The following is a 141,559-nucleotide window of genomic DNA, read 5'->3' as shown; positions in this document are numbered from 1 at the left end:
TTGATATTTATATATTTTATGTAAAAGTTGACATAATGTATAAACGTTGCAAGCTAAATTTGTTAAATCAGGATCAAATTGATAGAATGTGTAAATTTTGTACGCTAAATTTGTTATCATAGCAATAGAAAATATGTCCAATTGACGAAAATCATTAACGTTGTAATTAATTGTTCTTAGTTACTCACTTTTGAAATTAATGATTAAATTACTCGATTTTTTAGAAAGACTAATTTGCTCAATATCGAAATTGAGAGGGACTAGAGAGATCTTTTACCAGAAAATTATTATTTAGATATATATGGTAAAAGTACCATAGGAGTCCATGTGCTACCATTTAGATTGCATTTTGGTTATTGAAAAAATGGATAAATTAATCTTTATACGTTGGATGAATTACCAAAATCGTTCCTCCTTTAAATTTAGCATAAAATGCTTGTTTTAGTATATTATAAAAATATAATAACAACTTCAGTCCTCAACTTTTACACATTTATTTAATTTGATTCTTATTCTCTTATTTTAGAAAAATTCATCTTAATATTTCATTTTTATAGCACCACATTAACAATGAAACATTGAGCCCCAATTTGTTCCAAATAAAAATATAAAAAATTAAAAACAGAACATTTCTTATAAGTTAAAATTAAATGGAAAAACAATTAGATTGTTTTATATTTTTGAAAAATATAATAAAAATAATGAAATAAAATAAATGCTATATATATTTATATTTGTTTTTAACAAAAAAAAAAAAAAAAAGAAGAAGAAGAAGAAGCGAATATTAATAAGTATATACCGTTAAATCTATCAACGTCTCCCCGCCAAAAATAGTTTGAGTATATTTACATTTCTATCCAACAAAAGTAACAAAATACCAATTGTATCCCCAAATAGCTCTCACTATGAGAACGCATCAAGGACCACCTTGACACTACTAGGCAGCCAATCTCCATGGCTTCGTTCACAGGATTCGTCATCGAGTTCAAGTCGGACAACTAGAGACTCATCTGACACGGGAAATTGTGTTTTCAACCGTTGCAAGCTCGGAACCAATCTTTTCTCTATCCATTCTTCTAATCCGGTTCTACCTATCCATACACCACTCATAATCTTTTCTAGAGCATCATCTATGATCTCGATCGATACCCTTTCCCCGATAATGCTGGAAAATCTTTTTGTTATGTTGTTTGATATATTGCGTCTAATGGGACCGAAGTCGACGGGTTTGAAGACGATTGCATCGTTGACAGAATCAAGCAGTTCACGGGGTATTGATGATGTTGAGTTGGATGATAGCCTATTAGCGAGGCCATGTTCTTCGTGGTTGACCGTGAGATCGCTCGAGTGGTGTGATCCATCTTCCACATTAGTCGCTTCATTAAGATCAAAACATAGCGGTGAACTGGTATCCTTCCTTGGCTTTGTTGCTCGGCTTGCCTCATGTAGCCAACAAGCTCGACGCTTTGAAGTTTTCTCCAAAACGGATAACCTTAATTGCCAACCTCCACTTGCGATACAGGTGAGCTTCGTTTCATCCAGGGAAATACCATTTGATGAGAATTTGAGATTATCTGGCAACCAATTTGCAGTGAGAATAAAAATAACATTTCCGAGACTGATCTCACGACCGTGAGAATCAGTGAGTCGGCCTCTCTCCATTGCTTGTTTTATGCCACCTCTAACTAACATATTTGCTTCGTCTATGTCTTCAAGCATTACTACCGAGAAAGGATTCCTCTTAACAGCCTCTGCTATTCTATCCAGCACAGTTTTACCACGGAAACTCAAATCGGATTCCCCATCATCACGTCTCGAGCCAAGACCTATCACCACGGGATCAGCCCCGCATACTTGATTTGAGAGGACCGACGCCATCTTCTTCTTGCCAACCCTGTCGGGACCGGAAAACAATAACCAAACATCACCCTTTGATCCAGCACCCTGTCGTTTTCCATTGTCTAGTTTACACCGCGTCACTGCTGCAGCCACCGCAGATGCTGCATCCTGCTGCCACCACACCTTCTCAGTTAGACCTTTAAGGAGTTTCTTGAACGAATCAGCATCTAACGCGTTTAACAGTTTGTTGCTTTTCAAATCCTGTAACTTGTTCCATGGTTCGGAAGGTAGGCAGCCCAAAAAGTCCCTCACACACTCTTTATGTGTTCTTTCAAGTTCGGTCTCGGTTATCTTTGGCCGTCCAAGAACAAGGTCTGTTCTTACCGGACTTCCAGGTTGGCTAGCTACAAGATTCGGGATCCGTTGCAGTGTCTCCCCACTGCACCTGTTTAATGTTAATTTGGGCTGGAAAGGCACCAAACTCGTCATAGAAAGAGCCATAGGAGCAAACTGGTCAGAGCTTAAACCGGATTGATGAAATTTCGGGTGTAGATGCAAGCAAGTATCATTCCATTTCTTCTGGAGTTCTTGAATCTTCTGCTTCAAAAATCAAAAGTATATGTATACATATATATATATATAGTTCACATATTTACATAAAATATTCCAATAAGACTTGTTTTTTGTTTAACTTGAGATTGTTACCTGTGCCTGATCATCATGGACTCTTGCATTCTGCAACCATTGCGGCAATGCCGGCTGAGTTGATTTGGAATTAGCATCAGACAATGGTTTCTCGAACTCCTTGGCTGCTAAAAGTTTGGCAACCTCTTGTTCGTAATTCTGCATGCACTGTGGACAACATCCTTGTTTTCGGGTAGGGTCGAAGTTCTCTGAGAGTTGCCTAGGTCGAGCAGCTGTAGTCACAAACCCATTCATCGAGGATAAGGACTCAACAGAACCGTTAAGGATCCCATTGCTCCCAAACCTGCGATCAAGCATATTATCCAAGTTAATATGAAGATTAAACCTAAAAAGGGTTCAAAATTTGTAAGAACAAATGACCTTGAAAGCATTTTAGAAGCAACAGGAACTGCTTGCAAATCCCAATCATTCTCCATTGAAGGATAATAAACTTGGCACCTCAAATAAGTTTCACAAGTAGCTGTTCCAATCAACCATAGTCTCCCATTACCTTCTCCGAACCGCTGCAACTTCGCCATCTCCGCCACCGCAGCAGCACCGCCTGGTTCCAGTAGAGACAGCCGTTGAGCCCCGATCGGCTGGTTACTCTCTACTAGCCATTTCAAGTCACCCAAATCAAGAATGACCCCTCCAAAATCCAAATTCCCAATCTTGGCTCCAATTTGAGTGCCTAATTCCTTGATTTTTGCAACCATTTGGGGTTTATCCAATGCCAAATCCTTCCATAAATGAACCACTTCAACGTTTTTAAAAATCCCATCAATTTCTTTACCTTGAATCATCCTTAAAATCTCTTGAACCACCGATTCCGGCGCGGGTTCGCCCACCAAAACCGGGTTCCTTTTCTTTCTCTTCGTCAAAATATCAAACACCTTTTGGACATCTTCATTCCTTTGATGCCCTGACTGGCTGTCTGCCTTTTGTTGTAACCTCGGGTTCAGATACAAATTCCGGTTAACAGAAGGGGCGGCAACGGCCGGTTTGAACCCGAGACGGATTGTCCCGGTCGGATTCTTTCCGTTCAAGGATTGTTCAATGGCGGATTTAACTGCTGGACTTGAAAAACTAGCTTCACTCATTACTCTACTAACGCTTGGATCATCGAGGATCGATATAATCAACTGTTCTAATTCAACTTTAACAGCCAAAAGCGGTTGCTGTTGTTCGGGACACCCACGGCGTTGATGGGCTTGAGCGCGTTTCAAAGCAGCCATCAAAGCGTTTGAAATCGGCGGGTCGAGTCCGGTGCCGCCATTGTCGGCGCTTTGAGAAGTTGGGAGACGTTCCAACGCCACACTGAAACAAAGCTCCAAAGCTCGACACTGTAACGGGTGGGATGAACTCGGGTGTGATTTAATACACGCTTGGCGAAGGAATCCGGCGGGAGACGATAGAAGCATTGCCGCCACATGAAGCGGCGTCGTTTGGCCGTGATTCCGACGGCTTGCTTCGGCTATTGAATGGTTTAACACGGTTGCCGCCTCCGGCGTAAGTGTTTGTTGGATCGTACTTAACCCAACTCTCATTTACGTTAGAAAGAATTGAAAGGAATCAACAAATGAAAGGTTTAAGCGATTAAAATCTTTGGGCTTTCTTTCTATTTTCACAGAAAATAAGAAAAAAAAAAACAACAAAAAATCGATCTTTATTTTAAAAAAAATCTCCATTTTTCCTCACCCATTTTTTCTTTCTCTTTGATTCATCAATAACTAAAAATATCAAGCACAATTTAAGTGACAAGATTTAGACTTTATATCCTCACCACCATCCATAAAATTGGGTAGAAAGGTAAAATTTGAAGGAAAAAAATTGATCTTTTTTTTAAAGGGTCGGCTGAAAGGTGCATGAAAATATGTTTGTTTTTATCAGACAAAAAGAAAAGGTAAAAACGAAATTCTGGAAAATTGAGAAATGGAAATACTTTTTCACTTTGCAACGATTTCTCAAACTATACTCTTTTCTATTTTTTATTAATTAAAGTTTCAGGTTTGAATTTTTAAATATAAAAACAGGTTTTAGAGAGTTTGACTTCTGTTTACAGATCCAACAAGATTCATCTGTGAGCTTTAATTCACATCATTTTTGACTTTTCGTTTATATGTTGTAATGTTTTTATTTTGTTTTGTATTTACTCAAATATGTAAAAGAAACCGATTATATTTTGTCTTATTTACTCGAAAAATAAATAAGTTGATTTATATGTATTAGATCAAATAATAATCCAGGTCTTGATATCAAAATCTTCGTGATATTTTTATTGTTAAAAATTGTTAAAATTTAATTTAATATCCAACATGGGAAGTTTTAAATTCAACCAAAAACTTTTTGTTCGTGTTAAATTAATTAATAAAATTAAATGAATATATGTTATGTATGAATAGAGAAAATAATATTATAAATATTTTATTTATTGTGTAAGGGTCCAAAATCGATATTCTATAACTTAATATGATTATGATTATTCGATACCTAAGGGAAAAGCTAAATAATAAAATTAATGCATATGGTTTGGTAAAGAATTTATTTATAAATATTGATTAAAATACACTGTTTTAATATTTATTTATCTATATTTTCTGATATCGATTTAATCCACATCACTGCAAACAAACAAATTCAACATTTTCTTACAAAGAAAAAAACAAGAAATTCGATCCCTCCATTCATCTTGAGTTTTTTTCTTTCAATTTTTATTATAATTAATACATCTAAATAATTAGAACTAAAATTAATATTGGATTGAAAATTAAAATATATGAAAAGTTTAAAAATAAAAGTAAGGAATATATCTTAAAATCGTATACAAATATTGATCAAACGTGCAATTAGATAAATAAATTTTAATTTAGTATAATTATGTATATGAAATTTTATTGTAGTTTAAAATATACATAAAATTTTAATTTTTATTCAATTCTATAATTTTAAAAATATATAATACATCAGCTTATTTGTATATCGCTAAATATAATTATTTATGTATATAATCTATTTAGTTAAATGATGCTTGATAAATACGTAAAATTTCTTAATTTATTTGTGATATTTCTCGTCTTCAATTATGTTATTTATGTTCCTAATTGTATTATTTATACTTATATTTTATTTAGGAAATAATTAGAGAAAAAATAATTTTATTTTTGGCAAGTTATTGTGTATTAAATTTTCAACACAGTGCAATTCTAGTATTTTCACCATAATTTGATCTACACACTTCTTTTTTGGGCTCATAATATATTGATTTAAAGGGTAAGAGATCTAGCTAAAGTTATTTCATGGCTTGAGCCCAAAAACGTCAAGAAATCACTGAAAACTGCCTTGGAATTTTGACGCGAAAATTGCCAAGAAACCTTGAAAATTTCTACTTTATGTAGTTAAGAGCATTTTTGTGCTTTCTCCATTGTATTATTTTTTTCATTTAAATAGACATTATTATGTTAAGAGAGGAGGGACTTAGACTTAGCCGTTCTTAGTTTTGTTTTGTTTTCTATATTTTATGAGTTTATAAACCTTATTTTCTAGTCAAAGGTTTTGTTTTCTATATTTAATAAATTCTTCTTTGTTCTTTGGTATTCATGCATCTTCTGTTTTATTTACAATTGCTCAAGCTTATCAAATATTCGGTCAGCATTTGACAGCTTAGGGCTCCTTTGGATGCCAACGCACTACAGTGCGTTGAATTTTTTCCCTTTTATTATCAATCTCACTGCACCACAGCTGCAGCATTACCTGTTTGGATGTGTTGGCTTGCAGCACAGTGAGGAGTTTCTGCTGCACTGGACAGCCTTAAGCTGACTGGTGGTAAAAGCTCTAGTTAGGTGTAGCTGGGGCAGTAGACATTTTTAGAAGACAATAATACCCATACTTTAATTTATTATAAAAGGAGTGTTTACTATCATGCCAGTTAGGATTTACATTGAAGGCATCACCTGTTGTTTGTTTATTACTTACAATCCAATGAATTACTATCATCGTGTTCTCCTTGTGTAGATTGTGTGGATCTTTTCTAGCTTACTACGTGATGTTCCTGTTGATCCTATCATCTGGTCTTGCAGGTTAAGGATTCAGGCTGCGGTGTTCTCCCACAAGATATACCAATTCTCTTTACCAAATTTGCACAGCCTCGAAGTGGAAATAGCAGTGGTGCGGGGCTTGGACTTGCCATTTGTAGAAGGTAAAATTAGAAACATTCAATTCCCTCGCATAGGAAGATTTGCCTGTTTCTCTTATAATCAAAATGACCTTTGTTCTTAAATGTTTGAATTTAGGTTTGTAAATTTGATAGGAGGCCACATATGGATTGAGAGTGAGGGCCTTGACAAAGGCTGCACAGTAACATTCCTTGTCAAACTTGGGATCTGCAGCAATCCCGATGATTCAGCTATCCATCACGCTTCATTGCAAGTTAGAGCATATCATGGAAGTGCAGATCTGAGTGGACAGAAACCTATATTAAGAGATCACGGTCATCGAGCTATCTCATCCAATCCCAATGCACGATACCAAAGAAACCTTTAGAGTTGCAATGAGAGAAATACGACTTACACTATTTTCTTATTTTCATATCATTTGAAGTGATGATTGCTGATTAAAGTGAATTAATTGGTTGCTGATGCAGCAACAATTGGAATGATAGAATTGTTGTACGGTTTCGAGGCTGTAACCCATCTTCCTCAGTTTGTAAACGATAAAAAATTGCGTGGTTGTTTCGGAAGGGACAGGTAGCAAGCATTAAACAGTCGATGAAACGATGGTATTTAGAAATCAATGAAACCATAGCAAAAATAAATAAATGTCACTAAAAAGTAAACAAAACAGCATGGAAACTGAGAACAAAATCATGAAACCTTAAAAACTTAAACAAGTTCATATTGGCCACAAACAGCAGACTGCTGGCTCGACAAAAAAACTACTTGAACATGTTTCTCTCTAAATTCATGGCTCACACTTCTTCGCTAGATCACCTCCTTACTTCTTGGACTTCTTCGAACCACTGAATAAGAAACATGAGAGAAATTAATCACTTGAACATCGATCCTTTTTGGAAAATAAGTAGAATATCAAAGATATACTTACCCAGCTGGTTGAGCAGTGGCGGCAGGTGGTGCTGCAACTGACTTCTCTACTCCTCCAGGTCCCTGAAGAAAAGAACTCCAGCCATATAAGTAATCTACTCAACATTATTGACATTTTGCCCGGTGTAGTGCATACCAAAAACACTGCACCATTCTTCGTTACGCTCTGTGATTGAACGAACATTTGGAGTGTGGAAAAAAAATGGCCAATATTAAGAGATATTCCAAGTTATTCATTCAATAAGCAAGTTTTAATAGTTATTGCAACAATGGTTTTGCATAATTACATTCGAAGACATGCTTGGTCAAATGATGAGGATTTTCGAGAATTTGAGAATATACCTGACATGCCAGTCTCTTCAAGCCAGTTTGACAGAGGTGAATCAAGTTCTTCTAACAGAGAAAGTGACCTTGAAATTACGATGTTAAGGGAAACCATTGCAACTAGTTTAATGAATCCATATTTGTAAAAACATTTTGTATCATAACCTAATTTCTAGTAATAATGAAACTTGTTATATCTTATGTTACTATATTTTTTTATTAAAATCATCCGTTTAGATACTTTAAATTTTGATCCAAGTATAATGTTACTATTTGTGAAAATAATATTTACCATTGTTATAAAAAAAATATTTAACTATAAAAAATAAAAAATAATTATCATTTTATCTAATAAATAATTTAAATTAATTATATAATTCATTAAAATATTGGAAGATACATTTTAATATTTTATTAAATGAATTTATAAACTCACATATTTTAATAATTTAAAAAACTTCTATTATATATCAATTCTAATTTGATGTCATTAATAGTCATTTTTTATTCTCACCTCACCGCTACAGCTGCGTTTGAATCCAAACACACACTCCACCATTGTTTCTAATCTCACCGCTACAGTAACTAATCTCACCGCCACCGCTGTTTTTAACCTCACCGGAGGCAAACACACCCCCCATCCAAACTAGCCCTTAGGCTAGTTGTCGAGTCAATTAGAATAATTGAATATGTAATTGTTTAATTCATTCTAATACTTGTGACAAATTGCATAATTCGTTTATGTCATAATTTACAATTATGTAGTGTGAATGTGTGATCTAACTTAAATAAACCTCGTTGAGGTGAGTTTGTTGGTTAGAATTAGGTCTCTTTAGTTCTTAATGTTGCCAGTAAGTTAAATATTGGGCATTGAGTTATATAAAGTTATTTATTGTTTAGGGAAGTAATTTCAAATGAGTTACCTCTTGGTTACCGAATAAGTAATGATAGATTAGTTGTCCAATGTTGAGTCAACAACTATAACTAATTTATTAAAGGCATTGAAGTTATATTTGTGTCGATGACCAAATCTATAAATCAAATGGAGATTTTACCCCTAGAGCTTTTCCCCATTGATTGTCCGAAACTTTTAATTGTTACTTTCTTCATTTTAGTTTTTAATTTGAATTTTGTTTTTGTTTTTACGAGACCCCTTTTTTATTTACTTTACTTGTTTTTGTTTAAGGAATGAAATCATTGTCTATCTCTATGGATATGACTCTACTTGTTGCTATCTACTAATTTATATTTTCAAGTAGGTTTTTATTTTTGTAGGTCTCGACAACCTATCAATGCTATGTTGAGAATTATGTTAGTATAGTTTGTAAAATTGAATCAAATCAAAATTTATAAATAAAATAGCACAAAATTAAGGATCATGTATCATTTTATATATTTGACCAAAATTCATTTTTGAGATTTATCCCAAAAAGAAAAAAGAAAAAAGACCAACTTTTAAACATTTTTCACTAACACAAAAATAAAAATCTTGATTTTTGTCATGTACATCATCCATGATATTAAAAAAACAAAAAAAATTTACAAGCAAATGAAACAATATTCATATTGTGGTTGCTTAAAGTAGTTTGAATGAACCAAGATAACTATTTGCCGAATTTATTTTGAACTTTGTTTTTAAATAATTACTTAAAAATTATTTGTTTTAAGATTTTAATTTTTAAAATATTTGTTTAGGTGGTAAAATGTTATGTCAGCATTATATAAATGTAGTCACGTGCAATCGTTTAATTGTTATGTCAATCTCATTAAGAAAGCTTAACAATCAAACTCGGTCAACATTTTACGAGAGGCTTGACTGAATTATTCTTTTCAATTTTAAGAGTTGAATTGGAAGTAAATTATGTATAAAGAGTTAATTAATTTTTTAATTAAAACTTTTTATTGGTTTTTTTCCTTTTCTATCAAAAGCTTAAAATTAATTTTCATGATATAAAAATATTATAATAATCAATCAAATTGTATATATTGGGAGAAGGGACAAAATTATATTGAAAATTAAATATATAATATTTTTGCCAATAAAATATCAAATAATAATCTGTTTTGAATATGTGGTTTTAATTTTCAAAAGACTCTATGCCTTGTCCTTAAGTGTAGACATATGTGAATCTAGAAGGTAGGATATAATTATATTAAATTTAAACTCAACCTATTTTTTTCAAAAAACGAAAGTATTATTATATATATTTTTTGGGTAAGGAATTTGTTGATATTGGTTATCAACAAGGAGAAGAAGATGTTAGAGAGGAGAGTCGGTTCACGTATACTAGGTGGTGAGCCAGTGAAAGGAGAAGGAAAAGAGAGAAGAAAAGAGATGGATGTCTTAAGGTTGGTCTTTGATACCATGCACTCAGGTTTATGTAAGGGGTCTCTCTTTATCTTGTACTGTCACATTATGGACAGTACAGAGGTTTGCATAATTGTGTGGGCGGTCAAGTGTTAGTGTCTTTACCAGTCAGTTGCCGCCATGAAGTGTACTATGTGATCTTGCTTTGATATTCTCGTTCTTGAGGTCATATAAGGCAGTTATGTCTAAGTGCTCTTAGCGAGGGGTGCATGACGGACTATCTCTAAGGTAATTCCTTGGGCCCGTGGAAGGTCCCTAACGAACCGTTCTTCACAAATGATTTCTCGTGGACTATTCGATAGCTTGCCACATGTCGTGTTTTGGTAGGAGTATAATAGAATTTAATATCTCATAAGTAAAAATTCGATTTCGAGTATTGTGATGAATAAAACAATATTACTTTTATTTCCAATTAAGAGATTTAATCTAATTCGATTTCAATTTTAATCAAAATTTAATACGACGGAAAATACCGAGAAAAAAAAACTTTTAACACCAAGCAAAATTGCTTTATAAGTACAATGATGGCATTTTTTTTGGTAAGATAGCCAAAAAATCAAAAGCTAGTGCAACTTGTCTCAAATTTTACCTATGCTATACATCTAAATGTAGCTTTATTTTTTTTTTCTAAGTAGGTAATAATTCATAAAAACAAAAAGCATAAATGACTTATTAATTGGTCCAAAGGTACCCATAGTTGGACGGTGGCACTTGGCAGAGGTTAAAATGATGCAAGTACAATTATTTTTTAGTCCCTATTAAAAATTAAGAATTAAACTTTAATCTTTGATTTTTCTTTTGTTAAATAAAAATTTTCCAATTTTGGTTCTACCCAAAAATTAATAATTCTATTTAAAATTATCTTAATTTTTTTAAAATTTATATAATTTTTAATTTTTTTAAAAGGAGGAGGAGTGTATTCTAGTGGAGAAGCATAGAAGAAGGAAATTATAAAGTAAAGTGTTTAGAGTGTCGTCCTCCAAAAAGCATCTTTAGAAATATATATAAGGAGATTTTCGGGTCTGATTTCGAGTCGAGTTATAATATATTTTATTATAATTGTGTATTTATGCATAATAAATATGTTTAAGGTATTTTTTTATATAAATTATATGTACCTCTCTTTTTAGACTTTTAAGATTAGTTTATATAATAATGGAAAGTGGCTTTGTCGTAATGGACGGAAACTAAGGGCACGCCGGTGGCCGTCCTTCCAAAGTTCTTAAAAAGTTAAATCATACATTAATTTATGTAAGTAAAAAAATTTACAACTTTAGAATATAATGATTAACTCCACTATAATTAAAAATTATATTTAATAAGTATGAAATTCGATGGATGAGGACTTCGATCCAGAGGTGAAGTCAGAAATTATTATTTAGGGGCCGGAACTAAATATGTATTTTTTAGAGTTAAAATGTAATTCATCATTATATTAATTTATATATTTGTTATCTTGAGAGTTAATGTGCAATTTAATCATTTACTCATTTATAATTTTATAAAATATAAAGGGATGAATGTGATATTTTTCAATTTTAGGGGGACTTCAGCCGTGGCCCTGCCATCCCCTTGATGTCGCCCCTGTTGGGTCAAATCAAGGTTCAAGTTGTGGCAATTAAGCATTTATAATGTTTGACTTTGATTGGACTAGTAATATAGTTGCAACTTCAAAAAACAAGTATGAAATTTAGCCCATAAACTGCTTTTAATTTTGGAATCTGGTCCCTAGACTCTTTTAATTTCATAATTGAAGTCCAATTAATTACGTAATTGGCTCACATGGCTAACTTAAAACTTTGTTGAAGCCTTGTGAGCAAATATATATATATATATATATATATATATGTCGACTTTCAATCTGCTTCATTGACACAACGTCAAAGAAGCAAAAAACCCTAGATTCAAAATTGGCAATTGCACAACTCGAGATTCAATATTTTTATTTGATTATTCAATCAATCATGCATGTAACATTGATCACATGAGCAAATTTTTCCTGAGGTTAAAAATAAAAACACCAAATTTAAATATACAAAAAATACAGCAGAATTAAACCAAAAATTAAGTACCATATTTTTTCCTCCAAATGGACAAATAGTGGTTTTGTCACTATTTTTCTTATCAGATGAATTTTGTAAAAGCACCAATCAAGCAAAAGATTATCCCAAACCCCTTTTTACAATTTAAGAAACTTTCTAAAAGAAAGCAACTATATAAGAAGGAAAAATAATGTTCTCAAACTTTTTTGAATCAAAAGTTTGATTATTATTGGTACATTGAGAACGGGGCTTTTAACAATATATATTTGAGCATATTAAACACAAATAAATTAAGAACCGGAATGATCTGAACTAAAATCGAGTAATCAACCCATCAGATTAAAACTCACATATGATAATATGATCAATAGAGGAGTTTGAGAACCTCACATGACAATTACATATGGTAAAACTTGAATTTAGATATTCAAAAACCCAAAACCTCAGCTTTTGTCAATAATACTGTTACCTCATTAAGCACGATTAAAGTAAAATAATTATTATTTTTAAATATTAATTAATAGGATTTAAATCATGTCAATGTAATCCTTCCCAATTTGTAACTTGACTCGCTAGAATAGTCCTTAATGATTGTATGGTTAGGGAAGTATGGCCCCATCAAAAGAACCCTCCATTATTCACGAGTTTAAAATATGTTATAAGTCTTTACATTTTTCATAAATTTGAAATTTAATACTTTTACTTTTATTTTTAAGAATTTAGACTTATTACTTTTTAAATTTCAAAATTTAGGTTCAATTATGGTCACTGTTCAAATAATTTTGTTAAAATTCAAGTTCATTACAATATAATTTCTTAGTTAAATTTGTAAAAAGTATAGGGACTTATGGCGTATTTTAACGTATTCACAAAAGAAAAAACGACAAATTAGAAGATGTTAAATCCCCACTTCAAAAAGCTTTATTTGAAAGCATGTGGGATCTATATTTTCCCCTTTACAACTTGTGGAATCCTTAAAAGGCTTAAAAGAGTTACCAACAATGGAAAATCCCACTTTGAGGAAGGTGAGGAAAAAGCTACACTTTTCCCCTCCCAATAATGGTGTTGAGAATTAGGGTTTGTAGCACTCACTAATAATGGTCTCTTTTACTTTACACTCAAGCATACATTCAACTTTAACTTTTGGAGATATCAAGGCAGCTGCTTTCTTAGAATGATTAACCCTTTTGGGGTACATATGTGCAAGTAAAAGATGGCCTACGTGTGCATTGATGTGTGATTTTTGGGTTTATATTGATTTTTGGGAAATATTAACCAAGACACATGTTAAGGCATATATGGGAAAATTAAGCGAAGGTTAAATAAAATGAAAAATTAAATACTGAATTATAGGGTATCGTTGATATTAGTAAGAAAGATAGAGGCAAGAAGAGTGATATTAGAAGCAGCTTGGCAGCATTAGATCTTGTTCGTGGAAAGAGTGAGATGGATTATGACATTATTGTTATGCAAAATGTTAAAATAATAATTGCTAGTGATTGAAAAATTGATCTCAAACATGTGTTTCATGAAGGAAATTAACTAGCGGATAGTATGGAGGCATGGCTTTTAATTTAGAACCGGGTCTTACTGTCTTTCCACAGTTATCTGATGCAATTCTTCAAATTCTACATGATTATTTAGACGGTTTTATAGTGCTTAAAATGGTTGTAGTTTAAACACGGGTGGTTTTCTACATTTACCAAAAAAAAATAATACCGAAATTAAGTTATAAAATTCGTTTGATTTATTTCTTAAAATTAAGTATGGAATATAATTAAATTGTTTAATAAATATAAATTTTAATATTTTAAAGTTAAAGAACATAAAAGGATAATGTTAAAAATACTTTAAAAATAAATAGCTTCTTATCTATTTATTATTTTTCACACTTTTCGTGATTACATTAAAAATTAAATCATTAATTTTAAGCTATTTTATTTTCTTTTTCAATGGTTATCAAACAAAGTCTTATTTATGAACTATTAATGGAATTTCTTTTAGCAGTGATGATATTATTATTATCCCATTTAAATATTGCTTGTGAAATTTATTAGTAGTATAAAAATACTAACCTTATATATAATAGGTAAAATCTTATATAAATTCTATATACTATGCATTTTTTGCATATTTAGTCTCTCTATTATAATTTGATAATTTTTAGTTACCCTATTTTTTTAACATTAATCTCATTATAAATTTTTATCATATCTATTCTTTTTTTATGCAATGCCTAAAACTATATCCATAGTCCCTCCCTAACCTTTAAATAAGAGGATAATGTGCTTCAATCACTTCAATCCATGCCCCCTACACTAATAACAATACCTATGTCAATTGAACTAAGACTCAATCTGCAATCACTTTACTGTTTTTAAATGTGTATTTTTAATCTCGAGCTCAATTGTTTCCTCTTGATTTTGTCAAATAATTTGGTGTAATATATTTCAAAAAGATAAAAAAAAAAAAGAAGACATCCCTCTCTCTAGAATAATTATTGGGAATGGAAATCATGAACTCCAAAATAAATAATTTTCCTAACAGGAACATGATTAGTGCAACTTGAACCCAGGTCACACCTAAAATGATACACACCTTAACCATCAAGCTAATACATGAAGTTCCAAATGAATCAATTTTTATACCCCATAAAACCAATATAAATCATACTTTAATTTTTTTTTAAAGTGAATTGAGTGTGGTTATATATATAGATATTATTTTCAAATGAATTGAGGGTTAACCATATTACATAATTACAAATCATAAAATTTATGAAGGGCCTACCAATACGAGTATAGTCCACTTCCAAATTTCAACTACAAATCATAAATGCAAATTTGGTTTTCTTGCATGAGATGAGTCATTGTCTCAAACCTAAATAAAATTAAGCACCATTGAAAATATTTGAGGCTGCATTTGGAAGTATGGGTCGTATTCATGTGTCAAAACTGTGATGAAAATGAGGGGTTTTTTTCATCTATTCACATGAATTACATGAAATATCATAAGGGAATCATATTTTTAATTAATATTATCATTATTTTGATGGTTTTTTTTACTAAGCAATCATGTTAGTTATGTTGTATATATATATTTGTAAGGGTTAGTTTAGTATTACTTCTTATAAGTACATTTGGGGCAAAAACGCCTTTAAAATAAAAGTATTTTTAAATAATATGTTTTAAGCTTTTCAAAATGTTTTTGATTAAAAATAGAAGCAAAAAATTTTAACTTTTTCTATTAAAAAAATACTTTTAAAAAACAATACTAATTTGACCCTAAATCTTAAGTACTCTACAATCGCCTTATACATAATAGGTTATTATTGCAGAAGCCCCACAAAAAATCATTTTGCTTACCCTCAAAGCCAAGGACGGCACCAAGGGGGCAGACACAAGCCTTGTCCCCTACCCTTGAAATGGTAGAAAAATTTAATCCTTGTGACGGCCTAAAATGGTAAATTTTCTTTATAATCTCTTTAAAAATTATGAAATAATATATTAATACAATGATATAATCTTGGACTAAGGAAAATAGAAGAGGATTTTCTCTCTCTTGTTTTTTCCACTTTCTTCTCCTACTAAGAATCCTCATATTTTGGAACCTTGTAAGCACCATGAGGAACTCATCTTCTTAGAGAGGTTTGCAACTTTTCCCCCTTTTCACTATACTTTTGAAATTATTTGATATTACGACTCTTCACTTGTTTAAGATGAATCGTCCCCAAATTCTTAATCTAAAATTTATATCAGTATATTATAAATTAAAAAAGAGATGGAACTCTAAACCTAACGTGAATTAAATACTAGCAGCATGATAGATATTGGAAGCTTAAGTTGATTTTCATTAATTGAATTGTGTTATTTTATTTATTCTTTCTAGGTTTCAATCTAGTTTTGATTAGTTTATCATGTTTAAAATTTAATTCTTTTACTTTAATTTCATATAATTTTATCCTTAATTTTTGGTTAATTCAAATATTTTTTAATACTTAATTTAATAAATATTTATGGAAAAGCATAAAAAGGGGTAAAAGAAAGAAAAAAGAAATACATACAATCTGTGGTGGGCTAAGTTGTGGTCATGTCCACCTTAGCTAATTTATTGGGCTTGTAGGTTAAGGCCAGCAGATTTAATGCAAATAATATGTCAATATTTTTTGGTATCTTTGTATTTAACATAAGCTCCCGAATAAATTTAAAATAAATTGAATCGTAGCACTCAATAAGCTCTTTTAATGTTAATTTCTTCATCTAAAAAATTTAAGATCAAAATTTTATGTAAACAACATCATCGAATTCTTTATCGCCGATTCATTTTACGTTAGTACTATGCTTTTAATATTAAAAACGGTTCAGAATTTTATACTAATTTGAATAATAAAAAGATGTTAATGTCCGTCGAAATTTAATTATAATTTTTTACAGATCAAAATATAAGTTTATCATATATTAATTTATAATTTCATAATTTCAAGGGACAAAACATTTTTTTCATTTTAAGAGAGTTAAAGTGCAACTTTATTAAATATTAATTTATAATTTCTTTATTTATAAGAGGATTGAATTGAAAAGTTTTCATTTTGGGTACCAAAGTGCAATTGTACTATATATTAATTTATAGTTTATCTATTTATAAAAAGACAAGATTGAATTTTTTTTTTCATTTTGGGGCCCTAAGGCTCCTATCTATCTTCATTTAGATTTACCTCTAATCTCGATCTAATCACATTAGGTCACCTTGTCGACCTAATAAAGAGACCATTGAATAACAGATTCGTCTATTAGAAGATGACACATGATTAAAAAAGTCGACCCCATATGCACATTGCTTGACTCTATAGCAAGGGACTCTCTTCTTCTAGCTTCCTCTTCTTGCAAGAACTTCTTCGACCTATTGCAATACCTTAATCACTTCCTTCTCTATTCACGACTCTCCTCTCCGGTTTTAGAATGAACCACCTTGTCACACTATTGTATCAACAATATTATAAATTGTTATTATCTAAAACGAATCAAAATACACCAAAATAACCTAATTGCACCAAAAACTCCTATTAAAAACTCTTTAAAAAAACATGTTGGGCTGTTCGTCCAATGTGATGCAAATTTGCAATTCACCTTCCTCAATATATATAAATTTACTCACTAATAACTAAAATAATTCGATTGAATCTTAATTAGATTGATATTAATGTTGTTGTCAGTGCAAGAAAACGTGATTTCGAGTGCGTTGAAGGGCATTATCCTCCTATTTAAGAATTGAAGAAAGATTATATAAATAAATCTAAATATAGTATAAAAAGAATAGACATTATAAAAACTTATAACGAAATTAATATTAAATAAATTTAAAAACAAAACATTTGTCATGTCAAATTTGACATTAAATCTAAAACCCATGACTTGACAACTACGTAGCAACCCACTGTTTTTCTTTAATGGGTCCATTTTATAGTGGTTTTTCTGTATACAGCAATTTATGGGTGTCAGTTTATAGGATAAAATGAATTTATTTATTTTTTGAGTCACCCAAGGTGCTCATGGGTCGGGTCGAGTCGGGTCAGGTTCAGGATGGGCCTAGAAAAAATTTTGGCCCGCTTCTAGGCCCATAATATGGGCCTGAAATTTTGTATAGGTCGGCCCAGGAAAAATTCCTAAGCCTGAGCCTGCCCAATTTTTTAATAAATACCAAAAATTTATTTTAAAAATAAAAAATAAAAAATATTTTAAAAGTATTTTAAAATTTAAAAAATATTTATTATATATTTGGGCTGGGCCGGGGCCAAAAAAGTGGTGCCCGAGGCCGGCCCGTTTTCTAAACAGGCCTCGTTTTTTGCCCAAATCCATATTTCGGGCCTATATTTTTACCTGAACCCTCCCATATTTCAGGCGGGCCGTTGGGCTGGGCCGCCCGGCCAATGAGCACCTCTAACCCAAAGTTGACTTAAGGTGTCTTAACAAAGAATGATTACGAAGAAAACAACCCCACTTTTTTATTGGTTAAAATACGTAGGAAGTCCTTATATTAGAAGATCTGGATCAAATTAGTTCCTTTATTATTAAATGAATTAATTTAGTCTTTATACTATTAAAAAGAATCAAATAAGTCTAAAGAGTAACATGATTAACATTTACGGTTCGACTACAGTTCAATTTCAAACAAAAGATTTTATTTATAGAACCATAAAAACTTTAACAATATTAACTTTATTAAATAATAAATGATATTTTTAAACAACAAATGTTCCAATTTGACCTTATTTAATACTTTTTAATAATACAATGACTAAATTAATCCATCTAATAGTAGAGAGATTAATTTGATCCAATCCTTATAATACGGGGATCTCTCAGATATATTCACCCTTTTCTCTCCTACGTCTAGCTTCAATCACGCCATTAGTTGTATTTTTTAAAACTACATCAAATGGGATTCAACTATTAGTTAATTTATGTTTTGGTCATTCAACTTCAAAAAGTTAAAAAAGTAGTCACTAAACTATTCAAAAGTTTTCATTTAAGCTGCTGAGTTGATAAATCATTGTTGTATGACCTATTTTGTGACCTTTTCTGTTCACATCGATTGCACCAATCGAAAGCTCTCATTCCCTTCTATTTTACAATTTAGTTTTTTTTTTAATGAAACAACTTTGAACTTTACAAATCCGTTAATCAAAATCCAAATAATTTTATTCTTCGATCTCCGGCACTAATTGTTAGATCGACTTAAAATTAAAGTATTCTTTCTCTACTTGTTAATGCATACTATTCAAGGGTGGAGAGCCAACCCCTTAAAATGGAAATTTTCTATTTTGATCCTTTTATGATTTATAATATTTAAACTAGTAATGGTAAAATTGCACTTCGTCCCCCAAAATGATAACATTTTGATTTAATCATTTAAAATTTATAAATTACATAGGCTATTAAAATGATAAGACTGCATTTTTATTATTGTAAAAATATACAACTTAATTCCAGGCCCTAAAATTTTTTTTTTGGCTTCGCTCCCGATACTAATCCATTATACCAACCGTGGAATCGTCTCTTGGAATTCGCTAGCCGAACTATTTTTATATAAAAATACTTTAATAACTCGATAACTTTTAAATAATTTAATCACTATTTTATAATTTTTGAAATTAAATGAATTTATATTTATAAAAAAATGTTTAACGACTCCCAAATTCTAGAGTAGAGAAGCTGGCGCTGTCATGCAAATTGGAGGAATTGTCAATATTCTATTTTGATTTTAGAAAAAGCCAAAATAAAATAGAAAATATATAAAAGAATTCCGTCACATGGCCAGCGCAGAAAAATACCAAAGAAAACAGCAGTGGAAATTCCAATTATGTTTCTAGAGACAAAAAACCAAGCCGACATTTCGGATCTGTTAATAAATAGATAAACAAATTCTTTGGTGCTCCAGTAACGGAATCAACGGTCATTTAGCGCGTGGACCCACCTTCCCTCCAACGCCCGCCATTCGGTTTCCTTAATTACCCTTAGACTAGAACGTCTTCAATTTATAAAAAATAAAATTCAGAATAGGAAAGTTGTTATTTATGAATATGTTTATGTAATCTTTTTGCTTATTTTAGATTTTTCACACTAAAAAAAATGATTTTTTTAATTTTTTGCTGAAACGTCAATATTATAGCAGTCAACATTGATTAAATGGTTTATTTGGTCAGTTTTGTTAGTTTAAGAACTCGATCGGGTGTAAAAAGGTCGTAGGAGTTTAATTGATTTTTTCAAATATGTTTGAGGGCCTTTTATACCATTAAGCCTATATTTATTTATCGGGTTAATATAATATTCTATCCACGAACTTTATAACTAGGTCCAATTTAGCACCTATATTTTACAATCATATCTATATTGGCACCTAAACTTGGAAAATGAAAAAGTTAGATGACATGGCATTTTAAAATTATACCACATCATTAGTTAAAAGTTAATATATATTTAAAAATTTTGATGATGACATGGCATAATATTAGAGTTTTGCATAATCAAATTTTGACGAAATCCAAATTTAGATACTAAAAGTTCAAATACTAAAATAAACAAAAAGAAAATACAAGTATCAAAGTGGACCTAGTTACCAAGTTAGAAGCAAAAAATTATATTAACCCTTATTTATTTATTGTATTGTTTTAATTGTTTTAGAATTTATTTAAAATTTAATATAATAATTTATATTATAAAAATATAATTTATTTATATACATTTTAAAATAGATTTACTTGCTCCAGACGTCAGCAAACTATGATATTGATCTTCAATCTTCAAAATAGTCTATATGAGTTTTAAACGTATTAGTATTGTTATATCCTCACCATAGTATAACATGTGGTAAGTTGGTAGGCAATTGAGGACAACTTTCCACTAGAAACAATTGGTAGGCAATCTGATGACAACTTTCCACTAGAAACAATATGCATACAAGCCCCCACGAGAAATAGTCCAAACACAACTATTTGTGTGTGGAATGGTCCTTAGATGACCCTTTGCAAACCCTGCCTGAATCAACATAAAAACAGCTTGCTATGAACCACTTACTAGGACCGCTCAGATGTAATTGTCTCGTACGACCCTAAAGATGAATATGTCAAAGCAGGATCACACAATACACTCTATGGTGACAAATGACCTGTAATATCCCTATCATCTGGTCAGCATGCACAAGTGTACAGAACACTATACTGCTGACTACACGACACTATAAGATAAAAAAGTCACTCTCCTATATAAGTTCGAGTGCTCAGGAGACCAACGATCGTCACCTTCTCCTCTAAAAACCGTACATAGCAACCTAAGCACACCATTCCTCTCCTCCTTACATGGGCTCTCCACCTATGAAAAATGAACAGACACTTCTCTCTACCATATTCTCTTTATTAGTATTGTATTATTCATATCCTTCTATTAGTTTAGCCATACTTAAACATTAAATTTCAATTTAAATCTAATGTGGAATATACTTCAAATATATGGACCAATTTATAAATATATGTGATTCCAACTAACATTTTAACACTTAAATTGACGACAAGACGTACAATATTGACCTTTTAAAACATTTTTATTTCAATGGTATTCACGTGATGCCATGTTTGAACTTGAAGAACAATGATTCCAAGCTTTAGGAGTGGGAGAAGGAATCTCATGTAACGCACATGCAACTGTAGAAGAAGAATCTATGCATCTCGTTCGCTAGTTTCATCTTAATGTTCCCCATGTGCTGTACGTTACTCCCTTTGCTAATTGTTATCCACTAATCTCACTTTTATACTTATATTTCGGGTTATGTTGAAAATATCTCATAAATTCATGTATTTTTCAAAAAATTAGAATTTAGGATTTAACTTTTATTTTTAACAATTTATATTTTAAATTTGAAAAATAGAGATTAAATTCTAGAAAATAAAAATATATAGACTAAATTTTAAATATTAGAAAATATAGAAACTTCCGACGTATTTTAACCATTTAGCAATTACGTCTACTTTAGTAATTGTATAATTTTTCATTAAAAAAAAAAAACAAACAAACATAATTGCCAAATTCAAGAGCAAAAATTATATGGTTAAAATATGCTCTATACTCTTCACAAATTTGAAATATAGTTATTATACTTTTATTTTTAAAAATTTAGTCCTTTTACTTTTTAAATTTTTAAATTTAAGTCTAATTATTAATATTATTAAATTTATTGGTGCGACATTTTAAAATAAAAAATTCACTTAACAGCAATATAACTAAAAAGGACGTTGTAATGAACTTAGATTTAACAAAATAATCTTAACAATATTAACATTTTGCTTGAATTTTAAAATTTGAAAAATAGAAGGACTAAATTTTTAAAATAAAAGTACATAGATTAAATCATAAATTTACGAAAAATATTTGGATTATATTAACCCTAATATTTTAAACATGTTTTCGATATTTCATTTCTAGAAAATCTAAGTCAATCATGGTCGTAAATGAGCTGTTTGATGGAAAAGACAAAAGTCAAAGCTTTCAATAATTTTCCAAATTAGCTTTAAATATCGTAGATGGCAATTTTGTAATTTATCAAAACCCAGAAGGGCATTTCCCGTTCCTCCGCCCCTCCAACGACTCCACACTGAAACAAACGAAACAAGCCTAACTAAGAATTTTAATATCTTACCATTAAAAGATAATGGTCAAATTTTTTAATAAGGCCCTTGAACTATATGTTTTTAACGGATTTAGTCTCTATAATTTCTAGTCCTTTAGTTTTTGAAATGTGTATTTTCAATCACATAGGTTTTTCTTATTTCACAATAAGTTCACCAAATGATGTGATGACGTGGTATACAGTGGTTAGTATTTTATACAATTGGAGAAGGTTTTTTGAAAATATACATTTTAAAGAGTAAAGAGAGTAAATGCATCTACTAAAATTATAAATGTATGGACCTTTTAGAAATTTGACCAAAAATAATTAGTAAAAAAAAAAAAAAACCAACTTCATAAAAAAACAAAAATTCAAAACCTCATCCTTCTTCCCTGACACTCAATCTATATTTATATAAACATTTTCATGTTCACCTTTTACTTTACATATTTTGGACAAATACAAGAATTAATTTTTTTTGAAAAATAAATAATGGCTAAGCCGTCGTCGGAAGGAGATTCTTCGACGGCATCACGGACCGGTTCACGTTCCACGATGGGGGAATCATCGTTGAAAGGTTGCGGTTTTTCGAGTTTTACCGGTTTTAGGGCTGAGAAGGAAGATGTTCTGAGGCTGGCGATGCCTCTATATCTACGCTTGGCTATGCTTGATTGTATTAAGAAAAAAGACGTCGACGCCGGTGACCAGCATTTTCAAACGAGCAGCTCCGAAGATGATCCTTGTGAAAATCCTGTCGTCGTTTTTATTAACCCTAAAAGCGGCGGCCGGAATGGTTCCGTCCTTCAAGACCGTCTCCAGCATATGATTAGCCAAGAGCAGGTAATACTTTTCAATTTCCTTATGTATATTTGAATTTGTGGTAGCCTTGGTTTTATATGTTGATTGAGGTAAAATAGTCCCTCAAAGAGCAAATTGATCCAAAATTTTCATATATTTGTATTGTTAAAAATGCACATGGCCGACGGAATAAACAGAAAGTGGCATGTCGCATGCCATGAGTAAGTCAGCAAACGTACAATGGAATTTTTAAGAGGAGGAGCAATTTGCTCTTTGATTTATCTACAGGGAGCAAAATCCAATCTGATTCTACTAGGGGCCTCCATGTTACTTTAACAGTTTGTTGATGAATTTTTAATTTGGAAATGTAGGTATTTGACCTCCATAATGTGAAACCGGATGAATTTGTACGTTATGGATTGGGTTGCCTTGAGAAGCGGGCTGAAAAAGACAATTGTGCCAAAGAGGCAAGGAAGAACATCAGGGTTGTGGTATGTTTCTACTTTCTACCAACCTTTTTCTATATGTTGGCTGTAAAATTTAAAAAATATGACTTTTCTGTAAGAAATATAAGTACACGACTTTACTTTTATGCAGAACTCCTAGAGTTGGTGTTTTATTTCATTCATGGTTTTTATATCCGATCATTCGTGATTTGTTTTTTTAGCAATTTTTACAAAGTTAAGAACAAATTACAAAATTAATTTAAACCCAATATTCCAAACTGATGGTTTAAGACTCTGGATGTATGGGCAGGTTGCTGGTGGTGATGGTACAGTTGGTTGGGTGCTTGGATGTCTTGGAGTGCTTCATGAAAAGGATCAGTTTCCGGTTCCTCCTGTAGCTATTATTCCTCTTGGTACGGGCAATGACTTAGCTAGAAGTTTCGGTTGGGTAAGTTAACCCCTTTATAAATTTTAAATTTGATGTTGTCTACTGTTTTCTTTTCTCTGTTCCTCATGCTCTGAATGTGCACTGCAGGGAGGTTCATTTCCTTTTTCCCGGAGATCAGCTATTAAGAGAGCTTTGCAAAGAGCTACTAACGGTCGAATTTGCCATTTAGATAGGTAACTAGACATTTAGTACTATCTTTTGCTTATGGGGCGGCATACTGATGGTTTTTGGGTGATTGCCTTTTGTTTTATTAGTTTATAATCCTTTGTTGAGGACTCATTGTATGTATTAGTTTCTTGAAATTGAAACATGGGTTTGCATAAGACATCATTGTTGCATAAATCCTACTTTTTGGTTATGTTATATCAATAATTGTTTCTTTGATGCAGTTGGCATGTTGTGGTGCAAATGCCTGGCGGAGAAGTTGTTGATCCTCCCCATTCTTTGAAGACTACCGAAGTGTGTGATGTTGATCAGGTAGTGAATTTCTCTGCTCTAAATCCTCTGTTTTTATGCAATCAACTTCTACTGTGTGGCTAGTTTTGAACAAGTGAACATTCATGCTTTATTGAGTCTTTTGAGGGTTTATAAAGTTTTATCTACTCTATTTTATAAACTTTGAGCATTAGGTTACTTAATTTGGGATTATTGGAATTCACCATTTATAAGCTGAGAATAACTTGCAGTAAGGTAATTATGTAAAAATGTGTTTGACTCTCTTTATTGAGATTATATTGTAGAGACAAATTTCTAAAAACAGAGTACCTTTTAGGTAATAGATTAAGATATTGTACTGTTTCTTTCTAAGTATTTGTTGTGGTTTACCATCTGATTACTTAGATATGACGCATTAGTGTTCTTTTCTTTAATTAAAAAATCGAGATTTCTTCTAATCGTGATTTGATGATCTTGTGATGTGGAATTTCAAATTTAAGTGGGAAAAATCTTGTCTGTGACTGCAGAATTTGAAGATTGAAGGGCGTGTTCCAGACAAAGTAAACTGCTACGAAGGAGTTTTCTATAATTACTTTAGCATAGGTATGGTATCCCAGTTTAACTTCAGGGTCTCGATTCTTCTAATTTCATGCATCTGGGAATTCACTTGGTGGGTAGCTGCATACATTTTCTTCTTAGAACCAGAATAGAGTAGCTGCTATTTTATTCAAGAGAAACAGAATAGAGAAGTAGCATTCTGAACCAAATTTGTAATAGAGTCTGTAGATGATCAAACTTTTGTAAAGATTCCTTTGCTTTATTAAAATAACTTTTAAATCATCTAAATACTATTTTCCTCTTACAATTGCATAAAGGTTCTAGTAAGTCCACACACATATGAGCAGAGTTGTCTTCCTAGGAACAAATCTGTGCACATTCTTGCTTATGGTGCTTTTTTATTACTATTACAACCATATTTGGTTCGTAAGAATCTTTATGTTTTCATTTAATTCAGGAATGGATGCGCAAGTGGCTTATGGATTTCATCATTTACGTAATGAGAAACCTTACCTTGCACAAGGTCCTATTTCAAACAAGGTATTTGTTGTGCTAAGTGGTTATATTGCCATCTACCAAATATACATGCCCCATTCAATGGCTTGCTTTGCTGAAACTAATATTATATTATAATTGGTCCATCTTTGTGGTAGATTATTTACTCCGGTTACAGTTGCAGTCAGGGTTGGTTTCTCACACCTTGCATGAGTGATCCAAGTTTAAGGTTAGACATTATGATAGTTGTTTAGTTTCTATCTTATTTAATGATGGACAAATTCCGTTTTCGAAGTAACAATGTTTGAATGTAATATCACTCAGCTAATGTTTGAATCGTCTGGAGAAAGTGTAGCTAAAGGCATTCTTGGTGCCGAAGGCAAGGCTAAAAAGTGCATTTACCTAACATAAGCTTTTGATGCTTAGATACATTAGTTTGAAAGGTGATGAGTGCCTAATAGACATTACTCCGTGAAGTTTTCCTCTATTTTTACTTGGAATTTGACAATATATGTATGTTTTATATTTGTATTATATATGCACCTTGCTTTGATTACGAATGTCTTTTTTGTGCATGTTCTGATGCACATGCTTTTCAAATGTTTGTTCAGTCACACCAACAAGTTTTGTTTACCCGGGAAAAAATAATCTATGAATCCATGAAAAATTCTCTCTTTCTTGTTAATGGTGTTTTGCAGTCAACAATCATTCCTTTTGAAGTAAATATAATTTTAAGATGTTTTAAATGCAGGGGACTCAATAACATTTTAAGTATCCACATTAAAAGGAAGAACTCCTCAAAATGGGAGCCGATCGAAATCCCTAGAAGGTACATTTCTAGTATCAATTTTTTCTTGTTATGCATAAGCATCCTAATTGCTGTATTCATCTCTTTTTTTTACTGTCATTGTGTTTACTTATCAACTGTTCATCTTCTCAATTCTTATTTAACCTTATCGTTTACCTACGATTTCTATAAATATTTATTTTATTTAACCTTCTGCATGACAACCTGTAATATTATGCTATTTTCTTTTAGTGTGAGGGCCATTGTTGCTTTAAATCTTCATAGTTATGGAAGTGGGCGAAATCCATGGGGTAATCTAAAACCCGATTACTTGCAAAAGGTATGGTAAATCTCTTCAGATTGCTTAGTAATAGTCTTTGTTTAGTGTTCATAGTACAATCTCTCTCCCCCCTTCTGCACTTTTTGGGTATACTCGAACTGTTTGCTTATATTTGATGGTGGGATCTAGATTTAAAAGGTCGAGTGATGAATGTGTATATTATACGGACTCTTCATTTTCCCTTAAGTACTCATCTTTGATATGTGTGTGACACATTTGGACATCCATGTTAGTATTATCTTCCAAATATATGGACAAACATTAAAAAGAAGAAAATATCCATGTCACATACTTATATCAGACACTCACCCCTATCAAATGCTGAACTTTTGTTGGTTTAACCGAAAAACATTCGGAAAGATGTTACTGCTATGTTTTTCATTCAACACCATGCAGGCTTTATTGATTATATTTAATTATTTCAACTTTGTGGTCTACGCTTATGGTATAAAATCAATGTTCTGAGTTATGATTTCTAGGCTGGTAGCGAGTTGCAAGTTACTCAGTCTTTTCGGTTTAATTTTAAGCTTTTATTGAGAAGCTTGTCAAAATCCAAATCTAATAATAGTTGCCTTCAATCGTCGTTTATTTTTCAGAGAGGCTTTGTCGAGGCCCATGTTGATGATGGTATACTAGAAATTTTTGGCTTAAAGCAAGGATGGCATGCATCGTTTGTAATGGTTGAGCTCATATCTGCAAAACACATCGCACAGGTACCGTACGAAGTTTTCATCATAACGAGTTGAAGGTAGTTAAAAAATTATATTGTAGAAGTACAAGATTAGGATGGACTGAAATTTTTTTCCTTGGCCTAAAAATAGGTATTTATATACCATATGCCTTTGAAAAAGTTGTTTCCATTGTTGAGAAAGCCTACTACTAATTACTAAAACTTTATTGGGATAAAGCAACATTTAGTCCTTGAACTTGGCTGTTTTCCCAACTTGGTCCCTCAACTGTTTTTTTGGTTCGCATTAATCTTGGAACTTGACAACTTTTTTCAGTTTTGGTCCATGTGATGACATGCCACTTTAGATTGTGTCATGTCATTCGTTTTACACAATCTTAGAGTGTAACGTCATCGAATGCACTTAAACTAGGAAAAGTTGTCCAGGACTGATGTGGACAAAAGAAAAAGTTCAGGGACCAAATTGAAAAAAAATTCCAAGTTCAGGGACTAAATGTATTTTGCAAGAAGATGGATAGTTCCTTGAAAATACCTTACACACTCATAGGGTGAGAGATGCCCCTACTTGCAAGATACTTGAATTCAGCTTAGTAATTGTTGAGCCTGACTCTAAGTTATCGAACAAGCTGAATTGAGTTGAGCATAAATAATCGAGTTCCTTTGTATACTAGGTAAACAAACATAATCGAGTTATCTGGAAAACGGGGTAAATTGACAACTTCTTTTACGGATTTCATTTTTTTCCAGGCGTCATCGATTCGATTGGAGTTAAGTGGTGGAGATTGGAGAGATGCATTTTTGCAAATGGATGGGGAGCCATGGAAACAACCCATGAGCAAAGAGTATTCCACCATTGTGGAAATTAAAAGGGTGCCATTTCCGTCAGTAATGGTCAATGGAGAGTGACATTGGGCTAATCCCATTTCTTTCTCTCGTGTTTTGTAAATCATTACGGTTGGCTAGTGGTTAAGCCTTTTGTTGGCAGCATCATCACCGAAGTGTGTTGTAAATTATTGTTCTTTTACCCCCCAGTGAATAGGAGCTAATCGGTGAACTTCATTCATAGAATACGCCATGTTCTATTTTTTTTAATAGGAATGTAATTTAACAATATTTTCCTACTTCTATTTTCAAAATGTCCAATTTGATACTTGAAATTTAACTTCTGTGTATCAATTTGGTATTTCCTTTTAACGGTGTTAATTATTGAGATTTTTGACTCGTGGTCTAATCATGGTCTGCCATGTGGCATTGTAAGTTAGAGAAAAGTTCAACTGGTCAAAAGAAAAGAACTTCAGAACAATTTTCCCTTTTATTTTTAATCCCAAAAAGTAGGATGAATTAGTAATATATGTCGTTTTTAGAAAATAATTAGGGTTTTAGGTTGATTTTTTTTTATATTTAGAGAAATAGGTCAGAGAAACAAAATTTTTAGTCTGTCCCTTTTTTATGGTTTAAATTTTCCTCTCTGATTGCAATGCCACATGGCACCTTGTGATCAGGACACGTATCAAATAATGTCAAAATTTGACATCGTTACAAATAGGTACCATAATGATAAACAAAATAAAACTACAGGTACCAAATTGGACAAATTGAAAGTAGAAGTGCTACATTGATGATTTTATTAAAAATATAAGAAGATTTTTTGTCATTATCCCTTTTAATATTATATTTATCATTTACATATTTATAAATGATTCATTTTCTTTCATTAGTGTGATGTTCTTTAATTTACTTACTCAAAAATAATTGAAAAAGGATTGCTTAGTTTTTAAATTAAAGAAATATATGTCTACACCTTTTAAAAATCTCATATTTTTTATTTTTCAAAATACAACTATTAAATATTAGTAAGTTTATATTTTGGTCATTCAACTTCAAAAAGTAAAAAAATGATCACTGAACTATTCAGAAGTTTTCATTAAATTCACTAAACTATCCAAAAGTTTTTATTTAAGTCATTGGACTTTAAAGATTTTTAAAAAAAAGTTTGACTAGCGAGCTCTAAGCGATGATTCCACGACCGGTATAGTGAAACAATACCCATCAACGAGTAGAAAAACATTCTTCAATCCAAGTCGATCTAACGATTAATGTCGGAGATAAGAAAAGAAAGCTATTTGAATTTTAATTTGCAGATTCATGACATTCAGAACTCTTTCATTAAAAAAAGTTGAATTGTAGAAGAGAAGTGTAAAGAAAGCTTCAATTCGTACAGGCGGAGCATATAAAGAAGGCCATACAAACACTTATTTTAACATCCCAATGACTTAAATAAAAACTTTTTAATAGATAAATGACCATTTTATAAGTTTTTGAAGTCGAGTGACCAAAATATAAATTTACTAATAGATCAGTGACCTTGGTGAAGTTATACTTTAAAAAAGTGTCGGACCCGGCTGGCTTTTGATCCTCCTTTAAAATGATCTCTTCTATTTCAAATTAGGGTTTTAAGAGCTCATTTTTTATCTGTTTAAAACCTTTCGAAAAAGAGGGAAAAGAAAAAAGCGGTCGAGATTTTCACAGCCATGGCGAGCACCAAAGTACAGAGGATTATGACCCAACCCATCGTATGTACATCTTTCATTATTTCCTGATTTCTTTTTTTCCCCTTTTTAAATTTTTTTTCTTACTCGATTTTTCTGGGTTTTTTTTTGTGCTGTAACAGAACCTGATCTTCAGGTTTCTCCAAAGTGTAAGTCTCTATTTTTCATTCTTAATTCCCTTGAATTTTCTTTTCTGGGTTTTGCTTGTTTGTTAATGAATTTATTGTACTGTTTTTTTTTTAAATTATATTTTTTCGATTTGGAATTATCCAGAAAGCTCGCATTCAGATTTGGCTTTTCGAGCAGAAAGATTTGAGGATTGAAGGCCGAATCATTGTAAGTTTGTGTATTATTTCCTTTAAATTAAGTTTTTTTCTACTTATTTGGTAAAGATTTTAATTTTTTTAAAATTGAGTTGTGTCAGGTGTTTGGTCTAAGCTTATACTTGAGGATTCGAACTCGTATTTAAGATCGAGTTATATGCTTTAGTCGGAGTGTCCTCTTAGGTGTTTAGTCCTAGCTTATACCCTGAGATTTAAGGTTTTTTGAAACTGGACCATACTGACCGGTCCAACTGGTTAGGCAGGGAACCAGCCAGGGTACCCTTCCGGAGAAGGTCATTGAATCAGTTGACTTGGGAACCGGTACAGACTGGTTGAACCAGCTATTTGAACCTGATTTTTAATATTTTTATTTTTTATGAACTTTTTAATGATTTAATTAATTGAACCGATCGGACTTGTTGGACTGGCGAACTGGTAAGAACTGTGTTAACCTTGTTTCAAATAGTTAGAATGTAGGTTTTTTTTTTTTTTGGTGGTTTTGCATGATTCGCACCGGCTTATGTTATTTGCGTGTAATTTGATATTAATGTGAATATGTTATGGTTTTCCGTTCCTTGCTCTGATTTGTACATATTTTTTGTTGATGAGATTTGGGGTTTTCTTTGCTTTTTCTCGATAATCGAGAACATTCTCTATTTTGGGTCTCATTAGTTGACAACCATTGAACAAATCACAAAAACATTCACGGGGCAACCGGTCCTAACATCTTTAACTAGTAGAACACTCTTGAGTGTTTATTCAGACTGTTGCTAGTGTAACAACGAAGGCAAAAAAACAGCAGTTCCCTTGGTCCGTTTTAATGAATAAAATCTGTAGGAACTAAGAATCTTTAGCTCTATTATTCGGCAAGTTTATATTATTACAAAGAATAAGGCATGAAGTGTAAATTTTGGCCCATTGTACAGCTTGGGAAAGGAAATAGGCATCTATTCAAGGGATTTCAGTCGCGTCTTAAAAGCATTTTTTAAAGAATTTTATGACTAAAAGCTCATTTCATCTTACTTGCCCTATTTGGCATTTTGCAGGGTTTTGACGAGTACATGAATTTAGTTCTTGATGATGCTGAAGAAGTTAACGTCAAGAAGAAAAGCCGAAAGTCATTAGGTTAATTATCTTACTCTTATTGTCGTTCTCGTCCCTTGTTTTATGTATATCATCTTATTTGTTCATTTTTTTTTCCAGGAAGGATTCTTCTTAAAGGAGACAACATTACTCTTATGATGAATAGGTAAGTGAATTGAAATAAACTCCATGTCTCTTTCTCTCAAACTTGACACTCTCACACTGACATTTTTTTGTTAATTTCTACAGTGGAAAATGATTGTAGATCCAGCAGTTATTTGGACTCGTGAATGCAAGATCTTCTTGTCATCGTATAGGTCAATCTACTATGACAATATTGTGCTATCTTTAAAAACATGCCTTCGTGTTAGAACATTCACCTTCTAGGAGGTGCTTCTAGTATTTCGGACAGTTTACTGATGCTTTTGCTTAGATTAACTAATGATTTGACATGTATGATTCTGCCCTTTGATCTGCACTATAAGATTTCTGATTAAGTCGGCATAAAAAACCCTTATTTACGATCCGTAGCCTGCATTCTTCTCGTTTTCGTTAACCATGCATGTGCTGCTGTTCGGTTTTGGATTTCATTTATTTCTGGTACGTATTGGCCTCCTCATTTATTTAGAAGATCTAGCTAACTACGAGTACATGTTAACTATGTTACTCCTACTCGTTTGTTTTTCTTCAAGTATAAAATGTCTGATACTTGTATTTGATCCATGGATTTGGGGATATGACTTTTAGGAATCCTCAAAATACATAGAAAAACTTGGAAAAATCAGACCATACCTAGTATCCTGTACTCAGTCTCACTCAAATCCAAGTAGCATTAGCCTCCTAAGTTTTTGAAGCTTATTGTCGAAGTCTTTGATGATTTTGTTTGTGTCAATTTGGCTTTAGTCATGATCTAAGTATTGCTATGATGGTAGATTGTCTTGAACCTAAAAAGTCTATTTGATTGTAGTTAATATAACTCGGAAGTTGAAAATGACCCTAACTAGAAACTATTTGAATATTAAGTTGCCTTTGGGCTTCGGGTTTAGCATAGTTGTAGCCGTTACCAGTCTAATGCATCTTTGGTGGTCAAGTGATCTTACAAAAAAGAAAAGAATCCAAAGTGGATTGGGAGAAACTCAAATACGAACTAGATTGGTTGTCTGGATCGGAAATCAGTCGGTATATCCCTTTGTACATAAGGGTTGAATTGATCTTTGACGAACTTCTTGAAACTGGTTAAAAATCAGAGATTGGGGTAAACTACACTAATAGTTATTCAACTAATAGTAATTTTTTTTGTCACTTAACTATGAAAAGTTGTAAAATGATCATCAAATTATTCAATTTTGTTTTTCTATCACCTGGCTAATATAAAAATAGAAACACCTAAAAAATTCAAGATAGTTGGGTGACCAAAACAAAAAAAAAAATCAAGTAGTTGAGTCATCATTTTGTGATTTTTCATAGTTAAGTGATAAAAAAGAAAGGTGAAATATTGCTATTAGACTTGTACTTTAGGAAAGTTGTGGATTTAGTCCTTGTATTTTAATTTGGTTATCTTCAGTACATGGACTCTAGAATTTGGAAATTGTAGTCTTAACCAAATAAATGCTAAATATTAAATTTATTAAGTTTTGTTATGTGTAAAATTTGATTTGTTAAACATGTTAACTTGTTATTTCTCATCTTCAAAAATATATTGATTAAGAATGCAGCGGGAGAAGGGGATTAAATTTATAATTATTTATAATTTTATGGGTAATACATGATTAATGGTATAATTTAATTAAACATATTGAACTGCTACCTATTTTGTAATTTTTTTTTATAATTGGGCGATTATTAGGGATTAATAGAGGAATTAATTGAGTTGAAAAATCAATGATGCAATTATTAAGGAGGAATCCAATGATGACATATTTAGTAGAAATTGGAAGGCTTTGTGGTCGTATCGCATTCACCTTTCTCAGTGTTATCTTCAGACAGTTTCTGTGAATGGACCCCTATATTCAGTAATGTTAGCACATAATCACATGATACCAACCTCTTATTTAAAAATGAAAACTATTTCAAAGATTAAAAAAATAAATACATAGATTTTGAAGAAGATACTGGAGTCTCCATCCTGTTATTTGAATGAGTAAATAGTGGGTAAGTAGAGTATCTATTTCCGTTTGTTCTGAATTTCTTTTCTTATTTACATCGTTATGAAAATATTACTATTTTTAACTTTATATGTAAAATAGTGGATTTTCCAAATTATCGACCCATAATTAGAGTTTCACATAGATTCGAAATTAAATTATTTATATGTAAATTATTTTTTAAAATTCAAATTAAATTCTAACATAGATTCTAGAATTAGTTCTCTTCTGTTTTGGTTATCCAATTAATTTAGTCATTAACATTTCAAATCATTTTATTTTGGTCTGTTGAATAGTTAACGGAATGACGATGTGACTTTTTTAATTGGTATAATAACACATTTAGTCCTTAATACTTGCACATTTTTATCATTTTGTCATAATTTTAAATAATTTGATAAATTTAATCTTTCACATTTATAAATTCTATCAATTTGATCATCAAATATATAGTTAAATATAAATTATATATTATGAAAAAGTACAAAATATAATATTATTTATATAAATATACCACATGTGTTTATATTTAATTATAATTATAAGGCTCAAATATGCATTTAGCGTCTCCCGAACTTGACACATTTTTTCAAGTTGGTGCTTATGATTTTTTGACCCAACTTGGTGCCTGAATTTTCATTCCATCAAGAGTTTTGGTATTATTTTATAACAATGTTAGTAGCAAAAGTCATGCTTATTATGTGTTCAGTTTAACGGTAACATAGCGTATGTTGTACGTACAATCACTTATATGAATATATGTTGTACGTACAATCACAAAATTATATAAAATTTTAAAATATAAAATAAATTATAAATTATAAAATATATGTATATAAAAGAATAAAAAATATAAAATTCAAATTTGAAAAATTAAAAACCTATAAAATTTACATATTTTTCTAAATAAATTGCAAACAAATTAGATGAAGATAAATTTTACAATAAATTTTATGCTTATAATTGGGGGAAATTATTACACGATTCTTTAAGTTGACAAGAATGCAAAGATGATTAGAAAAAGGCTTGTAAGAAGCTTTTTCGTTTTATTTGTTAGGTTTCACAAGAAAAATTTGCGCTCCTTTGTTGAGAATGCTATTAATATGATCATGAATGAAGTTGATCAAAATCACAAATTTACATATAAGTTTATCCATATTTAATTATATGTGTTTGAGGATCATCTTGATACAATTTGTAAATGTTATTGAATTATTTAGAATTAGGATCAAATTGATAGAATGTGTAAGCATTGAGGACTAAATATGTTATTATCTTGGTTGGAAAAAGGCGTATCATCACTTCCGTTAACCATTTAATAGAGAGTAAGTGACCAAAATAGAAATAATCTAAAACATGAATGACCAAAATAAAATGTTAGTGATTAAATTGAAAATTTTCATAATTGAATGACCAAAATAGAAATACATTAATAGTTGAGTACCTAATTTTATTATTCACCCAAAATTTTATAACATCGAAAAGAATCTAATCCTCAATGAGCATCATATCATGCTTAATATAAATATTATCCACCAAAACATCTACTATCCAATTAGATGGTTAGAAATTTTTGTTAGAGAGATTCAAATTAAATTATAACTTTTACGGTAAAAAATATAAAATTTTAGAAATTAAAATGTAAATTTATTTTTATTAATTTAAAATTTTAAAATTTTAAAGGAGATATTAAAAAAATTTTATTTTAAGGGCGTATATTCTCTAAATAATAATAGTAATAATAACTACTCCTCAAAATATAGAGAAAATTTTTTCCAAAATACTTCAAATTTACACTTTAAATTGTTTATTTTTTATTAAAAAAAAAGAAGATAAATAAAACGATGAAACGAAACCTGTCTCGTGAAGCAGCAGGACCAACACTCTTTTCTCTTCCATTTTTCTTTTCTTTTCTTTTCATTTGATTTCTCTTTGAAAATCCCTTCCTTTCTCTCTCTAAATTCTTTGCTTCTTTCCGTTTCCTTTCCCTTTAGATGTTTAGTTCAAAGTGTTTCCTTTCTACATTCACCTCATTTCACTCACATTACCAATAAATAACCCTCCACAAAGTCCCGAAGGTGAAAGCTAGAGGTAAAGAGAGTAGAATTGGAGTAAAACCCATTTTTAGTTGAAGGGAAAAATGTCGGATTTAGGTAAGCCGGTGACGGAGAGAGGGGGTTTCGAGAAACTTCCTGATCAACTTCGTGACTCACTGAGTTACGATTTTAACAAGCCTGATTTCCGTGAACTCGATCTGGGTTCACCCGTTTCGCCGCTCCGAACTCGACAATCCGGTCTCACGATGACAACGACTACTAGTTCGAGCTCGAGCTCATCCGGATCGGTTTCGGGTCGAAATGGATCCATCGTGACTGGTAGAAGATACGAGTCTCGTATAAATAACAATTCCGGCGAACTTTCCGGGTCAAACGAAACAAGCCCGACTGTTTCGACGCGGATTTTAAAACCGGGTCAGATAAGATCCGAACCCAACATCCCCGTCAGTTCTCCGTCTGTCAATGTTCTTCCGACGGGTAATATATGTTCTTCAGGGAAAATCCTAAAAACCGGCATGGCGGTGAATCGGAGCTCAAGGCCCGACGTTTTAGGTTCTAGGTCCGGTAATTATGGCCATGGCAGTATAATGCGGGGCTCTGGAATGGGAATTGGACACATTACAGCTTCCAAAGGTGGTACCTTTGATCACAATAACACCATGGGGAAAGCAATGGAACCTGATGAAGTGAAGAGAATTGGCAATGAGATGTATAAAAAAGGACAATTTTTAGAGGCTTTGAGTTTATATGATAAGGCTATAGCTTTGTCTCCAGGTATTGCGGCTTACCGGAGTAATAGAGCGGCGGCATTGACGGCGTTAGGGAGATTAGGAGAGGCGGTGAAGGAGTGTGAGGAAACTGTTAAGTTGGATCCTAACTATTGGAGGGCTCATCAGAGATTGGCTTCATTGTTGTTAAGGTATAAAATAATTTCGATTATACATTCCTTTTGGTGTTTAAATGGTTTTCTTAGAGTGTGAGTAGAAATATTTCTGTATAGTTCTTTTGATGTTTTTAATCTAATTTTGTTAGAAAAAATCTTGGTTTTAATTGTTGCTAATGTTGTTGATTGGTTTTGGTGGGTTGTGATGCTTTTGATCTACATTGTTGGACTTCTTGTTTTGTGTTTGTGTATGTTCGTATGTGTGTATGTATGTGTGTATGTGTGTGTGTGTATGTATTATGTGTGTTTCTTGTATTTCCTTGTTCCTTTAGGTACATTGTGGAGGCTCCTGTTAATACAGATTGCATTTTGCCTTTTTACTAAAAAACTGGACAAATTAGTCTATGTATCTTAGATCAAAGAGCAAATTGGTATTTTTTGTTAAAAATTTCACCAATTTCTACCATTAAACACGGGCCTAGTTGATGAAATAATCAGATAGTTACACATGGCGTGTAATGTGTACCTTATGTTTTCCTTTATGTTGTTAGTGTGTATGTATGTTTGTGTGTATGTTTGTATGTATATGTATGCGTGTTGTATTTCCTTTTTCTTTAGTTGCTTTGTCTTGGAGGTGGTCCCAAAATTTCGATTCGGTGAATGAATTTGAGTAATGCATTGATGAGAGTAGTCACTAATATTATTGATTGTTATATTTATTTATATATATATATTAGTTACTTTTCTGTTTGCCATATTTAATATTTATCCTCAGAACTGTCTGCTCTCTATCTTTTCATTTCTGATCCGGGTTTCTTCAATTCTTCGTGCCTGTACCGACTGTTGACTTTTAGTTATATGGTTCTCGTGTTGGTCGTAGTTTGTATTTGTTAGATCACCTTACCTAGGTTTATTCTTCTTTTAAGTATTTCTCAAGTTGTTTGTTGATATTCGATGTCCAGCTTCTCTCAACCAATCTGGTCAAATGTTTTACGGTTTTGTGTTCAAACTACATATATCCTTAAAATGATTGGCTATTGGATATTGGTTAGCTCATGAGTCATGAGCTTGTCGGCTATGTTCTCTATCGTCTATAAAAGATTATGTATCCATCTGTTCCATTGTTTTGCATGTTTACGTTACTTCTCGCGAGTTGTTCTCATTGACACCGATGTACCTATAATATTTTGGTTGCTTCGATTTAACGCCGCTGCACTTCAGGGTCGGGCAGGTCGAAAACGCTAGGAAGCACCTATGTCTTCTGGGGCAGCCACAAGATCGAACTGAGTTACAGAAGTTGCAGGCTGTGGAAAAGCATCTTTGCAAGTGTACAGATGCTCGGAGAATTAGGGACTGGAAGAGTGCATTAAGGGAAACCGATGCTGCCATTGCCTCTGGAGCTGACTTCTCTCCTCAGGTAAAAAAGCGGTAAAAGTATCATGGAAGCCGTTGTACTTGGAGTCAGATTGCATTTTACCCCATTTACTCAAAAAATGAGCAAATTAGTCCTTGTATATTAGATTAAAGAGTAAACTGGTCATTTCTATTAAAAATTTCATCCATTTCTACTGTCAAAAATTGAGTGGCTGACAAAATAACCAAATAGACATGTACAGTAAAAATGAATTAAATTTTTAACAGGAGGACCAGTTTGCTCTTTGATCTAATGTACATGGGCTAATTTGTCAATTTTTTAGTAGAGGGGGCAAAATGTAATCTGACTCATAGTATAAGTTCCTCCATGGTACTTTTACCATAAAAAAGCTCAGCTAAAGTTTTTTCTTCATTAAATTACGAAGAATTTGTGCAGTTAACGGACATGGAAAATGGCTGAACTGATTCAAATTGAATTTACAGCTTTTTATGTGTAGAGTGGAAGCCCTTTTGAAACTCCATCAACTCGATGATGCTGAATCAAGCCTTTCGGTTGTTCCTAAATTAGAACCATGCACCAACTCCTGTTCACAGACTAAGTTCTTCGGGATGTTTTCTGAAGCATATCTCTTCTTTGTCCAAGCACAAATTGAGATGGCACTCGGAAGGTTAGTAAAAAAACGATTCTAAGCTTAATCTGATATCAGTTATTTGCAAAATACAAAAATTGATAGCGGATATATTACAGGTTCGAGAATGCTGTTACAGCTGCTGAAAAGGCTGAACAAATTGATCCCCGAAATGTTGAAGTTGCTGTACTGCTTAACAACGTGAAGTTGGTTGCGAGAGCACGGGCACGTGGGAATGATCTGTTCAAATCCGAAAGATTCACTGAGGCCTGCTCAGCGTATGGGGACGGTCTTAGGCTCGATCCATCAAACTCTATTCTTTATTGTAACAGAGCAGCTTGTTGGTTTAAGCTCGGGCGGTGGGAACATTCCGTTGAAGATTGTGACCAAGCTTTAAGCATCCAACCAAATTACATAAAAGCCCTTTTACGAAGAGCGGCATCTAATAGCAAGGTATAGAAATTCTTTAAAAGCTTTTTTTTAGGTAAAAGTACCATGGAGGCCCTTGTACTAGGAGTTAAATTGTATTTTGCTCACTTTACTTAAAAAATGAGCAAATTAGTCATTGTATCTTAAATCAAAGAGTAAACCACTCCTCTCTGTAGAAATGGATAGAATTTTTAATCGGACTGATTTGCTCTTTAATCTAACGTGCATGGGTTAATTTACCAATTTTTTTAGTAGAGGGGGCAAAATGCAATCGGACTCCTTGTACAAGGGCTTCTATTGTGCTTTTACCCTATCTTTGATCATAAGAATAGCCATCTCATGTATATGCTATTTGACATTGTGAACTATAGCTAGAGAGATGGGCTGATGCGGTTCAAGATTACGAAGTTTTGCGAAGGGAACTTCCCGATGACAACAAGATTGCCGAATCTCTATTTCAAGCACAAGTCGCATTGAAGAAATCTCATGGCGACTTCGGCGAGGAAGCATGCAGTATCAAACAGTTCCGAGCTGCGATATCTCTGCCAGGTACATTTTTGCCCTTGCGTTCACCAAAATTTAAACTGTCATCGTTTTTACCGTCTCGAATCCCCTCTTGAAAGAGTTAATTCAATCAACAGGCGTTTCCGTAGTCCATTTCAAGATGAGTTCCAACATGCAATGCAAACAGATATCTCCATTCGTGGATTCACTATGTGACCGCCATCCCTCCGTAAATTTTCTAAACGTAAACGGCCCACCTTTTATTTTTTTTTCTGATACTCGTTTAGAAAATAACAGAAATGTGTTCTTTCGAATAGGTGGACATCGAGGAGAGTCCTGGAGTTGCAAATGCCGAAAACATAAGTATCTTACCAACATTCAAGATATACAAAAACGGTTGCTGCCTCAAGGAAATGGTGTGTCCGAGTCGAGAAATGCTTGAACACTCAGTGATACATAATAGCTCTTACAACCCATGATGGCACCGTTTTCCACTATAATTTTTTCCGGTACTTTCTTGCTGCCCAAATCTCCATTTTTGTTGGGAATTTACACAAAAACCATTGTGCCATAGGAACCCAGAAAAGTCACAGCTTTTAGTTCCCTTTTGCAGCTTTTAAATTTATTCATTCATTTCCTCATTGCTTTGGGGTTCATTTTAAAGATGCAATGAGAGGATTTGCAGGCAGGCTGTTAGTAGATGATATGTGCTTGTGTATATATACGTGTGATGATAAATATTGTTTCTTTTTTATTTCATCAATAAGGAAAAAAAATTCGTATTATCTATAAATTTGTGCTAAAAATAAATTGAATATAAATTATAAATACCGTTTTGTTTCTTTATTGAGTGAATGCACTTTAAATTTATACATTGAATAAAAAATTAACATTGCTGCTTTTATTTTCTTAAAATTTCAAACACTACAGGGTTTTTTTATGGTTTATTGACTATATATATATATATAATTATGGTTTCTAATGTTTCATTGTCTTAACATTTATTTAGGGAAAAATACTATGGAGGTATTTTTGTATTAGAAGTTAGATTGTATTTTGTTGTTCTGAAAAATGGTTAAATTAATTCTTGTATATTAGATGAGATTAATTTGTCTATTTTTGTGTAAAATGGATTCCGACTTTTAATTCAGGGATCTATTTTTGTGTAAAATAGATGCTAAATTATTGAATAAAGTTCAATATATGATGAGTACGAGTACATATATATATATATATATATAAGTTAAAATCATATCGAGATTATGCTATGCTCGCATGATTAAGATTCGATATGATCTTGGGATTTAAAAATCCTTATTCGGTAAGAGGGAAGCCCATTTCTTTAAGAACTTGAGCACATCCAGGGACAGCTACCTTCTTCTTGAAGCCAAGATTGTTAGCCTTTCTGCTAGGCTCGGCTAAGCCATCATCGCTTGTTAATTCCACTTGTGCCTTTTCAAATGCTTCCATCTTCTCGTTACAATCCGCCCTTGGACTGCTCACCGTGCTCACCTCGCAAATCTGTTCCTCGTGGTTGCCTTCCACCGGGATCTTGTACACACCGTTTGCGTCTGTTTCCGCTTCGTGGCTGTACGTAACAGTTTCGTCCCCTTGTTTCCTGCACTCCAACTTCACCTTGGCACCTACAAGAACATTGAGTTAATGAGCAACGGTAAGAGGAAAGAGAAAACCATGAGGGATTTAATAAACGAAGATTTCTTGTTCCGCAAGCAAGCAAAAGAAAAAAGAGTAAGAAAAAAAAGTGAAACTATAAGGAATTTAATAATCAAAGGTTTCTTGTTCTTCAAGTAAGTAAAAAGAAAGAGAAAAGAAAACCTGGTATGGGTTCGCTGAGTTTGGTTTCGAACTCTACGCGGCAAGTGTCACAATAAATTTTGCCGAGTACGACGAACTTGTTGTCGAGACTGCCGGCATAGGCGAAGCCAACGAGGGAAGACAACAAGCAGATTGCCATTGAAACCAGGGCCCTCTGTGAAGCTTTTGCCATTTTTTTCTTATTTGTTCCTGTTTTGGGTTGATGAAACTTGTAAACAAGGTGAATTTATAGGGATTTAATTTTGTTTCAACCCCTTTTTTTTCGCCATTTTTAAAGTATTTGCAGAGAAAGACTCATTCTTTTTTAACTAAAATTAGTAATATAAAAGTAACAATAAAATCATGGGTAAATTGCACCAGTAGTAACTCAACTATTAGTAAATTTCTTTTTTTTTCACTCAACTATGAAAAATTACAAAATGGTCAACCAACTATTCAATTTTGTCTTTTTTGGTGACCAGGTGGGTAGCTTTTAAAATTAGCATGATAGTAACTTTAATCCTCAATATTTCTGCATTGTTTCAATTTAGTCTTGATTGTAAAAAATTTAACCCTTAACATTTACACATTGTGTAATATGGTCTTTTGCAATTTTACTTTTCTTTATGACCCTTTAACCTAAAAAGCTAAAAAAAACAAATTTATTAGCTAAATTTGATTGAAAATATAAAAAATAGAAACACTAAAAAATCTAAGATAATAATTTTATTTTTCCCATTCTTTTAAAATTAACCCTCAATGTTACAAAGACAAACTAAACGCAAAAAAAAAAAAAACACTGTGTAAACGTTGAGAGTTATTTTTAGAATCAAAACTAAATTGGCATAATGTATAAATGTTGAAGTTAAAATTGCTATTATGTTAATTTTAAAAGCTATCGACATTAGTCAACTAGTCAACAAAAAAGATAAATTTGAATAATTGGGACCACTTTATAACTTCTCATAGTTGGATAACCAAAAAAGAAATTTACTAAGAGTAAAGTTACCATTTTGTAACTTTTCATAGTTGGGTGACTACTAATGGATTGCCACATACGTGGCTATAATTAGAACCAAACCAAGGCTTGCTTACATTATATATATATTGGCCAGATTGCTTAATATATATATTGGCCAGATTGCTTACATAATATTTAAAAAGCATATAATATAATAAGTTTTGGTGCAACAATAAACACTGTAACTAGGAATTTAAATAGCATCATCCACATTTTTTAACCCGTCGTCAATGTGTGTAATTCTTATTCTCGGGACTAAATCGACTTAAGAGTTAGCCGAAGTGGGGTTTAACCGGTGTTTTGCAAGCCGGCAGCAATACCCTTCATGGTCAAGATGAGGGTGTCTTCTAAACCGGGGGCGTATTCACTTGTTGGGTTTAGTTTCACGAGTTCATCCGCGGATTTGTTTGATTCCATGATCTCTTTGGAGATATGTGGACGGAACTTGACATCGTAGCTCGGGTCACGGATACGTTTGAGTGTGTAGGCTTGGCAGACATTTAGTGTTGTTATGTATGAATCTCGGAGCCGTAGTCTTTGCTTCAAGTACGGATCACCTTCGAGAAGATCCTTGTGCCCAGCAATCTGGAAATAGCATCAACATTCGTTAGCCAAATACATTGTTCGAAAGAAATAAATCGAAGCAGGGAATTGTGTTCTAGTGAGTTTACTTGTAGGAGAAGGCTTTTAGTTTCTTCATAGTTAGTCCTCAACCGCTCTCCAAATGACCATAGTTCTTGAGAAACAAGGAGATTATCATATAAGGCGGCGATCCCGGGATCTCCTTTTGCGAAGACCATTTCAACCAAATCGATCGTTACCCGGAAGAAAGGCCATTCGTTGTACATCTGCCGCAGCATATGGAGATTCTTAATGTCCTTTTGAATGGCATGTTTGAATGCTGCTCTAAAACCGAGCCAAACGGGAAGATGAAATCTCGTCTGTGTCCAGGCAAAGATCCACGGGATAGCTCGGAGAGATTCGATGCCCCCACTTGGCTTCCGCTTCGATGGTCTGCTACCAATATTCATCCTACCGTACTCTAACTCGGGTGTAGCCTACAACCAAAAGAAACAGTATTATTCAATCAAAAACTGCTAAGAATGTGAGTATGCAAGTTCACTTACGAGGCGGAAATATTCAACAAATCGAGGTTCTTTGAAGACAATGGAACGGTACTCCTCTGTAGCAACGACCGCCATTTCATCCATCAAAGCACGCCATTCAGGTTTCGGTGAAACCGGAGGGTGCATACCATGCTCAAGTGTGGCAGCTGTAAAACGTTGGAGTGTTCTAAAGCACAAATGCTCTTCTCCGAACGATTTCTCAATAACTTCACCTTGAACTGTAACACGAAGTGACCCGTGAATAGTTTCCGGTGGTTGAGATAATATAGCAAGATGGGTGGGACCACCTCCTCTTCCAACAGTTCCACCGCGACCATGGAACATTGTTAGCTTCACACCGAACTGCTTAGCGACCTTTATAAGCTCCTCTTGAGCTTTGTACAACTGCCACGCAGCAGAGAAACGCCCAGCATCTTTACCCGAATCTGAGTACCCAATCATAACTTCTTGTTTGCCGTTGATCCGGTTTCTATACCAATCTATAGAGAAAAGTCGAGCCAATGCAGCGGGTGCAGCCTCTAAATCCGCAAGCTTCTCGAAAAGTGGTACAACTCTTAATGGTTGCTTCACGTGGCATTCACGCTGTAGGAGCTCAACAGCAAGAACATCCGAAGGTGTAGTCGCCATTGAAATGATGTATGCTCCGAAGCTGTCTGCCGGGAGTTCCGCTATGACATGGAACGTGTCCAAAACATCGGCAATTTCTTCGGTTTTAGGAAGATCGAGACCAAACAACGGGCGCTTGCCACGCAGTTCAGATAACAACCATTCCTGCTTTTGTTCTTCAGACCATTCTCGATAGGAACCGATTTCCAAGTACTTGGTAATGGCATCTATGGCATCGGTGTGGCGATCAGACTCTTGCCTAATGTCAAGTCTAACAAGTGAGAGCCCGAAAGTCGAAACTTGCCTCAAGAAATCGAGAAGGCTTCCATCAGCAATCGGTTGGTCACCACACGAGCAAAGAGATCTATAACACAGTTCGAGCGGCTCCAGGAACTGCATAAAATTTATGACTTTCATTAGCATCGATGCCACTTATGAAGAGGCTACTAAACTACCGATACAACGGAACTACAAAACCAGGTTTGATGAGACCTGCTCAATGTTGGTGAAAGTTGCTTCCACTGGAATATCGGAGATACCGTGAGATAACATTTGACGAGACCGTTCTCGTGTCTGATACAGCTTGTCCCTAACATCACCGAGAATAACACGGTACGGTTCATTCGGAGGAACTTGTTTCCAGAACTCTGCAATACAAGTAACACCAATAAGAACTAATGGTACGAGAATACGAGATCAGTTGAACATAATAGTATACCTATGTAATGTTTAGCATCTCTCCTTGATGATCTATGAAGTTCTTCAGCACGAACACGAAGCTCATCGCTGCAACGCCACATCGACAACTAAACACACAAACATCAATAAGAACCGAGCCTCAAACGGGAACTTTAAGTTAAAGAATGGAAGCTAAAATACCTCGAACATCAGATCCTCGATTTGGGAGTAGTATAAATTAGCAGCCATCAATCTAGCCAACAAGCAAACATCCCTTGTGACCTCGGGCGTTACCCTCGGATTACCTGCATTATACACCAAGAAAACGATATAAATGCCCCCGAATATATACCATCTTTTACTATTTATTTACTTGTGTGACCATACCATCACGATCACCGCCCATCCACGAAGAAAATTGAATAAGCGGAGCATTATAAGGAACACGTTCATTAATCCCGATATTCTTCAAAGCTGTATCAACTCGTCGTAAAAATTTAGGGACACCCTTCCATATCGTTTCATGGAAGTAACTCATTCCGGCCCTCATTTCATCTTGAGGAGTCGGTTGTGTCCTTCGAATCTCGTCCGTACGAAATGCGGCTTGAATCTACACGTAAAAGACAAGCAAAAACAGAGTTGCAAGACAGGGGATCACACATGTTTATCAAACGAATATCACGAAAACCCGACACGTACCTCGCGCTGTAAAGCCTCGTCGAGCTCTTGCTTATCGTCCGGAGAAATATCTTTACCATACAACTGCGCTAAACAATTTCTTATCCTGCAAGAAACCGAAAAACTTAGGCATTGAATTGAAATTTTCTTGCATAGGGAAAAAACCACACACACCTTCCATGTTTTTGCAACAACGATCTACGAACCGATTGCGTAGGATGCGCAGTAAAGACGAGATCAACGGTTTGATTCTTAAGAGCATCGAAAACTTCTTCCGGTGACTTATTCAAATCAACCACAAGTCTCTTTAAAGTTTCTTCGATATCGGATTCGGTCGTAGCCGAATTCTCGTCAACGAAATCGCCCTTTTTCAACTTAATCCTTCGCCGATATGCGATTTGAACTTCCTCGGCGAGGTTAGCTAAGTTAAGCATATGTGAAAAAGCTTTAGCTACGACAATGGAATCACCTGGATCTAAACTGGTTAATACATTCCCTAATTCCTCAAGTTTTTTGGGATCATTTTTCCCTTCATATTCAGCTGACAGTTCATAACATTCTTGAACCTAAAAGTTTTTAAAAAAAAATCCCAAACATTAAAAAATAGTACAAAACAATCCCAAAACAGATATTGATTAAAAAAGGAAGAAGAACATACAGTTTCTTTAAGATCTTCGCCATGTAAATCTTGAAGAATATCAAGGAATCGATCTAAAAGCAAAGCATCGTATTCAACTAATTTATCATCTTCACTTACTTTAGAAGGAACCAATAGTCGTAACTGTGCATCAATGGAAGCTAATTTTTGCATCTTGTTTGAATTACTAGTACTCGCCATATCTCACTTAAAGGTTAGAACTTTAGCCTTTTTCTTAAAGAAGAAGAAGAAGAAGAAGAAGAAGCAAAGATCAAAGATTGGATATACGGTAATAGATATAGAATCTGATTAATACCCAGAAAATAAAATCTATAAAAAGTTTTGATTTTTGAGAGAAAAAAAAAGAGACCTAGATTTGGGATTTTTTTTCAAGAAATGAATTACCTTAAAAACTGCTAATGAGAAAAACTGAAACTGTGGATCAAAGAGAAGGGGGGGGGGGTTGTGAGAAGGACTGAAGAAAAATAAATTTTATTTATAGAAGAGACAAGATTCTGATTCAGCTATATGAAAGGTTCAATCTTTATTTTTTTTATTTTTTTTTTCAGGCGGTTTTATTGGCTAAAACCAGTGTTGGAAGTTGAAGTAAAAAGGCCGCGAATCATAGTTTGGACTTCGTTCTTTGTTGCGGTCTTTACATTCTCTCTCTCTCTTTTGACTGCAACAAAAAAATTTTGATGAAATTGATTCCGATTCAAGGTCACATTGATGGCACATGTGATGTGATGTGATTAGATGTAACGGTAAATCATCTCGAAATTTAAAAAATTAAAATTAATGGATCAATAAGTAATTGAGTGTAATAATAAGATAAATTGTACTTCTAAAGAGAAGATTCAGATTTAAATATTAGAGATGATTCACAAATTTGAATATTAACAGAAAAAGACATGAATAATATATATATATATATATATATATATATATATAAAGAATTGATGGAATCTAAATTCAAGGATTAAAATAATTTTAATTGTCAAGTTCGAGCATCAAAATAGATAAAAAAGTATAAGTATCAAAGTAGATCTAATTACTAAGTTCAAGTTCATTTTATAATTTGAAAAAAAGGATATTGGAAGAGTTGATCTTGTTCCATTCAATGATGAAGTCGAAATTTTTTTTAGGAGGACCGAAATTTAATTATAATTTTTACGATTGTAAAATACAATTTCACTATTTTAATAGTTTATATTTTTATATTTTTTAAATTTTAGGTGATCAAAGTATAATTTTATCTTTACTAATTTAAAATTTTAAAAAATTTAAAGAGTTTAAATAAAAAATTTCCTACCACCCCTAGCTACACCCTTAATTCTATTTGATTCAATATCAAATTTAATGGACACTTAATATAATTATCCGTCACTAAATATTTTTAAATAAAAAGTAAACATGTTTTTCAAAAAGAAATAGTTGAAGAGAATAAAATATATTTTCAAAGATGCTTCTCTTTTACTTTTTATTTAACGAGTGTATGTTTTTTAAAATAAATTTAGGTAAGAAAATAAAATTATATAAAATTATCATAATAATTATTTAATTATTATAAAATAAATATTATTTATTTCAATGTTTAAATGTGTTATAATTATATTTTAAAAAAATTACCATTATAATTTGATTTAATTTTTACATTTTCTAAATTATTTCATTATATTTAAAATTTTAAGATAGATGGATAAATAAATTTTAAATTTTTAAATAAAAACTATATATATGTCCACAACTATTGTATAAAACTGTTTTAAAGAATAGTATTTTAAACTTTTCATTTTTAACATATCTTTTAAAATATTCTTACTTTCACCTTTGTCTGTCATCATTTTTTTTATTTTTAGCATTAAATTAAAAATAAATTGTATTTTAATTTATACATACAATTCCGTACATTGCCCAAGAAAGAAATTAGTTTATAATATTACCACTACTTTTTATTGTAATTATGTAAGATTTAAAATAAAATTTATTAATTTATAGAAAATGTAAAACAAAATGTTTATTTTATTCTTAGAACAATATATTCATATATTTTACTATTTTTAAAATAAAAAATACATATTCGCATTTTTAAATCACCATTTAGAAATGATAAAAATATTTAAATTAGATTATAAAAATATATAAATAATTTTGTTTTAAACAATAAAATAATCAAATTAAGCCAATCTAAGATTGAAAACATAAGACCAAGCCCACCTTAAACCTGGTTAGATCGATTGGATTGAATAAGTTGTTAAACTCGTAAACATTTCTACTTTTTACCCACTTTTAGTTTTTTTAATTCTTTTTAATTTGGATAATAATTAATTGTTTTAATTTATATTAGCAAATTATAATTGATAAATTTGATATTATTAGCCTTGTACTTATTATGAAATTAACAAATAACGTGGGTAAACCTATCCTAATTAAACCTAAGATAATATATTTTAAAATTGTAGAATCTCTTTCATTTAAGATGTAATATATTAGTAATTACTTAAGTCTTAGTTGGACTGGCATAGGTATTATTATCAATGTACGTGGACATGAGTTCGAGTGTACTGTAACACATTATCCTCCTATTCATGAGTTGAGAATGAGCTACGGGTAGTTCTAGACATTATACAAACAAAAATGACTATTTTTATACTTTACCCATTATTATATTACAAATTTATTATTCAATTCCACTAAAAAAATGAACTCACCCTTGATATTATGTCCTATCACATTTTAATTATTGTTTTTTTCATGCCATGCAACATCTTCGTATTGGACAATTTTGTTAAAATGTTATATGATGAGAATGATGGTAATTTCATTAATAAATTAGAAAATGACCATTTTAATTACATTAAGGTTATCTTCATAGTTGAGCATGCAAAAGCATGGAGTAGCTTTGGTTGACTTGAAGGGTACCTTTCAATTACACTTCATATTTTCATTGGATTATGCATAATTTCTTTATTTTATTTATTTGATTTGATGTTAGACTTTTAATATCTGAAATCCAAGTTCACGAATCAAATTTAAAATAAATTATTAATTTTTTATTGTTCCATAGAAAATTGATATTAATTAAAAACTAAATACAACTCTTTGCGACTCCATTAATAATTTAATCCAACATAAATATAAATATAAACATAAACATCATCATCATAATGATAAATCATAAAAGATGGGAGAACTGCTCGCCACATAATCAACTACCTAAAACAATAAAATTATGATATTAAAAAAATACAAATTGATTAATTAAATGGGAATTAACTCACGTCAATGCTTCTGCAGTCCAATCGAGTTAATATAATTACTTAAATTACTAATAACATGAAAATAATAACAATCTCTCATTATTTCTTCTATTTTAGCCTATCTATATTATTCATAAGGTTTTACAATTAAATTTAGGGACAGACAGAATGGTAAATTTTAATATAATTCCTTTAAATTTTATATAATTATAAATTAATACATTGGTATAATTATTTTTATCCTTTAAATTCTTAAAAGAAAGTTTTGGCTTTGTCTCTCAAGTGAAATAAAAGTGTAACATCAAATTCATTTATACAAGTGAAAGGAAAAAGTATACAATAAAATTAGAATAATTATCCCTTTCAATATTTTATATATAATGACTAGGGGACTATTTTTTTTTCAATTTTATTAACATTAATTATTAAAACGAAAATTTTGAAAGTCAAGTGACCAAATTCTAAATCTTGAATACTCGGATTACTATTGTTGTAGTTTATCCATTTCAAAATAGATAATAATTCTTTTAATATATTTCAATTTACTTAATATACAATGTATTCACCAAATGGAATAAAATTAATAATTTTAAATCCATATTTTCAAATAAAATTTCTAGAGATAAACTTTTAGGACACGTTTTTATTTTTATTTTATTTTTATGAATTTAGACATTTTACTGTTCAAATTTTAAAATTTAAATTCAATTATTAACATAATTAATTTTATTAATAAATTCATTGTTGTGATATATTGAAATAAATAAAAAAACTCACTTGATAGACTAACCATGTAACAAAAAAAATATTATAATGAAACTGAATTTAACAAAAGAATTTTAACAATATTAACAATTGAATTTATATTTTTAAATTCAAAATATTAAAAAAAACTAGAAAATTCTTGAAATATACAAAGGTGCCTCTATTTTGTTTTTTGAACAATCTTTATATATAGGTTCTGATAATATCTACTCTTTTTGACATAATGCCTAGAACTATTAATAGTTCCTTCCCAACCCATAATTAGGAGGATAATGTGCTTCAGCGCACTCCAACTCACGTCTTTTTATATTGACAAAAATATTCATACTAATTAAACTAAGATTCAATCCGTAAAAAGTGTGTTTATTTAGATTTGGTGATTGAAATAAACAAATTTGTAGTACAACATTAGTGCATTCAAGTCCACGATTAGGCTATAGGGCTCTTCGAAATGGTTAAAATTATAGGCCAAACTACAAGCTTGGTTGCATCACTAAGCCCAAGGGATTGGGGCTGTAAGTGGAAAAATGACATAGCTTACCCATCCCAATAACTATAGCATCATTTTTCTCCATTCTAGATTTTATTAATTCCACTAAGAAAATATAATAGACCAAAATTAGATGTGGGTTTTTTTAAAAATTATTTCGATTATACTACTCATTCTCAATATAATTTGGTTTGATGGTCGGTTTATTGCTAAAAAGAAAAACATATTTAAAAAATTGGGGAAATAGAAAAAGATAATAAAAGAAAACCCCAAAAAAATCACAATTTTTTATTATTTAAATTGGGTTTAGGCCAATTAGTTAATGAAGTTAGGGCAGGGTGTTCTTTCTTAGTTTGATTTTAACTAATCTAATCCCCCTCTCCAAGTCAGTAGCTTGACCAATATAAACAACTATGAATTTCTGTAGAACTATTTTGATTTGATTTCAGATACATAATATGGTATGTGAAATCTTTCAAGGATTTGAATGATAGAAAAGGTGGAATACATTTGTAAGGCAAGAATATTTTTAAAACCTTCACCACCTGAAAAGGGAATAATTAGCCTTTGATTTTTAGGTTTTATTGGAAGAGGATGTTGACAAAATTTACACTCTACCACAAGTTTTCCTTTATAGATTTATTAATTATTACATGGTCAATAGCCAGCTTTGAGCCATTATTTCTTTGGAATTATTGGCTTTTGCCCAGCTTCCATTCCTTAACATTTTCCTCTTTTAACACAGTGTAAAGCCATTGATTCTCCAACACCAAAACCACAGTAATTTCTTTTCATGTTTGTTGCCCACAATTACTTTTTTTTCATCAAACTTTTAAGGTGATATCTTATTACAGAGAAAGATGGTAGCGGTTATGATAAAAGATAAGAATGAAGAGATTACAGTCGTTTAATTAAATTGATTAAAAAATAAACTCACTTTTCTTAATACATATTTTACGTGGAATGATTAACGATATTACTTTCTTGTACCATTTCTATATTCCTTTTATATGCATGCATCACTGGGAAATTGAAATCCCAACAAATACAAATAGGTTAATTATGCTATTAATCCTTATACTTTTCTCACAATTGAAATTTAATCCAAGAAATTTGGTTTTTTTTTTTTTTGTTTTAATAATTAAAGTAGTATTGTTTGAATACAGATTGGCTAATTGAGGGACCAGTCCGAAAAATTGTTTTGAACCGATTAGAATGGGAATAAATACAAACCGACTAAAAAACCAATTAAACTGGCGATTAAATCAACTAAAAATTGATTGAACCAGGTTTTTAGATTTTTTTTAAAAATTTTAATAAATTTTTAATCAGATTAGCAAACCTATAACCTAATCAGTTTGATCATTGGTGCAGTTTGAAAAACTTTGAATTAAAACATAATTAATTACACTATTATGGATTTTCGATTATGTGAATGCAAGTCCTTTGACGATTCTCATGACTTCAATTCAGGATGTAGGTCCTTGATTAAATAGACTAATAGCAACTTTAGTCCCTCCTAATTAAATTAAATAAAATTTCATATTCAACCTCTAAACTTTTAAAATTTTATTTTAACCCTCAATTAAAATCGAAATTCCAACTTCACCCGAGGTGTACTGTATAATAAGTTGACGAATTATTTTAAACAAATTCAACACATTATTACAATCATATACCCAAATTTCACCATGAAATCCTTCTTATCTTATAATCCTATCTTAAAATCATAGGCTCTCCGCTGTCCAAATTTTGTTAACCAAATTGGAAACTGCTCATTAATCAAACCCACTCAAATAATCAAAGTGGTTCAATCCACAAAGGAAAAAGAGAACCTTATCAAACCATATAGTGCTTAATTAAGCTATAATGTACTCCAAAATGATTGCTTTGATGATGGAAACATAATTATCAACAAATACTTTTTTTTTTTTTAAGAAATAAATACATACTTAACGCTAATAGTAAATTAAAGAAAGGAAAAAATGTCGTATAGTAAAGCACTTTCAAATGGACCCACTGCTTGTCCTCTCATTACCTTACCTCCATTGATGTGATCTTCATTTTCATTTTTCACCTATTTTCTTTTACCTGTAAAAAGAACAACAACAAAGAAAAAAAGCCCTTCATGAGAAAAGAATGATGTCTTTCAACAAAGGAAAAGAAATAATTGAAGGGTCTTCGAGATCGGTTACAGCCGTGGTGGGGGTTGAAAACCCGCCGCGGTTGAGCCGATACGAGTCACAGAAACGGAGGGATTGGATCACATTCGGGCAATACTTGCGGAACCGAAGGCCACCGGTGGCGATTTCTCAGTGTAACGCTAACCATGTGCTCGATTTCCTCGGTTATCTCGATCAGTTCGGTAAGACTAAGGTACACTTACAAGGTTGTATGTTCTTCGGCCAACCTGAACCACCGGGACCTTGTGCTTGTTCCCTTAGGCAAGCATGGGGTAGTCTCGACGCGCTTATTGGCCGATTACGTGCCGCTTACGAAGAAAACGGTGGGTCGCCGGAGACGAATCCGTTCGCTAACGGCGCCATAAGGATTTACCTTCGTGAAGTGAGGGATTCACAAGCTAAAGCAAGGGGTATCCCTTATAAGAAGAAGAAAAAAAAGAAGAACCCCTTGAAGGGTAATGAAGATAACTCGAGCTTCCCTACACAGCAAACTTGAAACTGGTAATAAAAAATTACTTTTGTCTGCATGGAACTTTGTCTTCATGGAATTTTTTTATTTGATACAAATATTTTAAGATCTGTGGTTTAGCTGAAAAAATAGAAGAAAATTGATGTTGAAATGAAAGAAGAACAGTGATTTTTAGTGACAATTTTTTTAATCTTTTTTTAGTTTCACAATAAAACCCTAGAAGGAAAGGATCTGGAAACCCTAATTTTGTATAGTAGTTTACTTTAAGAAAGACAAAATATTAACAGTACTGAGTAACTTTACCTTAATAATATCAATAATAAAATTATTTTCTATGATCATAATGAAAATATATAAAATTTCAATATTTTGTGATAAATTTTTTCTAATTTTGATATATAAAGATTAAGATAAATCTCAATTTTCTAACCTCCTTTAAATTTTCTCTGATGAATAGATTCTGTTTGTAGGCCATAAAATTAATATATATAATATGTACTTTTCATGATATTAAGGAAAATTATGATCGAAGTTACATGATTTTAAGTGTTAAGGTTGGAGTTTTACATGTATAAATTACACCAAAGTAAATTAATTATTTAAATTTTAATCTTTGTAATAATTAATTTTAATGATAAATAAGCGTTGATTTAGTACTACTTAGTAACTTAAAAATTCTATAAATAATAAGGTAAACCCAAATTATTATTCATTTTCTTTTCTTTTAAATGGTGTTTCATAATATATAAAAATTCATAATGTATATTAACCCAGAAATGCTTTGCAGCTACTGTCAAGTTGCCCCAGTTTATTAACAAAGTTGACCACCATTTATATAGTAGCTCTAAAAACCCTTCAAAAGCTTATTAATCTCATGATTAGGTCCTTTTCATTTCATTTTGTTTCATTTCAGGCCCCAAATAAAATTCCAAGAGTTGCAACTACATATCAGTACGTCCAAGCTCCCATCTTTACTCAGAAATTGCTACCATTTCCTCCTTGGATCAACATAAATATTGGGTCTTTATTCTGTGTTTTAAAATGAGAAGCAATGCTGGAAATGGGACTATATATATATGTATAGATGGAACCGGGATTGAAGAGGTAAGTTGCTTTTGTCTTTTGTTATATTTCCTTTTCCATGTCAGTTAATTACAAGTACAATGTTGTCCCATGAACTAGTACATGTTATAGTGTTGCAAATTAATCACTATTATAGTATATTCAACTTTTAGCTGTCTCAAATTTTTGTTTATGATTTTTGCATGAAAAGTAGAATGTTACTTTTATATATATATATATATATATATATATATATGAATTATAACGTATATTTTATGTATGCTAGCTTTACAGTTTATGAAAACTCTTTTGAGGTTTATGGTTGTTCCTCACAATAATACCATTTCTAATATTTGAATTTGAGTTCTCTTTGAGAGTGCAATGTGCTTTACTATTACATTCGATATTTATTGGTAAAAATATTTATTAAGGGATAGTATCTTAATTATATTATTAGCATAAAATGAATGAATGATTGATTAGGTCCCTAGTACATATCTTATAATATTGGATAATCTACTCCACATTTCTAACAAGGATTAATTCCACCAAAAATCCCCAAAGCATGACATAAATTTTAATGTGGTTTCTAAACTTTGAATTAAGTCTTTAAAGTATTAGCGTTGTATTAATAAAGTCCTATTAGCCCATTGTCAACTTGTGCATCAAATTTTAGCTTAGATCTAATGTAAAATAAATTTAAAACACGTGGATCAAAATATTAAAATGTTTGTACCTATTGCATGAACAATTTGTATCTAACGAGTTAAAAGAATAGACAACGCCAATCTAAATTTAAGAGGATCATTTTTTAATATGTTATATCTGAGTTGTTCATGCAATAAATACAAATGTGTTTAAAGTTCAATCCACACGTGTTCTAAATTTGCTCAACATTATATTCAAATTAGTATTTACACCTATAGAAAGAGCTGATTGATATGATATTAATAAACACAATATTCAATTAGAACTTTTTGAACTTTGAAACCAATTTAGAATACGGATCATAGTTTGAAGATGTTTGGTATACATTTTTTGTATATTGAAATATCAAGGAATATAAAGTATTATTATAGTTTTTTTATATAATGTCTAGAACTACCCATAATTTCTCCCTAACCTATAGGAGGATAAACGTGCTTCAATGTGCTCAAACCCACATCCTCCTACATGAAAACAATAAATTTAAATTTTCGAATTTTGATATCTACAATCCTTTCCTTAATATTTAGGCTACAAACTCTATTCCAAAGAAAAAAAAGAAGACATTAGGACTATTGCATCCTATATAAGTTTATTGGTGACAAATTTAAAAAAATTTCCCCTATTTCATAGTTACCAATGGCATCCCCCACTTATATAATATCTTGTCCCACCTCTTCATAATGTTCTTTGATTTATTGAACATCATTTGGTTTCCTCTTCCAAGGTTAATGAATAATTACTTAAGGTATTAATTAATTACTATAATTTCTTTTTCCTCTCAATGGTTCATTTTTATCTTTTACATTGCAACCCTTTGAGCTTTTGGTTATCCTAGATAAGTCTTATCATTTTCCATTCATTTGTTATTACTATAAATAATATAAGATTATAGGCTTATTATATTATTTGGTATTTGAAACTTTTTTAATGCGGTACTTATATTATTTTTGGTTCAATGTTATACCTATATTTGGTAAGATTTACATTTTGGTATCCAAAGGTAATAATATTGACTTGTTAGTGTTCAATTCGAGTTTTAGGATTGATTTGATGAAAATTACACGTTAATATCATTATGTTTGAATTTTGTTATTTTGTTAATAGAATAAATTTAATGTTAATTATGAATTTATTTAATTTTGGATTTAATTTGTTAAATACAATCTAATGTTTCGCTTTTAATTAAGGTTAATTTGATGAAAGTTAATTACGATTTTCATCAAATCAACTATAAAATCCGAACTGTTAACTTTAGGTACCAAAATATATAACTTTGTCAAATATGAATATCACGTTGGACCAAAAAACAATACAAGTAACATATTATCAATGAAGTTTTAGACTTAACAAGCACTATTAGAAAAATGATATATATTTAAAGTATAGTAAAAATATATAAATGAACATATATATAGTAGTTTTTAACTCCACCTGGAATTAAAAAGTTACCATCAATATATAAAAACGAACCCAGATTATTATAAGGTGCACTATTAGTGCAAATTAAAAATTCATAACCATTTATATTAACTTTCATTTTGATTAGAATGATTAAATCGATCAAATCAACAATCCAATAATCTAGCCGGTTTAGTTTGATTTTAAAACCTTGATTTTTTAGAAATTTTTGCTGCGTTACGGGTACAATTTTTTTAATTTATTAGTCGGCAGAACTTGATTTTGATCATATTAACATATGAATTTGAAAAGCATTTATTATAATTTGATTCTTGATTTTGGTTTAATGTTCAATTTGATATTTAATTTTTTCAAATTGACACTTAAATTTTTTGGCCCCAAGGTACTTGAATTTAGTTTCAATTTTAATTGGATACCTAAGCTTTCCTTTTACTAGAGCGCAAGTGTCAAATATTCATTAAATCACATGATGCAATTTGATTTAGATATAAATTAAAGATTGAAACTAAACTCAAATACCGAATAAAAAATTAACCCGGAATTCTATATCTTCCATTTTGTTTTCGATTCATGATGAAGATGACCTTTGCTCGTCCCTATTCTTAAAGAAAAAGTTTCATATATCCATGTAGGACATATACCAATATCCGACATTTTGATTTTGGAACCGATGCAATTGCATTATGATACTACATTTGTTTAATTCTTAGCCCTAGCTAAGAGTTTTATTTTCGAGTTTGCTGAAGTAACGTAAAATTCAACTTCTTTCAGATATAATTTAATTCATTTAGTACATGCGGTATTAAAAATGACATTAACTTTTGCACTCTTCGTAAATTTGGAATTTAGTTATTGTGCTTTTATTTTTAGGAATCAAGTCCCTTTTTCTCAGATTTTAAAATTTAAATTCAATTATTAATACTGTTAAAACTAGTTTGTTAAATTCAAGTTCATTATAATGTTATTTTTTAGTTATATGGCTACTAAATGAATATTTTTTATTTTAAAATGTTGCATTAACAAATTTAACGAAAACAATTTAATAATTTTAACAGTTAAACTTAAATATTGAATTTTAAAAAGTAAAAAAAGTACGTACAAAGTTTAAAAAAGAAAAAGAAAAGAAAAGAAGAGGAGAACAGATAACAAAATGGAATCTTGATTTGGCATCCATGGCATGTTGAGCTAATTTACAGCATTTAAGCTTGCAAGCCAATGAGGGGTCTAACTATAGGAGAAAGAGGAAATCTAGTGGTTTGTTTTTTTTAAGCTTAATTATTATTGTTATTATTAAAGAAGTTAGTATTATCTATTTATTGGGGAATATTATTTAAAATATTGTATATTCATATGATTCAAATATCTCATTCAATCATTAATCTGTTTTATTTAAAGTATATTTTATTATAATAACCTAAAGTAGAATTTTGGGCATTCTGGATGGTTTTAACTAAATTTGGAAGTTTAGATGTCGAGATGTTTTGTTAGAAACATATTGTTTGAAAGAACTGCACCATATTAAGGGGAACCTAATGATAAATTAGTCGGAATCGCATATAGTTAATGTGTATTGAGAATGAAATAGGGTGGTTGATTGCTTAGCAAAAGCTGCAGAAGAAATGTACATTGATGTTCATTGTTAGTCTCAACTAGACTTGTTCATGGGCTGGGCTACGCGCCCAAGCCCGAAGGTCCGTTCAAAATTTAAGAAGGTTTGGACAAAAATATTAAGCTTGGGTAAAAAAAAAATAGGTCCGTTTAAAATATGGGCCGAACTTTAGCTTGAATGTTCAAGGCCCAAGCTCGACCTAACTCATTTTTAAGTTTATAATACTTTATATTATGTCATTTTTATATATATTATGTAATTTAAAACACATTAAAAAAATAAACCTATACTAAATATATAATACTATTCTAATATAAACATTATTTTAATGTTAAGATGACTATATAAAAAATTTTAATAAATAAAAAATGTATAAAATATTAAATATTAAATATAAAATAAAATAAAATAAATAAATAATTTTTAAAAAATAATATAGTCGGGTCTAAAATAGGCTTAGGTTAATCTTTTACAAATATGAGAGGGTTTAAACAAAATTTTAAGTCCATATTTTAGGTCGGGCGGGACTAAGATAAACATAAAGTATGTCAATATTAGACCCGATCCAAACCTGTCCTGTCACGACCCGACCCATGAGTACTTCTAGTCCCAATCCCTAATATTGCTCTCAATGTACTGCTCTTTAAAATTCTTTTTTGTATTTTACGGGTCAGCCCGGATCTAAATACCATGGGCCGACCTAGGTTTTAATATGTTCACCTCTATAAATAAAGCTCATCACTGTTATAAGATTCCTAAAAACCTTACCTTTTTCATTTGACAAACAATGGCCGGAATCGGACCTTTAACCCAAGACTGGGAACCCGTTGTTATTCGTAAAAAAGCCCCAACCGCCGCCGCCAAGAAGGATGAGAAAGTCGTAAACGCCGCTCGTCGTGCTGGTGCCGAGATCGAATCCGTCAAAAAATGTATTTTTTTTACCCTTTTCATTTGAAAGGCAATTTTTTAAATCAATTTAAAAGAGCATCGGACCAAAGCTCCCAATATGATAAATCTCAATTAGGGTTCTTTTGTTTAATGATAAAAAAAATATATTTTTTGTTTAAATGGAAATCTGCAGCAAATGCAGGGACGAACAGGGCCGCATCAAGTAGTACATCTCTAAACACAAGGAAGCTTGATGAAGAAACTGAAAATCTTGCTCGTAAGAAATAATTTCATCTTTCTTTTGTGTTTTTATATATATATTCTGTAGATAATATCTAAAATATAATGGTTTGATTGATAGCTTAGCTCAGTTAGCACAGTTGCCATTGCAACAAAGAGGAGGGCGTGGGGTCGAGTACGTACTTTTCTTGGTTTTAAGGGTTTGAGGTTACGGGTAGTAATAGAAATTGTATTAGAAAAACCCGAAATGGTTTAGTCCTTATGTATGAAGATCCTTTTTTATATTTCTCAAAAGGAATTTGTGTGTTTGTCTTTAGATGGGATTGGTTCGAAGTTGTTTTGTTCGTAAGCGATCGAAAATACATCCATGACAGTACTCTAAATTCCCAGCTTAATCTTCTATAGCTGGTAGTTTTTATTGAATGGTTTTGGTGTCGATACGGAGAGGTTTTTGAATTCAGTTCTTCATTCCCCTAGGTTTAAGAAGCAATACAAATTTAAATATAGTGATATGTACTTAGTTGCACACCCTGAATTACTCTCTCTCTGTTTGTTGTCCTGGATGTTGGAGTGATCTTATATGATTTATCCCACATTGCACTGACTCGGCACTCGGGTATGGGTCGAACATGGGTATGTGTTTGAATTAGTATTGCTTTTGTAACTTGCCATATTCTTTTATAACAACCTTGGCTAACCTTTTTAAACATTTCTGTGAATCTCCGCCATAACGAGTTTTTAGTTTTCGAGAATGATGATTCCATTGTAAATTCTTATCGTTGTTGAAACTTATGACCAGATGATCGAGTGCCAACCGAACTGAAGAAAGCCATCATGCATGCTCGAGTGGAAAAGAAACTTACCCAAGCACAACTTGCTCAGGTATTTTTCCCTTATCTCTCCATATGCTTATTCCCCGTTTTCCTGTCGATGAACTGATTTGATCTTAAATTTTTTCACTGGATCTTTCTTCTTGTTCTCACAGTTGATCAATGAGAAACCTCAGATCATACAAGAGTACGAATCTGGAAAAGCCATTCCTAACCAACAGATAATCGGTAAACTCGAGAGGGCTCTTGGTGCAAAGCTGCGAGGTAAGAAGTAAGGCAAGTTGGGTCTTTTTTCCTTTTGTGGTGTAAATGATTGTTCTCTACCGTTATGGTTTTGCTTGTAAGAACAGTGTTTTGGACTTTGTGGTGACCATGAAATGAAGTGTGTTCTTCAAAAATATATATAATTTGCAGCCAATAGTTACAGAAACTTAAAAGGTGATATTTAGTGGAAAACAAAGATATGTTAAAGCTTGTTACTATGGAATATAAATAATGTACGTATCAAAAATAAAATCACTCACAAGCCAGTTTTGTACCAAAGCTTGTAAGGCAGATGGCAAAAGCAAGAAAGGCTGATAAAGGCTGCCTATAATCCATGGTGAATGTATGATCCCCTACTTTTCCGAACTGGAGGACAACCGTTTCGTTGTCTACTTCCCCTCCCGAGTTTGGGTCTACAGTAGCAGACAGTTGAAAGTTCTTCACCGATGCTACTGTTACACGTCCATGGAAATTCAAACACCAGCATTGTAAATGTTCATGCCATCTTGGAGCTTTGTTCTTCAAAACTGTATGGCTGGAGGTGGTGTTTGCAGGCATTTTCATCTTGCCGTTGTCCAAATGCTTGTATTCAGCAGTGTTTTCTTCCGGCAAAGGGCATTTTATCGAGCAAACCATCCTCCTAGGACCTCTTGATTTTAAAAGATTGAACTTGTAAGACAGTTGCCCAACCTTGAAATTGCCGGCCGGGACTTGGGGACTGATTTGCTTACTCGCAAATCTCCGACTGGCTCTGCTACTTCCAGGCTTTGCACCACTGTGAGGCGGCTGACTATCAAAGATCGTAAAGTTGGTGCCTAGAAAATCCGAACTGCAAAGATTTTAAATGTATTTAAGCACTCGCCAAAAAATGCTTTCCAATGCACAATATAAGTAGTTTTTCAAAGAACAAATAAACACATTCACTAAATTCAAAGAGCATATTGTTAACCGAGTTCCTACATGTCAGCAAGAGAAAATTCATATTACAAAATACCTCATACGAAATTTGAACCCCTTACCTCAACTTCCCAACGTAGGCATTACTGCCTTGAGATAGATCATCCGCATCAAGGGATATAATATACTCGATATGAGCACCTTGTCGATATCTTCTTGCAGCCAACAGAAACTTCCCCTTGTCGGTAAATGCTGCAAATGATCGGGAAAATAACTCAACTAAGCTAGATTACTAAGCTAGATTTCAACCACAACCACCGTCCGGTTGCATGATGACAATTTACAACAATAAAAAACGAGAACTGCTATAGATTGGATAATAACAGTGAACACTATTTGTTCTTAAGAATTCAAATCACATCTGGTGACAAACTTATATTATAATGGTATTATACAGGCACAAAGCATTACTAAAATATGAAAACAAGAAAAAGAAAAGCCCAAATGCATGTAGCATCGGTCCATTAGTTAAAGATATTAGTAAATAAAATTGGGTAAAGAAGCATAGAGGCCTTTATATTAGGAGTTAGATTGCATTTTGTCTCATCTACTACAAAATGAGAATATTAGTCCCTATATATTAAATCAAAGAGTAAATTGTTCGTTTTGTTAAAAATTTCATCCATTTCTATTATTAAAAATTGGTTCCTATATGTCAACATGAGGTACCCGTGGCACATCATGTGTAACTATTTAGTTATTCCATCAGCAACGCCAATTTTTAACAATAGAAATGAATGAAATTTTTAACTAAAAGGAATAGTTTGCTCTTTGATTTAACGTATAGAGACTAATTTGCTCATTTTTTGCTTAAAAAGGGGCAAAATACAATCTAACTTCTAATATAGAGGCCTCCATGATACTTTTACCAAAAAAAATCATACGTCATAGACTGGATACAGGGAAGACTAGACCAGCTCTAATAAAATAACATCAGCAGCTGCCACCATACATTGTTCTCAAGTGAAAGGGGTGGGTGGGCACTAACTCTAAATCTAAGATAATGATATCCCATCTGTAGTATAGACAGGTCCAAAGGACTAAATCATTACCCTTCTATAATCAAAGGGCGTGCAAGACCATTAACTCAAGCAAATTGATAGTCAACCATTCTAGATATTTTCAAGATTTAGACCAAGTCAAGCTGACTTAAGCTAAGGTATTAGGTCAGCACAGTTATGGCCTGCCTGTACAAAAGTCAAATGTAATTTAAAAGCTTTTTTTTTGGCCAAAAATGTAATTTAAAAGCTTTGACAAAAAGAATCATATGTCCCTTTCGACCTCCCCAGCTATCCTTTTCACTTCTAAACATAGCATGTAAACAGCTGTAAAAGGCTCGAGGTCGAATCAAAATTCAAGGGTTGATTGATGCTCGACTGAATTGCACTAAAAGCTTGTGCTGAATTTGAGATAAAAATCAAATTACTTAAGCTCACTCAATTAAGCTCGTTTACCTAGTAAAAAAAGAGCTCATTCCCATGCTCAACTTGATTAGTCTCGTGAGCTACTTGAGTTGAGCATTAGGATGCTCAAATTCAGCTTGCTCAATAGATCGAGCGGAAGCTCAACAATGACCGGACCAAATTCAAGCCAAACCCAAGTAGCTTGGGAGCAAGTATCTTTTTCACACCCTAAGTTGTCATCATGTTTTACCGCTGAACACCAAAATATCACTTACATGGTGAAAGAGCAAGGTAAAGGTAGAACGTTGAATTCTTTTTGTTTCGGGTTATAATACACTGGTTTGGTAAATTACGCGGACCAGGCTGCAATAAGAAAAAAAAAACAATAAAAAAATAAGCCAAAGAACTTGAAACAAATCCATTGATCGGTAACTGTAAATTCTAAATGCATTCCCGTTTCAATAGCAGCAACCACAAAAGCAATTCATCTTTGTAGCAAATAGGACTTGAAGATCACAAAAGACAGCAATTCTAAAAGCTTTATTTTGTTTTTGAATTCTCTTTTGTACTACTCAAAGCAACAGATCATGTTGTGATGATTGGGATTTGGGGGGGATAATCACAAGATTTCCAAGTTGCTTAGAAAACAATTCTAGCCCTCAAAGCATAATTTACTTACATAAATGTTCAAAAATGTCATTTGATTCAAAAATTTGAACCTCTTCGCCTCATACATTTCCTTAAAATTACTTGATGCTAAGAAAAAAAATTGCATCGATAAGATCTAACTATAAAGGACATTACCGCAAACTAAAATCGAAACAAATGAACAAAAAATGAACTAATTTTTCAACACTAGAGCACAAATTGTCGAGCTGCAAGAAATTTGAAATCCTAAAAAAATTTAAAATAAAAAAACACTTAAAAAAGCCTCTAAAATTACAAATTCTTAAACCTTTAAAGATATTCCTATATATTACCTGATAAAGCAATGCCGGATTAAGAAAGTGTATATATCAAATTCAATGACAGAAATAAATCAAAGAAAATTAAGAGGAAAATTCAAATTACCTGTTTAAGACAAGAAGGGAAAGTGATTTTTCCACTAGCAGGAGAAGCCTTAACGATCTCTCTCGTAACTTCTCTCCACTTCTTACACACGCAAGCGGACGCGACGACGTTTTGCCTTGAAGGCCACTGATCTTCACTCGCCTCTACGCGCTCTAGTATATCGCTTAACAACTCCGGCAGCATCGTCGACCACGATTCTCCTCCCTCCTCTTCCTCCTCCGCCGAAGCCAAATTAAATTCCGGTTGACTCGCCGCCGTCGAAATTGTTCCTGACGACGCCGTTTTTGTATACGATCTTAACGATCTCGACAACCGCCGCGAAAGGCACGATGATTTCTTGAAAGACGAAGAACACGACATCGTTTCGAAGAATAAATTTTCGCTTTTTGGTGCCTAAAAAATTTTCTTTTGGAGAGAAAAAAAGATCGAAAGATACAAAAGCAGAGATGGATGGGGGATTTTGTTCGAATTAAAAAAAAATTTGGAGGAAAAATTGATGATGGTCGTTAAAATGAAGTGGCGGTGAGATAAAGGGAAGAAAGACAAATAAGAATTTGGAGTTTTGAAACGTGGCAGCACTTGATTGGTGGTGATGGATATTTTTATTTGTTTTCGGTTTTCTTACTTTTGAATCGGTCGCTAATTCGTTATGATGAAGACTTGACTGTTATATTTCCTAAAATGAGTTCCGTTTGAGTTGTCGTTTTATTTTTATTGTTTAAATTCACCCAAAATTCTAAAAAAGGAAACTTCAAATCTATTAAATATTTAAATTTATTAAAAAATTATTTCCTATTTTTTATTTATTAGGTCAACAAATTTATGTTAATTTATGTCCGATTCTGCAAATTTCTGTTTTCAAATTATTTTTAAAAGATATATTAGTTGTTTGCAAATAAAAATAATCTTAAAATTAAAAAATATTTCTTTTATTTTCTTACTTCTATATGTATATAATTTTTAATTAAAATAAATATTCAAAATTATATGATAGAATTAGTGGAAAATTGTTGGCCTTGGAATTGAAAATATATATTTTGAAAGGTAACAGCACTATGATGGTTAAATCATAGAAGAGGAACTAAGGGCTAGTTTTTCATTACTTTTGAAAAGTGCTATGGAAAAGTGCTTTTAAGAAGCTTTTGAGAAGTGTTTTTGAAAAATTTGAGTGTTTGGTATTGCTGTCAAAAAGTACTTTTGAATAATAAAATGTCCATTTTAGACATGATATTATAAAGTAACAAATATGTATTTAAATAATGTCCAAATTAGTTAATATTATGATATTTTAATAAAAATATAAAAAATAATTTATTATAACTTATTGTTAATATTTTAATATATAATATTAATTTTAAATATTTTAAGTAATTAATATTAATTTTTTATTAAATTTAATTAGAATATATAAATGATATTTAAAATATTTAAATATAATAATTAAATATTATATTTCAATAGATGAAAGCAAAGAACCAAAGATGAAAACAAAGTGCTTTTTGGATAATATTCCAATAGATTAGTTAACAAATATGGTTATGGTCAATCTCTAGGAGAAAATGTAAAAGAATTAACGTGTGTGTTGGCTAAAAAAGTAAAAAATCAGCCCAAAAGTACTTTTTGGCTGAAAAAGTTAAAAAATTTTGCGTTTTCATCTGCCCCAAAAGTACTTTAAATAAGTTAAAAATTTACTACCACCGAAGTTTGTTCTTTATTACTTTTCACCCAAAAGTACTTTTATATGTAAAAGTAATTTTCAAACGCCCAAAAGAACACAGTCTAAATCAATCAATAACACATAATACAACGACTTTCTATAGAACTCGATTAAAATTAATCTATAATGGAAGATACATTTAAAGGTGGTTAAAATATGTTACAACTTTTTACGCTTTTTATATATTTGAAATTTAGTTTTACTGTTTTTATTTTTAAGAATTTAATCTTATTACTTTTTAAATTTAAATTCAAATCTAATTATTAATATTGTTAAAATACTCCAGTTAAATTCATGTCTATTACAATATCATTTTATTGTTTGTATGACTAAGTGACAATTTCTTTAATTTAAAAATGTCACACCAATAAATTTAACAGGATAGTTAATAACAATATTACAAAATTTTGAAATTTTAAATTGAAAAATAAAGAGATTAAATTTCAAATATCCAAAAGTTACAACAAATTGAAGAATATTTTAACCTTGAAAATTTTAGAGTACCGAAATATTAAGTAATTGCATGTTGAGCATTTATGCGCAAGGAAATTCCTCATCGAACTAACGAATTCATGCACTATAACATTAACCTTCCTTGAAATTTGTTGTATGACTACCTACTAATCTTGTCTACAAAATTCTAAATTCATAGGATCAAATCTTTGTACAAAACTATATATTTTAATCTTAATTTCTCGAAAAAAACTTTGCTTTTATATGGTTAAACATCGAAACATGGAAAAATTAGGTAAAAGTATTATGGAGAATCCTATATTAAGATTATGATTATATTTTATCTCTTTTATTTAAAAATAAGTAAATTAATATTTGTATGTTAAATAAAATAGTAAATTAGTTATTTTATTAAAAAATCATCCATTTGTATTGTTAAAATTGACGTAGGTAATGAAATAATCAGACAATGACATTTGACGTGCCATGTTTATCTCATGTTGACGTATAATGACAAATTTTTAACAAAATGACTAATTTATTCTTTGATGTACATATAAATGGATTAGTTTACTCATTTATTAAGTAGATGAGCCAAAATGCAATCTATCCCCTTATACTATATACGAGACTTTGGTATTTGCCGAGGCTTAGGAATTGGGTACTTGAGCATTCATATTTACTATTGCTACGTGTGCAAGGGTGATGTCAAAATTTTTTAGGGACGTTGAAATTAAATTGTAATTTATACGAGAGTAAAATTATAATTTTTAAAAGATTAAATTAAAATTTTATCAAAAATGGTGGGTATTGTTTAATTATATTTTAATTTTTTTTATCCATCTTTACTTTGTAGTTACTCAAACATATTCCAAAAAATACTTAAATATTAAATTTAAAATAACATATAATACTAACGACAAGTGTCGCCATGCATGCTGCAATACACTCACAGAGAAGACACGTACGGCGTAACCTTTGGCCACAAAATAAGCTGTGCCTCAACTGTATTCATATCCTAATAATTATATCTTGAATTATTATTTTATTTTTAAAAAAATAAAGAACTTATAAATAAAATTCGATTTTAAACATTTATTTTGTCTGCATTTTAATATCTGAAGTTCCTTTTTATTTATAAATTTAGTCAACCAAAAATAACCTTAGTAAAAAGATAATTAACCCAAATTTGAAGTGCAACATAAGAAATCCATTCTTCACATAAAAATTCAGAGTTAATTAAAAACCCCACAAAATAAAAAAGAACATATCATAATTTACCCCCCAAACCCTAAATCAGTGGACACATTTATTCAGGAAAAAAAATCACTGCGACACATCAGTAACTGCATTCACGGTCCTGATTCATTCCCCACTCTCTGATCCCCTGCTGTAACTCCACCGCAGCAATCAAGAACTCTACAGCTTGTTGTGGGGTCAACAAGTCAACCACTCTCTTGAGCGTTCTCAACCGTAGATCATCTGCTTTTCGAACAACGGTTACCAACCGTTCGATCATTTTGTCAACGTCGGTGGTTGCTCCCATTAGATCACTTACGCTGTGCTGCCACTCAGATAATTCATCGGTTATGGCATTCTCTTCCTTCACCGTTTCGCATTGTAGCTCACTCACTCGCCTGTTCCATTTTTATAAAGGGATAATACAACATTTAGTCCCGAACTTAACAAATTTTCTCAATTTAGTCCCTGAATTTTTTCCGAGAATCATTTTTTTCCACATTAAGACCTGTCATATTCTATTGAAAAATTATTTTAGACGATGTGACAAAGTATCAAAATGCAACATCGTCACAAATATGACAAACAGAAAAATTGTCCAATTTTAAGATTAATGTGGAAAAAATTCAAAGACTAAATTGAAAAAAAATGTCAAGATCAAGGACTAAATGTTGTTTTATCCCTTTATTAAGTTCAGTAAAATATTAAATAAAAATAATTTTGAAATTATATAGATTTTATAATGACAGCATGCAACATTTTTTCTTCTCTTTCAAATTTTACATTAACATTATACTTCAATATTTTACATACATAATTAAATAAAATATTTTTTGAAAGGATAATTAAATAAAATAAAATAATGAAAACAACTAAAATTGTAAAGAATATTATATGTATGATGAAGTATGAACTACTAAAACTTGTTATGCATGCATGCTTGAGTAGGGCAATTTTACAAATTTTAAAAAAGGGTAAACCAAATTATAGTAAAAAAAAACTATTAACAAATTAGTAGAGGGGCTTGTTATAGAATTTGACCCAAAAAAATAAAAACCATTGGTTTGCATGCAAGTACTTCGGCTTAACCTGAACTGAGTAGGCGATAAGTCACCAAGATCACCGGTCCGAACACCACGAAGAATATCGACGATGTGGGATTCAAACAAAATACTTGACTCGGTGTAAACCAAATGGAAAACCGTGGTGGGTCTCCACCCAGCGATCCAATGGAGGCTTTTCTCGAAAGCTGAAGCCCAGGGGGCGGCGAAAATGTCGAGGACGTCGCGTTCGGCGGCGGCGGCTTTCACCCTGTAGTACTCTGCGTAGTGGGAGAGGACTTTGTTCACTAAGTGGTTTAAGTGGTGAAGGTGATCTTGGGTAGTGGGTGGTTTTGGGGCTGAACAGAGTTGTCGTAGGAGTTGTTGGAGTTGGTCGCTCCAGGCGGTGTAAAAGGCGGTGAAGGTGCTCATTTTGGAGGGAATTTGGGTTTTTTTCCGGCGGAGCTGTGGTGGTTTTTTGGGGGCACTTCGGGCTTTATGGGGGGTTTTGAACCGGTTGGTTTGTCTATGATCGGCGCGTGTCGGTTTACGTGGAAGAAGGTGATAGATTAATACAATTTTTTATTTTATTTTATTTCTATAAGATTATTATTTTATTAAAATACGTAACTGTTGAAACTTTTGTGTAAGAATTTACGAGTTTTAACTTCCAAGGAATGAGACAAATATATAATAATATTTTTTTGAGAGTGACTTTTGGTTCAGAATGTTTTAATTTGTCAAATTCATTTTATTTTTTAATAAGATATTATTTTTTAATTTATGATCCTTTGTTTTGCGTTTTAATTATTTTTTGTCATATTTCTATAGTATAGTTGTGTCATATTTATTTTTTTTAAAATTATAAATTGATCATTAAATTATTTTAATATTTTAGGGTTTTGAAATATTGGTGGTTGTTTTCCAACAATCTCTTCACTTTTTGGTCTTTTTCTCCAACAAAAAGAATCATACATTGAATTGGAATTTTTCCTTCTCTTTCAACTTAATGGTTTAGTTTTTTTCTTCTTAAATGACCTTAAATTTCATTGATTTAAACCTAAAGCCCTAAAGAAGAAGCTCTTTCATCTCTGTTCACCATCATTGAATGACTGACTGATTTTAATATGTTCCTCTTCTTAGCGAGACTTTTTCCTTAACCTTTTGGATTGAGCCTTCGTTGCTTAAAACTCTTCGACTAACTCCTAATTGAATTTTACATGTTTGAGTCTCTTTTTTATATCTTTATTCTCTTTTCTTTGATTTTATTTTATTCCTTTACTTCGGTGGGTCCTTTTTGGGATCGTTGAAACAAGATCTTCCTTCTTTTTATTTGTATTTATGTTTGCTTTGATTTGTAGTGATATTTGGTTGTTATTTCGGGGAAAGGGGGTGTGCGTAACACCCTATCTGACCCGATTGTCAAGTCTGAGCAATGGGATGACACATTCATTGTCGGAGCAACTGCGGTCAATTCACAATTTAATTATACAATTTATATGATAATTATCTGACAATAAACATTCCTTAATCATACTAAAGAAAATCAATATTTATTTTATAAAAGCACCTAATAACATACAATAAATCCAATATATATATTTTCCTACTAGAATACAAGGTATAACATTTAATTAAAACATCATCCAACTACCACGAAACTTAATCTATTAGGTACATGCCAACCATAAGTAACATTTGAAACAACAACATTGCTAAGGCCGAGATTGCGGATTGGATGCTCAAGTTGATGCACGAAAATCTTGCATTAATCTAACTTGCGCATGGGAAAAACAATCCATATGCTAGGTAAAGCATTCAATGGTATTTCTATAATTTAAAAAGATAATATTAGCATTAATCGTTCTAATATAAGTAAATATGTATATCTTCATGCACATATCTACCATTTACTTATAACTTGAAGTTACCAAGCTTAACATTCTCGATATAAACATGTTAGGTAAACAAAACTTGTAAGACCCTGCACCCGATCCGGCCGTCAGACCTAAGCTATAGGACACTTCAATAGTTCAACTTGCACAAATACTTTACCAAGAGCTCGCTTCTACACATCATACCAAGTCAGTTCACATATAACAACTTTAATGAATATAATTAGTTTGCACATACTTGACAAAGCCAGTACGTGTATATATGACAAAATCAATTACCACATGACTACTTATAGAATCAGTTCACACTTATGTTACAGTGATAGTTTGCGCCTTGACACAACTTGCACATTTACAGGGTCCACACATTGACTAAATTTGTATATAAACCCAGTTCGTGTAACACCTGCAAGGTATATACAAATATAGAAACAATTTATTCCATCATCGATTCAATGTATAAATTCATGCATAAATTAATATTCAATTAAAATCGAGCTTTAAATGAGTTTACGAGGGCTCTGGAGTTATCCCGAGCTTGCAGGAGGACCAAACTGAAAAAGTTTTAGAATTCAAGTATAGGTATCGATACCAAGGCCAGATACCGATACAGGCCATATTGGCATTTTGTCGTTTTTAAAACAATGTTCATTTGGTAAAGTACCGATACCTCAAACCAATGTATCGATACCTTTTTCCCAGATGACCAACAATCACATGTTTTTATTACTTTTCATACCCCAAACTCAAACCCTTTGCAATTAGTGTCTTAGACACCTAAAACTTGCATAAAATCGTCTTAAAAGCATACACAAAAATTCCTATTTGAATAACCTAATAATCAACTAACCAATGTACCTCAAAGCCACCGATTGACAATAACTTTAACATACCATTTTAATTAATTAACCATCCAATTCTTCATTTCATTTATGCTCAGTCATGTAGCTTAGAAACCGACATATATATATACCACAACATGATAATAAACTTGTGCATATTGAACATCTGCCAATTACATTATAGGCTCAATATCAACTAAGTTTCCAACCAAACAAAGCATAACAAGATAATATGACATCTTCTAAATACATGCCACATATAACCAAGTTCAAGCAATTATAAATCTACCAAAATTTGCCATTCAAATTATATATATGTCATTTAACAAGCTACCATCACATACACATCTTCATTCATGCTCAGTCATGTAACTTAGAAACCGACATATATATATATATATATATATATATATATATATATATACACACCACAACTTGATAATAAACTTGTGCATATTAAACATTTGCCAATTACATTATAGGTTCAATATCAACTAAGTTCTCAACCAAACAAAGCATAACAAGATAATAAGATATCTCCTAAATATATGTCATATATAATCAAGTTCAATTTGATTATAAATCTACCAAAATTTTCCATTCAAATGATACATATGCCATTTAACAAGCTACCATCACATACATATATTCTTTACCATTTCAAAAGTAAACATTCATCAAGGGTCAAACAGAAACTATCATCCCAAAATAAACATATATATATATATATATTAGCCCTACATACATACGATTTCGACCTACAACATTCTCATTTGTATAATCGTTCCAACTCACCCAACTCAATAAGACACCAATTATTTATACCACATTTCCATTCCCAACTTATATAATTCTAGCATATCATCTACTAATATTAAAAATATAATCAATTTAAGCCAGCATCCATGTACCTATTGGCACTTGCCATACAATTCATAATTTATAGTTTAGTTCTTTATAAGCCAATATCATTGAAGTTATAATTAATATAACTAATAAAATTAAATATAATCAAACATATCATAAAATTTACATAGTAATTTACATATGAACTTACCGACAAAACATTTACTAGCAAGACGTCGATGACTAATTTGTAATTTTTCCTTTTCGTGATTATCCTCCGATTGGTTCAATTCCCTATATAAATAATAATTAATTTCAATTTATCAGTTCCAAATACCTTATAACAACCTATGTTAAGCATGTATCAATTCAATTTTATATTTTGGATGTCTCCTAAAATTGTTCATTTTATTCAATTTAGTCCTTAAAATCGGAACTAACCTAGCTTTCAATGTAGAACTCAAATTGCAATCCGATTTCACTATAGTCTATTTAGAACCTCCTACTTTTCAATTCTACAACCAATTTCACAATTTATGAATTGTAGCCCTATTAAACAAAATTATCAATTAACTTCACAATTTAGTTCTTTTTCACTTCTAAGCTTAAAATCTATCAATTTAATACCTAAAACTTCAAGAAATCATCAATGTAATATTTTCAAAACGTTAAGAGTTTTGAAAAATAACACACGAGTCAATAAAACTTAAATTCCCAAGATCTCGAAAACATAAAAATTACAAAAAAAGAAAAACAAAATTACACTAACCAATCTTTAAAATCTCAAAACCTTAGGGCCGAATGTGTTCTTCTTTCTTTTTTTTCTCTTCACAGTTTGGTTGCATGGGGAAGAAAGGACTTTCTCTTTCATTCCACTATGTCTTGTTATTTTAACCATTTATCATTTATTTTCTTTTTATTTTTATTTTCAAAATTATAATGAATTTAATCCACTTACCGTCCACCTTATATATAAGATGGTATAATTTCCATTTAGATCCTTAATTCTTTTTATTATTAAGAAAGTCCTTCATGATTGAACTTGTACTACTTTTACAATTTAGTCCCTATACCTTAATTAATCACTAATTTAATAAAATTACTTATCCAAAATTCAATTCACTACTAATATAACTCCCTAAATATTTAATAAAAATATTTTCGATCCCGATTTATGGAAACGGGATCCTGAAGCCTAATTTTCTAGCACCACTGACTTAAGGATTGATACACTTGTATCTTAAGTAACTATCCAATTAAAAAAAATTAAAGGACCAAAATTTAATTAAATTTCATACTAACCTCGTAAATATTAAATAATAATATTTACAGGCTTGAATATTAAAAATGAGATTCCGAAACCACTGACTTTCAGGTCGTTACAGTGTGAATAATTTGATTGTGGATTTTCTTAGGTTATTATTTTGGCCAAAGGAAAAATGGTGAGTGGTTAAGAATGAATGTTTGTTGAGTTGGTTGAACTAGAGGCAAGCCATGGGGTTGACAGTGGCTTTGTTAGGGTTTGGGGTTGTTTGGATTATCAGGTTAGGCACTAATGGTTTAAAGATTGAGAAACTAAAATGTACACTTATTAAAAGTTCAATGACTAACTTATAATTTTTTTAAATTTGAGTGAGTAAATTATAAATTTACTAATAATTGAGTGATCAAATTGTAAATTTACAAGTCCCACATCTTACTTCCATTACCAAGTTAATGGGCTAGACTTTCGAATGATTCAATAATCAATTTGTAATTTTTTGAAATTAGGCGATCAAAGTGTAAATTTGCTAATCATTGAGAGACCTTAATCTAGTTTACCCTAAAAAAAATGTAACAATTTTTTTTTTGATAAATCAGCTATATTTCTTCATCTCGATACGAGGACCTTGCCAAGCCAACGGTATAATATTGACCTCACCAAATTAATCAGTGAAATTTTTCTATGAAATGTATCTCGTCTCATATGGCCATTGACATTTGTCCTTTGCATGCTCAACATGTGAATCTCGCTTAATCACATCAAAATTAATCTAAGACAGTCTACAAAGACAAGACCGCTAGTAACCTCCCACGACACGTACCAAAGACCTACCATAACTCAACAAGCTAATTACCTAGTGGCAGCTGACCTCATGGGAGCTTATGGTTCCATCTACTTAAAATATACATAAACACCTCATCATACTTCCTCCCTTCTACTTTTTTATATTAAAATGCCAAAATTTATAGATATTAAAAATCATTAGAGGCTATATTTAAAGAATTTAACCTCATTTGCTGAATAAGAGGCAATGGAAGTACAAGAGGTGGTTCTTCGACACATCTTCGATGTCCAAGTCCTATTTTTCTTTTAAGTAAGATACTCGTAACATGTGAAAAATTGAAACATTCTTGTATAGACACTCATCTTGAGTTTGAAAAAGTATTAACATAAAAGAAAGTAGCATAGTTGACATCGGTTAAGCAAGTTCTCAAACCACAAAAAGTAGTTGAAAGGAGGATACTAACAAGTGATTAGAAAAATGGGGTTCTGAATTTAAATCTTAGAATTATCATTGTTAAGAGAGTATTACCTAAATTCTATCCTTTCCTAAAATAAGATTAGACTCAAACCATAAAACCGATGGGATAGCTGTGATTCTACCAGAAAAAGAAAATTGAAAGGATGGAGATGTTGGGTTAAAACCACACTTCAGAAGTTTGATGTGAAAACCGTGGGAAGACTAACTTATGTATTAAAGACTTTAGCGGCTCATTCATGGAGCCAGTTTACTGCACATGGAAAGGGATTTTTCACACCATTAGATTGATTGCGAGAAACTTTTTGTGCAATACAGTCCTTGCTCAGTTACACACACCATGGAAAATATTGGAAGCAAGACAGGTGAGTGCTTTCACTCACTGATGTCTGTATGTGTAGGTGAGACACACAGAAATATTACTAAAGAAGATGGGTGGTGATCTCCACTCTCTAGTATTAGAACAAACAACATTAAGCATAGTACAAAAACTAGAACAATAAACTACACCTTAGATGTTCCATTTTTCCATTGATTAAAGCCAAGAAAAGAAGCATCCATTTGCCATTTGCCATTACTGAATGCTTTCCAGTTTTATTATATTTCTCTTCCAACATTTGGTGTATATTGAAAGGTCACTTAGCATTGAAACAAGAGGCACCAATGGTGTCAGTTTTGGTTCCAACATCAACTTCAACCCCAGTAAGCAAAAACCTCTGATGACATGACACAACTGAATTCACTGTATGGATAGCAACATCACATTTTCGACATAGTAATGCCCGGTCTTGCAAACAAAAGAAAAACCCAGATATTTCCTGTCCAAATAAAAAAAGGGTCGATTTTATCAACGTTAAATGATAAAATTTTTTACCTTTTAATTCGATTTTTAAAAAAAAATTGGAAGCACTTACCTGACAAATGTCACATTTAGGCATTTGAAAAGAAGAAGAAGAAAAGAGAGGGAGGCGCTGGTGTTCGCTGACCAATTTATTGGCCGCGTGGACTTTCTCGTCGCATTCTAAACACAGCGCCGCCTCATCGGCGCAGCACAGCACCTTCGCCACCGCCGCCTCACACAGGTTGCACTGTATCCTCATCTCTCTCTCGAAAATTTATTTATATAATTTGTGGTTTAAGGAAGGCGCGAGCCAACGGATCTTTTTCTTTTTCTTTTTTGAATTTGAGAATGTTTTTTTTAATTAAATTTTGGAATTTGATTGTGTTTATATAAGGAGTGTCGGGGGATGATATTTTTGAGGGTACACGTGGCGAATTTTCAATTGTGTCTTTGACTGGGAGACCAGACCGGACCGCTTATCTGGCACTTTTTGTTAACTTTCTAATGGGCAATATATATTTATTTAATTTTTTAAATAAAAAAGCAAAATAATTTATCAATGCAAAATATCTCCAGGTAAATATCCAAAATTTACGTGGTTCTCTTTTTGCATGAAAAGTTCAATGGGGCAAAACTCGGTTTAAATAGGGGCAAATTACACATAAAAGTCCTATTTTTTTTAAAATTTATCGAAATGGGTCCGGTATTTTATTATTTATTGGAATGGGCCATTTTCCCCGAAATCGCGCCCACGTCAACGCGATGTCAGGGGATGGGCCATTTTATTATTTACGTGGTTCGCTCTGACGTGGACGCGATTTGCTGACATATCCCCTGACATCGCGCTGACGTGGACGCGATTTCGGGGAAAATGACCCATTTCGGTAAAGAATAAAATACCGGGCCCATTTCGGTAAATTTTAAAAAAATAGGGCTTTTTTTGGTATTTTACCCTTTAAATAGATGAATTCATTTTAAAAGCATTTGAAAGTTTAATTGAAGTTATTAAATTGAAGTTTAAAAGCATTTGCATCAACAGAAAGTTCTCTTTCTTATTCTCTTTTATCGTTCTATTTTTTTTTATGAAACAACTTTTAACATCATGAATCTATGAACTAAAATCTAAACAGCTTTCTTATCTGATCTTTAAGATTATCATTAGATCAACTTGGATCTAAAGTATGTTCTTTTACTCGTCAATGGGTATTGGTCTACCGTACTAATTGTCCAATTATCACTTAGAGCTAGCTAATCAATTTTTTAAAAAAACTTAACCGCTTAATAGGTTAAATAAACCCATAATTAAATTTAAATATAAATTATAATATATATTTTATTATTAAATATCAATCTAAATTAGTTGACAAAAATTATCCAACAATCTATTTCGAGCTATAAAAAATTCAATTACTAAATAAATGTATTTAAAATGTATTAAAAAAGTATAGTGTTGATATAAATAGAGAGAGCGAGACTTGAACATAAAACTGTATTAGAACAAAATACATAAACATAACTTATGTATCCATTATATTAAAATTGGAAGGCTTATAAGCTTACAAATATATTATCAACAAAAGTAAAATCTTTGAAAAAGTTATTTCCATCTTAGAAATATTTATTATTTTATACCTTTAATAAAATTATGGTACCATTTGGCAGATTCCTTACGCGAACGAGTGAAGTTCTTGAAATCAACATGATACAATCCAAATCCGATGGTGGAGGCATCTCCCCATTCCAAACTATCTAGTAAACTATAATAGAAATATCCTTTGCCATTCACACCATTTTTTATTGCAATTTGGAGTTGATGTAAATGTTTCTGAACAAATTCAATTCTGCTTTGATCCTTTAGTTCCTCGGAGATCGACATGTTGCTTTTCTCTGGATAACCATTCTCAGTAACGTAAATTGTAAGGTTTTTGCTGTAGTTTTTCTTCATAAATGTCAAAAGTTTATAAAGCCCTTCGGGATAAACGTAAAGTACATTCCCTCCTGCATTTGGACCAATAAGGACTCCATCTTTGTCAACTGTGGCGTTAACATTTGGATCTACCAAGCAGCTAGCTGGTGCAGCATTTGGAGTAGATGGAATGCTTTTAGCATATCTTGAGGTGTAATAATTGATGCCGATGAAATCAAAAGATCCTTTGACAAGCTCATTTTGTTCCGGTGTGAAAACAGGTAGCCTATCTTTAACCAATCTTCTCATGCTTTCTGGGTATTCTCCGTGCATTAATGGTTCCATAAACCATCCCAACTCAAAATCCATACCTCTTTTTGCTGCCTCTTTATCAAGTGATGACTTTGAATATGGCTCATAATAATGGGAATTAAGGGCTATTCCAATTTGTCCACCTTGTGTTGCCTGGTACTCCTTTTTGTAAAGCTTAGCAGCCGCTGCATGAGCAAGAAGAACGTTATGGGCAACAATGTAAGGTTCTGTGGCTGCATTACCATTTATGGGCAACAATGTAAGGTTCTGTGGCTGCATTACCATTGGGACACATTTTCCTATCTGAACATCTGCCTGGTGGAGCCACTCCCAAGCCATACCCCATTTTAGCCATAATTAGTGGCTCATTAATTGTAATCCAATTTTTAACTCGATCTCCGAATGTTTTAAAACAAATTTCAGCATAATCCTTGAAATCATTCACAATACTGTAATTTAAGAAGCCTCCATACTTGTTTTCAAGGGCTTCCGGTGAATCAAAGTGCAGAATTGTGACAAAAGGCTCGATGTCATTTTAATCAACTCATCTATGAAACTATTGTAATGACTGATACCCTCTTGATTTATTCCACCACCCAAAGTTCCATCAGGCAAAATCCTTGTCCAGGGAATGGAAAACCTATAAGCATTAACGCCAAGATCTTTTAAAATCGATACATCTTCTTTGTAGCGATTATATGAATCAGCAGCTACCTCCAAGTTGCTATTATCTTTTATTTTTTCTGGGAATTCTCGAATAAATTGGTCCCAAACACTCGGTCCTTTCCCTCCAGATTTAGCTGATCCTTCGATCTGCGCAGCAGAAGTCGTTGCTCCGAAAAGAAAATTATTTGGAAAATCTGATCTTTTAATACTCACATATTCTTTTTGAGGTTCTTGAGTTGATTGGCAATTGGAACACAAGCAAGTAAACAAAACAAAGACAAAGATGCTTATCAAACACTGAGTTGCTGAAATCGGCAACATCCTTAAGTCCTTGTAACCTTGCAATTTCTGTAGCACTTACAAGATTAACAATAAATACAATCAAAGCATTCAAGGCAAATTGTGGAAGGATATGATACGATCTCGTCCAAGCTCGAGTAATTGGACCTGCAGTTGGTACTCGATTGATTTACAAACAGATTCGGTTGAGCCCTTGGACGAGATCGTATCAGGATACACGAAGGAACAACATTTTATACATACCCATCAAAACTATCTAACAAAAACCCTATTTTAGAATACAGTTGTTATTAACCATGAATGAGACTTTCCAATCATATGGTGTTTTAGTAAATTAATTTTCAACCGTTAACCAATTTATCCCAAAATTGTCATTTTTAAATATTTTAATTAAATTAATAATATTTCAAAAAGTAAATCAAAAGGACCAATTTTAGAATATTCCAACAATTTGTATCATATTTATCAAACTAAATAAATGGGTGGGCTCTAAAATTCAGCACACACAATTGTTTCAATCTAATAATATAACCATTTTATTTAAAACATAATTTAAAACACAATTGTTAGTGAATCTCGTGTGTTGACCGATGATAAAAGTATAATGTATAATATATTTTGTTATATTATATTTATTTTAACAAATTTTATATTTATATAAATATGTTTTAAATGGTAATAGTATCTCAGTCTCGTGATAAGAATATTGTATTGTAATGTATAAGAGCTTAGGTTTAATCTCTAGTAATCACACCCTAAACCTAATTATAAATATACATATATACTTTTTTTTCAAAATACTAACATGTATTTAGTAGCTTTTCGTTGAGAGAGACAAAATAATTGCAATTTGCCACTCAACTCCAAATGTAAATGAGATTTTGATGCTTGCAAATTACATAAGTTTTTACAAAAACAAAAACAAAAAAAACAAAATTCGATTAGTTATTATCGTGTCAAGTAGATCGAGTTATTGAGTGACCAAAACCTTCAAATAATTCAGTGGCTGAAACAAAAACATAAACGAAAACTTTCGAATAGTTCAATGAATAAAAACTTTCAAATAGTTTAATGACTTAAATGAAAATTTTTGAATAGTGTAGTGACTTAAATGAATATTTCAGTGAATAAAAACTTCCGACCTATGCATTATATTAGTACACTTTATATTTACTGAAGCTTGACCTTACTTGAAATGTAAACTTCAAAATTTACCCAAGCTCATCCATATTTATAAAATTAACCCAACCCCATTTTATTCTCATCCGTATTATTATTTTTAAAATTTATACTATTTTTAATTTTCTATATTTTCTTTTATTAAAATGTGAAACACAGATAACTTAACATACTTTTTAACACTTATATTATTGTATTATATTTTTAATTTTATTTCATATAAATTACGTAATATGTGAAAATAAAACAATAAAATATATAATATATAGTAAAAAATGTGTCGAGTTGGGCCGATACTTATGCTCATTTTTTCAAACAATATATTTTTATCAAAATTTTTATATTTTAAATAAAATTTTTTTACAATCTTATTGTAGGTTCGGATTATATTTATTCTTTCTGATACAATATCTAGAACAACCAATAGTTCCTTCCAAACCCATAAATATGATGATAATGTACTTTAACACACTCAAACCCACGTTCTCCTATATAAGCAACAATACTCATACCAATTGAGTTAATACTCAAAATAATATCCAATTCTTCGTTCAAATTTCATCAAATTAAATTGTGGTATGTATAAACGTATATGATCCAAGTGTATGTGACAGATTTGTCGGGCTTTAGGGGTCTTGTCCCGACACCAGAAACCGTTGCTATGGAAAAGGAAAACATTTATATACATGACAAGATTTTGATTTTGTATCAAATGACCATTCATTCCATAAATCATAAGTTGGAGCCAACCATGCTTTACCTTTCCCCTAAAATATCTTCTCAATTTCTTACTATTTCAACTGAGAGATAAGTTTGATTAATTATTTAGAATTATGATTAAATTAATAGAATGTATAAGTATTAAGGATTAAATATGTTATTATTTATGTCAACCATTTAATGGAAGATTTTGAAAACTTTAGTGACAAATGATTAATTATGTAGTTTAACCACAAACTTAATATTAAACACAACATACGGATTTCTAAATTTTTGGATGTTAATGAAGGGGGATGAGGATATACATATAAGATATTTTACATATTTTAGTCTCAATTTTATATGACGTTGAAAATAACCTCGTCCATGAAGGTTGATTACATCTTTAATCAAGGTTGTTTGAACTAGGTAGGTCGGTCGGTCGAATTGAGAAGTGATTGAGGTATCGATTCAGAGAGGGACCTTGAATTAGTTGACTCGAAAATTGGTACAGACTAGTTGAATCAGACAAATAAACGGTTGAATCAGATTTTTAATATTTTTATTTTTTAATAAATTTTTAATAATTTATTTAATCGATCGAACGAACCGGTGACCTAACCGATTTTACCACCGGTTCATTTTGAAAACCTTGTTTATAATTGCTTCACATCAATTTTAATTGAGTTGATATTATAAGTCAATCAAGCATAAACTTAGATGAAAAATTATTAAAATATCCTTTTATATACGAAGGAAGTTATATTATTATGAGAGTGTTTTTGTCTTTTTATATTTTGATAAATCAATAAATATTCAATTGTAATGAGATTTGAATCCACGACACAATGAAATTTAAGCATTTAATTTTACCATTTCAACAAAATATCATCTAATTTTTATATAAACATTTTGCTATATAGTTTTATATTAAATTTTAATATATATAATATACATATTATATTTGTATCCAAGGGCAAACACGGATGTATGCAGTCGACTTGGCCTCCAAAATGGTAAATTAATTTATAGTATCTTTCAATTTTATGAAATCATAAGTTAATATAATAGTAAAATTACACTTTGTCCCCAAAAATTATTATTAATTTTTATCTCCTAATGAAATTTTTGACTTCACTCATATTCCTATGAATATGATTTTAGTTTATACATTTAGTATATATATTTATAAATATAAATATAAATATAAATATTTTAAGAGATAAAATATTAATTTTAAAAACATGATACGGTGGAATAGAGTAAACATTTACGAAACTCTTTGTTTAATTTCTTATATATATATATATATATATATATATATATATTTATACTCCTATAAATTTTTCTTCTTTTAAATGAATAAAATTGATAAAATGATTCGAGTTTTATCATCATCCTATAAAATTGAAATAAAGCATAAATGTATCTTTCAAAAGGAGAAGAAAGCTTTACATTATCAGCAGACATTATCCCCTTTTGCAGGCTAATGACCTGTTATGGTTAAAGTTTTTTTCCTTTCCTTTTCTTTCAAAGCTGGACTTTGTATTTTGCTAACGTTTAATATCCACAAGGCATAAAGGGGGAAGAAATAAAGTGAAAAATATTCAAAGGTTTTATCTTTTATGTTTGCAGAATATGGACCTCAAAAATTCAACATCAATCTACCCCTAAAAATGTCTAACATAAGTGCCCCAACTTTACAAGTTGACCCTATAAATTCGGTGAATAAAAATTGAATCGACCGGTATAACCTTCGGATCATTAATCCAATCAGATTATTCAATTAATATATTTGACTTAATTGTATGATCTTTTAACATATGATTGAAGATAAAACGTTTAAATTTCATCCATTAGAAAAAAAATTGTATCTGGGTTTGATTTTAATGTTAAATTTGGTACTCAAACCCAACAATATCATGTAGCCTAATGATTTTGGCGCTCAATTTTAGGTAGTTAAATGGGACAAAGAAAAACTCAAATATCAAATTAGAAAAAAATTCAGGTATCAAACTAAACATTGAAGCTAAACTCAAGTACCAAATTAAGGTAAAAAAAAATCAAGTACCAAATTGAATATTAACCCTAAAAAATAATGAAATTGGTTTTTACATGTTTAATTTAGTTTTTGTTGGTATTTTGAGAGAATAATTTAATTTTCTATCGATTTATAATCCTTAATTCTCTAAAATATATCGATTTAAATAAATCAATAATTTTCAATCAAACCAATTTCACCCATCACTCCAATCCGTCTTCTTTCCAACATTGCTACAAACATTCAATATGCACCAACCATGGTGTCTCCTTGAGATAGTCACATGAAGTGCTATTCTTCCAACCTTATACTCAATTATGGATATTTTTATGGCTTTCAAAGAAGCAAATATTTAGAATTTTGTATATAATGAATGATTGTTGGTCCATGTACGTGTCCATTATTTATTTATGAGGAGCCAAATTTTATCTATGGTTCAAAAATGTTGATGGGCATTTCCTACCTGTGTGTTACAAACAAATAAAGGGCTTATGAAGATATTTTTAAGGTATTTCCCATTTTAGTTCAATCTTAAAATAAATAAGACTCGTCGATTAAGTTTTAACTCGATTAATATTGGTATTGTTGTTAATGCAGAAGGACATGGGTTTGAAAGCACTAAAGCACATTATCCTCCTATTTAAGGGTTGATGAGGAACTATAGGTAGTTCTAGGCATTGTATCAACAAGAACAAATATAATAAGAATTTATCATGAAATTAATATTAAAAAAAACTCAAAATTGACCTGATTAGATATTCAAATTTTTTTATTAATTTGGTATTTAAATTATATATATATATATATATATATATATTGGTATTAATTTTTTTATTATAAGTAGTACTTAGTTCTTATTTTTCAAAGTGGCATGTATGTTAATTCAACCGTTAGTTAAATTGCTAAGTTTATTTTTTTAAAATAATTAAAATTTACCATGTAGCAAAAATAATATTACTTTCTCTTTGTATTTGTTTACATATTCTTTTTACTTTGTATTTTTCTTTCTTCTCCTCTCAATTGAACTTTTTCTACAAGTGTGAGTATTTGAGTTTCATAGTTTTGATTAAAATTTTCATAATTGGATCGATGGTCAAATCAGTGACGCCGCTTGTTCTATATTTGATCGCTTCATCCCATTTGATCAAATAAAATATAAATAAAAAAAATTATATTACAATGTAATATATTTAATTTTTATTACATAAATTACTTATCAAATAAGCAAATTGAATATAATGTATTAAACGAAAATGAAATGCGGTTTTAAATTTTAATCCCTATGTTTTTCAACATATGAAATCAAAATTATACATGATTAAGATAATACATGTATTTAAAATTTAATCAACATACTTTCGACATTCTTTATATTAAATTTGAGTTAACATTTAATTTCTCGACACTTTTGATTCCGATTAGGATTGTTGGTCCATTAATTTACGATTTTAAGCTTATTATATTTTATATACAAAAGAAAAGAAATAAGGACATTTCTTTTACATGCAAATGCCAATTTTTTGGGCTTTAAGTAGCCTTATGGCTACACGGTTTAAAAGAAACAGCTTTTGTTGGTATTATTTATTTATTTATTTATTTATTTATGGTAGAAAAGAAACAGCAAAAGTGATCACAATAAAAAAATTAAGACAACACAATAATAGAATTATTCCGATCTTTCATCAGTGAACTCAGTACTAAAATTGGGGTCGTCTCGAATATTCGCATACTATTGCTACCAGTAACTAAGATATTGGCCGTATGATCTGCTACTCCGTTATGAAATCAAGAGATGTGTCGAACATGCACCTTCCAATTGCGGCGAAATAGTTGGTGAATATTCCGCAACTTCCATAATATGCTTTCAGCTACACCTCCAGCAAGGATTGTTTTCACTAGCATAGCATTGTCGCACTTAATTAGTTCCACTTGCCGAAAGCCTTCCTAGGCAATAATGAGCCCCTCTAGCAAGGCTCTCGTCTCAACCTTAAAGAAGGAGTCCAGTTTAAAATATTAAATTAAATTTTTATCATTTTTAGGAGGGATCAAAGTGTAATTTTATCTTTATTAATTTAAATTTTTTTAAAATTTAAAGGACCAAAATGATAAAAATTTTAATTTAGGCAGACCGAGATTTGCTAGCCCCCTAAATTCGCTCCTGGCTCTACCAACAAAGCCAAATAAAAACCTATAACATTAGAAAATGAGTGACCGAATGGTAATTTTAATATTTATTTAGTGTAATGATTGATAGAAAACATATTTGGTAAAATACCAACAAAGACCAAATTAAACTAGTAAAAATTAATCTTATGGAATCGTTATTATATTAAATAACTAATGATATTGTAATAATAGATAGGACCAAATTATATCAAATTAAAGTATAATGGTTATTCACCAAGTTTTTTGCTCTATCGTTTGAAATATTCACCGGCCAATGGAGTTTTGCAATAAGTCCTATCAATTTGAAGAAAGACATCAGAAAAATTGATTTAAGAATTAATGTCTTGATTGAACTCAAATATTTTTTAATTTTTTAATAATTTATTTAATCGAATCAAATTGTTAAATTTTAAAAACCTTGTTGACCTTTAAATTTGCACCAAAATAGTTGAAGAGAACCTCAAAATAGGCCCAAATGAAACATAATCCAATCTTATTAAACTTTCAACAAAGGACATTTGAACTTACATTTGGTTTGAAACTAAAGGGAGATGAGAGCACAAATGGTTTGAATCATAGTAAGAACAAGCAAGATAATTGCAGCAATGGTAGAAAAATACTCGAGCTTAAGTATTGCTATCCAACTATGGTGGGGAACAGCATTGTATGCATTGAGCTTCATGAAAAGACTTGAATATCGGTTCTCAGTCCCCACGTTAATATATTTGCAGAGACGGTTAAACATGGCTACTATTTCAATAGGGCTGCCAAGCTGGTTAATCAGAATTCTTTTCCGAACAAGAATGCTCACATCCTCAGCAGATTTGATGAGATATCCTATCAGAAAGATGTAATCGCAAATGAAAGTGTCGTTCGGATAATAGCATTGCTCCCACACCATGAGGTTCCCATAAAACGATTCCGTGGATTCGTCGACCTTGAGAGGAGGGATCTTCAATTCTCCATTGTTTTCATCAAATTCTATATCGAATAAGCATGTGTTTAAGCTCACCTTGAATTTGACGCCTGCTTCACGCAGTAGAACTGCACTGTATAAATACGCACCTTGTTGCTGCTGCTGCACCTTCCCTTCCTCTCATGAAGTGTGTATTTCCTCTCAGAATGTTCCATTTTCCACACTGCTGCTGCTTCTGAATCGTGTAGTATGGTTGCTGAAAATGTTCTTATCAAATCAGTGAAATGCTTAGGGTCTTCCAGGTTGGATCTATATTCAGAACTACGGGGATTGTTTGGTGATAGAACTTCATCAATGGAGATGCTTTGGTTGTAATAATGGCTAAAGAAATGACAGGTGAGATGAAGAAAAGAAGGGTAATGTGGATTACATTTCAAGGCACGTTTATACATTTTCTTGAGAAGAAAGAAAGGAAGCTGGTTTTCAAGCAACATCAAGTCTCGTTTTAGATCATGGATTGTCCCTGATTTGGCAAAGATGAGATCGTTTTCAGCTCTCAATCCTTCGGAGTAGGCTCTTAACAAGAGTTCAAGGATGAAACCGGCATCAACTAAAATCATTCCGATGAGCAACGACGAATGTGATTGAGTCCCGGCCCGTTTGTCTTGCCGTGCTCTTCCCACTGAATCATCCCAACACCTGTAATACATCTTCTCGTAACACCCGTGGATCTTTGATAGATACTTTTCAATCAATTCAATGAAATCGTTCAAGCTAGTGTTGGGTTAAGCACAGCGGAGAAACGAGGCCACGTATATCTGTTTTTCTTCTTCTTGGTGGCCTGAAAAATAGTAGTAGTAAACGAGAGGGCCGATAACGGTGTATCGAGGGCGATAAGGAGCTAAATTTTCGTCGGAAAATTTACCGGGGATTCGGAAGATGCAATAATCTGGCTTGACGTGCTGAGAAACATTGTTTAATGAATCTAATTTGGATTGAATTTGTTGGGCTAATTCGTCGACCGATAAATTTTCGAATGGTGGTGAACAGCATCTCTTGTTCGTTGAAGTTTCAGGCTCTTCTTCGTCTCTTTTAGACCATTCCTTAGTACCAGTATTTTCCATTTCTTAGCTTGCAGTATTTTCCGGGAATCCAAACAAAAGGAATTCAATGCAATTAACAGCAAGTGCTTGAGAGTGGAAACATAATGGCAGGGAGGGTTGCAATCTTCTAACTTATATAATATTGGATATATACTATGTGATAAATATGTAAGTTCATACATTGGGAATCAGCTAAAATATTATGTAATAATTAGAGTTCATACAAAACACATTCAATGTTGGAGGACTGGGTAGCACAGCCAACTATATTAGGTTTCTAAAATATCGAGACAACAAATTAAGAATTTCTCTTCAAGATTCCAAAACAACTATAAAAACAAAGTCAATTGACAACTGCAATTAGCAAGGAAAAAAAATAATGGTGTTAAGATACTACAAAATAATTGAGAAAAAGTTTAATTATTAGGTAGTAGTTATATCTTACCGCGTTTGAAAAGTCACATGCTATAAAAACATAACATGCCTTGTTTTTTTTTATCAAAGTCCCTTTTTTGGACTTTTTTTTTTGCCCAAATCCTCTCATTTTTCGGGCAGGCTTTGAGCTAGGCTAAGTGACCTAATTCATGGACGAATCTGATTCGAACTTATACCCATATATGACGTTAGTGGATAAGAACACTACGGTAAAACACAACTAAAATAGAAAAGAATATTCTTAAAATGGCAAACATATAGTCTAGATTGCAACAAAACTAATATATTTTTTTTAATTTAAAGAAAATAGTACTAATTTAGCATCAAATAAAAAAGCAAGTAAAACCAGTATTTTTAACAGAAAACTTAACCTTTGCATTGTTTTTTAGATTCCATTCTGTGAAGTATGGTGGGTACCTGATTCAAAATCAATTAATTAACTGGTGAAAATTAAGTATGATTTTTCAAATAAGAATTTTTATACAATATTTATTTCTACTCAAAACTTCTTTAAACCCTTAAAACGGAAGAAAAATATGTCTATTATTTTTAAACTCACGTCCCGCTTATTGTTACAATAACAATAATGTCAGTTGAACTAAAACTCAATCAACTTTCAAGTCAAAATTTCTTTAGCTATTAAGTTTCTAAAACTATGAAGTCAACAAACTAGTAATTTCTTTCTTTTTTTTTTTATGGTTAAGTGAGGAAGGATTTATTTTGAAGTTCCCAAAGAACAAGACTGATAATAACTATGAATAAAATAGAAGAAAGATTAAGATGCAGTTTAAAACCTTTAATATTATCACCAATAATGACATGTATATGATGTACTAGTGAAATCCATTCCAAACAATAATGACTAATGCAATCTCTTGCTCACAGAGGATGAGTTGAATACTCTCAATTAGGTTTATTGATTACTATTTCATGTCTAAATAAATGAGGATAAAAAAAAAAACTCTATTTATATAAACATAAAAAGTGACGTGTCTTCAACAAAAATTAAAATATTTGTTAATAATAGGGACAAAACTTTTGAAAAATTTAGTTAGGTCTTCCATAATATTTGGGAATTCTCATTTTATCCTAATGACAAATTCTTAAAACTATAAGTATATAACTGGGTTGAAATGGCCGAGTTGGTCTAAGGCGCCAGATTAAGGTTCTGGTCCGAAAGGGCGTGGGTTCAAATCCCACTCTCAACATTTTCTTTTTTTATTTTGTTCAAAGCCCAGGATAAGTTATGGACCTATTGGTTGCCAAGGCCATGGGCTTGGAATAGGCTATATTGAGTACGGGCCATGCAATATTCTTTTGGGTACATAACAGCGAACAAACAATTGGGCTAATTTGGGCCTCGTTCAATGGAGAGAAATAGGATATCCTAATGTTGTCTTGAGCTTTGTATATTAAATTAAGTTTTATATTTTTTTAATCTTTATGATTTGTAATAATTAATTGAAAGATGATATAATTTTGGGCTCACAAACTTAATAATTAAGTCTATTTTAGTACTTGAATTTTTTTAATCTAGATATCTGAACTTTACAGCTAAATTTTTTAATCTAGATATCTAGATAACTTCTCTTTAATTTCTTTATTTTTAGGCTGATTTGTAGTATTATTTTCGTAATTTACAAACTATTCGGGTCATGCAAATCATTTGGAGTGCTAGATCCCTCCCATCTTTCTTGATTTTGTTTTTCATGCGGATAATTGGACAATTTCCGTCACGGTGGACGGTGACTACGAGATTAGGTGTAGTGGGTGAGCATGCCCTCTATTTATTAATATAATAAACCTTGACCCCCCAAAAGCCTTTAAAAATTGTAGGAATGCAAATTAATATTTCTTTTGAAGGACCCTCCAACCCAATTTCTAGGTTTTCTCCCACTATCCAATATTTCTATCACGTGAGTCTAAAATATTATACATACTAATATATATTTTAATTTACTCTAAATATCTATAAATGAAATATAAAAAATGATAATTGACTTATTAAATATTATCCGTACAGCAAATTATGATGTGTAAAGTACATTTTAATTTTGAAAATTAAAATAAATAAAATGGAAATAAACTTTTATAAAAGCAACCTATAAAATAGAATAGGTTGGGTTTGCTTTCACTTCAATTATTTTATTCTCATTTCTTTCTTGATCTTGTTTTTCATGCTGATAATTGGACAATTTCTGTCATGGTGGATGGTGACTACCGGATTAGGTGTAGTCGCCATGTGGGTGAGCATGCCAACTTTAGTTGCAAATTCATCCCTCTATTTATTAATATAATAAACAACTTGCTAGTTGTTTTTAGTTGCCTTGAGCCCCAAAAAGCCTTTAAAAATTGTAGGAATGCAAATTAATATAATGGTACAATTTCATTTTGGCCCCCAAACATTTTTAATTTACTTTTGGAGGACCCTCCAAACCAATTTCTAGGTTTTCTCCCACTATCTAATATTTCTATCACATAAGTCTAAAATATTATACATACTGATATATATTTTATATATTTAATGGTTTAAATGTTTTGTACATAAAACAAATATTTAAAAATAATAAACTGACTTATTAAATATTAACCTACAACAAATTATGGTGTGTAAATACATCTTAATTTTATATAATAATTAAGTCTATTTTAGTACTTGAATTTTTTAATCTAGATATCTGAACTTTACAGCTAAATTTTTGTTAATTTCTAAGCTTGAAAATTTTATTAATTTAATCACCTAACACTTTAAATTTTTAATCATTACTTAAAAATTAAAAGATGCTCTCTCAATTTCTCTCTGTTCATCATAATTTTAATTAAGATTCTGCCAATCTTTTGTTACATAAGCTGTCGGCCACTACCACCAACTACCATCGAGTATTTATTTTTAGAACAGAAAATTCCTAGAACATTTTTATCTTCTCTTTTAGTTTATCTACAGATTTACTAATGAAGAGGTAACTTGAAATCTTTTAAAATTTTATATATTAATAATTTTAGTCCTCAATATTAATACATTATACATTATGTCAAATCAATTTTAATTCTAAAAAAATTAATTTTAATATTTAACATTGTGCAATTTGACTCTTTTTATAGTTTTATTTGTTTTTGTGACATTAAGAGTTAATTTTAAAAGAATAAGAAAAGGTGAAAATTATTATTTTGTATTTTTTGGTATTTCTATTTTTAGTATATTTTCAATAAATTTAGCTGATAAAATTGTTTTTTTAGCTTTTTAGGTGGAAGGGTTACAAAGAAAACAAAATTAAAAGAAAAATTAAATTGCACAATGTGTAAATATTAATGGTTAAATATTTTAGAATCAAGACTAAATTGACACGGTATATAAATATTTAAGTTTAAAGCTGCAATCATGCCAAATTTAAAGATGTTGAGTCACTTTTCCATCAGCCTGACCAAAAATATAAAAATCGAATAATTGAGTAACCATTTTGTAACTTTTCATAATTAGGTAACCAAAACTAAACTAAACTTACCAATAGTAGGATAACTACTCATATAGTTTACCCAAATTCCATATAAAATATTACAACCAAAAATGACTTTGATGGTATTTTTAAAAAAAATTAAAATCTCATTAAAAATAAAGGCAAAAATCCTTTTCACTAGAAAAAAATTATAAAGGCAATGCAAATATTAGTGGGGTTAATTGAAGTTGATGGATTCCTTTTGTATTTGGGATTATATTGGATCTATTACTGATGCTGATGATTTTCTTTTGTACTTTTTTGCAATTTATTAGGTAAAATCATAAAGGTGCTTTTATTAGGATTTAAATAACATTTTTAATCCCTCTATTTAAAAGGGTAAATTAGTTGCTTATCATTTATTTTTTTGATTCCAAAAACTACAAGCCGAGAAATGGAAAATAATGCTCATACGAATGCAAAAGCAGAAGAAAAGCGACAGTCTAGAAGAGACAAAAAGCCTGAAATTTCAGAGGATAACAATTGTTCAGCCTCAGAAAGCTTATCAGTCGAGGAATTAGTCCAAGAGATTGCATCCAAATTCAATTCATTACATAATTCTCAGCATGTCACGCCTGATTATTGCATATTCAGAATTCCTGGTAAAATTTCCGAAGAAAATTCGGCTCCCTATCGTTACCGTTACGCCTTTATCGGCCCTCTCGTCTACTCCTCCTATCTTTCAGCCCACCGTGAAGAAGAAAAACAGAGATACCTGGCTGCCTTTCTCCTCCGTGCTCAACCCAACACTAGCTTGATCGATTTTATCACATTGATTAAAGGGTCTTTAGCAAAGATCCGAGGGTGTTACGAAAATTTGTATTACAGGAATTGGGATGATTCATTTAAAAGACCACGGCAATACAAACGAGCCTGTACTGAATCAGATCCCTTGTTGCTCATCAGAACGATTTTAGTCGACGCTGGTTTCATCCTTGAACTCTTGTTGAGAGCTTCTTGTAAGGAACGGAGAGTTGAAAATGATCTCATCTTCGCCAAGTCGGGGACGATCCATGATCTTTGCTTGAACAGCACCTTCCTTTTTTTCTTCTTAGGGACATGTATGAACTTGCCTTCGCCGGAAATCCCGATTACCATTCCTTTCTTCATCTTACTTGTCACTTCTTTAGCCATTATTACAACCAAAGCATACCCATTGATGGTGTTCTATCACCAAACAATCCCCATACTTCCGAATATAGATCCAAGCTGGAGGATGCTAAGCATTTCACTGATTTGATAAGAACATTTCAACAACCATATCCATTTCAGAAGCATCAGCATCGCGGCAACAATAATGAAGATCATCAATCCCACATTCTAAGAGTGAAAAAACACTTGCAATTGATATCATCCGAAAAGCCCGAACCCGAAGTAATCCTAGAGGAAGGAAAGCTACAGCAGCAGCAAGGCGAGTATTTATACAGTGCAGTCCTACTACGTGAAGCAGGAGTCAAATTCAAAGTGAGCTTAAGCACATGCTTATTCAATATAGAATTTCACGAAAAGAATGGAGAATTGAAGATCCCCCCTCTTAAAGTTGACGACTCGACGGAATCGTTTTACGGGAACCTTATGGTGTGGGAGCAATGCTACTATCCGAACGACACTTTCATATGTGATTACATCTTTCTAATGGGATATCTCATCAAATCTGCTGAAGATGTGGGTATACTTGTTCGAAGAAGGATTATGATTAACCAGCTTGGCAGCCATAAAGCAATAGTGAAAATGTTCAACAATCTCTGCAAATATATTGATGTGGAGAAGAAGAACCGATATTCAAGTCTTTTCATGAAGCTTAATGCATACAATGCTGTTCCTCACCATAGTTGGCTTGCAATACTTAAGCACCAATATTTTTCATCTCTTTGGAGAGGGGTTGCTACCGTTGCTGCAAGTATCTTACTTGTGCTTACTTTGATTCAAACTATTATTGCTATCCTCTCCCTTTAGTTCCAAATTACTGTACATTTATTTTCTTCTTCAACTTTATCTCGTGTCCTCTGTTAAAAGTTTTAATAAGATGGGAATTGGGATTCTCTTTCGTTTAGGCCAATTTTGAGTTTCTCTTCTTCAACTAATCTTGGTTTTTTTTAGTTTATTTATTTATTTATTATAGCCGCCTATTTTGAAGATAACTTCTCTTTAATTTCTTTATTTTTAGGCTGATTTGTAGTATTATTTTCGTAATTTATAAACTATTCGGGTCATGCAAATCATTTGGAGTGGGAGATCCCTCCCATCTTTCTTGATTTTGTTTTTCATGCGGATAATTGGACAATTTCTGTCACGGTGGATGGTGACTACGGGATTAGGTGTAGTGGGTGAGCATGCCCTCTATTTATTAATATAATAAACCTTGACCCCCCAAAAGCCTTTAAAAATTGTAAGAATGCAAATTAATATTTCTTTTGAAGGACCCTCCAACCCAATTTCTAGGTTTTCTCCCACTATCCAATATTTCTATCACGTGAGTCTAAAATATTATACATACTAATATATATTTAATGGTTTAAATGTTTTGTACATAAAACAAATATTTAAAAAATTTTAATTTACTCTAAATATCTATAAATGAAATATAAAAAATGATAATTGACTTATTAAATATTATCCGTACAACAAATTATGATGTGTAAAATACATTTTAATTTTGAAAATTAAAATAAATAAAAATGGAAATAAACTTTTATAACTTCAATTATTTTATTCTCATTTCTTTCTTGATTTTGTTTTTCATGCGGATAATTGGACAATTTCTGTCATGGTGGATAGTGACTACCGGAGTAGGTGTAGTGGCCATGTGGGTGAGCATACCAACTTTAGTTGCAAATTCATCCCTCTATTTATTAATATAATAAACAACTTGCTAGTTGTTTTTAGTTGCCTTGAGCCCCAAAAAGCCTTTAAAAATTGTAGGAATGCAAATTAATATAATGGTATAATTTCATTTTGGCCCCCAAACATTTTTAATTTACTTTTGGAGGACCCTCCAAACCAATTTCTAGGTTTTCTCCCACTATCTAATATTTCTATCACATAAGTCTAAAATATTATACATACTGATATATATTTTATATATTTAATGGTTTAAATGTTTTGAACATAAAACAAATATTTAAAAATAATAAATTGACTTATTAAATATTAACCTACAACAAATTATGATGTGTAAATACATCTTAATTTTATATTAATGATAGTGACAACAAATGAAAATTAAAATAAATAAAATGGAAATAAACTTTTATGAAAGCAACCTATAAAATAGAATAGGTTGGGTTTGTTTTCACTTCAATTATTTTATTCTCAAACTTTTTTATTCATATTTTAGCCTCCAATTTATATTACTTTTTCACATTGGTACTTTAATTTTTTTTCACTTTGCTTTTGTTAGTATTTCCACTCCAAATAAACAATGTTAAAAATAAAAAGCCAATTGGATTGTGTCACCTATCTTATTACAGAAATATATAAATTTTATTATATATAAACTTAAAATGTATATAAATAAATAATACAAATATAAAATATCGAAAATTTAAAAAAATATAAAAATATAATTAAATATTTTAAACTAAAAAATCAAGATTCATCTAGGTAATTGTTCATCATCAATTTCTTCTGCTTCTTGATCATCTCAACACCAAAAATAGAAACCCATTAATTTTATTAAATAATTAAATATTTTAAATAAAATATAAAAGAAATTATGAGTTCATCTTTTACTTGTTCTTCAGCATCCTGTTTTAATCTAATGGAATAGTCATTACTGTCATAAATTAAATGTTTTAATCTTTTACGATGGAATGGATATTTAATATCCCAGTGATGGGATATTAAGCTGGTTTTCATTTATGTGTTTAATTCTTCAATCTCATCTTCATCTTCCGAGATATTGCTGGTTGCTTTCTCGAGCTAGCTACTACACAAGTTGTATTCATGGCTGTCTGTCTCTAAAATTTTAACCTAAATGTTTTTCCTAATATCACAATGTGACATATGCAAATGGCACTTTTCGATGCTTTTTATGTATTTAATAAAACTGTGTGTCATATTGTAATTGTATTTTGTATTAATAAAAGTGTTCTCTTTTCTTGTAATTGTAAGTCTCAGTTAAGCCTTAAGTTTTTTAACACTTAGTGCACTTGGGTTAGCTTTTATATATGGTCGGCCTTGTCACCTGAATGATATATGGTTGACCCAGCCACCTAAGTATGATAGTGCATTAAGAGGTTAGAAGGTAAAAGTTTAACCAACTTCGGAGAGTTGGTGTAACATTAGTTGTAGGTCTTAGATTCTTTGTAGTGAGTGTGTTGTGCTCATTAAGTTTCCAACAAGTGGTATCAAAACAAGTAGTCTGAGACCATCACCAATAGAGGAAGCTTTGATAAGCGTTGGGCGCTTACATTAGTTGATGTATCATAAAGGCACTAAGCGGAAACTTTGCCGGTTTCACTACACCAAAACAGGCTTTTAGCGGCGACTTTAACGACGTTTGAATAAAAAACGTCGCTAAAGATCGAACATTAGCGGCGCTTTATGGAAAACGCCGCTAAAAATAAGCATTAGCAGCGTTTTTCAGAAAGCGCCGCAAAAAAACTAAGCCCAACGACGTCGTATTCTGAGCTTTCGCAGATTTAGTGGCGTTTTTTAGAAAGCGTCGCTAATGGTTAGGACTTTTAGCGGCGATTTTGAGAAAGCGCCGCAAAAAGACATAAGCCCAACGGTGCCGTTTTCTGAGCTTTCGGGGACTTAGCTGCGTTTCTTAGGAAAACGCCGCTAATACTGAGGGCTTTAGCGGCGTTTTTGATGAAGCACCGCAAAATAAACTAAGCCTAACGACGCCGTTTTCTGAGCATTCACGAATTTAGTGGCATTTTTCAGGAAGCGCCGCTAATGCTCAGGGCTTTTACGGCGTTTTTGATAAAGCGCCACAAAATAAACTAAGCCCAACGACGCCGTTTTCTGAGCTTTCGTAGATTTAGTGGCGTTTCTTAATACAGCGTCGCTAATGCTGAGGGCTTTAGCGGCGTTTTTGAGGAAGCGCCGCAAAATAAACTAAACCCAACGACGCCGTTTTCTGAGCTTTTGCGGATTCAGTGGCGTTTTTTATGAAGCGCCGCTAATGCTCAGGGATTTAGCGGCGTTTGTGAGAAAGCGCCGCAAAAAGACATAAGCCCAACGACGCCGTTTTCTGAGCTTTCGTAGATTTAGTGGCGTTTCTTAATAAAGCGCCGCTAATGCTGAGGGCTTTAGCGGCGTTTTTGAGGAAGCGCCGCAAAATAAACTAAGCCTAAAGACGCCGTTTTCTGAGCTTTTGCGGATTTAGTGGCGTTTTTTAGGAAGCACTGCTAATGCTCAGTGCTTTAGCGGCGTTTGTGAGAAAGCGCGCAAAAAGACATAAGACCAACGACGCCGTTTTCTGAGCTTTTGGGGGATTTAGCGGCGTTTTTTAGGAAAGCGCCGCAAAAAAAAACATAGGGTTTTTGGTTTAAGGTCTATGATTTATTTAAGATTTAAGGCCATTTAAAAGTTAGGTTTTTAAGGTATATGGAGTATGGGTTTAGGGATTATGGATTAGGGATTATGGTTTAAGGGTTGAGATTTAAGGTTTAGGGGTTAGAGGGTTAGGGGTTAGACGTTTGGGGTTAAGAGTTAGGGATTTAGAGTTTAGGGATTCAGGGGTCAAGTTAGGATTTTGGGCGTTTAGATTAATTTTTTTAATTTATATTTTAAATATGTTCTTATATAATTGTAAAAGAGATAATAATAAATTTGTTTAGGGTTTTTGGTTTAGGGTATATGATTTATTTAAGATTTAAGGCTGGTTTAGGAGTTCATATTTTAAGGTTTAGGGAGTATGGGTTTAGGGATTATGGATTAGGGACTATGGTTTAAGGGTTGGGATTCAAGGTTTAGGGGTTAGGGGTTTAGGGGTTAGACGTTAGGGGTTAAGAGTTAGGGATTTAAGGTTTAGGGATTCAAGGGTCGAGTTAAGGTTTTTGAGTTTAGATTAATTATTTTTTTAATTTATATTTTAAATATGTTCTTATATAATTGTAAAAGAGATAATAAATCAAATATATTGAAATTATGAGTATAGTTTAAATTATTTAAGAGATATATAATAGATAGACTATATATGTATTGAATGGTTAATTTAGGGTTTAAGGTTAAGGTTTACTTGAGATTTGTTAAATGATAAAAGTTTATAAAATATTATACAATTATTTTATAAAAAATCAATTTATGGAAAACAAAAAAAAAATTAGCATAGCAAAACGGCGTCATTTTGTTCAAAATGAAATAATATTTTGCAAAAGATAACAAATAGCGGCGTTTTCTATACAAACGCCGCAAAAAATAAATCAATTTATAGAAAACAAAATAGCAAAACGGCGTCATTTTGTTGAAAATGAAATAATATCGCCGCAAAAGATAAGCAATAGCGGCGTTTTATATAAAAACGCCGAAAAAAATAAAAAAATTATAAAAAATTATTTACATAGCAAAACAGCGCCGTTTTTGATCAAAGCGAAATAGCGGCGTTTCTCAAAAAAACGCCGCAAAAAAGTAAATCAATTTAAAAAAACAAAATAAAAAATTTTGTGCATAGCAAAACAGCGTCATTTTGTTCAAATTGAAATTGCGGCGTTTGAGAATAAATCAATTTATAAAAAACAAAATAAAAAATTTTGTCCATAGCAAAACGGCGTCATTTTGTTCAAAATGAAATAATATTTTGCGGCGTTTTTCACAAAAAACGCCACAAAAGATAAGCAATAGCGGCGTTTTATATAAAAACGCCACAAATAAAATAAATAAATTATAAAAAAATTTATTTGCATAGCAAAATGGCGCCGTTTTTGTTCAAAATAAAATAGCGGCGTTTTTCGTAAAAACGCCGCAAAAAAAGTAAATCAATTTATAAAAAACAAAATAAAAAATTTTGTGCATAGCAAAACGGCATCATTTTGTTCAAATTGAAGTTGCGGCGTTTTTCCTAGAAACGCCGCAAAAAATAAATCAATTTTAAAAAACAAAATAAAAAATTTTGTGCATAGCAAAACGGCGTCATTTTGTTCAAAATGAAATAATATTTTGCGGCGTTTTTCTAAAAAACGCTGCAAAAGATAAGCAATAGCGGCGTTTTATATGAAAACGCCGCAAAGAAAATAAATAAATTATAAAAAAATTATTTGCATAGCAAAACGGCGCCGTTTTTGTTCAAAATGAATTAGCGGCGTTTTTCAAAAAAGTAAATCAATTTATAAAAAAGAGAATAAATAATTTTTAGCATACCAGCGTTTTTTAAAAAACGCCACAAAAATAATTTGACTTTCCGCGTTTTGTTTATGGTTTAGTGGCGTTTTAGCTATAAACGCCACAAATGGGTTAAGTTGTAGACGAAAACGTCGTCGTTTTCTCTCCAGCCATATCATTCCCACACTTAAACCCGAAATCCCAAATTTTCCCCATTTCCCCCAATTCCAGATTAATTCAGTAAATTCCTAACCCCAAACCCATTCAATTTGCACCATCTGAAAAATCGCCGTTGTCTTTGTCCGGGCCGACCACCTACTGCGCAAACATCAGAAGCTCGAGCATCTCCGTCACCGTCGGACTACTACGACCGTCGTCATCGGTTAGTTTCTAGTCGGGCATTTGTTTTTGGACTGTTTAAATATGAAATTTTATTTTGAAACGCATTGATATTTGCGGGTTTAAAAATGAATGTGGTTGGTATTGGCATGCTGATTGAATGTATTTGCCATGTGCATACTGTTTGCTGCTTGCTGTAAGTTTATTTTAGGTCAACTTTGAACCTTTTTTAGGGCAACTTTGAACCTTTTTTAGTGTAGGCACTCAGTTCTTTATGTTCTGCAGATATACACTAGAGGTTTGTAGATGGCGTATTGGACCATAACCGAGTTAAGTTTGGTACTAGGAAAAGGAAAATTTATGTTTTTTTACCAAGCAGGAACATGTTGGAAACACAAATGAGTTGGATTGTAGGTCGGCTGATCTTAGAAAGATAAGAAAAAAATGTAATAAGAAAAGCCTGATTTTAGTCTCAACATTGATAAAAGCATAAGAGAAAGGACCTACATGGCTGTACAGAGTTGAACTTTATGATCAAAGAAGATGGCTAAAGGGACATTATTAGAATCCAAAGACAACTAAAAAAATCCCAGCAAACTTTGAAACCCTTTTATATGGTCTATATGAACATATATATATATATATATAACCGGGACTGGCCAACTTTGGGTATCTAACAATTCTTTAAACACTGTAATGGGTATGGAATAATTGTAGTGATAAGGCCATGAAGAGGTGGGACTGTTAATTCAAACATATCTTGGTATTAAAGCTTGTTGTTGTTAATGAAGGGGTGACTAAAGACATGTAATTTAATGGTGATATATATATATATATATATATATATATATATTGCTTTATAAATCTTTCACCTTTGAACAAGCTCAAAAGCGAAGTTAATTGGACCCTTTTTTTCTCTCTAATTGAAGAGAAAAATGGTAGGAATGGTGGTGGGTGGGGGATATCCACCATAATCATTTCTTTAGACTTTGAAAATGATGCCATTGTCATTTGCCTTTAATGAAACTAAATTAGTTAAAAGCTTTTTGTGCACAAAAATTAAGGGCTTTTGAGGTGGCAAATGAATCAATAAATCATGTTAGAGAAACTTTTTAAGCTTTGATTATAGGTACCGAATGTTTAGTTTTTTTTTTTTTTGTGAGGAAATATTGAAATTGGTATTTTAAGTTCATAATGAATTGAAATGTGAAGTAATCATTGGATCAAATGTGAGTTAAGTTGGCACTCTAACAATGCCTTAGATGCAAAATACTTTGTTTTTTCAAATCCCATTCTAGTTTGAAAGATTGATGGTGTAAATGAGTTTAGGAGGTTTGTTTTTCAAGTGATTTAGCAAAATTTTAAGTATTTACTTTTTCAGATAATTCATGAAAATACAAAGGAGAATGAAAGACTATTACACTACTGATGAGGGCTGGCTTCTTCTTAAATTCTACCTTAAAAATTGTTCAAATGGGTCAAAAGCCCAAGTCCACCCATGAAATTCTAAAGTTTTTAAAATTTGTGCCTCACTCTTTTAATTCAGGTTTTTTTTTATTGAACTATTTTATTTCACCAATTAAGAAATTAAATCTTTTTAATTCGAATTAAGATTTACAAATGAAAAGATTTTATGGAAAAACTAACTGTTTATCCAAGTAAATATTGGTTCTATATTAAAACCTTAAAATTTTGTATTTAGAAAATGAATTTTACTTGAACAATATTAATCTCATACCAACAATGACAACCTGGATAATTTACATAACTTGAACAATATTAATCTCATACCAACAAGTAAATATTGTTTACTCCTATTTTTTATTAAAATTATATTTTGTTTACTCCTTTTTTTCTTTTTTTGTACTAATTTAGTTGTGTTTTTTGTTTGGCGTAAATGCTTGAAATTGAGGAAATTTGAGGTATTTATTCATATGTTTCCATATATAACTTGCATAATTTACATAACTTATAAATTTTAATATATAACTTAATAACTTATTAATATTTATATACATTTTAATAAATATATTAAAATATATATTTTTAATAACTTATATATAACTTTCATAACTTACATAATAACATAATAACTTACATAATACATAGCCTACATGACTTGCATAATACACAACTTACATAACTTAAATAAATTACATAATACATAACTTTCATAACTTACATAATAATTTAAATAAATTACATAATACATTTTAATCACTTATATAAAACTTTCATAACTTACATAATACATAGCCTACATGACTTACATAATACACAACTTACATAAATTACATAATACATTTTAATAACTTATATATAACTTTCATAACTTACATAATAACATAATAACTTACATAATACATAGCCTACATGACTTGCATAATACACAACTTACATAAATTATATAATACATAACTTTCATAACTTACATTATACATAACTTATAAATCATATCATAACTTAAATAACTCAAATTTATCAATCATATCATAACTTATATATACACTTACATAATACATAGCCTACATAACTTATATAACTTATGTTGACACCACTTACATAAATAACTTGCATAATACATAGCCTACATAACTTACTTAACTTACATAATACACCACTTACATAACTTAAATAACTTACATAATACTTAACTTTAATAATACACAACTTACATAACTTAATTACATTATACACAACATACATATATCATAATATAAATATTGGTCTTATTATATATTTAAACTATTTTATATGTGCTATTATTGTTGTAATTGTATACTAAGTTTTCAACTATTTTATTTGTTTTGCAGATAAAATGTCTAGAAGAAAAGTGCGAGAGCTAAGCATTCTTCAAGGGACTCCAAACTCGGCGGAAACAAACAGCACTGAACAACAGACTGCTATTGGATCTTCGAATGTTCCGATTACACCAAAGGAACCTACAGAAGTTGAAAGTAATTTAACATTTAATTTACATGCGTGTTGACTTATTGTTTATTTATTTTTAAAATTCTTACATTACAATATAACATTTTTAGCTGAAAATGGTGGGACGCGGAGAGTTCGAGGACGTACGCTACTGAGGGATTAATACGAGCTAGATCCAGTCGAGCGTGTCAAAGTATCCAGTAATAGCTTTGGTCAGCCTGTTGGATCAGAAGCTCGCCTTTTAGCAGGATACTTGGGCATTCTAGCACGGAATGCAAATATGTTGCCAATTAACTTCGAGTCATGGCATAAAATGCCCGAGAGTAACAAGAACCAAGCTCTCGATAACATTAAGGTAACAAAACGTTAATGTCATTTATAATACTTGGGTTTAAGTTTCATTTATATTTATTTTCTTAACTTATGTTTTTTGTAGGCGAGATTTGCTCTAGATGTCTCTGATGCTTATGTAAAGAAGGCATTGGGAAAAAGATGGAGAGACCATAAGAGCACTTTAAAGAAAGACTATTTTAAGAGAAAAACAACACTCGACGAGAAATTACAAAATGTCCCGCCGGGAATGCTGAGGTACCAGTGGGAAGAGGTCGTTAGATTTTGGACTTCGAAGAAAAGAGAGGTATGTGTTACTACAAAAATCTTGTAATGCAAATATTGTTAAGTTATGTTGCATTTGTTTTTTTAATATATATTACGCTCCTAACTATGTGATTTATTTTTTAGGAAAAACTAAAGGATAAAAAGGCGGAGTATGAAGCGATTGCTTCCAGTGATAGTTCTATTCATATTGACGACATTGATAACCGGATTATCACTAAAGTTTTGGGTCCTGAAAGGTATGGTCGGGTTCGATTTCAAGGATCTTTTGTTAACCCATCCCAATATTTTGGATCCAACTCGCAACAATACATACCTTCGGGGAGCCAGGCTCAAGTTGAAGTTTAGATGTTAAGAGACCAGATGGCTCAGATGCAAGGGACAACAGTTGAGCAAATTACACAACTTAAAGCAGAGGCAGCATCGAAAGAAGCTGAGGTTCAACGAAAGTATGAAGAACTCCAGCTGCAGCTTAAAGCAAATGCGGCAGCGAGAGAAGCAGAGGCTGTAGCGAGGGAAGCAGAGCAGCGTAGAAAGTACGATGAACTCCAGCAGCAGCTTCAGAAAATGATGAAGATGTTTCAGCAATCGCAACAGCCGCCGTCTTAGACTATCGTGTAAATATACTTTAATTTTGACTTTTAATTATCATTTTAACTTTTAACATTTTTGTAAGAATAATACAAAATTTATTTTATTTATTGATATTTATTATATTTTATTTGTTTAATCTTAAACATTATATAGATTTATTACTTTCGGTTGGTTTAGATTTGGTTTCTTCTGATTTGTTTTTACAGGAGGGCTGAAAATATAAAATTTTTTTTTACAAATCTGCCAAAATTAGTGGTGGTTTTAAACAAAGCGCCGCTAAAAGTCATGGTCTTTAGCGACGTTTGTCGGAAAAACGCCTCTAAAAGAACATGACCTTTAGTGGCGTTTGTGGAGAAAGTGCCGCCAAAGAACATGATCTTTAGCGGCGTTTGTAAGAAATGCGCCATTAAAGACCTTGACCTTTAGTGGCGTTTTTTTTGTAGCGCCGCTAAAGAACATGACCTTTAGCGGCGTTTATAAAAATAAGCGCCGCAAATGTTAGCGGCATTGTCAGTAGCGGCATTTTTTGCGGCGCTTGTGAAAGCACCGCAATTACTTTTAGTGGCGCTAAAAAGCGTCGCTAAAGGCCTTAAAAAACGCCGCTAAAAACCTGTTCTGGTGTAGTGTTCACGGTCAGGGATTGTGAAGCTTATTGGTCTAGGACCAAGTTTACTTGACAACAGGCGTTAGTCACCATGGCAGAGCTTGCAGGCACGACGAGCGGAATCAAGAAGCTCAGTAACCACAAATATTGCTATTGGCAAACTTGCAAAGTGTCCTATCTACAAGGTCAGGATTTGTGGGAAATAGTCGTCGGTACTGACACAACTCCTCCACCAAAGAAAAATGCTGAAGCCTTTAAAAAATGGAACATCAAGGCTGGAAAGGCTTTATTTGTATTGAAGACCACAATCGAGAAGGACCTATTGGAGCATATTCGTGATGATAAGACACTGAAGATAGCCTGGGAGACTTTGGCGAAATCATTTTCAAAAAAGAATGAAGCACGCCTCTAGTTCTTAGAAAATGAGCTCGAAGATATCTCATAAGGGAACTTAACCATTTCTCAGTATTTCACTAAGGTAAAATCTATTTGTAGTGAGATATCTCAACTTGCACCGGAGGAGAAGGTGAGTGAGGCAAGGATGAAGAGAATTATCATCCATGGCCTAAGACCTGAGAACAATGGGTTTATGGCTGCTGTAAGGGGATGGCCTACTCAACCATCTTTGGTGGAGTTGGAAAATTTGTTGGCTAATTAGGAGGCATTAGTCAAACAGATGAGTGGAGTAACCATAAAAAACAAAGAGGATGCATTACTCACCAACAAGAAGAAGGGTACGTCTCGAAGACAAGGAGTGTCGAAAGAAAGGTGGACACAATAAGGCAAGTTTCATCCAAAAGAGAGAAGTAACACTTCAGGAGGAGCTCGACATGGAAGAGAAGATTATTGCCAACATGGAAAGAACAATAAAAGACAAAGCGGTGAATGTTTCAATTATGGCAAGAAGGGTTATTTTGCTCATGATTCATGAGTGCAAATTCCCCAGGAGGTGAACTTTCCAAGAAAATATCGCCACCATAAGAGAGGAGAAGAAAGAAGTCATGCTGGAAGCATCCATCAATAATGAAGAATGAGATGTAGAAGTCGGATTTTCTATTGAAGTGGATCAAGAAGAGTTGAAGGAAGACATGGAGGAATCAACTCTTACAGCAACCATGGAGTTAAAGATAGACTACAAGGAGGATTGGATCGTTCTAAATTAGTGTGAATTTCTTTCTTTCATTTTCTTTTTTATGTAAGAACAAATATCATACATGAAAGTTTCAATTTGTGATAATTCTCATTAAACCCTTTAAAATTTCTAAAAAATTAATTAAACCTAAAAATGATTTGATAAACTATTTCTCTCCTAAGGAAAAGTCTTCCAACATATCATATCATTTTAGGACCAAGAACAATAAATTTGATGTTAAAAGCCAACCATCAATAACAGTCTTCTACCATATTAATTATATGATTTGATAAAATTATAAATGAATGTAATAATGTTATTTTATTTAAAATTTATTTTTAGAGTTAATTTAATGAAAATTTATAATTAACTAATAATATTAGCAATTATTTTTCATTAAATCCGTCTTAAATTTCAAATTAAATCACATCTACCATCAGACGCAATGTTGACCTTTCTATTAACTCTGTTAAAAACTGTATCTTGTCTAACCACCCGCTTTGATTTAAGGAGCATCAACATCCATTACTCTTGACCACCCACTCTCAGTACCCTTTTGGTAAAACCACCAATCATCCACTTTTTAGGTGTGACACACTTCCAAGGTCATAAAGAGTCCACATTGGACGAGGATAATTTTCTTCATAACAATCTACCGTAATTATCTTTTCAAGCATATCCTCTTGTCTTTGTTCTGGCTCTTGGCCTTTTTAGGTGAACTAGCCTCCACAACATCATCTTGATCTCCTCCTTGTCTTCTTCCCTTGTTATGCCTTGTATCAACAAATTTTCATGGTACACAATGAACAAATCAGATTAATCTGATAACCCCGTTCCAGCATCTTGGACTTCACAGGAAGACAATCTAACACAGCCAACCAGGAGTAATGGAAAAGTTAGATTACCCAAAACCACCCCATGTAACCTTTTCTTTTCCCGCACTTCATTTGTCTTATAAAAGGATTCAAGTCCACCTCATAGAGGCAGCAAACACCTAAGTTCTTCCATGAAGTCCAAAGATTTCCAAGGATACAAGCTTTATTCCGAGAACGTAGATTCTTGGGACCAATTCCACCTTCACTTTTTGGATGACAAACACTTTTCCAACTAACTTTTGCACCCTTAGCAGTCCTATCAGTACCCTTCCAAAGAAAAGCAATATAAACCGAGGAGATATCTTTTATTACTTCAGCAGGGGCAGGAAGAATCCTACACCAGAAATTGGTAATGCTGAAAATGACAGATTGCAATAGTTGCAATCTTCCAGCAAAAGAAAGGAATTTAGTAATCCAACTCCGAATCCTCTGAGTAATCCTATCAACCAAGCCCTTACAATCACCAGTCCTAAGCCTCTTTGTAACACTTGATAGGTAATGGTCCAATTTTAGTCCAGTGCAATCCACCACTTTAAGAAGGTTAGAATTACTCATACCAGAGCTGAAAAGCTCACTTTTGGAATTATTCATCCGCAGGCCAGAGATAGAATAGAAGAAGTCCAACACAACCTTAATTGCACAAATAGAATCCACAAAACCTTTAACTGAAGTATATTTTACTGTTTAGAATAAATTCAATATCAAAAGCATATATATAAATTTAAGTAAATACTTTATTAAATAGTAATTACGGTTTCAAAATCCAGTTTTCTTTGTTTTCTAATTCAAAATATGGTAAATAAGAAAAATGTCAAAAGGCCAGGATGGCGATAATACAAATTTTCCAAGCAAAGCAAAAATCAGAGCTTTTCAGTCACAGAGAGAAAATGTAAAACTGGAAAGCTCCAAACAACAAGTTGAGATGGCCGAGTTGGTCTAAGGCGCCAGATTAAGGTTCTGGTCCGAAAGGGCGTGGGTTCAAATCCCACTCTCAACATATCCTGTTTTTATTTTTGTTCAAAGCCCAGAATAAGGTTATGGACCTATTGGACTTGTCTATTGTTTCCCAAGTCCATGGGCTTAATTGAGTTTGGGCCTTGCATTATTTATTTCATTTTTGGGTACATAGTAACAAATAAGCAATTGGGCTCATTTGGGCCTAGTTCAAAGGATAGAAATAGGCGGTAAAAATCTCATATAGGTCTCTATAGTAGAAGTTGGGTTGCATTTTGACCCTCTACTTAAAAAGTGGACAAATTAGGCCCTTATGTTAGATCAAAGATCAAATTGGTCCTTGTGTTAAAAATTGGACCCTATACATCAGCACATCAGTATGAGGTACACATGGCATGCCTCGTGTCATTGTCTGGTTATTCTGTCAATCACACTAGTTTTTAACAATATAAATGGATTAAATGATTTAACAGAAAGGAGCAATTTGTTTTTTATCTAACATACAAGGAATAATTTATCTATTTTAAGAGAACAAAATATATTATGACTAATGGATAAAATATATTTTGTTTTGAGCTTTGAATTGTATTATTTATTTAATTACTTAAAATAAAAATAATTAAATTTATAAGTAAAAATACTTAAAATAATTAAATTAAATTTTAAACTCTGATAAGGTTAGAATTTTAAATTTTATTGATGATACTAATGGAGATGAAATAAGATATAAAAATATTCAAAATTTAAAATCCTTTTAATTTATTATTAAAAATCTTGCTTAAAATCAATACCTAAATAGAATATTCGAAAAAGATTTTTAATTTGCATATATGAAAGAGAAGCTGAAAAAGGGTCAAATCAAACCAAACCCAGATTTTTTTAAAGAAAAAAAAAATCAAAATTCAACCAAACCCAAATCCGGATTCAAATTCTAGCCGATCCATTTCATCATTTTCCTTTTTCTCTGATTGGTTACCAAGAAAATATACGATTATTAAACGAAAAATAGACTCTTTTATCGACGTTGATTGACCCACCCAAATTTTTATTCGGATCTTAACCCAAATTTCTCCTCCATAATTCAAGCTCGGATCCAATTTCTCATTTTATCTTTTTCCCGTTTCTGTCATCTGCAAAACCCAAACCCTCATACCTTCTCGGATCCTCCGATCGGACCCGCCTGTGGAGCCAAGTTTTTTTCTCTGCTGGATAATCTGGGTATGATTTTTTTTCCTAGTGTTGTGTGTTTTAATTGTGTGAATTTGGTGTTTTTTAGCGTTTATCTTTGTTGGGTTTTTGTTATATTTTTGTTTAATTCGTTAGAGAAAGAAAAGCTTTATTTTTTTTTGAAGGAGCTCAATTGAAAGCTGGCTTTTTCTTAGAATTGTTTATCTTGAATTGAGTTTAAATTTGGTGGCTTTTTTTTTTTTTTTTTACAATTATGTTTGTTGGGTTTTGTTGCTTTTGGTGTATCATTACTAGTACTTATTTGCTTTATTTTGATAAGACAATATATTTGGTCTCATAATTTAGAACATTTTTTAGCTTTATTTTTTCTTAAAAGAAAAAAAACCATTTTTCTTTCAGTTTGCTTTCTTATTTGTGTTGCTTTCTTTCTTAAATGGTTGATTGATTTTTAAAATATATTTTTTTATGTTTGATTTTGATTAATTGGCCATATATATACATTTTGGAATGAATTGATAATATTCAGTTGCATAATTATGATTGCATTTTGGGGTTAATTCGTGTTCGAAAATGCAGGCTTTGGCTCGTCGTAAACCGATTCGATGGAAGTTGCGAATGAAACGGTCATTAAGAAACCGAAGAGGTTGACTTCGGTTGTATGGAATCACTTCGAAAGGGTTAGGAAAGCCGACTTATGCTATGCGGTATGCGTTCATTGTAACAAGAAATTAAGTGGATCGAGTAACAGTGGAACCACACATCTGAGGAATCACTTAATGCGGTGTTTAAAAAGGTTTAACTATGATGTTTCTCAGCTCCTTTCCGCAAAGAAAAGGAAAAAAGAAAGCACCCTTACGATAGCAAATATCAGTTACGATGAAGGGCAAAGAAAAGAAGAATATTTGAAGCCAACTATTGTCAAGTATGAACCGGAACAGAGAAAGGATGAAGTTTTCAATGTTCAAAGCAGTTGGTTCGATCAAGACAGGAGTCGCTTAGATCTTGCTCGTATGATTATATTGCATGGCTACCCTTTAGCCATGGTTGAGCATGTTGGGTTTAAGGTATTTGTCAAGAATTTACAGCCACTGTTTGATGTTGTGCCGAATAGTACTGTTGAGCTTTCTTGTATGGAAATTTACGGGAAGGAGAGACAGAAAGTTCATGATATGTTGAGTAAATTGCAAGGCAGAATTAACCTCGCGGTTGAGATGTGGTCATCGCCAGAAAACACTAACCATGTATGCATGATGGCGCATTACGTCGGTGATGATTGGAAACTACAAAAGAAGATTCTTAATTTTGTTACACTTGATTCTTCTCATACTGATGACTTGCTTTCTGGAGTAATTATCAAGTGTTTGATGGATTGGGATATAGGCTCTAAGTTGTTTGCCGTGACGTTGGATGATTTTTCTACTAATGATGATATCGTTCTGAGAATAAAAGAGCAGATCTCGGAGAACAAGTCTCGTCTAAGCAACGGTCAATTATTAGATGTGCGCTCAGCTGCACATGTTCTAAATTCAATTGTTCAAGACGCCATGGAAGCTCTCCGAGTGGTGCTTCAAAAGATTCGAGGAACTGTTCGATATGTTAAAAGTTCCCAATCAATACAAGGGAAGTTCAAGGAGATGGTCTTGCAAACTGGAATCAATAGCCAGAAGAACTTGGTTCTTGATTGTCCTATCCGATGGAATTCAACATACCTAATGCTCGAGGCTGCTATAGAATACAGGAATGCTTTCTGTCAGTTGCCAGATCTTGATCTTGACCTTGCTTTAAGCGATGAAGAGTGGGAATGGGCAAGTTCCATTACCGGCTATTTGAAACTATTTGTCGAAATCATCAATGTCTTCTCCAGCAACAAATGTCCCACGGCAAATATATATTTTCCGGAAATTTGTCATGTTCACATCCAATTGATTGACTGGTGCAAGAGCCCCGATAATTTTCTTAGTTCATTAGCAGCAAAGATGAAAGCCAAGTTCGATAAATATTGGAGCAAATGCAGTTTGTCTTTGGCAGTAGCAGCTATCTTAGATCCCCGATTCAAGATGAAATTGGTGGAGTATTACTACTCCCAGATTTACGGCAGTACTGCATTGGAACGAATCAAAGAAGTCTCGGATGGTCTTAAGGAACTATTTAATACATACTCTATTTGCTCAACTTTGATGGATCAAGGTTCAGCTTTGCCGCTCGGTAGTTTACCTAGCAGTAGCAATGACGGTAGAGATAGACTAAAGGGCTTTGACAAATTCCTTCACGAGACATCTCAAAGTCAAACTGCAATATCAGACTTGGAAAAATATTTAGATGAGCCTGTCTTTCCTCGTAACTGCAATTTCAATATATTGAATTGGTGGAGAGTTCACACTCCAAGGTATCCAATCTTGTCAATGATGGCACGAGATGTTCTCGGAACTCCTATGTCCACCGTCTCACAAGAGTCAGCATTCCACGCTGGAGGTAGGGTGCTCGATAGTTGTAGATGTCCACTGACTCCCGAGACTCAACAGGCTTTGATATGCACACAAGATTGGTTACGGATACAATCGGATGGTACATACATACATTATCTTTCATCTCTTTACACAATCATTTCTATTTCATCATACATCTCTAACAATATGCTATTGTCATTAATGCAATAGACCCCGGTCCATCTTCAAGTCATTATGCTCTACCCCTTTATGTCGAAACAAATTGATTTGTTCTTGGTAAGTCTTGGATAAACGTACATTCCTTGCTTAAGCATAGCTAATTTCACAAGTGCCCTTATTTTGATATTTCTTTTCTTGCAAGGTACATAATAGGCCTTGGTCTCAAATAAGGTATTCATCTCCATGGATTGCCAATTGCTTTAAGGTATTTCGATGTGGCATTGCGATTATAGTTCTTCATCATGAAGCTTTTGAATGAAAAATGTACATTTTAGATTAACAACTTAATGCTTAAAGCAATGGCTTTAAGTCAAAGCATTTAGCTCTTTGATTATTGATAGTTATTTGAGTAAAAGTGGAAGCTTGTTTAAAGGGATGTTGAATTGCCAATAACATGAGCAATGGGGGCATAGTTTGCTTCTATTGTAGTATTTATGTAATTATAACAAGTTTTTAAAGGAAATTTTTGGTTTTCTTCATTGAAATTTAATTAGCATTTTACTATTTAATCCCAAGTTTTCAATTATCTATACGCTACTATTATAAAAAAATGCTTGAAAATTTATAGATAAAAGTACCTTGGAAGCTTTTGCAATAAGAGTCGGATTGCATTTTGTCCTGTTTACTCAAAAAATGGACAAACTAGTCATTGTACATTAAATCAAAGAGCAATTTTTTTTTTAATTTCATTCATTTTTGCTGTCAAAACTTGGCCCCTCTACATCAATAAGAGGTACACATGACACCTTGCATGTCACATGAGGTACAGAAATGACCAATTTGCCTTTTGATCTAATGTACAGGGACTAATTTACTCATAATTTTTATAGAGGAGATAAAATACAATCTGACTCCTAGTATAAAGGCTTTTATGTTACTTTTTCCAAATTTATATTATACAAATTAGTAAAGTATCAAAATGTTGAAAAAGAGTGTTGAAGGCAATAACAATCAACAAGTTGAAATGCAAAAATAAACACACCTAAAGGGAAGTTTCTTTAGTAAAAGGAATGGCTAAGTAAACTACAATACAACCTAATTATAGTAAATGCAGAAGTTAGAGGGGTTGAAACTCGGGTTCTATAGTTGAAAAAATTGGGTTCATAGGTTTAGGTTCGTTTGTTGGGTTCGAAGACGTACTTAACCAATGATTCTTTGATCGGTAACAACTCGGGGAACTCTTTCTTCAACTTGGATGCATCCATTTTGTTATTGCTGCGAGGGGCGACGATTACCTTGGCTTGTTCTTCCAATGTGAAGTTCATCCACTCGAAGTTGGGGTCGATGTAAGTCTTGTACATCTCGAGGATTTCGTTGTGGCTAACAACTCCGGGGTTTGTGAAGTTCCATATACCTCTCAAGTTCTTTTTTGCCATCTCGATAGACATCGGTAGGAGTTCGTCTAGGATCGTCATGCCGTTGGGGATGTTGATGACCTTGTTGTAACACGAGATCTTGGTGATGAAGTTGTGTGGGCTGTTTAGGTCGGATGAGATCGGCATTCGAACTCTGAGGGTGCAGACGTTGTCATATTCTCTCAACAGCTCTTCAACCTAAATAAGAAAGGAAGAGATTATGAGGCATTAAAGACATAAACTAGCAGACGAGATGTGAGTTGAATTACGGATATCCGATGGGATTACCATAGCTTTGGTTTTCGAATAGAAGGAACCGATGAAATTGGGTTTGTCTTCTTCTTTAAAGCCGATGCCAGAGCCTTGAGGATGTGCAGCATTGTATTCGAAATATACACCCTGTTACGAAATTCATCATCAAAAGCTCATGTTGTCTGCAAATGTCTACCAAGGTCAAGGTTCCAAACACATTGGTTCGAATAGTTTCGGTTTTGTGAGATTCACACCAATCAATGTTTGGTCTACCGGTCACACCAGCAGCATTAAATGTAACACCCCTAACCCGTATCTATTGTCGAAACAAAGTTATGGAGTATTACCGAAATAAACAGATTAAATACAGACATTTCATATTATTATTTAACATTCATGTCGGATACTATTCATAAAGTCCCTTATAAGAGCCTTCGAGGCTCAAATTTCACTTTAGAATTGAATCGGGACTAAATCGAAAACTCAAAGAGTGTTTTGCGAAATTTTAAAATTTTTCAAGGTGCAGGGGACACACGCCGGTGTGGTCAGGCCGTGTGGCTCACACGGCCAAGTGACACACCCGTGTCTCAGGTCGTATGGCATTTGAAGTAGACCATACGACCGTGTCCCTAGCCCGTGTAACTCTCTGACTTGTAATTCTTTTAGGTGCAAGAGTCACACAGCCAAGTCACACACCCGTGTGCCAGGCCGTGTGAAAATTTCTGAGCATTCTATTTTAAAATTTTAAGTTGCAGAGGACACACGACCAGAACACATGCCCATGTGCTAGGCCGTGTATCACACACGGCTAAGACACATGCCCGTGTAGACAAAATAAGACAATTTCCAAGTCTTATTCTTCACCCAATTTCACCTTCCACCTATATAAACACTTGAACACATTCAAGAACCAATCCAAGATATTTAAACCTAGCCAAATTCAAGTCTTATGCATGACATATTAATACCTATGATCAAATGTCCAACTTACCAAGATAGCCTAATACTTATAAACATGTTTTACCAAATACACTATCATAAACTAATAACCAATATACTTATATGATTTTTCTCATTCACTCCTTTAAACATACTCATAAAGCATATTAAGACTATTTACATATCAAAACATATCATTTAATAGCCATTCCAATGGCTAATTTTAACCAACATTAAATTGCCATCAATAGTAACATTTAACCTATACATGCCATTATTACCAAAATTAGTTTAATATTTATATATACCGAAAAAAATTTGGGGGGATAGTGTGATGTAGCTCCAACCAGCTTCCAACCTTTACGAGCCTCCGAGTACTATAAAATAGAGGGAATAAGACAGAGTAAGCACTTAATGCTTAGTAAGTTCGTATAACTGGAAATTAACTTACCATTCATTTACTTATATAATAAACATGCATAATATATCCAAAGCAATTTGGCAATTAGCCTAACACATATAACCTCAACAAACATGTTAGTCATGTATTTCATGTGAATAACAAGAACAAGGATGAGCTCATCAGGTATCGAGTTTCTAAATATTTCATGCATATACAAATAATAGTTTCATTTTGATTTCACATGTTCTCATGTAAGAATTTCACCTGTTGAATCATTTGAAATCTCGATGGATACTTGGGTAGTACACCTGAAGTGTACAATACTATAAATCCGTCAATTCATATGTGGGAGTGCTTTTATGAGCACTTAAACAAAAAGATCTCTCTCAAGCACTGTAACGGGAAGCTCATTGAGCCTTGTAACGGGAAGCTTAACTTATTTATTAGGGATTTTCAGTTAGAAGATCAATTACATACAGATATATGACATTTACACAATTTACATATTCTACACTCAATATAAGCATATAAACATACACAATTAAGTTACACGAACCTACCTCGACAATTGTTAATGACTTTTGAACTACTAATTCGATACTTTTTCTTTTCCAAGATCTAACTCCGTTTTTGATCTATCCGGATCTATACAAGTAAATTTAACATAAATTTAATACAATTTACATTCAATTCAATCCAAGTCACATCTTAGGCAAAATTATCGTTTTACCCCTATATTTTTAATTAATGACGATTTCATCCCTAGGCTCGAGAAATGAAATTCATGCAATTTAATCCTTATCCCAAGCCTAGATATTTTCATATATATCAATGGCAGCCCATTAATTCCATGAAATTTTATAATTTTCCATGAATTCAACAACTTTTCAATTTAATCCCTAAATCATGATTTCATCCAAAATCCTTTAATAAAATACCTTTAAATATCCATCAACATCTCAATTTCATCATCTAATAACTAAAATCATATAAACTTATCAATGGTATCTTCCAAAACTTTCGAGAAAATCAAAAACTAATGAAATGGTAGTTGGACCTAATTGTAAAAGTTCAAAAACATAAAAATTTCAAGGAAAGAGCAAGAATTAAACTTACATGAAGTAAATATTGAAAAACCAGCTTAAACCCTCTTCAATGGTTGTTTTAGAACTGAAAAACGATGATGGAAATGTCTAGAATTTCAATTTCCCTTTTATTTCACTTAAATTTGGCAAATTTTACAATTCTGCTTATTTCACATCAATTCCTTGATTTTCCTACGCTTATGCAGCCTCAGCCATCCCATGTGGGTCCAATTGCCCTTTTAGTCCTCCTTTATTTACTATTTAGGCTATTTAATCGCTATTTCTTTAATTAGCAAGTTTTGCACATTTTTCAATTTAGTCTTTTTTAATTAATTAACTATCAAAATGTTAAAATTTTCTAACGAAACTTTAATACTACCTTAATGACACCCCTTAAATATTTATAAAAATATTTATGAGCCGGTTTATAGGACCGAGATCTCGATACCTCTTTTCTAAATCACTTGACCTAATAAAGCCTTATAAAACACAAATTACTAATTCAAAAATCTTTTAAAAACCATATTTGGCTCGTAAATATTAAATAATAAAAATTTACAAGCTTATTTGTCAGATTTGGTGGTCTCGAACCACTGTTTCTGACATCACTGAAGATCGGGCTATTACATTAAAAACATGGGTTGGCTTTATATTTTGAATATCTGCCATGAGTGATGCTTGATTTTTCAAGCGTCCTCTTCCATATTCGAAAGGAATGCCATGTTTCTCACATAGCTGATCGAGAATACCTCCAATCCAGCCGGTCCTGCCATAGATCAAGAACTTAAAGGATGGTTTTAGGGGAGAGATGAAACTTTTGGAGGTCGGAACTATCATTCGAAGAGTGTTAGTAACACTTAGAACTTTCCCTTCTTTCGATTCGAAGTGTCTACTACCAGGAATCATCAGCATTCTTATGTGTGGAAGTAATGCACCAGCCACACACCCCACCATTCGAGATTTTTAGTGTACCATACTATCGTCTTTTTCAACCCCTCTTCCCATATGGTTCGCTCAAACCATCCCAAGTTCTTCAGTTTCTAATTGTCAAGAAAATATCTCTGGTCATTGAATGGTCAACTTTCAACACACTGGATGTTTGTCTCAGGATCTATCGAGAAAAGCTTGCATATATCTTTGGCTACATCAATCCCTCTCCTTTCCTTCTTCGTTCCGACATTATAAACATGGCCAACTTCACCCTTGTGTAGAATGACTTCAAATGTCTCAGCCACATCTTCACAATGTAAATAACTCCTTACATTAGAACCATCCCTATGAATTGGAAGAGTCTTCCCTCTCATCGCTAAGAGGATGAACTTCAGAATCAATTTTTCGAGGAATTGGTTAGGACCATAAACATTATTTCCACGGGTAGTAATCACCGGTAACCCGTATGACCTATTATACGCCATTACAAGCATTTCAGCACCAGCTTTCGTTGCCGAGTATGGGTTTGTCGGGAGAAGTTGAAAAGCCTCATGGTTTCCTACAATCGCATCCTCATCCGTATCCCCATACACCTCATCTATGCTCACATGGATAAACCTCCTAATCTGGCCAGTGACTTTACAAGCCTCAAGCAAGACATGTGTGCCATAGATATTGTTCTTGGTAAACTAAAGTTGTTCTCGAACAAGTTATTGACATGAGTTTGGGTTGCGAAATGCATTATTGTGTCGATAGACTCGGCAACAAGGAGGTAGTTAACAAGACCAGCACTGGAAATATCCCCCTTCACGAACTTAAAGTTCTATGATGATTGGAGAGGAGGAGGTTTTTCAGGTTAGAATAGTAATCAAGCTTGTCGAGCACAACAATTTTGTAACTGAGATAGTTCCGAATAAGCCTATTAGCTACATGGGATGCAATAAACCTAGCAACTCTAGTTATGAGGATGTTCTTAGGGGTATAAGTAGCTATTTTTAAACCAATTCTACAATAAAAACAAGAACCACTTTTAGCACAGCAAAAGATAATAAAAATCAACACCAACTTGCATAAACAAATACATAAAAAGTACAGATAGAATTTATGATCAAACCTAAAAGAACAATCTAAGAAAATCCAAAAAAACATGCAACAAAAAATACAAATACAACAAAAAAATAGGCATGCCAACAACATAAGTGAATCGTATCACCCACTTTTCTTTTCTTTTTTAAATAGTGTCGTGGGACTGATTCATTCGAGAAAAGTCTTTGAAGTATGTCATTTGTCGAGCAGACAGCTGAACCCCAACAACGAAGGTATTGCCTCCCATAACTCAAGTGGGACCATACTTGTAAGTATGTGGTTAATATGTTATTGATTTGAGTCCCTTTGCGTAGGTTAGATGATTTACATTATTAATGTTTCATACTACACTGGCGTTTCTCTCTTCATGAGTTTTCTATGAAAGAGGGAGAAAAAACCCCAATATGATGACCATACTTCGAAGGCTTTTGTCCCTCAACAAATAACATTTTGGTTCATCAAATTAGAATGGAGTTCACCTCATTTTCCAAAAAATTGAACGATAAACTACCCAAAGCTCCCATTTTTTTTCCATGGAAAAAAAAAGATCAATATGTTTATTATTAATCAACAAGATCCGCCTTAATCACCAGATCAAATTACCATTTTGAAAATGTAAAAGAAAAAATAAATCCTTTCGTATTCATCGTATAATAAATAAAAAGAGACCCATATCTATTTCATAAGCTAATAGAGCAACGAAAGCTATGGACTTCCTTTTTCACAATTAACAAGAGATCTAAGAAAACTAGGATACCCATATCATAGAATGGCCTCAATTGCTAGAAATTTCAAAGAAACATAATATTTGATCAAATTTGACATAAAAATGGGAAGAAACCTTGACTTACAAGAAGAAATTCAATCAAAATCCAGATAGAGAAATAAACGCACAAATTCTAGAGAGAGAAAATAAGAGATTGAAGGGAAAGAGAAATTGTGGAGACTTTTATGTACATACACATACACATATATATACATATAGCTCTATAAATAATAGACGTAATGAAAATTAACATAAATGCTCTCATTGGATCATATTGTTTACTGGTCCATTGTTTCCTTTTAATGCTCTCATTAAAAAGAATGTTAGAACGTACGATTTTGTGAAGACCATGCATGTGATTAGTAAACTATGCAAGTTCACTCAACTATCCGAAGAGTTCCATTAAAGTTATGCAACTATTAAAATCATCTTTGTATGATTTTCTTTAGTCGCATTGCTTACATTAATTGAAAATTTTATTCCTCCTCTTTTACAGTTTAGTTTTTTCATAAAACAACCTTAAACATTTAAAATCTTTGAATCAAAACCTAAACAACTTTCTTCTCAGATCTTCAACACTAATGGTTAAATCGACTTAGATCTAAGTTATATTCTCTACTCGTCAATGGATACTAAGTCGATTGAAGTTCGCTGGTTGAACTTCTGAAAAAAACCCTTAGAGGGGAGGCATATATGACAAGAGCAAAGTTAAAATTATGATAATAGGAAAAATATATATATATATATATATATATATCTATATATATATATATATATATATATTTGTCTAATTTGTCTAATTTGATGGTTGGACCGAAGTTTTTTTAATTTGGATATTTTTAATTTAAAAATATTTGATTTGATTTGAATTTAAAAATAAATTTTAGATGTCAAAAGGTTAAGATTTAGTTAAGTAAGAAATTTTTTACTATTCGAAAATGTTTTAACTCGTTCCGTGGACAATTCTATTAACAAAACATCTTATTTAAATATTATATAAAATTTAAACTAAGAAAAATATAAAAACTTATAATATTTGTTAATTTTAAAAGCTTTAAAATAGTATAGGGACCGAAATAGAAATTTGATTATTTTTATATTAAAAAGTAGAGGGACCAAAATTGAAAATTCACCATTGTTGTTAAGAATGTAAAAAAGGAAAAGAGAAGCAAGGCAGGTATATATAGTAGTACAGGTAAGGTCTATTAATTGAACCAAAAAAATAGTGATTGGCAAAATTATTTGATCTTCATATGAATGTTAACTAATCAGAGTGGCGCAGCGGAAGCGTGGTGGGCCCATAACCCACAGGTCCCAGGATCGAAACCTGGCTCTGATATTTCCTCGTTTGGTTTTGTCGCAATTCTTTCATAATGTGGGCTATGAATGTATACTCAATTTTACTACATTATATATAATTTCACGTCGATTTAAAATCAATCTCTATATAAATATATTATAGGAAAAAAAGAAAAAAAATTTATTTTTTCTAAAATGTTTAATATTTTTAAAAATTATAAAAAATAGTTTTTTTTAATTTCAATGCATATTAACATTGTCATGCTTTAATTAGCTCGAAATATCACGTAATGTATTCTAATAGGTCTCGCATGTCAATTAATTTTTTCTAATTCTATAAGACTAAAAACATGCAACTTTAGCTAAAAATTAATTTAGGTATTAAAATGTAAAAATTAGTATAGTAGAAGGGTTAATTTATAGTTTAAGTCTTATTAGTATAATTTAGTCGATTAGAATCTATTACAGGTCCCATAACTCTTCATAAATTTGGAATTTAATCATTGTAGTTTTATTTCTGGAAATTTAATTTAATTACTTTTCAGATTTTAAAATTTAAGTTTAATTGCTTACACTATTATTTTTGTTAAATTTGTTTGTATGATATTTTAAAATAAAAAATACTCACTTGCTATTAATGCAACTAAAAAACGATATTGTAATGAATCTGAATTTAATAAAATAATTTTAATAGTATTAACAATTAAACCTGAATTTTAAAATCTGAAAAGTAGGGAGATTAAATTCCTAAAAATAAAGTATAGGAACTAAATTTTAACTTTTTGAAGAGTATAGGGACTTATGGCACATTTTAACCAATTTATTCCCATTCAGTGTTCATCACCCTAATACAGAGACTTTCAGTCCCATTTTCTCACCAGCTGTTGAAACAAAGAAACATGGAAGGGATCGCCTTTTCACCATCAAATAATTTCAATTGCTATCCCCAAATCCATCCCATCAAAACCCTAATCCCAATCCCATTTCGATTCTGCAATTACAAAACGAATAACCCAAACCAATCCCTTCTTTCCTTTTCCATAAACTCAAGCAAAACCACCCAAACCCCAATAACCCAACCCCCACCATTAGTCGTAGTTGGCTCAGCAAATGCTGATATCTATGTGGAGATCGACAGATTACCCACGGAAGGAGAGACTATTTCAGCCAAAAATGGTCAAACTCTTGCAGGAGGCAAAGGAGCTAACCAGGCCACCTGTGGTGCTAAACTTTCTTACCCAACATATTTTGTGGGACAAGTAGGTGATGATGCGCATGGGAAATTGATAACTCAGGCATTGGGGAATGGTGGGGTTCGTTTGGAGTATTTGAAGAGCTTGGGTGGTGGTGTTCCTACTGGTCATGCTGTGGTGATGTTACAATCTAATGGGCAGAATTCGATCATCATTGTTGGTGGTGCTAATATGAGTTCTTGGCCTGACAAGTTGTCTGATCAGGACTTGGATGTTGTTAAAAATGCTGGCATTGTTTTGCTTCAGAGGGAAATCCCTGATTCTGTTAACATTCAAGTTGCTAAGGTTGGGACCTTTATGCTTTTATGTCTTTTATTTCTTTTGGTAATGCTATGGATGATTTTAGAATTTGGTCAAAAGGATGATGCTTTTAAGCTGGAAAGAGTTGCACTGTGTGCATTTGAAATGATTTACCATTATGGGATTTTTATGATCTTCAAGGAACTGTAGGACCTTCAATTGAGGTTAAAAAGTGCTTTTGAAAAGTGGGTGGGAAAGTATTCTGGAAAAGTTTGGCTGTGTTTACCATTGCTGACAAAAAGTTTGTAGAAAAATAAATTGTTCATTCTGGATATAATGTTGTAAAGTAGAAGATAAGTTGGACTTCTTTAATGAGTAAAAGAAAGTAATTTTAGCTAAAAGCACTTTTGTAAAAGCCGAGAGCTAAAAATTTTTAGCCTTTTGGTTTGGGTTAAAACCTGAGTTTAAGAAGATGGTTTGGTTTGAAAAGCTCCTTATTTATCATTGCTTTTGAGCTTTTGGTTTCAAATCATGGTTTGAGTTGAAAAACACTTTTCAAACGGAGCTTGAGCCTCTTGATGTTTAGTCTTACATATTTACTAGTTTATTGCATAACATCTCAAATTAATATGGTTAAGCAGTTTTTAATATGTTCTTTGAATATTACGTCCAGATTTATGATTTCAAAGATGTGTTTATGTCTGGTGAACGGTAATATTCAAAGTTAGGAAATCCTTTACCATGGTGATTCTAGTCTTGCTAATTAGAAGTAGCCTTTTAGCTGTTTTTCTTTTAGTATTTTGCTTTGGGGATTGAAAAGCTTCGAAGAATGTAGATGTCATTCAATGATTATTAACTTATGCTACCAACTACAGTGCTAAAGTATAGAAGTGCTTAGAAATTCTGAGAGACATTCCATTAGCAAAGCTTATTAGGGTGTTACTATTTATCCTTAAGTTGGTATTCTATTTTTTTTTCTTTCCGGCCCAAGATCATTCTACTAAAAACTTTAGTATGAACTCGTGTGATGAGGATCTTCTACATGGTTCACTCTGAACTTGGAGTTGTTGTGTACCTTATGCCTTAGAGAGTGCTCTATGGCTAAGCTTTGAGGCTTGAACATCTTGGTCATATTTGAAATTTGGGGTTTTACAATTTTGATATGCCCCTTTAAGTGTTTCCTTGCCTTCAATAATACAATAGAAGGAACTCTGAATAGTTTTATATATCAAAAGTCACACAATAGAAGGAACTCTAGATTGAGAAGGCAACAACAGTTTGTGAGAACGATATAAGATGGGTTTGAGATGCCTTTGAAAAAATAAGGGATGCTAGGATCTTATATTTTAGGTTGCATGGATGCATTTCCATTTTAATTTGATGTTAAATAAGATTTGGATTTTGTGATACCATCCTCAAAAGTAGGCTTAATTCTTAGAGAAAAGATTTTGGGGATTGTTATAGTTATTTGGAGATGGTTGGGTATTTGTTTAGGGTTCTTTGGTCAGAAAAGGAAAGTGGTGTGGTTGTAAAGTGAACTCTACCTCAATCAGATTCGTGTCGGTTATTCTCAATTCAAAGTTGAAGAGATTGTTGATAATATTGTGACTGCTACATTGGTAGGCTGGTGTAGTGACATAAAATTTATCCTCTTTAGTAGCCAAAAGCTAAGGTCTCGGGTTCTCCATTGACAATGAAGTCCATTTGGTCTAATTGAAGGTGAACTTGATATTTGCCTATTTGGTCTTGGGTTCTCTACTATATTCTTTTTGCTTCACTGATATGGACTTTACATGGTAGAATTTACTAGTTCAGTCTCTCTTTCGATGTTTCTTTTCAGGCTGCGAAGGGTGCTGGTGTTACCGTAATTATGGATGCTGGTGGAATGGATGCACCAATGCCCCAAGAACTTCTAAAGTTTGTTGATATCTTTAGCCCAAATGAATCTGAACTCAGACGATTGACGGGAATGCCTACTGATAATTTTGAGCAGATTAGTCAAGCGGCTGCAAAATGTCACAAAATGGTGAGTTTTTCTACACCTGAAAAAGGCCTTAGTTTGTCATTTTATTAAACCTTAACATATAAGCTTTTAAAGTCAATTGTCACAACAATTCAGTATTGGCAACAACTGTGGTGATTACCACAAATTTTTGTCCTTTAGATATGTTTCACGTGCAACAATTACTTCTCCCCTCTTTCATGGCTAATTCCGTTAGTGATCAATAGAGAACATGCTTGTAGTACTAGTTGAAACATGTGGACTAGCATGGTGAACAATCCCACACACATTTTGCAGAAATAGACACAGTAAAAGTATTATGGAGGCCCTTATATTAGGAGTCAGATTGTATTTTGCCCCCTTTACTCAAAAAATAAGCGAATTAGTTCCTGTATGTTAGATTAAAGAGTAAACTAGTATGCTTTTTTTTTGTGTGTCTTGTTTGATCAGTTCTAGTTTTAGCTCGAATAAATGGCCTTAAGTAATGAGCAAGCTTTTTGTGGAAACTATACAAGTCTCTAGGCAGATGCCAAGTTTTTTACTACGAGTTAAATGTGAATAACTTTCAGGGTGTTAGGCAAGTTCTTGTGAAACTTGGGGCCAAGGGATCTGCTTTATTCATAGAAGGTGAGGAACCAATAACACAGCCTATCATTCCTGCCGCACAAGTTGTAGATACAACAGGAGCTGGGGATACATTTACCGCATCCTTTGCTGTGGCTCTCGTAGAAGGAAAGTCCAAAAGGGAATGCTTGAACTTTGCCGGTATTCCTCGCCCTCTATCAGTTACTCGTATATGTGTATATATATAGGCCATGACCTTGCCTATCTTGACATATATTCTGTTTGAACAATTCCACAGCTGCAGCAGCCTCTCTTTGTGTTCAAGTGAAGGGAGCCATTCCTAGCATGCCTGATCGAAAATCAATTTTGAATCTTCTTCAGTCTGTATGAATTTTATTCTGTTTTGCTTGATCATTCGTGGGCTCCTAAAACATCTGTGCGAATGTTGTTTTATAAATAAGGAAAAAAAGTTATTATTTTTCTTTCTGCTGCTTAATTTCAAAGTAGAGCTTCCTGTTAGAACACGAAAACTGGTTTGAAGAAGTCTTAAGCGTTGATCACTATTTTACCATTGTGAAGGACCGGTCTTGTTTGCAACGTAAATACGCTGTCTCTGTCCCAATGGGTACAATGTTACATGAATAATGAAAAGCTGGTAATACTTTGTTCTTTGTTGGCTTAATGTATAATTTGATACACTTTTTTCTAACATAATATTTGTGTTATTTTTTTATTCAATGTGATACCTGAATTTGACAAAAGTTATCACTTGACTTGAAAATAACAACGATAATTTTTTAGTGATTAATTCAAATTTTAAAATTAATTTGATGAAAATATATAATTATCTAATAATATTAGTAATTACCTTTTATCAAATTAATTTGAAAACCCAAATTAAATCATATCACTAAGTTGTATTTGACAAATTAAATAAATTTGCAGTTAAGACTAAATTTATTTTATTAACAAAATCATAAAATTTTTAAATATAATAATATTAGCAATTAACTTTAATCAAATCAACCCTAAAACTCAAATATAATAATATTAGTATTTCATTTATGAACAATATAGCAATATGATTGGACCGGTTCTATTGGTCGGGTCCTATTTTAAAATTCAATCAATTATTAAAAATTTACAAAAATAATAAATATATAAAAAGCATTTAAAAAAATTTAAAAATTGATTCAACCACCAATACAATCAATTTTTTAGTCCAATTTAACCGATTTCGATGGTTCACTCAAAAGTTGGTTCAAAGCCAATTTAACTCTTTCTCCGGATCGATACACTTGCTGTTCCCAATAATCATGGATAGCTATTAGCCTATTACTACAATTGAGTTGGCAAAATAACTGCATGTGTTCCCTCTTGATGCATAGACAACAACTCATGTCATAGATAGAAAGTATGATCCTCAAAACATATAAAGAAAAATTAGGAAAATATTGAATATATCCATATCCAACATTTACCCCAACAGCTATAATTTCACAGCAGTCCAAAACTAAACATCATGTATTTAAACAAAGCAGACAGAGAAGATAGAATAAGACCATATTTAATAAGCTAAATAAACATGAAGTACTGAGCTACAAATCATAATCAAACTTGAACAGTATAGAGGTATCTTACATCACCCCAAGCATTTATATTTTATTTCATAATAACAATGGAAAAAAGAAGGTAAATGAAGAGCATGAGGTTATAAAAGCACTCACTCAAACTTATAGTGTTTGTCAACAGCCACTGAAACTTCCCAAGTGCAACTCATCCCTTTAGGGAACTCAACTAAATCACCAGCACCAATTTCAACAAAGTCATTGCTACCATCAGGGTATACCTTGACTTTCCCTTCCAATAGATAACATGTCTCTTTTGAACTATATGTCCATGGGAATTTACTAGGTGGACAACCCCACCTGTTAAATATATATATCCAATCAGAAATGCTGCTATTGCTTAAATGTAAATGATGTTGATGAACAAAATGAAAAAGTGATGGACTACTAAGGTAATGAAAATGATCTTAACCCTGATGTACCATAAAGCACATAGGTTTAGAAGACACTTCTAATAAGAAAGAAAATGAAAACTTACACCTAATTACAGACAATCTAGAAAAATGAACCACCTAGCAACTAAGCAGTAAAAGTATCATGGAAGCTCCTATATTTGGAATCAGATTACATTTTACCTATTTTATTCAAAAAATTAGGTAAATTAATCGTTGGACGTTAGATTGAAAAGTAAATTGGTACTTTCTATTAAAATTTCATCTATTTCTATTGTTTAAAACAGATGTGGTTAATAGAACATGTGGTGTATCACATGCACCTCAGTAGAATTACCAATTTTTAACCATAAAAATGTGTAGGCTTTTAATCTAAAGGATCCGTTTGCTCTTCAATCTAGCATAATATAAAGACTGATTTGCCCAATTTGTTTAAGTAGAAAGTGCAAAACATAATCCGACTCCTAATAAAAAATAACACCGAAAACCAAAAAACCAAATACACTCCTTAGCATCACAAAGCATTCAACTATGAACCTTTTAGCAAAATCTAAACCAACACACAAGCCAAATGCTACTATTCAACATATATCGGAAAAATCCCTACGAGGCCTAAAGCATTTTCACTACTTATGCACTGGGTTCTTGCATTATATATATGTTGGGGGATTATTTGAGTGGCATTCTAGCTCCAATTTTCTACAAATAATCTCATCAATTTTAAAGGGAATTTGGATAAAAAAGAAAAACCCATCAATAAAAATAAAACCCCATCAATATATATATAAAGGTTTAGCCATACTTGGGCCACTGGCGTACACCAAGCTGAGAAAGCTTGGATTCTGAGGGGTTGGTTTCAACTTTGATGCCGAGTTTCTCAGTAGCCATGCTTTCGGATCTTATGTTAATAGCCGCCAAAGGACGACGAAGCGGTGAATGTTTGGGTTTGAGGGTGTTAGAGGGTAAGAATGAAGGTGAGGTTCCAGAAGCAAAGGCAAAAGCGGATGCCATTTTGTAAATTATTATTTTAACAAAGATCAGTCATTCATTCAAGAAAAGAAAGGCCCAACCAAACTGCTGCAAATTCATTAGTATTTAGTGATGATGGGATAATATGGGCCGTTCCTGCCTCATCTTTTTCCAAGCCGATTCATCTTTGACGTCTGGCATTTTCCCATTTGTTTTTCAAGGCTTTCCTTTTTATCAAACAATTATGTATTTTTTTGCACAGTTATGCATTTATACATTTATTTTTCCACATATTTCTCTTCTTTTTTTCAAACTGTTGTGGCTGCATTTCAAATAAATAAACGATTGGTCAAGAAATATACTTTATTTTTATGGGCGAGAATTGAACTCCTAACTTCACAGTTAAGGGATGAAGTTAGCAATTACCACAACAAACTTTATAATTTTAACTAAACTTGATTTTTTGATCCAAATTAGTACTTAGTTATTTGAATTAAGAAAGTTCAATACAATCCAATAAATATAATTTAATTGAATTTTAATATTGAGATGAAAATTAACTACTAATATTATAATTTAAATTGAATACTAATAAATTAATATTATTTAGACACCAAAATATATAATTTATATATTTTGTAAAATATAAGTATAAAAAGAAATCAAACTGGGGTATGAATATATTTATTATAATTGTAATCCGTGAAAAAGAGCACATGTCTCGATTATATTTATTCATTTTCCAGATAGATTTTAAGTGGAGCAACAATTGTAGGTTTTAACTCATAGTAAGTAATACACATAAACCTAGTATCATCGGATCACATTTTGATGGGAGAATTGTAATGCAATCCATACAATGAAGAATTTTAATACTAATTGATTTCTTCCAAAATGTTCTTCATACAAAATGAATTAAGATTTCCTCACTTTTCAGCCAAAACAAAATTATATTGAAGAAACAAGAAAACAACTTCCACAAGGCCTCAACAGATCAAAACTTTTGTCAATATTCCAACTCACCACTTTTACCTCGAAATCATTCATGGGGCAACCAGCGACAAGCATGTCCAAAGATGAATATCTAGTGCCATTGCCGGATCAACATACACCCAAAGATGTATATTCTTTCACTACAACACCGATTTGTACTATAGATTACACATGACAAGACACTGGCTAAGATAAGTTAGCCAAGAAGTTGGCATCCCTGATTACCTGAAAGTTGGAATAACTGGATCTGGAGATTGAACGGTTATTTGCTTCAGTATCGGTCGAGCTGATCAAGGAATTGGATGTTCTTGTTTTCTTCGGCTAAAAGATTGGATAAGTTTGATTAGTTCTTCCTTTAGTGGTTCGGGTATTTGTCGAATAAAACTGGCCTTTGCATCTGCAATCAACTTCTTCCTGCACAAAAGTAGTTGAAGGTAAGAATCAAGGTTTGACATTTGTGGGGATATAATTGCAATAAAAAGAATAGGAATTAAAAAGGAAAAAAAGAGTGTGTAGTGCATCTAGCAAAGGAAATAGAAAGGCCATTTGTTATGTTTTACTCCTGGAAAACTGCAAAAACTTGCTGCAAAGAAAAGGGGCATACAAATTGAAATCCATGGTGAAAGGGAACCAGACATCACACGGCATCCCTCATAAAACAAACATTACATCTCAAAATGACCATTTATCCTAAAACGATACATTATGTATGAAACCCGCAGCATTTTTGCAGGCAAGAAAGCAAACTAAATTCTTGCAAACTAAACATAAGCTCAAATCAGTTCAATCACAGCAACACTTCTATCTCATTATCCAGGTCCATGTATGCGCATGTTTATATCAAGGTTGAGTAATAAATAAGCCTTAGGTTTGAAAAACAATGCTTGAAAGCATTTTATTGACTCAAAAGCTCTGGGGAACCAAATCAGCCTTGGCTTGAAAAAAGAAAAAAAAAAATTGTCTTTCTTTGCAAGTATATGCTTCTACAGAAATTTGTCATACATGCCAACAATTTACACCAATTTGATGAAAATCTACAGCAAGAAGAATGCATCAAAATTCCTAAAGAAAATCATGCATGCAAAGTAAAAATAGAAATTAAATTTCCCATACATGGAAGTGTTACATAACAGTTCAACAAAGACTTACTCTAAATCATTGCCACTCAGGGTGTTTCCAATCTCCAGCGCATATGACTGCTTCTTCAAATTCATGAAATTGTAAACATTATAGTACCAGCCACAGGATCGCAAAACTGAAGAAGCTTCTTTTTTCAACCTGGTAAATATTGCATTGAAAATTAAAAGCATGCCAAAATAACAAAGATGATGTTAAGCAATAAAAAACCAAATTTTCACTAGTTGAACACAGTATAAAAGCTGAACTATAAAGAAATTGTATGTAACTAAAATATTCATGCCAGTAAGGATTCAATTTTCTAAGCCCTGCTAACTATTGTCTGATGCGGCATGCATACATCAATAATATAATCAAGTTAACAAGCATTTTTTCTGGTTCTTTCACACAGCGACTAATTCCAAATGCGACTTGCTCATCAGTGCAGGTTAACAGCAGCAAGTAGACCTGGGATTGCTGAACACAAAATTAAACATGACATGGAAGAAAATAATTAAAACACACTATGAAACACAAACACAACACAAATACAAAAACATGCCAAAATCTAGGAAACACAAATCATCAATATGTCAAAAGTGAACACACAAATTGCCAGGTTTCTTCGTCTCGAAAAATACAAGAACATGACATGAATACATAAATTGCCAGGTGACTTCGAACACAGTGACTTCTAACTGATCTCCAAATTGAGAGAGATTTTGGAACTGGACAATCATAAAAGACAATGCTATTAAAATTAACAGAACCACATAATCACAAACAACTAATATGCTGCACTTAGTGAGTAAAAAATGTATATTATATCAACAAAGCAATTGAGATAGATTGCAGCTTACATTTCTTTCATGTTTTCCACTTCTGCACGAGATCGAACATCTTGGGAAAGCAAAAGACAGGACTTTCTTGCCAGCATGGATAAATCACAGGAGTCTTCTATTTTCTTAAGCGCTGAGTAATCACAGCAATCTCCCAATTTTTCATTTGGCTCTGAGTTAACATAGGAGTCTTTTAGTTTTGTCATTAGACTTGAGTTACCACAAGAGTCCTTTGGTTTTCTATTTGGCCCCAAAATATCACAAGAGGCTTCCGGTTTTCTCTTTAGCCCTGAGAAATTAAAGGAACCGTTCCATTTTCTCTTTGACCCTAAAACATTACAGGAATCTTCAGATTTTCTATGTGGCCCTAAGATATCACAAGAATCTTCTAATTTTTGCTTTGCTTCTGAGATATCAGATGAATCTTCTGATTTCTTTTGCTTTGAGTTATCACAGGCATTAAAATTAGCATTATTAACCTCAACTCCAACAGCCATCCTACTGCTACCATTAACTACAAAAGGATCTGATTTCATAGAATTTCCATTTGTCAATGCAAATGGTTGGCTTTTTTCACTACCACCAGTATCAACTTTTCTGCTCTTGTCAATAACATTCCTGTTCATCAATGGCAACATATCTTTCTTATTCTTGTCCACATGAATTGAATCTTTTGAAACTCCATTCACGGTGATGTTTTGAGTCTTATGGAAGTCAATTTTTCCATTAACCGTAATTGGAAGCTTTTTGGGACCAGGTTTTTCAGAAATGTTGAATTTCACCCATGGGGTTGAAGACTGTTTCCCAACCTTATCATTCTGTGAAAATTGCTCAACAAAAGGTTTTGTTTGGACCGGTTTCAATTGGACAGCTTTCAAGACTTTGGATGTCTCACTTCCATTAGAAACATGCGGTTTAGCTCCATTGGAAGAAAATGTAGTGCTCAAAGACCCAGGCCTTTGGTTAGTACGAGAAAAGAAAAGAATATAAACCTTCTCTGACAAGACCTCCTGCAGGGTTGAAAGTGAGACAAAGGAGTCATTGCAACAATACCACCTGCCCATTGCATCCTTTACGAACAAAAAACAAATATCAGCAAATAATTTAAGAGTGCCTTGAAGCATACATATAAGGTGGAAGAAACATGATAAGCACCTTGATATATGCATAATAGTGTCCAGATTCTGGTGAGGACCCTGAGTGGACAATAGTACCAAATAGGCTATACTCTTGCCGTGGATCCTGCATTGGAAATAACAACAAAATTACAAAAAAAAAAAAAAAGAAGAAGAAGAGGGGATAGATTATATATGGCACATAACAAGTATAACCCATCATTTTGTATGGGATAACAAAGAAAATGCTCAAGTGTGTCAAATTCTTTTGGGCAAAACTGCTAGAGTTGGAGAGACTTGTCAAGTAAAGGTGTAGAAGAATGGGACTGTTTTGCTTACTTTAGCAATGCTAATGGGGTAATAGAGACATAATCTTACATTTAAGAAATTTATTTTCCTAGTTTTGCTCTCCTATGCAAGCTCGGTTTCTCCAGATCATTTTAGAGTTGGAGAGACTTGTCAAGTAAAGGTGTAGAAGAATGGGACTGTTTTGCTTACTTTAGCAATGCTAATGGGGTAATAGAGACATAATCTTACATTTAAGACATTTATTTTCCTAGTTTTGCTCTCCTATGCAAGCTCGGTTTCTACAGATCATTTTAGATGTCGGTTGCTTCAGCGTTTCTTCAACCTACATTTTTTCTATTTATTCAGTCTTACATTGTGTACCCAATATACCCCCTACACATGAGCCCCACTCAAGCACTCCCTACAAACTTTACTACTTGTAAAAAGAGAGCAGTAATCCCTAATACTATATTGAGAATCTTTTACCCTGAAATAAAAGGCACATTTCCATAATAAGCTAAGTGCACTATACCCATCAAAATTCCTTCTAAACTGTAGAGAATACATTACCATTCTTTCTAGCCACTGGTGGATTCTAGCAGCAGTGTGCCAATTGCAGTTGACCTCTAAAATGCATTTGAAGCTATTTCTTCCACTTCTAAAAATCTAAAACATCCCAAGGTAACCAGGCAAATATCTCCTTAATCTGAAAGGAGTTTTAATATTCTCTTCTTGCAGATTAAAGTCTAGACTATATTAATTGGGTAAACTCCATTATCCATTTTTTCAGTAGATTTTTAAAAGATAACCCATCAAGAATCACACTTAACAGATGACTTAAACTGGCAAGAAGAACAAGAAGTGCTCGACAATAGTTTAGTCCATTACAAGTTAGCGTTGACACTAGGGTTTTCATTTCTATAGTTGACTCCATCGCAAATCAAACAATCATGGAGATTACAACATGTTTAAAGTCCAACATTCCACCATTCCATATTGATATTCAGGCTATTTGGACAAATGAAATGACAAAATATTTTATATTTGAAGATTAGAGCTCAATGTCCCAGCAATGTACATTAATTTTTAGGAAATCACTTATACCACCTTCTAGAGAGGTATCATTAGTTAACTTGCAACAACACACATCTTTATTAGTCACTGAGTTAAACTTAGATGATAGAATTAACAGAATGCTGCAAATGTAACTTGTACCAACCAAGCAAACTTATATGTAGAAGAAACAGCTTAACACACCTGGCTAGCTTTGCACATGAAGCTTGAAAGAACCAAAACTTCTTCGAATGTGACAGGCCTATTAATCTTCCCACCAAAGATTCCCTCAAATCTCTGCCATAACAATCCAACAACCACTCCTTTAATCCAAGAAACAATAAAAGAAAACTAACTTAAACAATTATAATATTGGCAATGAAAACCAAGACTAAGATTTTAAAAACATGCCAAACCTTCAGTTGAACCACAAGGATATTAGGTGCTTGACGTATAGACAGTTGCTTCCTTGCTGCCATCAATTTCTTACAACTAAAAATCCATAAGTTTCTCATTCAAAACACAATAAGCCAAAACAAAATGTGCCAATCACACGGGTCTCTCTTGCATTTGCAGTTTTTTTCCTCCTAAAAGGTTTATATAGTAAAAATGATGAAAAATACAAAACCATAACAGATAAAGAAAAATGCCTATAGGAATAATATCAAACCTAAAATATTTATGCTACACAAAACTAAAACCATATATTGCGATGTCTAGAAAACCCATATTGCTAGCTTTTTAGTTGTTCCTTTGTTCTTTTTGCTTCTGAAAGTACAAGCATGTAATAAAAGCAAACAAGACACTAGCCAAACAAATATTGCTCCCTTTGATTGCTACTTTTACTACTTCGATATATATATATATATATATATATTTGGTAAAGGGAAAAGGATAGGGGTAGGGGTAGGGGTAGGGGTAGGAATTGTTTATGATCGAACCCGGGTATCAAGCCCTTTGTCACTCCATCCGTGGTTCAGTTGACTACTACATCGATATACTAGTTTCATTTCCTTTTACCACATCGATTCTTCACAAACATTGTCTATTATTAATTAGTCTATGTTGAAAGCAAAAGCAACGTCAAAATGATACCCAAACAAATAAAACCAAGAATTTAAGTAAGTTGGAATTTGAACTGAATTTGAACTTACTTCTCACACTTGTACTTATTATTCCCATCCAAAACTTCAGGCTGAAAGAACTTACGCAGAGCTTCCTTAAGTGAACCACTATTCAAAATATCAAGGCTAATATCCATAATCTCATCAACCTTATTTGACTCCCCACCACACCCCAAACACTTAACCTGGCTTTGCAAAGCACCCCCAAATATCTCCTTAACTACGGTATTGTCATTGACAGCTTCTTCTCTTCCTCCTCCTTCACTTCCCTTTAGCCGCAACTTCTTTAAAAGCAGACACGTGTTATGGCAAGCATCGATAACGTAACGCAAGAACTCATGCGCGTCCTCTTGTAGACCGAACCGGAAGTGCTCGGCGAAGATTTTAAGGCAGCTTTGGATCTGGGAAGGAGCGTCGAGGGTGAGATCGAGGGTTAAGGAGCGTGTGATCCACGCTTCGAGGATACAGAAAGGACAGTCTCGGGGTTTCTTAGAGGCGGAGGCGTCGCAAGAGGACGAGTGTTGGGAACGGAGACAGAAATTGGCGAGCGGCGGAGTATAGGTGAGGCACTGAAGGACGCTGTTGACGTAACAAGAGTTGCCGAGGTTTCTTAAGCCTAAAGGAGGGCCTTTCTTCCGTTTTTCACTGAGTAGACTCGGCTGCCAAGTCATTTGCAACTCGACAATTCCCATTAACGGCGGTGATCCTCCTTCGCCGATCTCTCATCGGACGGCCACTCCCACCAGGAACGCAATCGCATTTCCTTCAAATTTTTAGGGAAATTCGCTCTCAAAAATCAAAATTTCCCCCCCTTTCCCCATTGCCAGGTTTCGTTGCTTTCTTTTTTTCCCCCTTTAATTTCCCATTTTTCTCAATTAATTTGGTCAACTAAAGTCTTGGTCTTTATTTTGTTTTTATTCACTTTAGGTGAAATTGTAGTTTTAATCCTTTATTATGGTATAATTTGAAATTTAATCATTCTATTTTAATCTTTTATTTTTATAATGTTTTATTTAGTCCAAAATTGCTAACACTTGTAACTAATCTTGCTCAAGTGTGAATGTGAAATTTCTCTAAAATTATCTTTAAGCAATCATCTTAGGTCTAAATTTATATTAGATTAAGTTGTTTGACTGAAATCTTTTCTTTTCTTTTTAAATAGTCTTGTATAATTGGTTCGTCTATAAATTATTTTTAAAAAGTTGTACATCAACACTTGAGTAGAATAGTTAACCGTATTGATGCTAAAATTTGATTGGACTGTTTAATTGAACTTATTAAATAAGAACCAATGACATAAAATCGAATATCAAGCAAGCCATCGACCTTATTATAAATAAAAAAATTGAGAGAAGAAACAATTTAAGTATATTTTAATATTTTATTTAATTATTATTGAATTGATTGTTGAATTGACTGTATAAACAATTCGGTTGCAAATTCAATTTTACGATATTAATTAATATTGTGAACGCTTTAATAACATTATAAAATTCGATGACCACCTTGTGTCAAATTAGACTAAAGTAATAGAAGGAAAAAGAAAAGAACTAGGCCTTTTATTTATTTATTTGAAGATTTAATTATGGATTTTATTTATTCACCTTTATGAAAATTGAAAAGTTGTTCTATCTATTTTGATTTGTCAAAATTTGATCCTCCTACTTGTTGAAAATTCAGAAACTAATCCAATTAGTAACATTGTTAAACCTTAGCTAGAAAATCAATTACAATGAATTAACAAATTATATGCAAAAAATTAGTAAAAACCAACGGTTCAAATTTATGTTTTTACTAACAATTGGATTAAGTTCTTAGTTTTTGTAAAGTAGAAGGATGAAATTTAGAATTAGACCTTTTGTGAGCATACCTACCTTTTTTTGTTTAGGGTCCATTCCTATGTTTTTCCTTGGCTTTTGGTGAATTGGGCTTTTCTTATATCAAAGAAAAATAAGATGAAAAAAAAAACAGTGGGAAAAGAGGAAATAGAAATTGTATGCAATTTATTTTTTCAGATAAATTAATTTTAAATTATAAATAAAATAATTAATTTTATTTTTTACTGCATTCTTTTGTTTTCCTCTCAATTATACAAATATGACATAATTTATTTTAATACGATATGAAATTTATCTTTTAACTCTATTATTCGATTAAATTGTTGAGTGTCGGATACCTTAGTGTTCTTATATTTATATAGTGTACCACATCTTATATTCATGTAAGTATAGTCGAGAAAAAAATTAAAAATGGAAAATCGAAATGAATCGTGGTGTTTAAATAATTTAAAAAAAATTAAAAAGTTGTGGTTACTTAAACTGAATTGAATCATATTTTTATTCCATAAATATGTGTTACATGTTTTTTTAATTTTCATAAGAACCAGGAATAATTTTATTAATCTTTAATGCCTTGCCATATCAAGAGATCTTGTCCAACATAGTTCTTGTCACTTGCCTCTTGCCTCTTGCCTCTCTTACATGTTTGACACTTAAGAGTTTCGATTTTGGCACCTCGACAAATTAAAGAGTCATATCCATCTTTTGCATGGTAACACGTGAATCTTCACCGAGTCCAATTACTAAGGCCATCAAGTCCAATCAACGCTTAGCTAAGGGGCTACCCATACCTTCCAAAACCACCTACAAGGCCAAGATCTTAACACATGTAAGAAGTTTCCCATGTCTACGTAACCAACTTAAAGCTATCTTAGCAAGAAGAGGCAAGACATTTCTTTAAGAAAAGGGAATGGGGGAAGATATAATCTCCCACACCTATAGCAATTTCCGCATCATCACTATGTGAATAGTCATTCTCCTCTTACAACAATGATTTTGAAGCTCATTAATTTCTCTTTCTTTCTTTCCAATTCATGGAAATTATTTCTCTCAAAAATATCATATTTAGGGTTTTAACTTGAATTCTTTCATTAAAACCTAAAATTTATTGTGAAACTGATTAATTTTTAGTCACTACATTAATCGAATGTAACAATCTATCATTATTATCAAAGTACACCCACTTAGTAGAATAGTCATATTTCTATTTTTCATAGATGATATTAAAAAATAATTAAAACATAAAAAAATATAAATACACATAATGCCAAAAAAATAGTAAGATTCTTTTAATCATTAGAGGAAAGGGACGACAAAATTTGAATATGCATCGTGTAAATGCTAGACAAAAAATTTAATCACTACTTCAAACAAGTTTTAACAAATATAATAAAGTTTTGTGTTTAAAAAATATTGTAAGACTTTTAGGAAAAAATACCATGTAATTCATTACCATCATAAATAGGAAGATAATATGCTTTAATACATTTGAACTCACATCCTCCTGCATTGACAATAATGCCCATGCCAATCGAATTAAGACTCAATCAACATGTTTCTACTATTATTAAGAAATGTAGAGAGAGTAAAGAAATTGTCAAGTCAAAATTGATTTTTATAAATTTTATATAAAAATAAAAAAACATTTTCATAACAATATTTATTAGGGTAAACTACAAAAATAGCCACTTTTGTTTGTCTCAAATTATATTTTAGTCACTTATGTTTGAAATGTTACATTTTAGTCACTTACGTTACCATTTGGTTACAAATTGGCCACTCTGTCATCAAGCTCCGTTACCTCCCTAATGACAATCCTACATGGCAGTCTAAATGAGTTTTAAACGCCAACTTGGATGCCTAAGGGGGACGAGGATAAGTTTTTTATTAAATAAATTTAATTAATTAAAAATTTTAAATTAATTACACCTTGAACTGGAAAAGAAAATTCATTCCTCTCTTTTTTCTTTTAGTTTTCTTTTCCATTTTGACTAAAAAAACTATTTTCATCCCAGTTGGATATCCAAGTTGGCATTTAAAACCTATTTGGACTGTCACGTAAAATTGCCGTTAGGGAGGTGATGGATCTTAACAGTAGAGTGACTACTTCGTAACAAAATGTTAATGTAAGTGACTAAAACGTAACATTTCAAACATAAATGATTAAAATATAAATTGAGACAAACAAAAGTGACTATTTTGTAGTTTACTCTATTTATTATTTTATTAAAAAAAGTTTTTTGATGCGAAATGAACAAAAGTCGACTAGGATTAATTTAAAATAAAGTTTATATTTAGTGTATTAATAAGGTATAATCTTATTTGCATTATCGGTGAATTGGATGGTGATAAATTATTAAATTATAATTATAATTAAAATAAATATATGTGATTTAAATTTAGTTTATATTACGAGTTACAATATCACATTAAATATATATATTAGAAAAACCAAACAAGGAACATACAAATTAGACCGCCCGGCCCGACGGCCCGCCCGAAATATGGGAGGGTTCAAGTAAAAATATAGGCCCGAAATATGGGCTTGGGTAAAAAAATGAGGCCCATTTAAAAAAATGGGCCGGGCTCGGGCTCAACTTTTTTGGCCCGAGCTCAGCCCGACCCGGCCCGAATATAATAAATATTTTTTTTATTTTTAAATTTTAAAATACTTTAAAAATATTTTTTATTTTTATTTTTAAAATATTTTTTGTGTTTATTAAAAATCGAGCCGGGCCGGGCTCGGGCTTATTATTTTTTCTCGGGTCGGGCCTGGGCAAAATTTTAGGCCCATATTTCGGGCCGGTTCGGGCCCGAGCCTAAGAGTCGGGCCAAAATTTTTTCGAGCCCGGCCCGGCCCATGGACAGGTCTAATACAAACCCTTTTGAATGACAAATATATACGCCCTATTTTTAGATAAAATGTTGGGATAACATAACTTTTGCCCTGAACTTAGGAATATTTTGGTATTTGTATTTTTTATCCACTTTGATCATTAAAATTGTCAATTAAATTCATGTTTATTCTTAAAATTTTGGTTTTATCAAGATTTGGTTATGTAATCAATTTTATTAGAATATATATAATTAGATTAGACGAATCAAGAATTGATCAATATAATAGTTTGATCAAAGGGTTTGAACTAATTAACTTGAAAAATATTTGACATTGGTAAAAATCGAAAACCAGGACAAAAAAGTCAGTTTAACAGCTTGAATATTTTTATTTTTAATAAAATTTTAATTAATTAATTTTGATTCAATGGTCGAGTCGATTAAGTTGGTTGAATCAAGAATCGATGACCTGACCTATTCAATCGCTTGTCCAGTTATTTAAAAAATTGAATGCGGCACTCTAAGATTATGCAACATCTTCAAACTTGTATATTTTTCAAGTTTAGTGATCAAATACAAATATCAAAGTCAAACCTAATTACCAAGTTCAAGGGTAAAAAATTATATTATCCCTAAAATATATAGAGCTTCTCCTCTAACGCTAAAATATTAACATTATTTATGTCATGTTTTTGAACCAAGACAATGCACGTTTTGGATTTCACAACCTTTTCAAAAATATTCCCTAGTTCTGTCACATTGCATAAGCAATTTAGCCACATCGAACAGGTGATTGAAACATAAAGAACAAGTGTTCAGCAAGGTTACATAAGCAATGCAAAGCAGCCAATCTGTCAGAGAAAGGGCAAGTGAGGATATTGCTCCATTCAAAATTTCGACCAAAAAACAAAATGCATGCAAGAATTTGGTGCATATGGTTTCATTTTGGTGGCTGAAATTACCTTATCCAATGCTCACACCCTTTATTTACGTATCAAAAGTTGATGCATATCATACCTTTGACCTTATTCACCATGTTTTTCAGCAATATCATCCCAAAAAAACATAATATATATTATATAAATATACGTGGTCATGCACACTTCATTCTTGAACAGCTTTGCAGTGTTTCTCGACCCTTCTATAACATGTAAACTTATAATATATGTATATATTAATTTGTGGTAGCAAAAGGCATTTGAGGAATTAAGATTTGCATGGTTTTGAGTGATTCATATAATAATATATATTGTCAGCTCTGTTGGAAAGGTGGAAGGGGCATATGTTTTGGCCACTCAATATATATACACATGTATAAAGTTTCCATGGATAAGAGGATTCTCGCTCATCCAACCAATCTACGAAGACATTCTGATGACCTATGTCTCCGTATGCAAAAAAAAATTGCTTAATTGAGGATTTTAGTAGTTTATGATAATTCGCGTGCAAAAATTAGGGTAAACTATAAAAATAGTCACTTTTGTTTGCCTCATGTTACATTTTAGTCACTTTTGTTTGAAATGTTACGTTTTAGTCACTTATGTTATTATTTTGTTACGAAGTGATCACTCTTCCGTTAAGTTCTGTTATCTCATTAACGGTAATCCTACGTGGCAGTCCAACTAGATTTTAAGTGTCAACTTAAATTTCCTAATAGGATAAGAATAGATTTTTAATTAAATAAATTTAATTAATTAAAAATTTTAAACCCTAAATCTTAATTAAAAAACCGTTCATCTCCTTTTTTTAGTTTTATTTTTCGGTTGACTAAGAAAGCAATCATGTCTTTGAGCAGGCCTCAGTAATCATCAATAGCTTGACTCCATATATTTAAGAACATAAAGCTTCTGCCTTTTTTCTGTAACATAAAAAAGATAAAAGGAAAAAGAAGGAAAACCCCACACCAAATTTCTCTGCATTTTTTTTTTGCTTCCACTTTAACCCATTGAAGTAGACATGTTGGCGACCTTATGGATGGAGGAGCTTTCACCAACCAAGAGTAAATAGCTCTACCAAACAGCAGCAACAACAACAATATCACCAGTTGAAGCTTTGAATGCCTGCGCCAAAGCTAAAAGCTAAGAGCTTTTGGGTTTCAAAATCTTTTAGAAGCTTGTGTTACAAAGCTATGGAGTCCAATGTGTGTTGCTCACAGAGGTTAGAGTATAGTGGTATGATAGTAAATCACTCTGTGTTTTGTCCTTCACCTGGTCCTTGAAGAACAGCAAATTGAAATTGAGGGTTTGGTTGAGAAAGGAGGACTCATTAAAGAGCAAAATGAAAGCTTTAGTGAGAATGGGGTTCAAATGGGAATATTTACCGAGTTGTTTGAAGACAAGGGTAGGGAAAGTAGTTCAAGTTCTGATTTTTTTAACATCTGAAACAACCGGGCATGAGGAGGAACACAGTCACAGTAGTTCCGAGGAAGGGTATACTGAAAAAGAAAACTAAAAAAAAGGGGAGATGAACTCTTTTTTTTAACTAAGATTTAGGGTTTAAAATTTTTAATTAATTAAATTTATTTAATTATAAATTTATTCTCATCCCATTAGGAAATCTAAGTTGGCACTTAAAATCTAGTTGGACTGTCACGTAGGATTACCGTTAGTGAGATAACAAAACTTAACGGAAGAGTGATCACTTCGTAACAAAATAATAACATAAGTGACTAAAACGTAATATTTTAAACATAAGTGACTAAAACGTAACCTGATGTAAATAAAAGTGACTATTTTTATAGTTTACCCCAAAAATTAAGTCAAGGAATATATTAAAATTTTCAATATGAATGTTAAGAGGTTTCATGATAACAAGATCTTACCACTTGTTTAGGTTATAGGTGTATGAGAGAAAAACACTTCTATTTGTTCCTTAAGATTTGTGCATAAATTGGATTGTTTATCAATTTACATTTTAATAGGAGAGTAGGTTGAGAATATACTACAAACCAATCATATGATAATTGTAATGTTATACTTTTACTTAGTGTATTTATAAATATATTATAATTATTATATTTTTTGTACTTATTTTATGTTTAAATAAATTGTATAATGATAATGTTCAAAGCATGACATTACCATTTTTAAATGTTTTTAATCAAGTATTATTGTGGGCATGAACAATAATAATACATTAAGACTAATATGTGTTGATTGATGATAAGTGTTGTTATAAATATGTGATATCAACTCAACACATAAGTATATGTTAAGAGAAGAATATAATAGACTAGCCCACCATGAAAATGTTTTTTGGATTATCATGTAATAGTCACAGCATCTCTTATAGTGATAATTGTATGTATGATCCTTAGACTTAAGATCGTCATTGTTCCAACAGCGTGAGTCATATTCTTTGACACAGTTAAACGTCTTCCGTAAATGGTTGTAACATAAAGATTGGTGTTGGGTATGCCACAGTCTTTGTAGTGATATGTGAGTGATCAAGATAGCATTTGTCCATCCTATATAATAGGAGCAATATTTTAGGCCTCTTGATCAAGTGAGACTATAAATGCATGACTATGAATGTTGATATTAGATATCACACTCATTTATTTATCTTAGTCTACTTGAGAAATTAATCAAGAAACAATAGATTGGGCTATATAAGAGTGATTGTTCCATGACTTGTGTTCAATCTAGATATCAAGAACAAAGAAGTATATTATAAGATTACATTATCACGAAAGGTTATGTCGAACCATAACTTTTTATAACTTGGGTAGATGTGATGTTTTCTAGATGCCACTAATTATTTGTAACATTAGAAATTATCTAATATTACTACCATCATTGTAGGATCCTTGAATTATAGAAGGATGAAGTTATATTTAACTCGATGCTTTAATTATATTAATTATGGAAATATTCTCATAATTAATTTAATTCAATTAAGTTAAATATTAGACACAATGTGGGTGTATGCTTGATGTGCATACATTGAGGATCCAATTAAAATAAATATAAAATGATTTTCATATAATCTTAATTGAGCATATCTTTATTGTAATTATTAAAAGGGTTTTAATAATTTTGATCAATATATATATTCAAAGTTTGAAATAAACTAATATTGTTTTGGAAAGAAGATACGTTTTATTCTAATCCCTTAAATCACTCTCTGTGATTGGCTATTAAATAAAAATTTCTGACTATAGGAAAGTCTTGATTCTCCTTCCATCCTTTACCCCGAAAATTTCCCTGGTCTAACAACAAGGGTTTTTCTAAAAAATCTTCTGAAATATTCAAATTAGTTTTCCGATCGTTTTCACTGGGTGGATACCTTAGAGGCCAGAATTGAATATTATGGCTATGGTCTATTTTCTGCTTTGGACATCGACTTCTAGAATTGATTTTCCTTGCTCATATTAGGAAGGTATAGTTTCGAATCTTTCTTACAACCTAGATCATTCCAAGTACATGGATCCATAGATTGTGATCGATGGAATTAATTTTCCTCTACACCACGGGATGTACCGATGTTCCAACAAAGTGATCCAATTTGAACTATAAGAGTGAGGTTCCAACTTGGCGAGTTAATTAAACTTAAATCACGACATATACTTATTGATTTATAATGGACTATTTTCTCGCTAAAGCTTGTCAGAAATTTTTGAAATGTGTTATCCATTTTTATTTTATAACTTATAGTAACTTCGTTTAATTTCAACTGAACAAATATTTGACAAACAAAATCAACGATTTTACAATTAATATCAAAACTAAGCACTTGACGTAGTAATTGGACATCATGTCAATGATTTACAATTAAGATGGATGATTTGATATGATTCTTGGACCCCATGTTGAATGGAACCAACTATACCTACTAAAATGAAAGAAAGAAAACTTTCATTAAGTATACATAGATGAAAAGACACTTGATGCTCAATTCTAACCGGTTGAGAACCACCAACAGATGACATTTGCTCTGGAAACACTCCCAAACCTGAAGTTACTTGTACAAGTAAAGAAGAAAAATCCACCAATGCAAACTCTAACGCTCTCATGTGGATAGACTCAAATAACATGTGTCAACCTAAGCAATGCAAAACAGCAAATCTATGAAAGAAAAGGGCAGGTGAGGATATTGTTCCATTGAAAATTTGACCAAAACCCCAAATGTATGCAAGATTTGGTGCATTTTGTTACATTTTGGTGGCTGAAAATGATCTGATAGCCTCCTCACACCCTTTATTTACGTATCAAAAGCTGACGCAACATGCAGGTCACACCTTTGGGTCGTTCTTCACCATGTTTTTCAGCTATATTAGGCAAAAACATAATATATATATATATACGTGGTGATGCACATGCTTCATGTTCCAACAGCTTTGCAGTGTTTCTCGACCCTTCACCAAAAGCTTTGAGTGAGTGATTCATATAATAGTATTGTATTGTCAGCTCAGTTGGAAAAGTGGAAGGGGTAAACCATTTCGGCCACTCAGTATTTATTTTTATATGTAATTTAATTTCCATGGACGAGAGGATTTTCGCTCATCCAACCAATCTATGAAGAGATTCTGATTACCTATCTCTACGTCTGCAAAAAGTTCTGCATAGGGATTCAGAATTGCAGATGATCCACAGTGGCTGCCGCTTTGGTTTAATTTTAACATTTTCTTCACTATTGTATATTATAACATGATAAAATAAAACAAAATACATCATCGGTAAACACATTATATTCTAGAAAGAAAATATAAATATAAATTTTAAAATTACATTATTAAGAGGAATAAACAGTAAAA

General features: G+C 32.0%; 18 protein-coding genes, 3 long non-coding RNA genes, 3 other non-coding genes and 1 pseudogene across 28 annotated transcripts; 13 read left to right on the top strand and 12 right to left on the bottom strand.

Annotated features, from left to right (window-relative positions):
• Positions 1-772: 772 nt before the first annotated feature.
• On the bottom strand, positions 773-4,456 carry LOC105792823 (protein SUPPRESSOR OF MAX2 1). 2 transcript variants are annotated; one of them, XM_012621621.2, is made up of 3 exons: positions 2,905-4,456; positions 2,545-2,827; positions 773-2,439 (listed from the first exon to the last, which is right to left on the bottom strand). In XM_012621621.2, the coding sequence occupies exons 1-3, from the start codon at positions 4,068-4,070 to the stop codon at positions 904-906; spliced, it is 2,985 nt and encodes a 994-aa protein (XP_012477075.2). In that variant the 5' UTR covers positions 4,071-4,456; the 3' UTR covers positions 773-903. The 2 variants fall into 2 exon arrangements, with proteins under 2 accessions (XP_012477075.2, XP_012477076.2); XM_012621622.2 differs by having other exon boundaries at positions 773-2,436; positions 2,905-4,455.
• Positions 4,457-6,299: 1,843 nt separating this feature from the next.
• On the top strand, positions 6,300-7,258 carry LOC105792821 (uncharacterized). The gene is made up of 2 exons (XR_001133358.2): positions 6,300-6,718; positions 6,813-7,258. It is a non-coding gene; the product is annotated as an uncharacterized LOC105792821 (long non-coding RNA).
• A 92-nt stretch (positions 7,259-7,350) lies between these two features.
• Positions 7,351-7,685, bottom strand: LOC105792822 (uncharacterized). Its single transcript, XR_001133359.2, has 2 exons — positions 7,621-7,685; positions 7,351-7,537 (listed from the first exon to the last, which is right to left on the bottom strand). It is a non-coding gene; the product is annotated as an uncharacterized LOC105792822 (long non-coding RNA).
• A 15,256-nt stretch (positions 7,686-22,941) lies between these two features.
• Positions 22,942-28,668, top strand: LOC105792820 (diacylglycerol kinase 4). The gene is made up of 12 exons (XM_012621619.2): positions 22,942-23,351; positions 23,681-23,800; positions 24,066-24,203; positions 24,291-24,376; positions 24,593-24,680; positions 25,166-25,241; positions 25,654-25,736; positions 25,850-25,920; positions 26,443-26,520; positions 26,731-26,818; positions 27,415-27,531; positions 28,254-28,668. Exons 1-12 carry the CDS (start codon positions 23,004-23,006, stop codon positions 28,410-28,412), a joined length of 1,452 nt encoding a protein of 483 aa, XP_012477073.1. The 5' UTR covers positions 22,942-23,003; the 3' UTR covers positions 28,413-28,668.
• A 1,250-nt stretch (positions 28,669-29,918) lies between these two features.
• On the top strand, positions 29,919-31,983 carry LOC105792819 (uncharacterized). The gene is made up of 6 exons (XM_012621618.2): positions 29,919-30,079; positions 30,178-30,204; positions 30,329-30,391; positions 31,425-31,503; positions 31,582-31,627; positions 31,711-31,983. The coding sequence occupies exons 1-6, from the start codon at positions 30,038-30,040 to the stop codon at positions 31,718-31,720; spliced, it is 267 nt and encodes an 88-aa protein (XP_012477072.1). The 5' UTR covers positions 29,919-30,037; the 3' UTR covers positions 31,721-31,983.
• Positions 31,984-35,451: 3,468 nt separating this feature from the next.
• On the top strand, positions 35,452-40,274 carry LOC105792816 (TPR repeat-containing thioredoxin TTL1). 2 transcript variants are annotated; one of them, XM_012621615.2, is made up of 7 exons: positions 35,452-36,581; positions 37,767-37,962; positions 38,403-38,587; positions 38,668-39,001; positions 39,349-39,526; positions 39,619-39,710; positions 39,799-40,274. In XM_012621615.2, exons 1-7 carry the CDS (start codon positions 35,746-35,748, stop codon positions 39,958-39,960), a joined length of 1,983 nt encoding a protein of 660 aa, XP_012477069.1. In that variant the 5' UTR covers positions 35,452-35,745; the 3' UTR covers positions 39,961-40,274. The 2 variants fall into 2 exon arrangements, with proteins under 2 accessions (XP_012477069.1, XP_012477068.1); XM_012621614.2 differs by having other exon boundaries at positions 39,619-39,725.
• A 389-nt stretch (positions 40,275-40,663) lies between these two features.
• Positions 40,664-41,509, bottom strand: LOC105792818 (olee1-like protein). The gene is made up of 2 exons (XM_012621617.2): positions 41,318-41,509; positions 40,664-41,124 (listed from the first exon to the last, which is right to left on the bottom strand). Exons 1-2 carry the CDS (start codon positions 41,487-41,489, stop codon positions 40,796-40,798), a joined length of 501 nt encoding a protein of 166 aa, XP_012477071.1. The 5' UTR covers positions 41,490-41,509; the 3' UTR covers positions 40,664-40,795.
• A 720-nt stretch (positions 41,510-42,229) lies between these two features.
• Positions 42,230-46,607, bottom strand: LOC105792815 (phosphoenolpyruvate carboxylase). Its single transcript, XM_012621612.2, has 11 exons — positions 46,449-46,607; positions 46,065-46,277; positions 45,581-45,972; positions 45,428-45,512; positions 45,116-45,338; positions 44,930-45,033; positions 44,769-44,856; positions 44,543-44,697; positions 43,445-44,443; positions 42,989-43,375; positions 42,230-42,902 (listed from the first exon to the last, which is right to left on the bottom strand). Exons 2-11 carry the CDS (start codon positions 46,242-46,244, stop codon positions 42,606-42,608), a joined length of 2,910 nt encoding a protein of 969 aa, XP_012477066.1. The 5' UTR covers positions 46,245-46,277; positions 46,449-46,607; the 3' UTR covers positions 42,230-42,605.
• Positions 46,608-52,658: 6,051 nt separating this feature from the next.
• LOC105792814 (protein LIGHT-DEPENDENT SHORT HYPOCOTYLS 10) lies at positions 52,659-54,434 on the top strand. Its single transcript, XM_012621611.2, has 2 exons — positions 52,659-53,242; positions 54,124-54,434. Exon 1 carries the CDS (start codon positions 52,698-52,700, stop codon positions 53,235-53,237), a length of 540 nt encoding a protein of 179 aa, XP_012477065.1. The 5' UTR covers positions 52,659-52,697; the 3' UTR covers positions 53,238-53,242; positions 54,124-54,434.
• Positions 54,435-58,749: 4,315 nt separating this feature from the next.
• Positions 58,750-60,373, top strand: LOC105792813 (multiprotein-bridging factor 1b). 2 transcript variants are annotated; one of them, XM_052635086.1, is made up of 4 exons: positions 58,750-58,937; positions 59,099-59,173; positions 59,936-60,018; positions 60,122-60,373. In XM_052635086.1, the coding sequence occupies exons 1-4, from the start codon at positions 58,796-58,798 to the stop codon at positions 60,239-60,241; spliced, it is 420 nt and encodes a 139-aa protein (XP_052491046.1). In that variant the 5' UTR covers positions 58,750-58,795; the 3' UTR covers positions 60,242-60,373. The 2 variants fall into 2 exon arrangements, with proteins under 2 accessions (XP_052491046.1, XP_012477064.1); XM_012621610.2 differs by having other exon boundaries at positions 58,754-58,937; positions 59,090-59,173.
• A 37-nt stretch (positions 60,374-60,410) lies between these two features.
• LOC105792812 (tubby-like F-box protein 7) lies at positions 60,411-64,126 on the bottom strand. The gene is made up of 4 exons (XM_012621609.2): positions 63,662-64,126; positions 62,866-62,953; positions 61,250-61,379; positions 60,411-61,059 (listed from the first exon to the last, which is right to left on the bottom strand). Exons 1-4 carry the CDS (start codon positions 64,019-64,021, stop codon positions 60,483-60,485), a joined length of 1,155 nt encoding a protein of 384 aa, XP_012477063.1. The 5' UTR covers positions 64,022-64,126; the 3' UTR covers positions 60,411-60,482.
• Positions 64,127-67,009: 2,883 nt separating this feature from the next.
• On the bottom strand, positions 67,010-68,635 carry LOC105792810 (protein DOG1-like 4). The gene is made up of 2 exons (XM_012621606.2): positions 68,160-68,635; positions 67,010-67,468 (listed from the first exon to the last, which is right to left on the bottom strand). The coding sequence occupies exons 1-2, from the start codon at positions 68,540-68,542 to the stop codon at positions 67,171-67,173; spliced, it is 681 nt and encodes a 226-aa protein (XP_012477060.1). The 5' UTR covers positions 68,543-68,635; the 3' UTR covers positions 67,010-67,170.
• Positions 68,636-74,515: 5,880 nt separating this feature from the next.
• LOC105792811 (B-box zinc finger protein 22) lies at positions 74,516-75,409 on the bottom strand. Its single transcript, XM_012621607.2, has 2 exons — positions 75,130-75,409; positions 74,516-75,033 (listed from the first exon to the last, which is right to left on the bottom strand). The coding sequence occupies exons 1-2, from the start codon at positions 75,313-75,315 to the stop codon at positions 74,851-74,853; spliced, it is 369 nt and encodes a 122-aa protein (XP_012477061.1). The 5' UTR covers positions 75,316-75,409; the 3' UTR covers positions 74,516-74,850.
• Positions 75,410-76,553: 1,144 nt separating this feature from the next.
• On the bottom strand, positions 76,554-78,261 carry LOC105792807 (beta-glucosidase 12). The gene is given in 3 exon segments (XM_052635408.1): positions 76,554-77,493; positions 77,534-77,808; positions 77,811-78,261. Coding segments are annotated over 3 exon segments (1,542 nt in total). The 3' UTR covers positions 76,554-76,677.
• Positions 78,262-84,866: 6,605 nt separating this feature from the next.
• On the bottom strand, positions 84,867-86,365 carry LOC105793483 (UPF0481 protein At3g47200). The gene is given in 2 exon segments (XM_052634909.1): positions 84,867-85,418; positions 85,466-86,365. Coding segments are annotated over 2 exon segments (1,452 nt in total).
• A 1,541-nt stretch (positions 86,366-87,906) lies between these two features.
• TRNAL-AAG (transfer RNA leucine (anticodon AAG)) lies at positions 87,907-87,987 on the top strand. Its single transcript has one exon. It is a non-coding gene; the product is annotated as a tRNA-Leu (tRNA).
• A 2,673-nt stretch (positions 87,988-90,660) lies between these two features.
• Positions 90,661-92,332, top strand: LOC105784937 (uncharacterized). Its single transcript, XM_052634254.1, has one exon. The coding sequence runs from the start codon at positions 91,333-91,335 to the stop codon at positions 92,227-92,229; it is 897 nt and encodes a 298-aa protein (XP_052490214.1). The 5' UTR covers positions 90,661-91,332; the 3' UTR covers positions 92,230-92,332.
• An 8,363-nt stretch (positions 92,333-100,695) lies between these two features.
• LOC105793744 (uncharacterized) lies at positions 100,696-101,441 on the top strand. The gene is made up of 3 exons (XR_008198408.1): positions 100,696-100,838; positions 100,923-101,167; positions 101,249-101,441. It is a non-coding gene; the product is annotated as an uncharacterized LOC105793744 (long non-coding RNA).
• A 4,107-nt stretch (positions 101,442-105,548) lies between these two features.
• Positions 105,549-105,629, top strand: TRNAL-AAG (transfer RNA leucine (anticodon AAG)). Its single transcript has one exon. It is a non-coding gene; the product is annotated as a tRNA-Leu (tRNA).
• An 817-nt stretch (positions 105,630-106,446) lies between these two features.
• LOC105792806 (zinc finger BED domain-containing protein RICESLEEPER 1) lies at positions 106,447-109,925 on the top strand. 2 transcript variants are annotated; one of them, XM_012621604.2, is made up of 4 exons: positions 106,447-106,804; positions 107,351-109,339; positions 109,432-109,497; positions 109,594-109,925. In XM_012621604.2, the coding sequence occupies exons 2-3, from the start codon at positions 107,377-107,379 to the stop codon at positions 109,485-109,487; spliced, it is 2,019 nt and encodes a 672-aa protein (XP_012477058.1). In that variant the 5' UTR covers positions 106,447-106,804; positions 107,351-107,376; the 3' UTR covers positions 109,488-109,497; positions 109,594-109,925. The 2 variants fall into 2 exon arrangements, with proteins under 2 accessions (XP_012477058.1, XP_012477057.1); XM_012621603.2 differs by having other exon boundaries at positions 109,583-109,925.
• A 624-nt stretch (positions 109,926-110,549) lies between these two features.
• LOC105792809 (trifunctional UDP-glucose 4,6-dehydratase/UDP-4-keto-6-deoxy-D-glucose 3,5-epimerase/UDP-4-keto-L-rhamnose-reductase RHM1-like) lies at positions 110,550-115,737 on the bottom strand (annotated as a pseudogene).
• Positions 115,738-117,523: 1,786 nt separating this feature from the next.
• TRNAM-CAU (transfer RNA methionine (anticodon CAU)) lies at positions 117,524-117,595 on the top strand. The gene has a single exon. It is a non-coding gene; the product is annotated as a tRNA-Met (tRNA).
• Positions 117,596-118,410: 815 nt separating this feature from the next.
• Positions 118,411-122,096, top strand: LOC105792804 (ribokinase). Its single transcript, XM_012621598.2, has 4 exons — positions 118,411-119,093; positions 120,889-121,074; positions 121,620-121,815; positions 121,913-122,096. Exons 1-4 carry the CDS (start codon positions 118,455-118,457, stop codon positions 122,002-122,004), a joined length of 1,113 nt encoding a protein of 370 aa, XP_012477052.1. The 5' UTR covers positions 118,411-118,454; the 3' UTR covers positions 122,005-122,096.
• Positions 122,097-123,165: 1,069 nt separating this feature from the next.
• Positions 123,166-124,786, bottom strand: LOC105792805 (hypothetical protein). The gene is made up of 2 exons (XM_012621601.2): positions 124,437-124,786; positions 123,166-123,542 (listed from the first exon to the last, which is right to left on the bottom strand). The coding sequence occupies exons 1-2, from the start codon at positions 124,643-124,645 to the stop codon at positions 123,338-123,340; spliced, it is 414 nt and encodes a 137-aa protein (XP_012477055.1). The 5' UTR covers positions 124,646-124,786; the 3' UTR covers positions 123,166-123,337.
• Positions 124,787-125,458: 672 nt separating this feature from the next.
• On the bottom strand, positions 125,459-131,986 carry LOC105792803 (ubiquitin carboxyl-terminal hydrolase 25). Its single transcript, XM_012621596.2, has 7 exons — positions 131,162-131,986; positions 130,424-130,499; positions 130,212-130,304; positions 128,707-128,793; positions 127,573-128,621; positions 126,746-126,874; positions 125,459-126,010 (listed from the first exon to the last, which is right to left on the bottom strand). Exons 1-7 carry the CDS (start codon positions 131,821-131,823, stop codon positions 125,887-125,889), a joined length of 2,220 nt encoding a protein of 739 aa, XP_012477050.2. The 5' UTR covers positions 131,824-131,986; the 3' UTR covers positions 125,459-125,886.
• Between the last annotated feature and the right edge of the window lie 9,573 nt (positions 131,987-141,559).

Source organism: Gossypium raimondii, chromosome 8 (assembly GCF_025698545.1).
Source record: "Gossypium raimondii isolate GPD5lz chromosome 8, ASM2569854v1, whole genome shotgun sequence".
NCBI classification, from domain to species: domain Eukaryota; kingdom Viridiplantae; phylum Streptophyta; class Magnoliopsida; order Malvales; family Malvaceae; genus Gossypium; species Gossypium raimondii.
The sequence above is the reverse complement of the archived record's forward strand: the minus strand, read 5'-3'. Positions and strand labels throughout refer to the sequence as shown.

Coding starts and splice junctions, on each gene's coding strand:
- LOC105792823 (XM_012621621.2), bottom strand. CDS start 4,070: ATGAGAGTTGGGTTAAGTACGATCCAACAAACACTTACGCCGGAGGCG. Junction 2,828..2,904: donor GCTTCTAAAATGCTTTCAAG/GTCATTTGTTCT, acceptor GCTTGATCGCAG/GTTTGGGAGCAATGGGATCC. Junction 2,440..2,544: donor TCCATGATGATCAGGCACAG/GTAACAATCTCA, acceptor TGATTTTTGAAG/CAGAAGATTCAAGAACTCCA.
- LOC105792820 (XM_012621619.2), top strand. CDS start 23,004: ATGGCTAAGCCGTCGTCGGAAGGAGATTCTTCGACGGCATCACGGACC. Junction 24,204..24,290: donor TAGCTAGAAGTTTCGGTTGG/GTAAGTTAACCC, acceptor TGTGCACTGCAG/GGAGGTTCATTTCCTTTTTC. Junction 24,377..24,592: donor CGAATTTGCCATTTAGATAG/GTAACTAGACAT, acceptor TCTTTGATGCAG/TTGGCATGTTGTGGTGCAAA.
- LOC105792819 (XM_012621618.2), top strand. CDS start 30,038: ATGGCGAGCACCAAAGTACAGAGGATTATGACCCAACCCATC. Junction 30,205..30,328: donor TCTTCAGGTTTCTCCAAAGT/GTAAGTCTCTAT, acceptor GGAATTATCCAG/AAAGCTCGCATTCAGATTTG. Junction 30,392..31,424: donor GGATTGAAGGCCGAATCATT/GTAAGTTTGTGT, acceptor GGCATTTTGCAG/GGTTTTGACGAGTACATGAA.
- LOC105792816 (XM_012621614.2), top strand. CDS start 35,746: ATGTCGGATTTAGGTAAGCCGGTGACGGAGAGAGGGGGTTTCGAGAAA. Junction 36,582..37,766: donor TTGGCTTCATTGTTGTTAAG/GTATAAAATAAT, acceptor GCTGCACTTCAG/GGTCGGGCAGGTCGAAAACG. Junction 39,527..39,618: donor AGCTGCGATATCTCTGCCAG/GTACATTTTTGC, acceptor TTCAATCAACAG/GCGTTTCCGTAGTCCATTTC.
- LOC105792818 (XM_012621617.2), bottom strand. CDS start 41,489: ATGGCAAAAGCTTCACAGAGGGCCCTGGTTTCAATGGCAATCTGCTTG. Junction 41,125..41,317: donor ACTCAGCGAACCCATACCAG/GTTTTCTTTTCT, acceptor ATGTTCTTGTAG/GTGCCAAGGTGAAGTTGGAG.
- LOC105792815 (XM_012621612.2), bottom strand. CDS start 46,244: ATGGCGAGTACTAGTAATTCAAACAAGATGCAAAAATTAGCTTCCATT. Junction 44,857..44,929: donor TCGAGGATCTGATGTTCGAG/GTATTTTAGCTT, acceptor TTGTGTGTTTAG/TTGTCGATGTGGCGTTGCAG. Junction 44,698..44,768: donor AGATGCTAAACATTACATAG/GTATACTATTAT, acceptor CTTGTATTGCAG/AGTTCTGGAAACAAGTTCCT.
- LOC105792814 (XM_012621611.2), top strand. CDS start 52,698: ATGATGTCTTTCAACAAAGGAAAAGAAATAATTGAAGGGTCTTCGAGA.
- LOC105792813 (XM_012621610.2), top strand. CDS start 58,796: ATGGCCGGAATCGGACCTTTAACCCAAGACTGGGAACCCGTTGTTATT. Junction 58,938..59,089: donor GATCGAATCCGTCAAAAAAT/GTATTTTTTTTA, acceptor GGAAATCTGCAG/CAAATGCAGGGACGAACAGG. Junction 60,019..60,121: donor CCCAAGCACAACTTGCTCAG/GTATTTTTCCCT, acceptor TTGTTCTCACAG/TTGATCAATGAGAAACCTCA.
- LOC105792812 (XM_012621609.2), bottom strand. CDS start 64,021: ATGTCGTGTTCTTCGTCTTTCAAGAAATCATCGTGCCTTTCGCGGCGG. Junction 61,380..62,865: donor TTACCTTGCTCTTTCACCAT/GTAAGTGATATT, acceptor GATCATTTGCAG/CATTTACCGACAAGGGGAAG. Junction 61,060..61,249: donor GCCTACGTTGGGAAGTTGAG/GTAAGGGGTTCA, acceptor AAATCTTTGCAG/TTCGGATTTTCTAGGCACCA.
- LOC105792810 (XM_012621606.2), bottom strand. CDS start 68,542: ATGAGCACCTTCACCGCCTTTTACACCGCCTGGAGCGACCAACTCCAA. Junction 67,469..68,159: donor TTATCGCCTACTCAGTTCAG/GTTAAGCCGAAG, acceptor AAAATGGAACAG/GCGAGTGAGTGAGCTACAAT.
- LOC105792811 (XM_012621607.2), bottom strand. CDS start 75,315: ATGAGGATACAGTGCAACCTGTGTGAGGCGGCGGTGGCGAAGGTGCTG. Junction 75,034..75,129: donor CTAAATGTGACATTTGTCAG/GTAAGTGCTTCC, acceptor TTATTTGGACAG/GAAATATCTGGGTTTTTCTT.
- LOC105784937 (XM_052634254.1), top strand. CDS start 91,333: ATGTATGAACTTGCCTTCGCCGGAAATCCCGATTACCATTCCTTTCTT.
- LOC105792806 (XM_012621604.2), top strand. CDS start 107,377: ATGGAAGTTGCGAATGAAACGGTCATTAAGAAACCGAAGAGGTTGACT. Junction 109,340..109,431: donor GTTACGGATACAATCGGATG/GTACATACATAC, acceptor TTAATGCAATAG/ACCCCGGTCCATCTTCAAGT.
- LOC105792804 (XM_012621598.2), top strand. CDS start 118,455: ATGGAAGGGATCGCCTTTTCACCATCAAATAATTTCAATTGCTATCCC. Junction 119,094..120,888: donor TTAACATTCAAGTTGCTAAG/GTTGGGACCTTT, acceptor GTTTCTTTTCAG/GCTGCGAAGGGTGCTGGTGT. Junction 121,075..121,619: donor CTGCAAAATGTCACAAAATG/GTGAGTTTTTCT, acceptor AATAACTTTCAG/GGTGTTAGGCAAGTTCTTGT.
- LOC105792805 (XM_012621601.2), bottom strand. CDS start 124,645: ATGGCATCCGCTTTTGCCTTTGCTTCTGGAACCTCACCTTCATTCTTA. Junction 123,543..124,436: donor GGTGTACGCCAGTGGCCCAA/GTATGGCTAAAC, acceptor TATATTTAACAG/GTGGGGTTGTCCACCTAGTA.
- LOC105792803 (XM_012621596.2), bottom strand. CDS start 131,823: ATGGGAATTGTCGAGTTGCAAATGACTTGGCAGCCGAGTCTACTCAGT. Junction 128,622..128,706: donor ACTATTATGCATATATCAAG/GTGCTTATCATG, acceptor TTGTTCGTAAAG/GATGCAATGGGCAGGTGGTA. Junction 126,875..127,572: donor GTGGAAAACATGAAAGAAAT/GTAAGCTGCAAT, acceptor AATATTTACCAG/GTTGAAAAAAGAAGCTTCTT.